Raw genomic sequence first — 144179 nt, forward strand, 5'->3', positions numbered from 1 at the left:
TAAAAAGGCTGGGCTTCATCGATGTCGGCAACAAAGGGGTTTTGGAAAAGACGGATTTCTTTTGCATGAGCATGTAGTTGACGGAATCGCACACTGAATTCCGCCTTCAGCATTTCCAGTGCTTCCACACACTTTTCAGCTGGGAACAGGACCGCTGGGTTCTCTGCAGAAAGGTTTTGGGTAGCAGGGAGATGGGTGAAGTTGTGCTTTTTCACTTGTTCCAAAAGCAGCGCTAGTTTCAACTCAAATGCTTTTATGTGGGAATACATGTCGCAAATGAGTTTCCCCTGGCCTTGTAGCTGCAAGTTAAGGCCGTTCAGCATTTCCGTCACGTCTGTTAAAAATGCGTGGTGCCACTTCCATTCTGGGTCGATCAGCTCTGGGACCGTTTTGCCTTTTGAATGAAGAAATGCATTAATTTCGGGTAGCAGCTCGTAAAAACGCCTCAAAACTCTGCCGCGGCTCAACCATCGGACCTCTGTGTAGTACAGCACATCTCCGTACGCAGATTCCAGTTCAGACAGGAATTGTTGGAACTGCCTGTGTTTAAGTCCAATTTGCTCTGATGAAGTTTATGCATGATACCACAGCCTTCATGACAGAATCCCACTTCAACACTTTGCAGCAAAGCGCTTGCTGGTGAATTATGCAGTGGACTTGTAGAGGGGCGGTGAGACCCCGTTCTTCCATCTCGCGGTTCATACGTCCTATTAGGCCCCGAGATGCGCCCACCATACAAGGAGCCCCGTCAGTCGTGATGCTAGCAAGCTTTGCCCAGTCCAGATCCAACTCTTCCATTGTTTGACATACTTTGTTGAAAATATCCTCCCCCGTCGTAGTGCCTTTCAGACTTTGGAGGGCTGCCAGCTCCTCGCACATCTCAAAGTTTGCGCTGACTCCACGAATAAAAATAAGAAGCTGCGCTGTGTCCTGTACGTCCGTGCTCTCATCCAGTGCTAATGAAAAAAAGTCAAATTCTTTCGTCTTTTGCTGCAGCTGGGCATATACATTACCCCCTATTTCTTCCACGCGTCTGGTGATTGTGCTTGCCGATAGACTCACAGCATTAAAGACATCTTTCTTATCGGGACACACCTCCTCCACGACAACATTCAAACATTTCTTGACAAACTCTCCCTCAGTGAAAGGTTTACCGTAGCTTGCTATTAGTTGAGCAACACGAAAGCTGGCCCGAACTGATGACTGATTCAGCTGAGTTTGGCGTACAAATGCAGTCTGCTGAGCTAACAGTCCACTTTTTAGCTTTGAGATTTTGTCTGTTCGCATTTGGCCTTGCAAGCTATCATACTTGTCTTTGTGACGGCATTCATAATGTCGGCGCAGATTGTATTCTTTGAATACCGCCACCGTCTCTTGACAGATGAGACAAACAGCCTTTTCTTTGCATTGAACAAAAAAATAATCGTGTGTCCACTGCAGGTTAAATACCCTGCATTCTGAATCAATTTTTCTCTTACCTAACCTTTTTGCCATTATTCCGTTCTTTGGGGTCACGTTCTGGGCAAAGTGAGGTCGTAGTAGCAAAAATTTTTTTTTAGGGTGTTTCACAATTCAAATCAAATGAGCTTTATTGACATGAGGAAACATTTCCTGAGATTGAGTCGGGCAGGCCCACTACACCCCAGTGTTCTATGGGTGCATTAGTGTCGATTGCGTGGCCAGACTGAAAAAATAATAATGCATCTCTAATATTGTTCAGGGGGCCGGGTCAAATGTGGAGGCGGGCCGTATCCGGCCCACGGGCCGTAGTTTGGGAACCACTGCCATAAATCTTTTAGTAAGCAAGCATTTTTTGTTTGGTTTTATATCTCTTCATCTGCTCCGCTTTCAACATGAACATCTGCTTTCTGTTTCCTTTCTTTTTCGATCATCTCCATCCTCTTCTTTCTGATGCCATCCTCGTGTTTTTTCCTCTCTTCTTCCACTTGACTCACTCTTCTCTGGGGGGTTGCTGGGAGAAGGGCCGGTTTGTGTTTTCCAGCTGGTTTCTTGTCTGCAGGCTTTGTGGCTCCATCTGGGACCTTCCTCACAGTTAAAGGCTCTCCGTATTTGGGGGCTGGTTTTGTAATCTTCTGGGCTGAGGCTGATGGCACCTGTGCCACACCCGATTTAGGCTGCTTGTGAAGAAAAGTATGGCGAAATTCCTGAGCAATGATCTGTGGTGTGAGAAACTTCTCAATCCTACAGGAGAGGAACGATTTGTCCAGTATGCTATTGACTGAGGGTCGCTCTCGAGGGTTGCGTTTAAACAGCTGTGCAAGGAGAGATCGCAGTTCTTGGGAGTAGTGACAAGACACAGGAGGGTACGACTTATCTTAAGAACCAAGTTCTTCATGTTGCCAGCCTCAAATGCATGCTTAAGAGTGCACATTTCATACAGAACACACCCTAGGGCCCAAATATCACTTTTGTTATTGTATGGTTTATTTTCACAGATCTCTGGTGACAGGTAATATGGTGTTCCTATGCATGTTCTTGCCAGTTCTACAGTGCTGTTCAGCACCCTTGCAATTCCAAAGTCTCCAAGCTGAACTGTTCCATCTTTTGTCAAAAAGATGTTCTGTGATTTTATGTCTCTGTGGAGAATTTTTCGATCGTGTACATGCTTGAGCGCTAGGCAGATCTGCACAAACCAATCTAGGATTTGCTCTTCTGAGAACAGTACCCCTTTCTGAGAGTTGATCTTTTTGAATAGGTCTCCACCCTCGCAGTAGTCCATCACAATGTACAGACAGCCACCCTCTTCAAAAGATTCCTTATACTGGACGATGTTTGGATGACTCATGTTGGCAAGAACAGCAACTTCCTTTCGAGATTCCTGCCTCTCTTTGTTGGACATTCCAGATATGCCAATCTCCTTGATGACATATTGGTGTCCATCATCTTTGGATTTGACCACGATAGCCTTTCCGAATGAACCTTCCCCAATTTTCTTCACCTTTTCGTACTTGTCCATGTTATTGGATTGACTGGCTCCACATGCTGGATCAGCTTCCGCCCCCAATGACACCGTTGCTGTGGACATTTTCCATAGCAACCGCAAACCAACTGGAGAAGCATGGAGAACGTGTAACGTACACGTTCTCCATGCTTCTCCTGCAGGAATGGAACTAATAAACTCTGCGGGCCATTCAGTGTCGTACTTTCCCCTAAGTGCATCATTACACTGCAGCTCCATCTGAATCTGCACAGGCGCAGTTCTGCAAAATCCACTGACTTCGTTCAACATAACTTGGCAACAGGGAAAGTGAGGCAGGTTGCACTGCTGCATTTGTGACAGCTTCACTTGAAATGCCTTCACCGCATCATACATGCCATGTCCATGAACTGACAGATTTCCTTGCTGAGCTCAAAAACTCTATTGAGAACTTTTCCCCAACTCAGCCAACGGACCTCTGTATGATGTGGAATGTGGGCAAACGCTGAATCTATTTCCCACATAAAAGATTGAAATTGACAGTGATTTAAACTTTTAGCTCACTTAAAATTTACGGTTTGCGTTACAGTGATCATTACATGCTCCATTTTTAGGACTTCACCACACAGCATTTCCTGGTGTATGATGCAGTGATATGCTGTTAACTCACCGGTACAGTTCTCCTCCTGCATCTTTACTCACATCCTGCTGACTAGTCTTCTTTTTTCACCGCACAACACCGGTGCTCCATCTGTTGTAAGTCCAACAAGTTTGTCCCAGGGCAGTTTCATGTCGGTTACACTTTGACATACATTTTAAAAAATGTCTTTTCCTGTCATTGTCCCGTGCATCGATTTAATGTTCAATATTTCCTCTCCACGGATAAAGATGGCCAGCTGTACAATGTCCATCATGTCTGTACTTTCATCCACAGCAACAGAGTATGCAATGAAGTTTTTGCTTCTTTCACACAATTGTTCTTAAATCAGTGGCCATCTCACAAACCCGATCAGCAATCGTATTTCTCTTCAGGCTCACATTTGCCAAAATCAGCATTTTGTCTGGACACAAGACGTCGCACACCTTCATCATGCAGCTCTTCAGAGTGGGTACCGGGCTGATTTGGCTATCTCCTCTGCTTCACTTTGTGATTTTTGCTCTGGTGAAAAATGTCTGCTGAAATGTCAGAGTCTTCTTTAGCTCTTCTACTTTCTTTAGTTTCTGCTCTGCATTTAGGTTTTTCAGCTTATCCTGACGTTTTGTCTCGTAGTGCTGTCTTAAATGAAATTCCTTAATTACAGCCACATTAGCTCCACTAATAAGACACACGGGTTTACCAGCAATGTCTGTAAACATATATTCAGTCATCCACTGGCGCTGAAAGGCTCTGCTTTCAGAATGAACTTTTCTCTCCACCATTGTGAGCTGCTAGCTTCGCAATAACAGAAGTTTGACTTGATTGACGGGAATGTTCCCAGTTAGCCTAGCGTTCAGCAAGGAGGCTGCAGCGCTGCATTATGGGATCTGTAGTTAGTATATTATTAGTGCCTCATATCGCCAGGCCATGCACAACAATAATAGTACATCTATATAAAATAATCTAGCGGGCCTTGACTTTGACACATGTGACCTACTGCCTACTGGAGTTAGCCAGAGGGGCCAATGGTGCGATATGGCAGCCTCGCTTCTGTCAGTCTGCCCCAGGGCAGCTGTGGCTACAACTGTAGCTTGCCTTCACCAGTGTGTGAATGTGAGAGTGAATGAATAGTGGTATTGTAAAGCGCTTTGAGGGTCTCGAAAAGCGCTATATAAATGCAATCCATTATTATTAATATTATATGTAGTTCTTCAGTAATTACCAGGCTCTTTAGATGCTAATCGAAATAGCGACAGATTTTAGTCTGGGTTTAAACCACGTCATAGTACTGAAACGGCTCTGCGCAGAGTTTAAATGACCTTTTAATTGTGGATTTAGGGAGCCCTCTGCTCTTGGTTTTACTGAATTTGTCTTCAGCCATTGATGTGGTAGACCACAGCATTCTGCTAACAAGACTAGAATATTTAGTACGCATTAAAGGAAGCGCCCTTGAATGGTTTAAATTGTATCTTTTGGATAGGTCCTTTTCTGTTGCGATGAGGAGCTACTCTTCTTCTGTTACCCCTTTTCATTGTGGTGTGCCCCAGGCATCTGTTTTGGGCCCTGTGTTGGTCTCATTGTACATTCTAACCATGGGCTCTATATTTGACAAATGTAACATTTCTTTTCATTTTTATACTGATGATATTCAAATCTATTTTTGTCTGACTGACGATACTCCATCTTCACTACACTGCTTTCTTGATTGTATGAGGGAGGTCAAAGGCTGGTTATAGAGTAACTCCCTTTTTCTAAATAAAAAGAAAACAGAAATAATTGTCTTTGATAGCCACATTCCTCGGGGAGAATTAGCCGATATATTTGGGCCCTTTGCTACCTCTCTCTCTGATACAGTATGTAACTTAGGTGTTCTTATGGACAGTTCCTTTAAACTTGACAAACAAGTGTCTTCTTTAGTACAGTCTAGTTTTTACCAACTACGACAAATCTTGCAAAACTTATCCATGCCTTTGTTACTTCAAGATTAGACTATTGTAACTCCTTTTACCTGGGCCTCCAATCTGCCCTTCTTCATAAACTACAACTTGTCCAAAATGCAGTGGCACGCCTTTTAACGGGTACTAGGTTTGATTCTATTACCCCAAACCTTGCTGACCTACATTGGCTGCCCACTAAATATTGGATTGATTTTAAGATTTTATTGCTTACATTGAAAATGATAAATAATATTGTGCCTTGCTATTTAACTGAACTTCTCCGCCTGTATACTCCTAGGAGAGCACTTTAATCATCGAGTCCAACGCCCTTGGTGCAACCTAGGTCCTGGCTGAAAACCAGAGGTGATCATGCCTTTGACATTGCTGTTTTTTCTGCCTCACTTTTAAAGGTATTGCCTCTTTAACTTCATCTGTATTGTATTAAATAGGATAAAGACAGTAGACATATAAAGGAAAATTACTTCTATGTAGGGCTGGGCAATATGGCCTAAAATCCATATCGCGGTATAATTTGAAGCATGTGCGGTAAGAATATATATGGTGATATATTCTTTTCGTCTCTATAATGTATTTTCCACACTATAAGGCTCACTTAAAATCCTTTAATTTTCTCAAAAATCGACAGTGCGTCTTATGTATGAATTCTGGTTGTGCTTACTGACCTTGAACAGATTTTATGTGCTATACGGCCATCAAAAATCTGTCAAAAAATTATTTGGTACGACTTGGGTAAGCTACGTAGCTTCACCGCTTGATCGATTGTTGGAGCATTACGGCTGCCATAGTCATGAGCTTTGCGGAGTAATCTGGATCCTAAACTCTGTCCACTTCAGGCCCCAAAGGCAAACAAATGCTGCGGCATCACTGAGAGTTAAAACTGTCTAAATTCTTTCATCTATAATCAAATGATCAGTCTGGCTGATTTACCAGGTGTAACAACTAAGTTTAACATCCAGGCATCCATGAAAACAGAATTTATTAAATTTAACAGAGAAATTAAGAGGACGTTAGCTCGCTAGTTTCCACCTAAACATGATATAGCATGTTCTGACTGAGAGATTTGTGAAACAAATTTAAACATACAGCTCTGCCATCACTTCCAACATAAATGAACTAAACAGCAGTGACTTTTGTAGGGTTACTGAAGTTGGACTAGTTGGTATTTAATGATGTGCTACATGATTGCTAGCAAGTTATGTTATGTTAGCATAACATTAGCACAGTGAAGCTGGAGGATGAACGCTAACTTTTTTTCCATTCGTTAAAAGTTAACGTGAGGGTTTCTGGTGGTTAGGGACAAATGCAATTGCATGGCAGGATGATTTAAATGGACCGAACTTCAGTCGTGAGAACAACTGAGATAATCCATCCACAATACAAGGTCAGACCACATCTGGATCCCCTTCAATTTGCCTATCAGCCTCGTCTCGGAACAGAGGACGCCATCATCTACCTGCTCAATCGTGTCTACACCCATCTGGACCAGCCAGCGAGCACTGTGAGGGTCATGTTTTTTGACTTTTCCAGTGCTTTCAATACCATCAGGCCGACCCTCCTGGGTGATAAGTTAACAACGATGCAGGTGGATGCTTCACTGGTGTCCTGGATTGTTGATTACCTGACAGGAAGACCACAATATGTACATCTCCCACAGTGTGTGTCTGACAAGGTGATCAGCAACACAGGGGCACCACAGGGGACTGTCCTCTCCCCCTTCCTCTTCACCCTCTACACCACAGACTTCAGCCACTGCACAGAGACCTGCCATCTTCAGAAGTTTTCTGATGACTCTGCAGTGGTTGGATGCATCAGCAGGGATGATGAGACAGAGTACCGGGCTGTGGTTGACTCCTTTGTCATGTGGTGTGAGCAGAATCATCTGCAGCTCAACGTGGCAAAGACCAAGGAATTAATAGTAGACTTCATTAAGACCAGAAAACACTTGACCCCTGTTTCAATCCAGGGGGTCAGTGTTGACATTGTGGAGGACTATAAATACCTTGGAGTACACATTGACAATAAACTGAACTGGGCTAAAAACACCAAAGCACTTTACAGAAAGGGCCAGAGTCGTCTCTATTTTTTGAGGCGACTGAGGTCCTTCAACATCTGCCAGAAAATGCTCAGGATTTTCTATGAGTCTGTTGAGGCCAGTGCGATCCTCTATGCTGTTGCATGCTGGGGGAGCAGGTTGAGGGTCGCAGATGCCAACAGACTCAATAAACTGATCCGTAAGGCCAGTAATGTTGTGGGGATGGAGCTGGACTCCCTCAAGGTGGTGTCGGAGAGGCGGATGTTGTCCAAGATAAAGGTAATGTTGGATAACACCTCCCACCCACTCCATGACATGCTGGCCAGTCACAGGAGCGCGTTCAGTGAGAGACTGAGAGTACCGATAAGCAACACTGAACGACACAGGAAATCATTCCTGCCTGTGGCCATCTCCCTGTACAACTCATCCACTTAACACACACATGTTTCTTTTTTCTTTTTCTTTTTTAGCTATTTATTAATAAACGACTTATGTATATATATGCCTGTATATATTGTACTATTCTTAGTTAGTGTATTGTCTGTCTTGTTAATGTCTGTTTATTATGGAGCACTGTAACAAAAAAATAATTTCCCCTAGGGATCAATAAAGTATTCTGATTCTGATAGTTATTAATATACTTCAACAACATAGGAATAGAGCAGCTGCGAGAGAATTCAACATTAATGAATCAATAGTACGGAATGCAGAATTCATACATAAGGCACACAGGATTATAATGTGCATTGTCGAGTTTTGAGAAGATTGAAGGCTTTTATGAGCACCTTATAGTCCGACAATTACGGTAATAATGACGTACTGCTTGGATGTTCTACAAAAGAAATGTGCTTTGGTGTGTATCTGACGGACAAACACCAAACCAGTTCCGCACCACTGAAGTTGCACCATTTTTCCAAACCAATTCTGGTTCATCCATTTTACTCAACGATCAGCTTTCCCCCTTCTCCTTCTCCGTTGCTGCCATGCTTTTTTGGCCATGTGCATATGAAAACAAAGGCACTGCGCATGCCCATTTTGCTCATATTCTATCGCGATATTTTATTTTCTTATCGTTGCAGAACATTATACCGGTATTACCGTGAACGGTATAATATGGCCGAGCCCTACTAGAAAGTACTTTTTCACATTTTCCCTTCAAAACTTGCTAAATAGTCAGGAAAACAACCAACCCATGGCTGCATGTGTTTCAAACTCAAGATTCTAGAAGGAGTTATCAAAGAGTAAAAGCATGTTGAATTTTACATTGTTCTGTCTTTCCTGCAATCACCAGAATACGCACTTCTCCACCACTTTTTTCACTTTTATAAATGCATTTCACCTTTCCCCCTCTGACTCAAAAAGGATGGAAGGTGTCAGTTTTTTTCAAAAGTCCTTGCAGGCCTTACCCGTGGTCCTGAAAATCAGCAGTGGGTCATTGCACCTTGGGATGCCAAGAAAGGTGCCTCTTGGCTGTGATACAGTCTGGGGAACCAGGGGGTCAAAGGTCACCATTGTAAGGAACATTTCGGGGGGCCTATTTGCGTAGGAGTGACGTATCAGAATGCAAACACTTACATCTTAAAGAGGGTGATTTGGAGATGAACTAAACCAATTTCTGACCATCTACGCCCCTCCTGTGACTCACAGCATGACCGCAAAGTTAATGGAGAAGGCAATACAAATGTATAGGGGCGTTTGAAAGTACATTGTGGGGGGTCTAATCACGTAGGAGTGAAGTATCGGAATGCAAACACTTACGTCTTAAAGAGGGTGATTTGGCGATGAAGTGACCCGATTTCTGACCCTCTACGCCCCTCCTGTGACTCACAGCATGACCGAAAAGTTAGTGGAAAAGGCACTGCAGTTGTATAGGGGCGTTTGAAAGTACATTTTGGGGGGCCTAATTGCGTAGGAGTGACGTATCAGAATGCAACCACTTATGTCTTAAAGAGGGTGATTTGGCGATGAAGTGACCCGATTTCTGACCCGATTTCTGACCCGATTTCTGACCCTCTACGTCCCTCCTGTGACTCACAGCATGACCGCAAAGTTAGTGGAAAAGGCAATGCAATTGTATAGGGGCGTTTGAAAGTACATTTTGGGGGGCCTAATTTCGTAGGAGTGACGTATCAGAATGCAAACACTTATGTCTTAAAGAGGGTGATTTGGCGATGAAGTGACCCGATTTCTGACCCTCTACGCCCCTCCTGTGACTCACAGCATGACCGCAAAGTTAGTAGAAAAGGCAATACAATTGTATAGGGGCGTTTGAAAGTACATTTTGGGGGGCCTAATTGCGTAGGAGTGACGTATCAGAATGCAAACACTTATGTCATGAAGAGGGTGACTTGGCGATGAAGTGACCCGATTTCTGACCCTCTACGTCCCTCCTGTGACTCACAGCATGACCACAAAGTTAGTGGAAAAGGCAATGCAATTGTATAGGGCCGTTTGAAAGTACATTTTGGGGGGCCTAATTTCGTAGGAGTGACGTATCAGAATGCAAACACTTATGTCTTAAAGAGGGTGATTTGGCGATGAAGTGACCCGATTTCTGACCCTCTACGCCCCTCCTGTGACTCACAGCATGACCGCAAAGTTAGTGGAAAAGGCAATACAATTGTATAGGGGCGTTTGAAAGTACATTTTGGGGGGCCTAATTGCGTAGGAGTGACGTATCTGAATGCAAACACTTATGTCATGAAGAGGGTGATTTGGCGATGAGGTGACCCAATTTCTGACCCTCTATGTGTCATGGTCCGGGTGAGTGCTGGCCTTTCCTGCATGCCAGTAAACCCATCACTGGGCAGAGTCACCACACCCCTCGTTTGTGGCACCTGTGTGTAATTTGCTGGGAGGCTCTTAAGACCAGCGTTCTCAAACATTCCTCGCCGGAACGTCAGCTAACCCACGTTAGTGAGAGTCATAGCTCGGTAAACCTTGTTTGCTGTTTTTGCCACACTAACCCTGTCTACTTGCCTCTGCAGCTTCACAGTGGATTGGATCTTGCTGCCTGTAACCACTCAACTCCCCGTCGCTGGCCTGCTTACTATACTCGGCGCTATTCACCTGCCTGCCTCCCTGCCCAATACTTCACAGTGAGTGTACACGAGCTGGTTTAGCCTCACTCGGACCACTAACCCCCTCCTAACCTTGCCGCCAACCCAGACAAGTATGATTATGTATTTTGTTGCTACCTCTTCTTGGATTGCTGCGTGGGGCACGCATCGACTCTACACTCCTTTCATTACAGTGACTCAGAGAAACCCTGTACCTTGTATGCCTGCTCCGGAAAATCCCAAATAACAAGCCCAGCCCGATTAAGAGACTATTTCCTTTGGACTTTGCTGCTGCACACGCAGTGTGATTCTTGTTTACTGCTTAACAATTATTTTGAAGATGGTCAAACCAAGACCTGTTTACTTTCTCAACATTTCTAGTAACAGCTTTTTCTGCTAGCTCTTGCTAATCACAGTGTGTTTGTTGCTACTGATTCTTAGGACCGTAATCAGAAACTTTATGTTAGTAGGTAGCCAATGTTCAGAGGTCTGTTTTCCCTCTCGCCTTCAGTTCACTTATTGCATTTTTGTTTCTTTTCCTCCTTGATGGTGTGCCATTTTTGAGTGTCAATAAATTGTTCATTTCACTTTACCTCCGAGCCTCCGTGTGGCGTCTGCATTTGAGTCCACTTACCTGTGTCTGGCCGCCCGGTCGTGACACTATGCCCCTCCTGTGACTCACAGCAGGACTGCAAAGTTAGTGGAAAAGGCAATACAAATGTATAGGGGAGTTTGAAAGTACATTTTGGGGGGGCCTATTCACTTCAAAACTCCACCCAGATCATTAAGAAATGATTTAGATGTAAATGCATTCATAAAATATAAAGTTATAGTAAGTTTAAAAGTTTACACTTTGTCAGGAAAATGGCCCCACGGGTCCATTTTTACACACTTGCAATACCACATTTCACCAGTAGGGCGTCAAGTCGACACACACTTTTACACACGTTGTCCGGAAAGAGTCACTTCCAGGGGACCAATTTTACTTTTCAAAAAAAAATTGCACTAGGCATATCAGGAGGCTGTTTTCTATCCATTGCAATGCTTGTGCCTGTGGGGACCGGGGCGCGGTCCCCACCGGAAAAATTGGACCCCACGAGGTGAGTGAAATTTAAATATTAAATATTTTACTTTTGTTTCCAGACAAACAGAAATTGCAGAGGAGGATTATTCACATCATACTTTGGGATGTTTCAGAATGTTAGAACTAACAGGGGGGCAGTATTTCCATGCCTGTACAGTATTCCTGTTTTCCCTCAGTAAATAAGTTTGAAATCAAGCTTCAAATAAATGAAATAAAAATGGACAAAATGTCAAATGTGACCCAAATTTAAATCAATTATTCTTACACAAGGAACCTGGCTGTGGATGAAGCCTCCTCCAATTCCTTTAAAATTCTAAAAAACACCACTTTGTTCTTCAGAGTTCTTCAGAGTCTGAAGTTGTAGCAACACAGATTATAACTTGTACGTTGTGGTAAATCAACGAAAAGATGAAGAAGGAGATTCATTCTGATTAGAGCAGTGTAAATTGAAATAAAACATCATCTGCGTATTAATAAGAACACCTTGGAGCCAGGGTTTTATTTAGTCAATACATGATGCTCTTTGCCTCTCTCTTAATTAACCAAGTAACAGAACCTTTATGATAAAGCTGTAAGACAGTGTTGTTAGTGTGCTGACAACTTTTGACATCGGAAGTGAAAATGAAATAAATCAAAGACTTTATATATATATATGTATATATATGTGTGCAAGACAGATAAAAAACATTATTAGTGTGTCTATAACAAGAGGAAACAAAAAACTGAATAAACCTTCTTCCCCATTCTTTAAATTGAGCCTTGAATACAGCTGCTCTTTCTGATAACCTGAACAAAGGAGTGAGGAAACATTTTCAGTGAGTCTTTATGCTTATCTGCCTAAAAATTATTTAAAGCAATATCTTTAAATACTTTAAATAGTTGAAAGTCCTGACTCTCAAAATGAAATATCAACCGGATGATGTGTGACCTCATAATTACATCAACAAATAACGTGACATTTCTTCTAATTGTGTTTGTTATTTTTCACATTCCAATGAAGGGTTTAAGTGTTTCAGAGTGATCACATGAAAGGAAGTAAAAATCCTTCACAATAAAACATGCTGGTTCAGTGTACCTTCAGTGTCAAATAAATCACCAACAGTGTTACCAGCAAAGCACCATCACACCTCCTCCTCCATGCTTCACGGTGGGAACCATGCATGTAGAGAACATCTTTTCACCTTTTCTGGAACCAAAGCTCTCAGATTTTTACTCATCAGACCAAAGCACAGATTCCACTGGTCTAATGTCCATTCCTTGTGTTTCTTGACCCACACAAATCTCTTCTGCTCGTTGCTTTTCCTTAGTCAAGGTTTCTTAGCAGCAGTTTGACCTTAAAGGCCTGATTCACACCGTCTCCTCTAAACAGTTGATGTAGAGCTGTGTCTGCTACTGGAACTCTGTGTGGCATTTATCTGGGCTCTAATCTGAGGTGCTGTTAACTTGGGATTTCTGAGGCTGATGATTCGGACAAATTTATCCTCAGAAGCAGAGATGACTCTTGGTCTTCCTTTCTTGGGTCGGTCCTCATGTGAGCCAGTTTCGTCGTAGATCTTGATAGTTTTTGCGACTGCACTTGGGGACACAAGTTTTAGCAATTTTCCGGACTAACTGACCTTCAGTTCATAAAGTAATGATGGACTGTTGTTTCTCTTTACATAGCTGATTGGTTCTTGCCATAATTTAAATTCTAACAGTTGTCAAATAGGGCTGTCAGCTGTGTACCAGCCTGACTTCTGCACAACACAACTGATGGTCCCAACCCCATTAAGAAGACATTACACAAATGAACCCTGACAAGGCACACCTGTGAAGTGAAAACCATTTCAAGTGACTACATCATGAAGCTCACTGAGAGAAGGCCAAGGGTTTGCAGCGCTGTCAACAAAGCAAAGGGTGGCTACTTTGAGGAATCTAAAATATAAGATATGTTTAGAGTTATTTATCATTTTTTCTTTGCTACATGATTCCATACATCTTTCTTCATATATCTTCTGTATGTATCTACTATGTAGAAAGTAAAATGGTAAATGGCCTCTATTTGTATAGCGCTTTACTAGTCCCTAAGAGTGTTGGGTAAGTTACTTTAAATTAGTAACTTAGTTACATTACTAGTTACTTCTATCAAAAGTAACTCAGTTACTTCAAGTTACCCGTTACTTTCAAAGTAACTAGTTACTATGCAAAGTAACTTTGGTTTTACTCAGAATTCTCTTGTTAATGTGTTGCTTCCATAACTTCCATAACTCAGCAAGATTGCCAGTCTTCTAGCTTGCTTACTTGCCACAAGTGCATTGTGCCACCTACCAATAGAAAGGAAAAAATAATATGCATATTTCCACGAGAGAAATCCCATGCCTGGACCGTCATTGACCGCTGCCATGATTCTAGCCTACGTCACAGCGTCATGTGCTCTTTTTACATCCAACACAAAAACTGCAGTCGTGGTGCTTTCGCTTGTAGTCAGAACTCGGAAATTCTGCCTTCCGAATAGGAAGATGTAGGCAACACCAGACTGCAGATGAGCTGCATACAGGGCTGGTTTGGGACAAAAAATCGGCCCGCCATTATAGGAAAAATCATAAAGACTTTGAATGAAAACAAACGCTGTTGTGACAGTGATGTACACTGTTCTGATGGTATATATGTATCAATCTATCAATTGTTTGTTGTAAGATTCAGATAATTATTTTTTAAAAGCTAGATATTTTATATGAGAGTAAGAAAGAAAAGTATTTCTTTGTGCCCCCCTCTCCCTGTTAATGCCCTACCTGCCCCCTGGCAACACTTTGCTAGACCCGCCCCTGCACAGTTACCAGCTGTCAGCTACGTAGAAAAAGGATCCTGGTGTTATTTGGCTCTCAGAAACAGTTCATAACTTCCCTTCAACTCATTCATGTGACTTAAAAGGTAAACCTGTTTCTCCATCACCTGTTCAGCTCTGATGATTCAGTAAGGACATCTCCTGGTTTCATCTTCATGTTTCCCTCTCACCAGATAACCAAACTGATATCATGACCAGCAGCTTTTACAGCTGTGGCTCCAGCAAACATCAGCTGATACTAGAAATTAATATTAAATAAATTTTAACAACAGCTGATCAAGCTTAAACGTGCTGCTGTTGTTTAGCGCGACCTCCGCTGTTTTCCTCTTTCTGGCGCAAAGTGGGCGATAAACAAACAAGAGAGAAAAGCTGATCATTGATCAGTTTCATGATTGAAGTAGAAACAGGAGAGGGAGGGTGAGAGGATGAGAGAAGAAGAGGCAGCTGTGCAGCTCCAGCTTTGTGTCTTTTTCATTGTAGCTGAAGTACGGGACAAACTGTGCTCCCTTTCACCTCAATTCGAAACGCGTGATATTTTCTCTGAATACAAGACGATTCTGTTTTTTACGGGACGGTTGGCAACTCTAATAATTAACCTTATGAACAAAATAAAGTTCACTATCACTAACATCATAGCACCCACCCAGCTGTATAGAAACTCCGTCATGCTAGCTAGTACGCATTAGGAAAAAGTCAGAATAACGAAAATAAACTCCACCTAAACTTGGTTTATATCTGACCAAGACAGAGTGCAGGTCATAACTTCTTACCTGAAGTTCAGTTCACCTGACACGCGGACCGGCGGCCGCCTCGGATCTCTCTTCCTCCTGCGTCCCCTTTCCCTCATCCACCTGCTGGCTTCCACCACTTGCTAATGTTACTGAATCTGTGGAAGCTCCGCGATAGCCACCACACGAAGTAACGAGTAACGAGCCTATCTAAATCCCAGTAACGACTAACGCGTTCCTGATTTTGGCATAATAACTAGTTACCACAATAATAACGTAGTTACTGTAACGCGTTACTTAATAACGCATTAGTCCCAACACTGGTCCCTAAGGACCCCAAAGCGCTTTACACATCCAGTCATCCACCCATTCACATACTGGTGACGGCAAGCTACATTGTAGCCACAGCCACCCTGGGGCGCACTGACAGAGGCGAGGCTGCCGAACACTGGCGCCACCGGGCCCTCTGACCACCACCCAAGGACACAACAACCAAGACTGTCCAAGCCGGGGCTCGAACCGGCAACCTTCCGATTACAAGGCGAACTCCCAACTCTTGAGCCACGATCGTGGAAGTAGTAAAAATAATTAAAAAAAACATTAAGTGAGAAGGTGTGTCCAAACTTTTGACTGGTAGTGTATATCTATATGACTGGTTGATTTTAAGTCATTTAACATGTGTCTGTTAGTCCTACAAGTTCAGCTGCTTGAGCTGAATAGTGAGATGGTGATGATTAGAGCAGGGCGATATGACCAAAAATATTTATCACGATATACATTTGAAAATTTGTGATAACAATATAACTGACGATATAGTTGACACTAGACAAAATACTTTACGACTCCACAACTTTATTAGTGCAAAAAAACCCCCCCATAAATGTATTTTCACTTAAACAAGCAGCTGTTTTTTTATGTGCATTAAAGTTATATAAAAGTTTTACAGTGCAAATGCAAATTCCTTGCTGACAGTTTAACCGAAAGGCATTTCCAGTGGAAATTGGCCGACATATCCTCAGCATAACCATGTATAATATCCACAAAACTTAAAAAGAGGTTATACACACACACACAACACAGTAATATTATGTTGAAGCACAGTACGTATCACTCTGCGAGGCTCCTGAGTACAATAGCCGTAATGCTCTGACAATCCATCAAGCGGCGCGGGTTCGTAGCTCAGCAAAGTCGTACTAAAACATTTGACAGATTTTCGAGCGCTGTGTACCACATAAAATCGTTTCGAGGTCAGTAAACACAACCAGAATTCATACATAAGGCACACGGGATTATAAGGGGCACTGTCGATTTTCAGAAAAATCAAAGGATTGATTTTAAGTGTGCCGTATTTTCCAAAAAACACGGTAATAACGACGGCCCGCTAGCATGCTCTACCAAAAATAGTGCTTTGTTGTGTATCTTTGTTGTGTATCGCCGCCATGCTTTTTCCACCATGTGCGTATGAAAACAAAGGCACTGCAGATGCGTGTTTTACCCATATTCTATCGCGATATTTCATTTTCTTATCGTTGCCCAACATTATACCGGTATTACCGTGAATGGTATGATATGGCCCAGCCCTAGTGGGTATAGTGAAGAAAGGGGACACCAATGAATAATTCCACACAGAGACTTTCCAAAACTTTGACAAATGTTCAGATGAATGTCTGTGAAGAGACGTCTGCGTGTTCAGAGTGTGGGTCAGCTTTGATTCAGGGCTCAGAGTCTCATACTGAGTGTTCTCAGACTTGTTTTGTAGATCATTAGACGTATTAATGTACTGCATAAGAACAAAAGTAAAAGGAGAGAAACACACCAAAGAAAACAAGAAGTAACAATTATAACTTATTGTGCAGTTCTCTCATTTCAACATGTACAGCTTATGCAAACATTAGGTCAGACCAGAAAGTAACACATTTCTGTTTCAGTTCACCAGTGGTGACTTTCTCAACAGAATAACTGATGCATTATTCTGAAATGTACCAGAATAAACTCCATTAGTCTGATGCATTTCCAGTTTACTTTGAACCTCAGTGACCTTCACGTCTAAGTTATACAGCAACACCACAGGAGTTATGTGTAACCGCAAACCCCTGTGGTGTTGGTGACGTACATAGGTGACACGCCACCAAGGTTCACTGCAGAAGTCTCAATCAGGCATTGCAGCTTTCAGCAGAGCATTCTGGATATAGCTGACTGACAAACCCATGAGTACATGGCTGATTACCAAATTACTACATAATCCACATTAAAGACGTTACTTCAGTAAACTTTCATTTATAGTTACAGAAATACAAAAGGTAAAATTAACAGCACATTAATATGAACATCACAAAGTGCTTCACAAAAAAATGATAAAACATTAAAATAAAATGTTACCACTATGAATATAATTTGTTCTACTGATATTCAGTTCCTAAACCAAGCCATGTGTGGACACTTATTGGAGCAGATATACTGAATATGGATGCCTTATTACACATTCAGCAGATGCAGACTGACATTTTGAATGATGTAGCCTCTCAGTGATTGCAAGCATTAAAATCCATTCTTTTGTTAGCTTCTTCCTATGATTACAATATCTGCCTCTTCAGCTGCTAAATGCTGTGTGTTCATCACCTAGCTGCCAACCTTGTTTTCTGTTTATACACAGGCTTATTAGCGGTTAGGGGATCAACAAAGTCAAGAGACTACTCTGTGGGCTCATCACCTGGTAAATAGTAGCTGTGTTTACAGTGAAAATCTTAATTGTGGCTGCTTGAGAGCCATGAATTAGATCAAAGTTATTCAGATATTAGAGTATCATGTTTTTTTTCTCTGTGCACATGTCCTTTACAGTTAAAATCTGGAACAAGATCATAGAACCTAAAGAAGGAAAGAAGGTGACTCGACTTCTTGGACGTTTTACGTCTCATTCGAGAACGTTCTTCAGTTCAAAAACCAAATGGTGGAGAGTACAAAACATTTAAAATCTGGTTGTTGACCCACTATTGATCATGTGGCTCATCACATGGGTCAAAGTGTGAAAAAAGGCATTAGTCATTATCAGCAGCTGATACTGACACAGGCTTTCTTTCCAAGCTCCTTGGAGTATCAGCCAGGCACTGAGCAGCTTTGGTATTCAGCATGTCCCATCAGGGACGGACATGTCGACTTCTCCAAGAATTGAATCTGCAAACCTTCTTGCTGCAGGATGCTCAATCGCCTTCAGGCCACTTTTTGCTAATCATGTGCGTTCACGCTCCATTTCTCCTTAACATTATCTCACTGTCCCAGACCCTCCCGTCCACATGAATCAATCTACTCTACCTGAGTGGGTTTAACACGCTGACAGAATGAGGAGCTGCTCACTCAAAGGAAAAGCACCAACTTTCCCTTATTGTCCACTTGCTACCCACCTGAGAAATAAACCACACTCTTTTTCTGGTCTTGAATAAATCATTTTCTGTCATACTGACTCCCACCTGCCACAGATCCTGCGAACCAGCAGAGAATCATCGACGGAGAACTCGATCACAGAGTCCAGCTTCTCGTCTCTCTTGTCCAACAAGTCGTCCAGCTTGAAGAGACAAACACAGGAAGTCAAACATAACTAAAATCTGCTGTAAAGTACAAACTTACTTTTTTGACAACCGTCTGTACAACACTACTGTTTTCAGGTTTATGTTGTTAAACTTTAATAAAAACTTTCTCCGTGAAGTTTGAAGAAACTTAAAAAAAAAGAAGATGAGGACAATGGTCCGAAAACCCTTTTAAACAGATTAATTATGCCACCTAAAACTATTTGCATCCATTAATTTTAGCCTGGTTATTCTGAGTTCTAGGTTTAATATATTTGAGAAAGTAATTTTAGAGTTTGTGTGTTTTATCAATTTGTTAGGAAAGTTGAAACTGAAAAAAGTGAAACTTGAAAATGAAATGTAGACACTAGAAAAAGTTGCATTTCCTGCGAAAATGCAGTGTGAATGCCGTGTAGTGGAATCTGCTGAAAACAGCAGAATAAGCTGAAATTTGTGCTAAAAGAGGTGAAGACGCTGAAATTTGTGCTGAAAAGAGTTAAAGAAGCTGAACCGTCTACTGAAAAAAAATGTTGCTATGAGTGGGATTCGAACCCGGGCCTCCCGCTCTCAAAACGGCTGTACATCTCACTGAGCTAAAACACAGCTCACCTTGGCGAGCTAAACTGGTGATCACACTTGTAATGTGGTCCATTCATTTTAATGGGGCAAAAATGGCAGAAATTAGCAGAAGGAGCAGAACAGTTTGAATGTTTGAATGGTGAAAATCGGATGAAAACTGAGGGAGTAGTTAACCAGCAAAGAATGGAGCAACTAGAATAATAGTAAAGACAACCAGGATCTCTCTCTCACACACACACACTTGGAGCCTGAAGCCACCATGGCCCTCAGCATGTATCCACTCGCCAGGTGGCAAACGCAATATTTCTCTGCTAGCCGAGGGGCCTGCAGGGGAGAAGAAATATTGTTTAATATGGAACTATTAATCATCACCACCAAACACCAACTGAAGTAAATATTTGGCTGTTGACCTAAACACTGATGAACAAACACTTCCTGCACCACTGACAAATAAAACCATGATGTAGGTTTCTGAGCATAAGGCTCTGAAAAGAAGGTTTTCAGCACCACAGACTGATCTGTGGAGCTCTTGACCTTCTAGACAGCGTAGCTTTCACTTTCACAACTCATCTGAGGATTAAAGATTAGAAGACATTCTCTTTATATGTTGCAACTAATGAAGTCAAAGGTTATAATTTATACAAGCTCATTAAAATCATAAGAGAGTGAAGTTCCTTAACCGACAAAGGTGTGCTTAATTCTTTTAGACAAGGCCTCAACTGCAGTAGAGCACATGCTGCATGATGCCAGCAATGTCCAATACTTCAACATCCCCAGCTAACAATTATTTTCACCACTGACCAATTCATACTATTGATTATTCATTTAGTAAAAATTTATAATTTAGGGAATCTTGACATATCCTGAAGAAAAGAAAAAAATTTATATTTTTAAATGAGCCAGAACCAACAACTATCATTCTTGCTTGTGCACAACATGATTAATCATTTTCCTTTTTACCTTCACACACCTACACATAACGCTGTGTGTGTTTTAACTCTGTGTTGTTGTTTTTTTTTTTATTGCCTTAATGCACTGCGAACCTTTATTCTCTTTTGGTAAGCACACTGAGTGTACATGTAACGAAACGTGTTATAGAAATAAAATTGACGCTGAAGCTTTATTTAAAACACTTGATCGCTCCAATATCTGTGATACTAAAACAGGGTTTGCAACAGAGTGCTTTTGGGAAAACAAAGCACTCAAAACAAATGACAACACTAAACAAATCAGAGAGCAAACACATGGATCTATTCTGACAGCACGTGTCTGTGCTATCAGACACGTCCATGTGCCTGATCAGAGAGGACTGCACAGTGAACCGCAGGACACAACGACGAAGGTCACACTGACACAGACATCTGGGTTTCAGCGCTCTACACAGCTGCAACAGAAATTCTTCAGAGTTATGTAACTGCGACATTGGAGCCTTACATGCCAATGAAATGCTGAAGAAATTCCAGTTTTGCACAATATAATTCTAAGAAAAACCCACTGATATGCAACTGGTCTTCTCAGACTTCCATCTGAATTTTCTTCACTTTCTAGTATTTATGTATCACTACTGCAGCTCTGGTTAAAGGCTCCCTGTGAGGTTTCTCAGGTACTGAATGCTGGCTATTGTTTTTAATTTACAACTGGAAATGGAGTGCTATTCTGAATTATACAGTTTACAGTTATATAAAAGGTGACTGTCTTACCAATAAATGTTTTTATTGATCATTTAGTTAAGGAACATGACACTAAAGGATTTATTTTCACCACAATTTTACAACAATAAATACAGTAAAAAGCAAATATTCACATGTAAACATCAAGAACTGTTTTCAGCATTATTGTGAACAATTCACCCGTCAACAACAACACAACGTTATTTAAAATAAACCACAGTATGGGTTTGTACTTTTCCAGCTGCTTCATATCTCATATAAAAAGTTTTTGGTTCAGTTGTGAACTTAAAACAATTATATGCGTCTGTAGCCTGTGAACAGCATAATATACAAAATATATAATAACAAATGTATAAACTGCTTTAGGAAGGAGTCCAGTATTAAACTTTTACTTCGAAATGCCACCAAAAGAAAAAAAAAAAAGACAGACACAAAGATAGTTTCTTTGTGTTAGTGCAGGGTCTTTACCTCACAGTATAAAGTACATTTGGGCAACAGTTTTTGTGATTTGGTGCTGTATAAATAAAAATGCCAAATAAACGTTCAATGTAGTCAGTGAGTGTACAGTGAGTTATCAGTTAAGCTAACCCCATCCATGTCTTTAAGTATCCAGAGAGAACCTGTATAGTTATGTGGAGAACATGCAAACTGTACACAAAGACCCCAGATTTGGACCCAGGACCTTGCTGTGAGGCAACAGGGCTAAAGTGTGAATTATACTTCTGCATCAGATCTAGGCTGTAACTTATGCCATAAATCAAACTTTTGCTTAGAATTCTTGAAAAAAAAAACCCCCATTAAAAATAAAAAACAAAACATTTTACAAGTATTCTCAGCCTTTGCTCAATAATTTGTTAAAGCATCTTTGGCAGCAATTACAGCCTCAGGTCTTTTTGAGAATGATTTTACAATGTTGGCACAACTATGTTTCTGCACATGACAGACAGGCTGTCATGTCTGTCTGTGTGTGTGTGACCTTCCTGTGAAACTGGATATTTTATGGCACATTCATCACTGAGCTGAAATGGAAGATTACTTCATTTTATCGCCAAAAACAGGAAGTAAATTACCACAAGTTAAAAAAAAAAAAAGAGATTTGGGTGGGTTCTTGTGAGGAAGTTTTTTTGTCTGTATATTGTGAAACTTCTCTTTTAGAACTGCTAATACACAGCAGCCACACACACACAGCAAAATGCCTGAAGCTGAGGTAGTTTACTCCGATGTGAAGTTTGCAAGAGGAAAAAAGGGAGCCAATGGTGAGACTTATCTAGTCATCTTTCTACATGTGAAAAGATTCCTAAAAAATCTCTGAAAAGCTGTTTATATTACATCTTAGGTTTGAGTGTAATGTGAATACAGTGATTTATTTTGCAGCCACTCATTTTATCGGCAGCCACCGTCGGTGTTAACTGTGCAACAATCCGGTTTCATCTTTCATTGCAGAGGCCGTTACCCCATCGACTGACTCGACTTACTCTGAAATCAAGATCTCAAAGACTCAGCCATCCACAGCAGAGCTGTCTGGTAGGAAAACAGCAGTAATAAAAAAAAAAAAAGCAGAACATTTCTTCCAAAATCGTAGCTGTATGTAAATTTTAAAAAGAAGGTCAAAATGTGTGCAACAAATAAACACGCTCAACTTTTACAGTAGTACTGGTACACAATTTGCATTTTTTTACACCTTAATTTAAGACAAAAAGATGACAATGATGAATATGAGATATAAATTATAGACATTACAGCAGCATCAGAGGCTGTCAGTATAAAAAAGTAGCTGAAATAAAATGATTAATGAACAAAAACAAAATTGTTGTGGAGTTGTCACCACACTTCGTTGTAAAAATAATGTAAATTTAATTTCAGAACATCAGACCCTCTCATTTTTGAAGTGTCTCATTTACAAGTTTCCTCAATTTTTTTTTTTTTTTTTTACAAAAATTGGGGAAACTTGTAAATGAGACACGTTTCTTTTTTTTGTTTTTACTGGTAAAATTATAAAGAGAAGTAAAGGTTAATTAAAGAATGAGGAAGTGGTTCTGTAGGAGTGGTTCATTTAAATAAACGAGTTTCTGTGTGTGTGTGTGCACATGTGTTAATGTTGATGCAGTTTCTTTATATTTCTCAAAAACCACTGGGCTGCCTTATTGCAGAAGAGGAACTACGGTGCTGAGTTTGAGGTTGTCTCGAGGAGCAGTTCTCTGCTAAGAGATCATTTGCATAAAATTGTCAATTTTAGTCCCCAGAAGACCGACTCTGACCAGACACTGCGCTCATTTATCTAAACGAAACTTGTAGCTACCCATTTTTCTTTGTCCTTCAGTTCCTCTTCACTCTCTACTTAATTTTTTTTAGTTAAAATTGTTAACATTATTTGTTATTTCTCCAGTGCTTATCTCCTTATTTGTAGTCCACAAAAATCAGTTGGTGGATGCACAGTTTCATCCAGGAGATTAGGGCTTTGACCTGTGTCATATCATTTTAGTTTTAACTAGTTTTCTAGTATATTTTGACTTGTAACTTTTGTCTTCATCCACTGTTTGGTTAGATCTTTTTTGGTGATAAAACTTTGGGTTATCCTTTTTTGTCAGTACCATCATCTCCAAATTATACATCATCTTGCTATTATATTTGTGTGTCACAAATTGCCTCCTGCACTCATCTCCAGCTACTCCACCTGCCTGCACTCTCTTCTTCACCTCTGTGATGCACTGTCTGTTGCTTTGGAAGGTTAATCCCAGGTGTTTAAACTCATCTACCATCACCAGCTCTGTTTTTTACAACTTCATCATGTCCAGTATTATTAAAGACAGGAATGTGCAATGAATACAGGGTGCAGTCAAATATGTTATTATCTGCCTTGCAGATTAAAAAAAATGGACAAACAGAGTTTTATAAAAACAAAATAAAATTGGAAAAAGAGAATAGCATAAGTCACTTGTTTACCTTTGAGGTTGGTGTGTTTTAAATCTGTGATTCTGTGCTTGAAGAATGAGCCAGTGAATCGTGTTCTTTGTACAAAAACAGCGAGAACATTAACATCTCAAATCTAGCTCAATAAAATTCAGAACCACCTTTACACCACATCTCACATCTCTAACCTGTTTCCTTTTCTCACTATTCAGACAGTCCTCAACAAGCTGTGGTGAGCAAAGGGTCAAAGGTCACCTCAGAGAGAGTGGTTCTGATGGTTCTCAGTGTTCTCCTGGCAGCTGCTCTCATTGCTCTGTGTTTTACCAGTGAGTTAATATTAGAATTTAATAAGACTTAATTAACATCAGTTATTTTCAGTAATGCTAAGAAGAATAATGCTTCTGATGAATGTTTTTCTCAAAATACTATTTTACTTTTTAACAGATGTAAAAAATCTTTTCAGCGTAAACAAAAAAGTTACTGACTAATTTGTTTATTTGCTTTTGATATTTTTTTTTTTATCAGCATTTGATAAAAGTAGAACTAACCAAGAGCTTGAAAATCTGAAACTTGAAAAAACGAAGTGTGAAAGTAATCTCACAGGTAAGCATATACACCTGGTATACTGTGATATTTGGTCAGACATTCCTGATGAATGACTGATGAAAGTTGATTTTTTAAATTCTTTATTCTAACAGAGACTCTCTCTAAGATGAAATCATGCAGCACGGTGCAGCCGACCTGTCCAGTACCTAAAGTAATAAGTAAGTTATGGATTTTGTCTCTGAGACACAAACTTCAAGCTAAGTTCACACAAACATGAACAGTGATTTCTTCCACCTGACTGAAGTCGTTGCTGTAATCTCTTCAAAGATGATTCTTGTTATAAATGTGAAGAAGGCTGGGAGCAACATGGAGAAAAGTGCTATAATTTCTCCATCAGTAAATCATCCTGGAAACAGAGCAGAGATGAATGTAGAGCTAAAGAAGGAGACCTGGTTAAGATAGACAGCAGAGAGGAGCAGGTATGAAACACTGCTGCAGGTTCATGTTCTCACATGTTTATCACATCTTTATGTTTCACATTTTTAGCACAGAAAATTCTAAAAAAGTCATTTTCATCATCTTTTCCTGATTAGACTTTCCTGGAGAGAAGACTGAGAGATTTAATGACTGAAGATGAGGACAAGTTCTGGATCGGACTGACAGACTCAGCAGTAGAGGGCAGATGGGTGTGGGTGGACAGATCATCACTGAATGAAAGGTTTGATTGTTGAGAAAATATATTTTTGCCATTTCCAGAATGAAAGTTACAGTTTTTACTTCTTTTTTGTTTTTCATCACTTAGTTTGGTGTTTTGGAGTGGCAACGAGCCAGACAATTGGACAGGGAAGAAAGATGAACATCCTGAAGGAGAGGACTGTGTGAGGATAGGAGAAAAAGGCGGAGCTAATGAGCTGAAGTGTTGGTTTGATGCATTTTGCTCAGAGCCTCACAGAAGTATTTGTGAGAAAGCAGGAGTAACTGGAAAGCCTAAGATTACATGCGACTGAAATTCACTTAGAAAACTCCAAAAGCAGGAGTAAAAGGACAGTTTAAAAAAGTATATGACTGAAATTCACATATGAAACTCCAGAATGGAGTGAAGCATTTTTTAAAATAATGTCACAAACAGAAACAAAATGAACATAGTAAAATAAACACGAGTAATATTTTGTATCTGATACTTTTCAGTTTTGAAGTGATTTACACGAACAAGAAATGTGGGAGCACCTGTGAAATTCATTAAACTTTTAATAATAAATTATCCTGTTTTTTAAACTTAAAGCCATCTAGAAAGTTAAAAAGTATTTTGGATAGTGAAACAATGAGTACATCATATAAAAGAAGAACCTATGAATTATTTATTATCACTTTTACAGGAAAAAGAAAGGAACGAAGAAAGAAAGACATGCGTAGTGTTACAGTAGAATAAGTAATTCACGTCAGTGTTATTAAAAATAGGAAGTGAGTGTTATGCCACATTTAACATTGAGTTATCCAGTATAAGAAAAGGACGCTGTGGTTCTCAGAGTTTTCAGTGTGAGAAGCTTTTTGCAACTGTTATAAATGATCCACATTTCTTAACTCTCACATCTGCGGCTGAAAAACCTCTGGCAGTGTGGCACTGCTGTCTGTGCTCTCCTGCATTGTTATTTATCTTCTCTGCGTGTTTTTTATTTCAAATGTGTGTGTGAATTACAAGAAATTAAACGAGAAACAGAACATTTGCTGTTGTTGTAAAATCCTGTCGGCTTCATGTGTTAACCTTCTTTTTTTGCGGCGACAAATTATAAATCATTACATAGTATTATTAGATATTAATCAATTGTTAAAGAAGGATCTTAATTTTAAGATTTCAAGTGTAATTTTAATTTTAAGTAGAGTGCGATCCTAAGTTGCACCACAAGGGGGCACTTCCAGGTCTGGCACAAAGTTCTGCCCATAGTATCCTAGACATTCAGACCTGTAGATACTAGGGGTGGGTTTTTATAATCGATTTATCGATTAAAATCGATTCTGGCTTGGATAACGTGAAATCGATTCATTAAAATCCTGAATCAATTTTTTAATATAAATTTATTTTGCTCGAAATGCCAGAATCTCTGGTGAATTCTCACAAAATTTCAACAACCACCAAACAGCTAAGACAGTAAATGAGAGCAGGAACACGGATTCTGCACAAAGACCTAAACACACAGCGCGACCCGCGGATCAGAATCAGTGAGATGTCGCCTTTCTCACTGTCGGGGCTGAAAGCCGACAGCTCGCTGATTCTGATCTGTCGGCGGGGCCGCGCTTTGCGTTCACGCCCTTTTTGCGCTGATTCTAAAGCTGTTAGTTTTATCTCTCTCCAAACAATATTGACCGAACCAGCAACAAAAGAAGATCCAAACTACGCTTCACATAAACATCGTCATGAAATCACTCTGACTTTTACTGTTTTGCTGCCACCACACTTCATGCACAGCTCTCTCTCTCTCTCTCTCTCTCTCTCTCTCTCTCAAGTCTACCGTTGTTTACAGCGCTGTCGGCCGCTGTTTTTTTTCCCTTTTACATTCTTCAGAAAAGAAAACCTCATTTCTGCTGTTCAATACTGAACCAATTTAAACTTTTTAAAATTATGCAAAATGCAAACTGCTTAGCCGTGTCTCTAATAAAACCGCTGTAAGGTCAGAGGTAACGTTCATATGTTGATTAATGGTTTTCTTTCGTTTTTGATATACTGCAGAATATTTTTATAAAATCCCAGGCCAGGAAAATCACCTTCATGTTTTTCTGTGTTTTATCTTCAGCTACTTTGACACAAATGCATCTGCTGTGACGCTCACACCTTTGATAAAGTCTTGTGTGTGTCATCTTCCTTTTTTATTTATACAAAAATATGTAAATGTACTGATCTGAATTATAATATTTCTGACTGTCAAAATTTCCCAGATTCAAATCGAATCGAATCGAATTAAATCGAATCGTGGATCGAATCGATTCGGGACCTTGTGAATCGGAATTGAATCGATTCTAGAAATCAGTGACGATACCCAGCCCTAGTAGATACTGTACCTTTATACAGATGACTGGGAGATCATGCACATTAAAATAAAGCATTTCAAGATTTAATAATGAATAAAGATAAATGAATAAAATATGCTTTAGTAAATTCATTTCCAAATCACTTTAGTTTATTATACATTTATTATTCTTTTTTAAAATTACTTTAATTGTCTTTTATTGATTTATACATTAATAAATTAATGAAAAACCCACTGTTTAATCTACTAAACACATCTGTAATTCTAAACCTCAACCACAGAGCAGAGAGGACAATAAATGTCTCATTATTTATTTATTTTAAGTTCCAGCTGATCATTGCATCACTTTTTTCCGATGCTGTTCTAAGATCTTTTTGTTTTATTATGTTGTAATTAACAAAATCTTTGTTTATTCAATTTATTAATCAGCATTTGAACACACGAGAGACAAAGAAACATTAAAACAATTGGAAGGTCTCGAAAATAAAGCTGTAAATAAAAAAATCTGTAAACTTGTACAGTATTCACATTTCTTTAGTGTTCTTGATAAACATTTTAATATAAGTTGGGGAATTTCTGTGCAGCACCAAATTTATTAGAAAATACAACTTATTAAGTCATTAATAAATTAAATAGAGCATTTTTACGTAATTTGGAAGAGTTTGCCATTTTTTTTGGTTAAGTTCCTGTAACAAGAATCTTACTGAACTGCTAATAAAGCAGAGATCAATGTAGAGCTAAATGTAGAGCCGAACATGAACCAACATGAGGGTTCATGTTCGTATGCATGAAATCACATTGTTATGTTTCATCATCTCAGCACAGAAAAGTCCAACAAGGAGCTCGGGAAGAAAGAGACTGGAGTTTAAAAAATGTCCTAAATTTAACCTAAACTTCCTAAACTAAGCTCACTTCACGACCTGTGTGACTGAGAACCTACACAGATAAGTCCAGTGAGGTCATTTCCTCAACTGTTTCTGTTCAGACATTTCTGGAGAGAAAACTGAGAAACAAACTGAATGAAGATGACAAGTTCTGGATCAGACTGACAGACTCAGCAGTAGAGGAAGATATTTGTGGGTGGATGGTTCACCACTGTGTAAAAGGCTTGATTGTTGAGAAAACTTTGGGTTGTGTCACATTTGTGAAACAACTATTTTAATAACACGCTAAAATATCACCTCATCTCATGGGCAGTTCCTCATTTTGTTCTGCTTTACTTTTTGTTTATATCTTCCTTTTAACTACTTGGCAATCTGATGGAACTCAAAAAAATGTTGTTGCATTTGTATGCAAGAGATAAGCACAATGTACCACAGGGACAGACATTTCAATAATAATAATAATAAAAAACCTTCCTTCAGTTATAATAAAAGCTGTTATTCTGACATTAGGAACCAGACTGAGGATGAAAGCTCCTCCCTTCTCTTTAGGAACAGGTAAACAGGAAGTTGTTATAATTTTTTTTAAGCTGCAAAACAGAAGTTACAATGAGTAAGGAAGCATTTAGAGTGAGCATCATTGTTGACTACATCTGTTTTCTGTTAAATGTATAAAGAACTGGATGTAGAATAAATAAAAAAGGAAACATAATTTCAACACTTTGTTGTGTTTTGTGATTCAGAGACTGTTGGATTACGTCTGAAGTCAGGATCTTGAAGTTTCAGCATGATGAGCCGTCCGCAGAGCTTCATAGAAGGTAAGAACATTAACGTGGTGGTAAAACAACAGGAAGGTGACGGAGCTTCAGTCAGATCTGAGTGATCATCATCAGACTTTTAATTAAAGTTAAGATGTTTGTGCTGGAACAGAACAACATTATATGTATATGACTTTAAAATATGTAGAGCCCACATTCATTGTTTAATCATATCAATTATTTTTCTTTATTTATTGCATAAATCAGAAATGTAAAGGGTCAAAAGTAATTGATGAAGAAAGAGTTTTTAAAAGTTATGCAAAATGAAGATGTGAAGAGCAAAAACAAAAACAGGAACTGACCAAAAGGATGTTTGACATGTTAACATGTTTTAACTCAAGTGTTTCCTGTTCAAAGCATCTTAATCAACTTTAATGTTCTTGCATTGACACTCAGCTACAGTTCAGTGTAGCTTGTTGTAGCCTGTTTTAAACATGCTGTCGTGCACTTAAGAAACCTGACCTTGACTCCTCTGTCCTTGCAAATTTTAGACCTATTTCTAAGCTCCCCTTCCTGTCAAAAATCTTAGGAAAGATTGTATTTGTTCAGTTGCAATCCTTTCTATACTGTCAATCACAGCATCTTGATCACCCGACTGGAGCACTGTGGTATCAAGGCCACTCCATTGGACTGGATCAGGTCATACATCTCCGATAGGACTTTTTCTGTGAGCCTCGGCGATTTTATATCTTCTTCAGCTCCCTTTAATTGCGGTGTTCCACGGGGATCCGTATTAGGCCCAATTCTGGTGCCCATCTATATGTTGCCGCTAGCCTTCATTTTCAGGAAATATAACATCTGTTTTCATTCTTATGCTGACGACACTCAGATATGTCTCCGGCTAAAGAGTAACACCTCCTCTTCGCTGGAATCCTTATTTCAGTGTCTCCGTGAAGTTAAGACCTGGGTGGCCTCAAATTTTCTTAAATTTAATGAGGAAAAAACTGAGTGATCACCTTTGGACCAAGCTGCAATTCTAGTACCCCAGATCTTGACCTGCACAGTTTAGCACCTTTTGTTAAACCGCATGCAAAAAAATTTGGGGGTTATACTGGAGAGTAATTTTACCTTTGAGAAACAGATAAACTCTGTTGTACAGCGGTCCTTTTTTAAATTGAAGCTCTTATCCAAGGTGAAATCCTTTTTATCTTTTAAAAACCTAGAACAGGCAATTCACGCTTTTATCTTGTCTCAACTGGACTACTGTAATTCTCTCTATCTAGGTGTTAGCCAGTCTTGTCTAGCACAGCTCCAGCTGGTCCAGAATGCTGCAGCACGTCTCCTGACACGTTCGAAGAGACACGAGCATATCTCCCCGGTGCTCGCCTCACTTCAGTGGCTTCCAATCCGCTTTAGAATTAAATACAAAATTTTGTTGATGACTTACAAACTGCTGAACGGTGAGGCTCTAGAATATCTGTCTGACTTACTGCAGCCTTATATGCCCCCCAGAGCTCTAAGATCAAGTGATCTCTTGCTCTTGGCCACTTCTAAGTCGAGGCTGGTTCACAGAGATGACCGGGCATTCGCGGTTGTGGGGCCAAAAATGTGGAATGATTTACCTCGCCACATTAGAAAGACCCCGACTGTCAGTCTTTTCAAATCCCATCTTAAAACACACATTTACTCATTGGCTTTCAACACCACATGAGAGTTACCTATCTATCCACCTAGTCATCTGTTACCAGGTATTTATGTTATTGATGTTATTTTTACTTTTTTTTATTATCTTTGTACAGCACTTTGGCCAACATTTGTTGTTATTAAATGTGCTATATAAATAAAGTAAAGTATACTGATTTTAACTGTTATAACTGATAAATACACACTTTTCTGAACTCTCACATTGTGTCTCCTCTAAATGTTCATCAGGTGAAGCTCCTGACTCTCGGCATGCAAAATCAAACAGAGGGTCAAAGGTCACCACAGAGAGAGTGGCCCTGCTGGTTCTCTGTATCCTGCTGGCAGCTGCTCTCATCATTATTTATCGTCTCTGTGAGTTTGTGTGGTTTCCTTCGTCTTACTTAATGTAAAGAAAATCAATGATCTGATTTTCTGTAAATCAAATGAGTAAAACATTTACATTGAAGGTGTAAAACACTGCATATTGCCCACATTGGCTCTGTTTAATCTTGTTGCAGCAAATTAAAGATGTGTCCAACCTTTTCAAAGTTTTTCTTGATTTTTAAAAAACCTTAATTTACAAAATCTTTGTTTCTCTCATTTTAAAATCAGCAGTTGAAAACATGAGAACTAAAGAAACACTGAAAACACAAAGCTACGAAAATCCCTCCAGTGTAAACAAACCTCACTGACTGACTAGTTTGTTTGTTCCTTTTTAATCAATGTTTGACAAAATTAAAACTAACAAACAGCACGAAAACCCGAAACATGACGAAGTGAAGTGTGAAAGTAATCTGACAGGTAAGCATATACAGCTGATTGTTTCTAACCTTCAGTCTAAATCAAACTCATGACACACAGCTGAGTCTGTCTTTTTTATTCCATGTAACTGATTTTGGAAGTTTGTTTTTTTTAATCAAGCTTTAGAAAAAATAGATGATGAATGACTGATGACTGTTTATTCTTTATACTAACAGAGACTCTCTCTAAGATGAAATCATGCAGCACGGTGCAGCCGACCTGTCCAGGACCTAAAGTAATAAGTAAGTTATGGATTTTGTCTTTGAGACACAAACTTCAAGCTAAGTTCACACAAACATGAACAGTGATTTCTTCCACCTGACTGAAGTCGTTGCTGTAATCTCTTCAAAGATGATCCTTGTTATAAATGTGAAGAAGGCTGGGAGCAACATGGAGGAAAGTGCTATTACTTCTCCATCAGTAAATCATCCTGGAAACAGAGCAGAGATGAGTGTAGAGCTAAAGGAGGAGACCTGGTTAAGATAGACAGCAGAGAGGAGCAGGTATGAAACACTGCTGCAGGTTCATGTTCTCATATGTTTTATCACATCTTTATGTTTCACCTGTTTCACCTTCTCAGCACAGAAAAGTCTAACAAGGAAAAATTAATCATATTTTTAAGTTCTGGATCGGACTGACAGACTCAGCAGTCGAGGACAGATGGCTTTGGGTGGACGGATCACCACTGGATCAAAAGTTTAATTGTTGAGAAAATATTTTTTTTCATTACTTGATTTAAAGTTACCAGTTTTTACTGAAACAATTCTTTCTGTTTTTCATTCCTTAGTTTGAAGTTTTGGTGGGGCAATGACCCAGACAATTGGAAAGGGCGTAATGGTGAACATCCTGATGGAGAGGACTGTGCGAGGATGGGAGCAAAAGGTAGAGCTGATGATCTGAAGTGTTATTTTGATGCATTATGCTCAAATCCTCACAGAAGTATTTGTGAGAAAGCAGGAGTAAAAGGGCAGTTTAAAAAAGTATGTGTCTGAAATTCACTTATGAAACTCCAGAATGAAGTGATGCAATTTTTAAAAATAATGCCACAAACAGAAACAAAATGAACATAGTAAAATAAACACGAGTAATATTTTGTATCTGATACTTTTCAGTTTTGAAGCGATTAACACGAACAAGAAATGTGGGAGCACCTGTGAAATTCATACATTTTTATAATAAAATAATAAATTATCCTGTTTTTTAAACTTAAAGCCATCTAGAAAGTTAAAAAGTATTTTGGATAGTGAAACAATGAGGACATCATATAACTACAGAAGAACCTTTGAATTATTTATTATCACTTTTACAGGAAAAAGAAAGGAACGAAGAAAGAAAGACATGTGAAGCGATTCAGAAAAATTGTAAATCAAAAGGCCAATGCAGGAGGAGCACAGTCACATCAGACAACTGCAGCCTGACCTCAGGGGGGCAGTATTTCCATGTCTGTTTCATTCTGTCTAAGAACAGTATTTACAGTATTTAATTCAAATTACAGTTTTTCTGAATTGCTAAAACACATTTCCTAAAATCTCATCTCTTTGTCTCAAAACACTAAACACAAACTCTAAAATCCAAGCTACACACACAAAACCTTCGACTTGTATTGCAAAACCAAACATTTAACCCCAAACTATTTTAACTTTTCTCAAAATCAGCCACTACTGTCAAAAACCACACAAAACCAGCCAATGTGCAAACACAACTTAGCAACGATAACACACTACAGAAATAAATACAAAACCCTGTGAGATAGCAGGAAAATAATATTTATCTATTCATTCATTTATACTTGTACTCACATTTTAACAAAAAAGAACTGCAACAAAAACAATATAGATAGCTAGCTAGCTAGCCAGCTAGCTAGCTAGATACTAGACAGCATATATTTGTATATATACAAATTATATATTTTTACAGCTTAATCAGATAATTTATTCTGCCTCAGCATCACGCTTCTGTGCTGGGTAAGGCCACAGGACTTCATCCACATTACATGCTATGGTCTCCCTTGCAGTGCAACGAGGAAAGAATCCTTTAGCACGCCAAATCCAGCCCTGGCAAGATTCCAGTCCTATCTCCATGCTGAGAAAAACTCCTCAATAGGGTTCAAAAGGAACAGTATGGTGGAAGAAACACATTGATAAAAAGCTGCTCATTGTGAAACCAATTGCATATTCCTGGACCTCTGTGAAAGCTCACATTGTCCCAAATGATATGGGATGCTCTGCCTATTCGCAATCTCGCTACTCAAGCAAAGCATCCTGTAGACCATCCAGGAATGTTGCTAGAAGTTTGTTGTTGTGTGGCTCAACAATAACATGACCGTGGGGAACCCCATAGCTGCTGATGGCAGCATAAATAGTTACATCTCCACCACACTGGCCAGGCAGTTCAATAATGGCACGTTCACCTATGGCATTGTGACCTTTTTTCCCCTGTTTTGCTAGATTCAGAATGTATGTTGTCTTCTATAATCCACTGCTGCATTTCATGCAGTCAAATTGCATTATTTTCACGGCCCATATCCACAATAAGTGTCTCCTGGAGTTGTGAGCATATGAGTGTTCTTCCACCTTCATGTGGCCATCTTTCAATTCTAAACAAAATACCATTTAGTTATAAGTATACTTGTATACAAAGCACATGTATACATCATACTATTTCATTTATAGAACTAAAATTAGTTTGTTGTGTACAGAGAATCTTTGAGCTTGACTCAATGGTTAGGCCTCATGAATACATCTTCGCGGATGAAGCTGTATTCAATCTAGCAAAAAGCAGAAGAAGAGGTTGCAACATGTGTTTTCAATCTAGAGTGGTAATGTGTAAATGATGAAAACAGTGTGTTAGTTGTGTTTCACTTCTGTAGCCTGTGTGCATCGTTCTGGATACAAGTGCACCACACTGCTAGATGTGTTTTGTGTTTGAGAATGTGTTTAGAGCTAGTTTTTACAATGGGATTTAGTGTTTAAGCAATTCAGAAAAACTGTAATGTGTAAATTTGAATTTGAAAAAATCAGAAAAACACTGACCTGACGTTATTTGAACAAATACCTTCAGGTCAGTGTTTTATCAATCAACACATAATATGATTTAATTCTTTCCTAATTACCAAAGGAGCAAAGGTCTTACAGTAACGTAAAAAAGTTTTGTTTACACACAAATATCTTTACAACTTTTGACTTCTAAAGTTAAAAAACAAAGCCATTTTAAAAAAAAAGAAAGAAAATGAAGATTTATGATCAATAAAGAATAAGTGTGATTATTTTCTTTTCAGCTTCCGCTTGTGTGCTACTTTTCAGATGTGGTGTGTAATTCTTTTCTTTTTTAATCTGTTGGAATTCATAAAATCTTTGTTGTCTCTCATTTCTTAGTTAGTATTTGAATGTATGAGAACAAAAAGTGTCAATAAAAATCTGAAACTTAAGCATTTATGGCCAGTATACTGCAGGTTTTAGTCACACTTTGATTGTTTTTAACTGCCAGTCTTATTCAAACTGGTGACACACTGGTCACAAATTTTGAAGCCATCCTGATAGAGATCCAACTTTTTTAGATCCAATTAAAATCAAGGCAATCAAAAAGATGCTCTGGAAAAGAGCAGAATTCTTGGAACAGAGTTTAATACACTGAAGCATATGGACAGCAGGACAAATACACCCAGACATTTAGCAAGAGAATTACATAGCAGAAATCAAGCAAAGCAAAACCCCTGGGCGTACAGCCTTAGGCACAGACAGCAGAGTAACACAGAGACGGACAGAAAGTAGCAGCAGGAAAACAGTGCTGGGGTGTCATCTGTCACCCCCTAATATATAGGGACCAGTATCCCCGCCCCCTGCTGCTGGGTAACTTTTCCACCTGTCCTCCAGCCAAACACAGCTGCAGGGTCAGGTAGCGGCCAAGGTCCTGGCCAGAGGTCAGTCAGGACTCTGGCTACCCTTTGTTTTGGCCTATCACAACAGGTCATGACACGGTCAAACATCGCACATTAACCCTAATTATTAAATCTTACAAAGCAAGTGGCACAATCTTATAATATACAATCTTATAACTACATAGGTTACATGCTTAACATATAAAAAACATTTCAGTGTAGGTTAGTGAGTGTGTGTGTGTGATTATATCATATGATATTTTATCGTGATGTGTTCAGGATCTCTGTTACAATGTTACTGTTTTGGTTGTGCATCATCAAAGACATTGAGTGTGTATTGGGGGAAGTTAGTTACCGGAGCTGGAGAGTGAGTTATTCAGGAGATCTCTCCCCTTACATTAACTTCCTTGTCACTGTACCACCTTAACCATGTGCTTAAGACTAAGTGAAAGTTAAAATATACATGTTCAGTGCAGATAGATATATAGTTATATAGTTAAACATGTCACACAAAAGTCCACCAGTGGTGCAGTGGTGCTTTTTGGTAATCTCAGTCTCTCACTGAGCACGCTCCTGTGGCGGGCCAGCATGTCATGGAGTGGGTGGGAGTTATTATCCAGCATTGTCTTTCTCTTGGACAACATCCACCTCTCCCTAAGGGAGTCATTTCCTCAACTGTTTCTGTTCAGACATTTCTGGAGAGAAGAATGAGAAACAAAATGAATGAAGATGACAAGTTCTGGATCAGACTGACAGACTCAGCAGTAGAGGGCAGATATTTGTGGGTGGATGGTTCACCACTGTGTAAAAGGCTTGATTGTTGAGAAAACTTTAGGTTGTGCCACATTTGTGAAACAACTATTTTAACAGCACCCTAAAATTTCACCTCATGTCATGGGCAGTTCCTCGTTTTGTTCTGCTTAAATACTTTTTGTTTTTATGTTCCTTTTAACTGCCTGCAAATCTGATGCAACTTATAAAACTGTTGTTACATTGTATGCAAGAGATCATTACAATGTACCACAGGGACAGACATTTCAACAATAAATAAAGAAACATTGCTTCAGTTATAATAAAAGCCGTTATTCTGGCAGGAGGAGCCAGACTTAGTCAACAGGAAGTTGCTTTTTTAAGCTGTAAAACAGACGTTAGAAGGAGTAAGGAAGCAATTAGAGTGAGCATCAATGCTTAGCTATATCTGTTTTTTGTTAAATTAGAAAGAATTGAATCTATGATAAATAACAAAGAAAACTGAATTTCAACATTTTGTTGTGTTTTGTGATTCAGAGACTGTTGGATTAAGTCTGAAGTCAGGATCTTGAAGTTTCAGCATGATGAGCCGTCCGCAGAGCTTCATAGAAGGTAAGAACATTAATGTGGTGGTAAAACAACAGGAAGGTGACGGAGTTTCAGTCAGGTCTGAGTGATCATCATCAGATTTTTAATTAAAGTTAAGATGTTTGTGCTGGAACAGAACAACATTATATGTATAAAACTGAAATATATGTAGAGCCCACATTCATTATTTAATCATATGAATTTTTAAAATATTTTAATAAATCAGAAATATAACAGTCAAAAGTAATTGATGAAGAAAGAGTGTTTAAAAGTTATGCAAAATGAAGATGTGAAGAGCAAAAACAAAAAAAGGATGTGTGACATGTTAACATGTTTTAACTCAAGTGTTTCCTGTTCAAAGCATCTTAATCACCTTTAATGTTCTTGTATTGACACTCAGCTACAGTTCAGTGTACTTTAATAGTACTAAAGTATTGTAACATGAGAAACTGTTTAAAACTGTAACAGATAAATAAACACTTTTCTGAACTCTCACATTGTGTCTCCTCTAAATGTTCATCAGGTGAAGCTCCTGACTCTCAGCACGCAAAATCAAACAGAGGGTCAAAGGTCACTGCAGAGAGAGTGGCACTGGTGGTTCTCTGTATCCTGCTGGCAGCTGCTCTCATCATTATTTGTTGCCTCTGTGAGTTTGTGCGGTTTCCTTTGTCTTACTTAACTTAAAGAAAATCAATGATCTGATTTTCTGTAAATCAAATGAGTAAAACATTTACAGTGAAGGTGTAAAACACTGCAGAGTGCATGCACTGGCTCTGTTTTAATCGTGTTGCAACAAATTAAAGATGCGTCCAACTTTTCAGTGTTTTTGTTATTTTCTGAAAAATCTGTCTGTTTGTTTCTCTCATTTTTAAATCAACAGTTGAAAACATGAGAACTAAAGAAACACTGAAAACACAAAGCTACAAAAATCCTTTCAGTGTAAACAAACCTCACTGACTGACTGGTTTGTTTGTTCTTTTTTAATCAGCGCTTGACAAAATTAGAACGAACAAAGAGCTCGAAAACCTGAAACATCACAAAATGAAGTGTGAAAGTAATCTGACAGGTAAGCATATACAGCTGATTGTTTCTAACCTTCAGTCTCAATCAAACTCATGACACACAGCTGAGTCTGTCTTTTTTATTCCATGTGAATGATTATTTGTTTTTTTATTCAAACTTTAGACAAAAATAGATGATGAATGACTGATGACTGTTTTATTCTTTATTCTAACAGAGACTCTCTCTAAGATAAAACCATGCAGCATGGTGCAGCCGACCTTTCCAGTACCTAAAGTAATAAGTAAGTTATGGATTTTGTCTCTGTGACACAAACTTCAAGCTAAGTTCACACAAACATGAACAGTGATTCTTCCACCTGATTGAAGTCGTTGCTGTAATCTCTTCAAAGATGGTCCTTGTACTAAATGTGTAGAAGGCTTCGAGCTACATGGAGGAAAGTGCTATTACTTCTCCATCAGTAAATCATCCTGGAACAAGAGCAGAGATGAGTGTGGAGCTAAAGGAGGAGACCTGGTTAAGATAGACAGCAGAGAGGAGCAGGTATGAAACACTGCTGCAGGTTCATGTTCTCATGTTTATCACATCTTTATGTTTCATCTTGTCAGCACAGAAAAGTCTAACAAGGTAATTTTCATCATCTTTTCCTGATCAGACTTTCCTGGAGAGAAGACTGAGAGATGTAATGACTGAAGTTCAGGACAAGTTCTGGATCGGACTGACAGACTCCGCAGTAGAGGGCAGATGGGTGTGGGTGGACGGATCATCACTGGATCAAAGGTTTGATTGTTGTGAAAATATATTTTTGTCATTTCCAGAATTAACGTTACAGTTTTTACTTCTTTTTGTTTTTCATCACTTAGTTTGGAGTTTTGGAGCAAAGGTGAGCCAGACAATTGGAAAAGTGAACATCCTGATGGAGAGGACTGTGTGAGGATGGGAGAAAAAGGCGGAGCTAAAGATCTGAAGTGTTGGTTTGATGCAGTTTGCTCAAAGCCTCACAGAAGTATTTGTGAGGAAGCAGGATCCGATGGACAGTATGTATGTTTGTAACTTAAATTGACATATGAAACACCAGAATGAAGTGATTCAATTTTTTTAAAAGAAATGTTGAAACAGAAATAAAGTGAACATAGAAAACATGTTTATTTTACTTTCTGATATTTTTAGAAGAAATGTGGGACCTGTGAAATGTATTAAACTGTTCTCAATAATAAATATAATTGTAACATCATACATCTACAGAACAACCTATGAATTATTTATTATCACTTTTACAGGAAAAGGAAAGGAACGGAGAAAGAAAGACATTTTAAGTGTTAAAATGGAGTAAGCTATTAATGTCAGTGCGATAAAATTGATAAAAAAAAAAGAAAAAATGACCACTATGTCACATTTTAACACCGAGTCATCCAGTACAAAAAAGAAGGATGTGGTTCTCAGAGTTTGCAGTGTGAGAAGCTGTTTGTAAATGTTGATCAACATTTCCCAACTCTCACATCTGTTTCTCCTGTAAATGTTCATAAGGTGAAGCTCCTGACCAGTAGCGGTTGTTGATACGGGCAGTTGCCCGAGGCGGCATCGTGGTGGGGGGCGGCATCACGGGCATCGGCGAAAAAAAAAAAAAGTTGCTCGTACTCATGCTGCCCCGACGTCATGCCAGCGCATATTGGGGATGGCATAGGCACCGATCGGTTTTCTTTCGCCCATTTGCTGGGCGGCACAGGGAGGAGAGGGCGGGGCGGCGGGGGATTCTCTGGCTGGCTGGAGCAGCATCTAATAACCAACTCGCAAAATAAAACAAAATAAAAACAAACCAACAAACGCGAAAACACCAGACATCATGATACAGACTTATAATTTGCACCGATGTTTTTTTCGAAATTCTACACGCGAAAAGTGAGCGCGAGAGCCCTCGATGCGCCTGCTCGCTGCTGAAGTCAAAGTAAACTTTATTGTCATCTCTGCTACATACAGTACAGTGTATAGAGACACGAGGCTCCAGTTACAGCAGTGCAAGTCAACAAACAATAAATATAAGAAGAGTAAGAAAATAAATATACACTTTAGGACTAGGGGTAAAGGGATCAATAACAATTTAAAATTTATAATTTACAGTTTGATGACTTAAAGTCTCACACACAACCCGTCGAAAGGGGAGGGGGCCGGCTGCTTCCAAAGACAGCACATTTCATTCATAATGTTGTAAATCCAAGCCCATTTGGTATTCATGATTTGAATCCTGGGTTGTGCAAAATCCTAGAAATACACCCTAGACAAAGTGAATCTATGAACTAAGGTGTAGGTCTATTAGGTTATGTTGTGGTGATCCTCGAGTTGGGGGATGGGTGTTCATACTGGAGTTCAAAATTTAAACCAATGGAAGATGGACAAGAAAAGTTCAAAGCTATCAGGTGCTCAGTTTAGAAAAAAGAGAAAAGAAGAGGAGGAGAAACGAGCAAAAGATACAGGTAAGCAGATGTGTCATTGGATAATGGCAGGCCATCCTGAAACAATCAGAATCAGAATACTTTATTAATCCCTAAGGAAATTATGTGGGTTACAGTTGCTCCAAGAAGAAATGGTAAAAATAGTAACAGTAACAGACTAAACTCCAAACAATACATTATGTTACCGATTTTAATATTAATTAGTCATTGTCAATTGTTGATTTCTCCTGTTCTCATTGTATGACGAATTAAGATGCTGTTTGGTAGCCGTTTGCATACAATGCATAATCTCTTTCTCTTCATATGTGTTTCTCTGGTAAAATTCAGTATAGTTCCGACAACAGTTCTATGATAATGTACAATCCTTAATATGTTTTGTGTGTGTGTGTGTGCGTGCGTGCGTGGGGGGTGGGGGCGCGTCAGAGGGAGTGCTCGGCCAGGGCGCCAAACAGGCTAGGACCACCACTGCTCCTGACTCTTAAAATGCTAAATCAAACAGAGGGTCAAAGGTCACCTCTGACATTGTGACACTGTTGGTCTCTGTGTTCTCCTGACAGCTGCTCACATTGGTATTTATCTTCTCTGAGCTTTTGCTTTTATTCAAATGTGTGTCTGAATTTGGGACTTGTATTGGTTTGTTTTGCTCTTTGAAATGTAACGTGTTGCTGCTAACACAGTAACAGCTAGCTTAGCTCACGTCACGACATCTACACTTCAAAACAATTTTTGCACCTCGTAAACTCAGTAATTTATGCTTCCAAAGACATATGGTTGTTTAAAAGGCTGTTTTGGGATAATCTTCCATAGTTGGGATAGACATAACTGTCATGATCAGTGTTGGTCAAGTTACTTGAAAATCGTATTCAGTTCCTAATTACTGATTACTTCTCCAAGAAAGTAATCCCTTTACTTTACTTTACTGATTACTTATTTTCAAAAGTAATTAGTTACCGTAATTCCCGGACTACAGAGCGCACCTGATTAAAAGCCGCATGCTCTAATTTTAGAAAGAAAATCAATTTTGTACTTGTACAGGCCGCACCGGATTTTAAGCCGTATGCGTTTCACTCGTAATATTAGATATTTACACAGAAATATTACACGTGAGGATTTTTAAAGTTTAATTTAATCTGTAAGGTAACATAAACATGGTAACACAAAGGTTATGGTAACATACAAAAATACATACTGCAAATGCTTTTTTTCCTCGAACAGCGCCTCTAACACGGCTACCTTTAAGTATACGTACGTATCGGTAACACACAAATTACGTTGCTTATGTTTTTTTTATGGAACAGTGCACAAACAACATTACAACGTCTCTTAACAACCAGTAAAAATATATACCGTATATATACTACTTATCAATTTTATTGGTCTACTGTTACCAGGCAAAATGTTTTTGGCTACATGAAAAAAAATTGCATTAGCCGCACGTCAGTGTAAGCCGCAGTGTTCACAGTGTGGGAAAAAAGTAGCGGCTTATGACCCGAAAACTACGGTAATTTATTATTTAGTTACTCTTTAAAAACATGATACACAACCTGAATACTTAATAAAGTAATAGACCTTTCTGCCCAATTCTATTCTTTAACTTTAACTTTATGCATCAAGCAAAAATTAAATCATATGCAACATTCTCTGACTGGAAGAAATTTGTTTAACATTTAAACCTATTTTTTGCATATTCCAGCATATTAAATAAAATCGTTTTTTGTGTTTACACTCACTCTTTCAAATAGATGCAAGTAAAACACAACAAAAAAATGAATAAAATCAAAGATTCAGTGGCACTGAGTCCTGTAAATGGACTGGTTCTTATATAGCGTTTTACTACTCTTCTAAACACTCAAAGCTTGTAACATGTTACTTTTAACGTGTTACTGCCCATGTCTGGTCTTCACTTTGTTGTTCTTTTTATGCAGTTTTTATTTAATTCAGTGCTAAAATCATAACAATAAGGTACCTTCTAGAACACAGGTGTTGAACTTCAGGCCTCGAGGGCCGGTGTCCTGCAGGTTTTAGATGTGTCCTTGATCCAACACAGCTGATTCAAATGGCTAAATGACCTCCTCAACATGTCTTGAAGTTCTCCAGATGCCAGCTAATGAACTTATCATTTGATTCAGGTGTGTTGACCCAGGGTGAGATCTAAAACCTGCAGGACACCGGCCCTCGAGGCCTGGAGTTCGACACCCCTGTTCCAGAAGTTTCTCCAAAGAAGTCCAGTTTTTCTGACCAACTGATTTCTATATTTAACACATCACCAAGACCTGCTGCATCAGCACATATACCTCTGAGTAACAAACATAAAATATGACTGTTTGCATTTTGAACAGATGAATGTGTAAATAAACATCTGGCAGAAGTGACAGAACAAAACACACTCCCTTTAGTTCATCTCATCATTGACCTGTTTTACTTTTTAAGACCAGATATCCTTGTAGAGCAAAATTTAGCATTGTGGTCTAGACAACCCAAAATATGATGTTCACATATGTGGATGCCAGGTCCTAGGAAGTTAAAAAAAATCTTAATTTACAAAATCTTTGTTTCTCTCATTTTTTTCAATTAGCTTTTGAAAACATGTTCAGCTATAAGCTGATCTTACTCAGCTTATACAAATCTTAATAAATCCTTTTGTAAACTTAAAGCCATCTAGAAGATTACAAAGCATTTGGTAACTGAATCAGTGAGTACATCATATAACTACTACAGAAGAACCTATGAATTATTTATTATCCCTTTTAAAGGAAAAAGAAAGGAATGAAGGAAGAAAGACAAGCGATTGAGAAAAACTGTGAATCAAAAGACCAATGCAGGAGGAGCACAGTCACATCAGACAACTGCAGCCTGACCTCAGGGGGGCAGTATTTCCATGTCTGTTTCATTCTGTCTAAGAACAGTATTTACAGTATTTAATTCAAATTAAGTTTTTCTGAATTGCTAAAACACATTTCCTAAAATCTCATCTCTTTGTCTCAAAACACTAAACACAAACTCTAAAATCCAAGCTACACACACAAAACCTTCGACTTGTATTGCAAAACCAAACATTTGACCCCAAACTATTTTAACTTTTCTCAAAATCAACCACTACTGTCAAAAACCACACAAAACCAGCCAATGTGCAAACACAACTTAGCAACCATTACACACTACAGAAATAAATACAAAACCCTGTGAGATAGCAGGAAAATAATATTTATCTATTCATTCATTTATACTTGTATTCACATTTTAACAAAAAAGAACTGCAACAAAAACAATATAGATAGATAGCTAGCTAGCTAGATACTAGAGAGCATATATTTGTATATATAGAAATTATATATTTTTACAGCTTAATCAGATAATTTATTCTGCCTCAGCATCACGCTTCTGTGCTGGGTAAGGCCACAGGACTTCATCCACATTACATGCTATGGTCTCCCTTGCAGTGCAACGAGGAAAGAATCCTTTAGCACGCCAAATCCAGCCCTGGCAAGATTCCAGTCCTATCTCTATGCTGAGAAAAACTCCTCAATAGGGTTCAAAAGGAACAGTATGGGAAGAGTATGGTGGAAGAAACACATTGATAAAATGCTGCTCATTGTGAAACCAATTGCATATTCCTGGAGCTCGGAGAAAGCTCACATTGTCCCAAATGATATGGGATGCTCTGCCTACTCGCGATCTCGCTACTAAAGCAAAGCATCCCGTAGACCAACCAGGAATGTTGCTAGAATTTCGGTGTTGTATGGCCCAAAAGTAACATGACTGTGGAGAACCCCATAGCTGCTGATGGCAGCACAGATAGTTACATTTCCACCACGCTGGCCAGGCAGTTCAATAATGGCACGTTGACCTATGACATTGTGACTTTTTCTTGTCCTTTTTGCTGCATTTCATGCAGTCAAATTGCATTATTCTCACGGACCATATCCACAATAAGTGTCTCCTGGTGTTGTGAGCATATGAGTGTTCTTCCACCTTCATGTGGCCATCTTTCAATTCTAAAGAAAATACCATTTAGTTATAAGTATACTTGTATACATACCACATGTATACATTATTCTATTTCATTTACAGAACTAAAATTAATTTGTTGTGTACAGAGAATCTTTGAGGTTGACTCAATGGTTAGGCCCCATGAATACATCTTCGTGGATGAAGTTGTATTCAATCTAGCAAAAAGCAGAAGAAGAGGTTGCAACATGTGTTTTCAATCTAGAGCGGTAGTGTGTTAATGATGAAAACAGTGTGTTAGTTGTGTTTCACTTCTGTAGCCTGTGTGCACCGTTCTGGGTACAAGTGCACCACACTGCTAGATGTGTTTTGTGTTTGAAAATGTGTTTAGACTTTTGGTAAATGGGAGATTCAGATTTGCAAATGGTGTCCTAACCAGATGAATAGTGTTTAAGATTTTGGCAACTGTGGGATTGATTTGATGAAAGAGTTTTCATAGTTGACAGTTTAGTTTTCACAATGGGATTTAGTGTTTTAGCAATTCAGAAAAACTGTAAAATAATTTTGGGTCAAGTGTTTGGTTTTGAAAGACAAGTCAAAGGTTTTGTGTGTGTTTATCACACTTGTGGCTAATGATGTGAGGGTACATATAAGCCAGAGCACTGGAGGCACTACAATGGATAGAAATCCATGAAGAGGAGTTCATGTGAGAGGAGGTCGAGCAGGTCAAGATGGTTGAGGTGGTCAGTGAGGACAAAGAACAGTAATATCAGATGAAATCAGAGCTACTGTGATTGACTATGTTCTTGTCCATGGTATGACAATGAAGGAGGCCGGACTAAGGGTACAACCAAACATCAGTAGATTCACCGTGTCCACCATAATCCGAAGATTTAGAGAAGAGAACAGGTAGTTACCTTTTTTGACATCATAGTATGTAAATGTTGACAACAATTACATATGTACAATGACTGTACTATATACTGACCACAGTAAACATGTTTCAGTACATCACTATGCCAGTGTACTGAGGTACTGTAATGGAGGGTTAGTCTGACTGTTTGTAGGCCTATTCCATGTATGTATTTTTGTAAGTGCATTTTCTCTTTTGTAGAATTGAAAGACTGCCACATGGGGTGGTAGGACATCTATGTTCTCCCCACACCAAGAGACCCTAATTGTCGATATGGTCTACAACACCATTAAACTGCGTGAAATTCAGCTGAGGATCATTCATGACCATTTGCATTTTGACATTTTGTCAGCCTCTCTACTGTAGACCGTGTCCTCAAGCGCAACAGACTGCGCCTGAAACAGCTGTACTGAATGCCCTTTGAACACAACTCTGATATAGTCAAAGAGCAAAGATTCCAGTATGTACTGATTTGTATATACCCAGCACATAAATGTTGGTTACTGTAAGTAGTGATTTACTGTAGTTGGCCTACATCACCTACAAAAATGTGTATATATCTTCCTCAATCACATGCGAGATGCTCTGTTAGGGCAGCAGGATGAGCTGCCCATTTATGTTGTTGTTTGGGACAATTTGAGTTTTCACAGAGGCCTCCGGGTTAGGGAGTGGTTCAATATGAACCAAGGTTTTATCAATCTTTGCCTTCCACCATACTCCCCTTTCCTGAACCCCACTGAAGAATTCTTCTCCTCATGGCGGTGGAAGTTATATGAACGCCAACCTTACACCAGGGTAAATCTCCTGCAAGTCATGGAACTGGCCTGTGGTGACATTGGTGTGGAGCCATGTCAAGCCTGGATACGAGATGCCAGGGGTTTTTTTCCCCATGCCTGGCCAGAGAACATGTGGCCTGTGATGCAGACAGGGGCGATTCTAGGATTAGAGCTTTGGGGGTGCTGAGCACCCAGAGAGCTGCCCAGCCAGGCAAGATAAACTTTACACGTCACGATGAGACTTCTTCCCTGTCTCTGTCAGTCCCTGCATCCTTAAATGTCTCCAGTTGTCCCGAGTTCCCTCTGACTGTCTCCTTGGTGCATTTAAACCCCTGTTCCTCCCTGTCCTCATCGTCTGTTGTCTTCATCTCCGCTATCAGTCATCATAATTTTACCATCTCTGTGCAAGTCTGCAAATTTCTTTATTAAATCATAAGATTCTTAAATTCATCAAGTCTCTCTCTGCCTGGGTCCTCATCACAAAACATGACATCACCGTTTTGTACATTTTAACACAACCCCCACATTTGTGAAAGAAAAGCAAAACACTTTTTTGAGAAGTCTGTAACAAAACCATCAAATCTGATAAAGGTTATTTAAATGATGCTCATAGTGAGTAAGAAGTAAACTGAGTGCATGTTTTGGACAGAGATTCACTTTTAATGTGTATGTATAATATAATACAGATACATAAAAAACACTCCCAAAACAGAATAAATTATTACAAAATATTAATAAAAAACTATAAAAATGGAGGCAACTTTGCCTGTGGTAGAATGTATACAATGTATGAAAAAATCTTTACTGCAGATACTAATTTAACTAATTTAATAATACTAATTTTGTGTTGTAAGATTTATGAGTTTCATGCTTTCATAGTGGTACTTGGGAGAGCTTGACATTTTTCTCAGGTGGTACACGCTGTAAAAAGTTTGAGAAACACTGTTAAGTGTTTCTCTGCCGCATAAGTCTGTATGCGGCAGTCATACAGACAACTGGACAGTCCAAAAGTTGGCCTACCTATTACTGGCTGAGGTTTTAGTAGAGTTGTGGCTGAACCACATAAAAATATATCATTAATTTTAATCTCCCCAATCAATGATAATGTTATGTTGGAATGTTGTTAAAGAGGGTCAAAAATGTTTCAACCCAGTTTGTTTTGCAGATAGCAGCTTTAATATAGGGAGGACACAACTTCCAGACTGTATGAGTAAAATCAGGTTTTTTCTCTTCGTCAGTTTAATAGTTTCTGTTTTGCCTGTCACTGTTCCCTGTCTGTTTTCTTACCTGGTTCTTCCTGACCTTGTACTTTCTCCTCACGTTCCCCTCTTTCCTCTCTCCCTCTTTGGACTGACAATCATACACAAATAGATTGTATTCAATTAGATGAAAAAATTACATTAATATGAAATTTTTTTTTATTAAGATCACTAACGAAAAGTCCTCTCTCAGTGTACTTTCAACCAAAAGGCAAATAACCAAACCACATGAACATCTAATAAAAGATATAAAATATTGAAACACTGATCCAACATTATCCTTTATTGATGGATCATTTGTTCTTACACTTTTACCTGAATGTGGCTCCTGTTTTTGAAAAAGCCTTCCTTATATCCATTATGAACCTGGCTGTCTCTCTGTACACAAACACACACACAACAGGAGTTATAAGGTTAATGGGCATTCAGTCAGTTAGCTAGTTAGTATCCATTTCAAACAGGACAGTGGTAACAACAGCAGGCTACGGACAATTTTAAGTTTTAGATTTTAAATAGGCTGTATACATTTCAGTGGGAGCAACAGGACGGTCAAATGTCGCTGAATTTACTACAGAGTAGGACGGATTGTAGGGTAGCAAACATCATTGGAAAACACGTTTTCAACACTGCAGGTTACCTGGGTGTAAGGTTTTTCAGCTAAAAAGAAACACGACTCCTATCTAACTACATAAAGAGTAACTGAAGGTTAAATGCTGCTAATATGTCCTGTTTTAATCCAGGCACTCCACCTCCGCTCCGCTGCGTCTCAGCTACCATCGCTCTGGCAGCAACGACCCTAGAGCCAGAGTGGGGGCGAGCTGGAACAAACCATTTTGGGAGGGGGGAGGGGTTATCTATACTTTTGTTGTTAAAATGTTCCGTCTCAACCAAGTACTGTATGCTTTTTATATTTTTAGTAGTGTGTCACACAAACAGCAAATATTGTCAAAAAAAAGTAAGAAATCTTTGGGGGTGCTTTGATTAATTTTGGGGGTGCTTCAGCACCCCCAAAAATGGGCTAAAATCGCCCCTGGATGCAGATGAAGTCCTGTGGCCTGACCCAGTACGGAGAAATGATGCCGTGGCAGAGTAATGCACCTTTTTCCTTTGTACTTCATATTTATATACTTGTGTGCTTTATTTCTACGTACAAGTGCTACATGTAAAAGCACAGGATTTCTGATTTTTTGGCAAATTCTCTTTTCTATGTACAAGTGTAAGAAATGCCCAGGTATTTTCTTTTGCAACATGCATTTAGCCCAAATAAACATTTATTTCTACCGCTTCATGTCCTGAGCATTGTGTTTTCCTGTTTTCTATGTAGTGTTTAGTGACTACTTAGTATTTAATTTAGATTGACTTGAGGCATGATTTGACGACATAGTTCAGTTTTGAGCACAGATTGAACTGTTTTTGAGGTAAAAGTTTGGTTTTGCAAGAAGAATCAGAGGATTTGTGAATGTAGCTTGGAAATTGAGTTTTGTGTTCACAGTTTGGGGAAAAGGAGAGCAGCTTTCCAGGAATGTGTCTGAGAAATTGTGAAAAACTCTTCCAGCTATTTCACAGTGTTTTGTATTTATTTTTGTAGTGTGTAATGGTTGCTAAGTTGTGTTTGCAGATTGGCTGGTTTTGTGTGGCTTTTAGCACTAGTGGTTGGTTTTGAGTAAAGTTCAAATAATTTTGGGTCAAATGTTTGGTTTTGCAAGACAAGTTAAAGGTTATGTGAGTGTAGCTTGAATGTTACACTTTGTGTTTAGTGTTTTCTTACACAAAGAGATGACATTTTAGGAAATGTGTTTTTGCAATTCAGAAAAACTGTATTGTAACAAATGCAGCACAGTGCAGCCTACAAATGTGTAAATATTTGTAGTGAAATGTGTAAAAAAGGTCATGTCTTCCATGTCCTATAGTATATGGTAAGTAATAATATCAATTTTAGATTTGATATTTTCCTCCAGCAAGGAGATTATGCTTTTGCATGTGTGTGAATGCAAGTGCATTGTTTGTATTGACAGCATATTGGGATACTGTGAATGATATATGGGGATTCTAAATATCAGATTACTTTCGACCTCTGGAGTCTTCTTCAAGGTCAAATAATGTCAAACTTTCATAAAACGTCTTTTATCTTTACAACTATGCTTAAAAATATACTGCCTTTATGTTTATTGGCAAAATTTAGGAAATAATGTTGGTATATAGGGATAGTAAATAGCACATTATATTTTGAATCCAAATATTGGGTCAGATTTGACCTTCGATCTCACTTCTACATCTACCTTTCATGTTATTTATGTCCAAGTTTTACAGATCCATAGCAATTATCCATTCCTTTATGTTACGTTCCAGTCTAGGGGTACAGGAACGCAACACAAGGGTTAAAAGGAAAGTGACCCCGCCAGGGTCCCCAAAGCCATACCCAGAAGCCAATTTACAAGTCAAGGTGAATTTATTGTGACTGAACTGAAAGTGTTAACTCCGGGGTAAACAAAGGCAAAAACAACAAACAAGTTGTATTCGTAAACAGAACTCCAAAAAAAAAAGAAAAAAAAGAAAGTCAGATATTTTTGTTTACAATGTTACAAAACTTACAAGAACAAAATATTTATCACCACAAATTGAGGCCATATAAATGCTTTCATACAACATATTTTGCAACACAGAAATAACTGAAGAAAAAACAGTCCCTTCTGGTTGATTAGTGGTATGTTTTTTTTTTTTTTTTTTTTTGTTCTTTACTTCTTACTAGTTCAGTCTGAATGCATGTTTCCCACGAGCAGTTCAACATTAGTAAGGTATTCTGTATATCAGCAAGTGATGTGGTGATGATATGAAAGATTAGTGGGTTTTTTTCTTTTCTCAGCACAGAAAGGGAAGTGAATTACCACTAGTTTAAAAAAAAGTGAGATTCTGAGGAAGCGTGGCAGTTTATAAGCCCTCCTCATTTTTCAGTGTTGTCTGTTGTCAGTGATGCTGACAAAGCTGTAAAATGTCTGAATGTCTGCAGAACTTTGCTCTGGTGTGAACTTTACGAGAGGAGACAGAAAGGTAAATGGAGACTGTAATCTTTTCTGTTTGTGTATCTATGAGAGACACGTTTTGTAAGAAAAATCTTTGAAAATCTTTTTATTCTGTTTGCTGCATTTTAATGTGAATATAGTGAAGTTATAAACTCACATTTTACCAGCAGCCATGAGTATTCACACCACACTGGTCTGCAATCTAGTTTTGTGTTTTTGTTACAGTTGCTGTTACTCTGAAGTTATAAACCTGAAGTGTGATTTCCCACAGCAGAGCTGCCTGGTAGGTAAAGAGCAGAAATTAATAAACACGAGTATGAACTATGAGTCCAGTCAGCGTCCATTATGAGAATGCTTATTATGTCTCACTGTTGTTGTTGTGTTTGTTAATTGCTGAGAGAAACAAACTGAAGAGAAGATTTGCCTTTTTACTGTAGAGTCAAAGTGAGGAAGTGGCTCTGAAGTCCGTCATCTCCTTATTTGTATGTGTGTGTTTGTGCATTTTCTTTGTGTATCTACTTCATACTCCGCAGGTGTATTGCTGACGAGGAAGTGCAGTGTCTATTTTTAGCTTTCTTGCAAAGTTCTCAGTTAAATTTTACAAACTTTTAGCTGAGTTAGTGGTCTGTGAGTCATTAGGAAAATTCAGTATATGTATGCTAATAAAGGAAGCTAAAACATTTACTTTGCTCTTAAACTATTTTTTAATAAAAAAAAAGCTTAAACAAAAGAAAAGCATAAAGAAAAACTTATTCATGGCTTTATCCCCTCTAGACTGGATTACTGCAATTCTGCACATCTTTTAACAGGTGCTAGAACATATGAACAAATCACTCCAGTTTCAGCAAATTTTTGAGATTTTAAGATTCTTGGTATGGTACTCAGTTATTTAAGCAAACTCCTCAACATGTATAACTCCAAATGAGCACTGAGATCGTCTCGCCAGATGCTCTTAGTACAACCAAGGTCTCGATTGAATCATAGGGGAGATCGGGCCTTCGCAGTTGCAGCGCCTAGACTCTGGAATAACTTGCCAGATGATATTCGTACTTCAGAGTCTATTCAGTCTTTAAAATCGTGTCTTAAAACTCACTTTTGGCTTTTAATTCAAGTTCACTTTGAGTACCATCAGGCTTGTTTTATGTTTGTTATGTTTGTTTTGTTTTTATGTTACACGTTGTCATTGCCTCATCTCATTTATCTGTATTTGTTTTTCAATTGTTTGATATTTGATATTTTAGTATCAATGAACACTGAATGAGATAAAAAAGTAGCAGAAAAAACATCCACAGTTGTATAGCTGAGCTAGAAAGCCTGTGCCAGGCTATAAACATTTAAACAACACCCAAACACCTTAATGCTTAATGTTTCAGTAGGTAGCTGCTCATAGATGTATACATATCTATGTATATTAACATCATAATTCTGTTACTTTCTTTATTTTACATTTTGAGTTAAATATATTTTCTCTCCAACAAATTTAAAAGGCAAAGGAACTTTACATACGTTTTTTTTAGGATTAGTAATGATACTTTATCATATTAAATAATAATAATAATAATAATAATAATAATAATAATAATAATAATAATAATAATGTTTTAGTAATGTTCTTGGCAAAGTATTTGATAAAGTTAAAAAAAATGACCACAGCTTTGTTCAAACAGATTTACAACCATGTAAGAAGTTTCTCCATTTTTTGGGTTACCAGGTAACTAAAAGTAAATATGCACAGTGCCCTAAACCAACAAAGTTATTTACTAACACAGTGTAGTAAATAATTGCACAACAAAGAATCCCTGTGTGCCCTGATTCCCCTTCTGTGTCTCCACTCCCGTGATACTTGTGCTCACTGCCTTCTCTTTCCCGCGCTCCTCCTGGAAAATCCACAGAGGCAGCCGTTAGCGCACACCTAAATAGCGACAGACTAACACTCACTGATTATGCTGAAACCACTGACGGGTAGTCACACAACAATCCAGCGTCGAGAAGAGCTCAGCCACACTGCTATGTACCTCCGCCGACAATCCTGATCAGCTGCAGGTGTGTGTGATCATCCTCCTCAGGTGTGGCCAGCCTCCCAACGGGACACGCCACCAGGCCTGACGGTGCCTGAAAACCGAACCTCCGGAACGCGCACACACCCACACACAAACACCTATACACACAAACCTGAAAACACAAGCCACAAACCAGCAAATATATAAACAAATGCAAAACTGCTCATCAACCCTGGGTCCCTCAGACCGAGGTCCTTGACAATTTGTATCCCAGACATTCAGACCTGTAGATACTGTATCCTGATATGGATGACTAGGAAGTATTTCAAGATTTATTAATAAATAAAATTAATTGAATAAAATATGTTTTAGTAAATTCATTTCCAAGTTTTCTTTTTTAGTTTATTATACATTTATTATACTTATTTACTTTATAATTATATCTATAATTATCACAGTCTAATCTGCTAAACACATCTGCAATTCTAGACCTCGACAACAGAGCAGAGGTGTCAGAAAAAAAGTCTTAGTTATTTTAAGTTCCAGCTGATCAGCATACCATTTCTGTTTATCCAATTTATTAATAAGCATTTGAACAAATGAGGGTCAAAGAAACATTTAAAAAACGGTCTCAAGGGTCTCAAAAATAAAGCTGTAAATAAAAATCTGCAAAACTTGTCATGACTGACCCCCTAAATGGTTGTTTTTACAGTATTCACATTTCTTTAGTGTTTTTGATCAACATTTTAATATAAGTTTGGGAATTTCTGGTACAGCATCAAATTTATTAGAAAATACAACTAATTAAGCCATTAATAAATTAAATAGAGTATTTTTAAAAATTAAAAATTTCCTAAACTTAAAAATCTCCAGTCACTTCTACCACGACCTGTGTGACTGAGAACCTACACAGACATGTCTCCTGGGGTCATTTCCTCAACTGTTTCTGTTCAGACATTTCTGGAGAGAAGAATGAGAAACAAAATGAATGAAGATGACAAGTTCTGGATCAGACTGACAGACTCAGCAGTAGAGGGCAGATATTTGTGGGTGGATGGTTCACCACTGTGCAAAAGGCTTGATTGTTGAGAAACCTTTAGGTTGTGCCACATTTGTGAAACAACTATTTTAACAACACGCTAAAATATCACCTCATCTCATGGGCAGTTCCTGATTTTGTTCTGCTTTAATACTTTTTATTTTTTATCTTCCTTTTAACTGCCTGCAAATCTGATACAACTCAAAAAATTGTTGTTGCATTTGTATGCAAGAGATCAGTACAATGTACCACAGGGACAGACATTTCAACAATAAATAAAGAAACCTTGCTCCAGTTATAATAAAAGCCGTTATTCTGACAGGAGGAGCCAGACTGCAGATGAAGCCTCCTGCCTCCTCTTTAGTCAACAGGAAAGTTGTTGTTTTTTTTTAGCTGTAAAACAGAAGTTACAAGGAGTAAGGAAGCAATTAGAGTGAGCATCAAAGCTTAGCTACATCTGTTTTCTATTGAATGTATAAAGAATTGAATCTATGATAAATAACAAAGGAAACATAATTTCAACTCTTTGTTGTGTTTTGTGATTCAGAGACTGTTGAAGTCTGAAGTCAGGATCTTGAAGTTTCAGCATGATGAGCCGTCCGCAGAGCTTCATAGAAGGTAAGAACATTAATGTGGTGGTAAAACAACAGGAAGGTGACGGAGCTTCAGTCAGATCTGAGTGATCATCATCAGACTTTTAATTAAAGTTAAGATGTTTGTGCTGGAATAGAACAACATTATATGTATACGACTTAAAAATATGTCGAGCCCACATTCATTATTTAATCATATTAATCTTTTCATAAATCAGGAATGTAAGAGTCAAAAGTAATTGATGAAGAAAGAGTGTTTAAAAGTTTTGCAAAATGAAGATGTGAAGAGCAAAAACAAAAAGAGGAACTGACCAAAAGGATGTGTGACATGTTAACATGTTTTAACTCAAGTGTTTCCTGTGCAAAACATCTTAATCACCTTTAATGTTCTTGTATTGACACTCAGCTACAGTTCAGTGTACTGTAATAGTACTAAAGTATTGTAACATGAGAAACTGTTTAAAACTGTTGTAACTGATAAATACACACTTTTCTGAACTCTCACATTGTGTCTCCTCTAAATGTTCATCAGGTGAAGCTCCTGACTCTCGGCATGCAAAATCAAACAGAGGGTCAAAGGTCACCACAGAAAGAGTGGCCCTGGTGGTTCTCTGTATCCTCCTGGCAGCTGCTCTGATCGTTATTTATCGTCTCTGTGAGTTTGTGTGGTTTTCTTTTTGTTTCTTAATTTAAAAAAAAAAAAAATCAATGATCTGATTTTCTGTAAATCAAATGAGAAGCAAAACATTTACAGTGAAGGTGTAAAACACTGCAGAGTGCACGCACTGGCTCTGTTTTAATCATTGTGCAGCAATTTAAAGATGCGTCCAACTTTTCAGTGTTTTTCTTGTTTTCTGAAAAATCTGTCTGTTTGTTTCTCTCATTTTTAAATCAGCAGTTGAAAACATGAGAACTAAAGAAACACTGAAAACATTAAGCTACAACAATCCTCTCAGTGTAAACAAACCTCACTGACTGACTGGTTTGTTTGTTCTTTTTTAATCAGCATTTGACAAAACTAGAACTAACAAAGAGCTCGAAAACCTGAAACATCACAAAATGAAGTGTGAAAGTAATCTGACAGGTAAGCATATACAGCTGATTGTTTCTAACCTTCAGTCTAAACTCATGACACACAGCTGAGTCGGTCTTTTTTATTCCATGCAAATTATAATTAGTCATTCATCAAGCTTCAGAAAAAGCACATGATGAATGACTGATGACTGTTTTATTCTTTATTCTAACAGAGACTCTCTCTAAGATAAAATCATGCAGCACGGTGCAGCCGACCTGTCCAGTACCTACAGTAATAGGTAAGTTATGGATTTTGTCTCTGAGACACAAACTTGAAGCTAAGTTCACACAAACATGAACACTGATTTCTTCCACCTGATTGAAGTCGTTGCTGTAATCTCTTCAAAGATTATCCTTGTTATAAATGTGAAGAAGGCTGGGAGCAACATGGAGAAAAGTGCTATTACTTCTCCATCAGTAAATCATCCTGGAATGAGAGCAGAGATGAGTGTAGAGCTAGTAGAGGGCAGATGGGTGTGGGTGGATGGATCATCACTGGATCAAAGGTTTGATTGTTGTGAAAATATATTTTTTTCATTTCCAGTTTTAAGGTTATCAGTTTTTACTGAAACACTTCTTTCTGTTTTTCATCTCTTAGTTTGAAGTTTTGGAGTGGAAAACAGCCAGACAATTGGAAAGGGCACAATGGTGAACATCCTGATGGAGAGGACTGTGCGAGGATGGGGGAAAAAGGTGGAGCTAAAGATCTAAAGTGTTGGTTTGATGCATTTTGCTCAAATCCTCACAGAAGTATTTGTGAGAAAGCAGCAGTAAAAGGACAGTTTAAAAAAAGTATGTCTCTGAAATTCAGTCTATAAAACACTAGAGTGGAGTGATGCAGTAACGTCACAAACAAAAAAAAATTAATATATTAAAAAAATGTAACATTTTGCATCTGATATTTTCTTTTCTTTTTTGATCTGATTAATATAAACACGAAATGTGGGAGCACTTCTAAAATTCATTTAAGTGTTTTCAAATGCTTTTTTGTTATTTAGAAATATCTCAAAACATTTAGATTCCCCTGAATGAATGAATACTTCACTCAACTAGAGAAGAAACTATGAATAAATTATCAGTTTTGCAGGAGAAAGGACAAAAGGAAGAAATGTTGTGTTAAAATGGAGCAATTAATAGATGTTAGTGTGAATAAAAGTTGTAACTGACCATTATACTGTTTGATATTTTTTCTGGATACGACTGATTAGTCTGACACTTGGTGGAAGTGTTAATTACTAATGAACAGAGAAACACTTAAATTGACAGTTTATGGACTTTGCCTTGGATTGCTCAAAGAAGTGACCAAACAAGCAAACAATCAAAAAGTACTGTGACAAACTTAAATTAGTAGCAGAATTTCTTGTCATAAATCATGACTTGTGTGGAGTTTAGCAGGAAATATTTGCTCTTTAGAGAACCGTCAACCATCATTCAAAAAAAAGTGTGCAGCTGAGGGGGACACCATCAATGTTTACATCCTGTCACACCATCAGCGGCATGACCTTCACCTCACATGTAGATATGTAGGCAATTCCACTACAGCACTACAGTCTAGAGGAACAGCATCTGTTGGTTTAATTTTCTGATTCTGCTGCTTTATATTGAACTGATGTTGATGTTATTGTATCCACGTTCTGCACTTTTCTGAACTCTTACATCTGTATCTCCTCTAAATGTTAATCAGGTGAAACTCTTCATGCTCTTTAGTTAAAACCAGAGGGTCAGAGATGGTAAATAAGACCAGTGAGTCTTTTTCTGCTTGATAAGAGGATCACTGCTGGTTTTCCCACTCAGTAATATCACCTGAGGTTAAGTGAAATCCACAAAATGTTTCACTGTCCTATTTTAATGAAACTCTCGCTAATTGATGTGTACTTTTAAGGCTCACACACACACACACACACACACACACACACACACACACACACACAGAAATCCATACTGATTTAGACTGAAGATAAATAATCTAAGTCTGCCAAAGTTTGCACAGTTCCCGTCGTCTATGCTCACCTGTGAAATTTTTTTTAGCATTTTTGAGGTTTTTGAGTGCTTCTTTGATTCTCATGTGTTCAAACGCTGATTCATTAAAATGGAGAAACAAATACTGAAACTTCTGACACTTTCTGCGTCTGCTCTGTGTTCCAGATATAGTCCGTGCAAATATGTTTAATGTAAGCAGATAAAACTGTAATAATAGTTGGCTGTTTTTCATGTAATAGTAACATATAACAGATCATTACCCAAAGCTGTACATAATAATAAATAATAATATATGTTTGCAAAAAACTAAAATGTTTTCATTTGGGCACTTGAGGGCAGCAATGATTAGCTTTTGTTGTTCTTTTCAAGTTTTTGGATTTCATGATGATTATTTTTGCTGTTTGTTTCCTGTTTTTATTCAGATACTGAAAAGAGAGACTTAATAAAACATAACAAATCATAATAGTTTAAACCCTTATTGTTAATGTTCTGTTTGTCATTTAATTTATTGTTTATCACAACTTTGAAGGAAACCACAGACTCACAGAGATGTAAAGAATAATGAGAGCAGCTGTAAAGAGAGCACAGAGAACCACCAGGGCAATTCTCCCTGAGGTGACCTTTGACCCTCTGTTTGATTTTGCATGTTGAGAGTCAGGAGCTTCACCTGATGAACATTAAGAGGAGACACAGAGAATAGAAAAGAGCAGAAGTTGAAGACAATAACATTTGTGTCATATAAAGCAGTCAGAGTCTTTTCAGCTTTTCTGACATCATCTCAGCAACATGAAACAAACACACTGAACAGTTTCTTTTCATTGAATCAAGATTTCATGATTCTGAGTCATTGACCAAGAGTTTGGGGGGACTGAATTCTTGTTTATTTATTTTTTTTTTTCGCCTGTCTCGTTTGGTTCTTTTGCCATCAGAATTATTGTCTAAAGGCAAAGAAAGATGCCCAACGGATTTACTTTACGAAATGGACCATCCCAGCCTTGCCGTATTGGTCTATTTGATTCATCTTTGCTTTTATTGTTTACTTTATTTTATTTTCACTTGCTACAGACGGGACAGACATGAATGGGGAAAAGAAAAGGGAGAAAGAAAGAGGGAAAGAAAAACAACGGGGAAGAGGGACGGGGATAAAGGGCAAAAAACAAAAACCAACAAAACAAACAGACAAAAAATACGTATATCAATCACCTGGATCACCTGTTGAGAAAGAAAAAAGAGAAAACAAGCAAAAAAAAGAGCAACATAATAAACAACATCACGATGATCTATGGGAATGTAACAGTAAATACTAAATATTGAATATTATCCTGCCGCACGTAAGATCAACAGCGCACAGTGTGCTTTGAGGTAGGAGCCAAAAAGGGTGTAGTTTGTGTGTGTGAGCACCCGTGTGTACACCTGTGAGCATGAACGCGCTTGTATTTAAAAGGTTCCTGCATGTAATGATCTGCTAGAGGGTGTGGGGAGCCACAGCCCCGTCCTCCAGGGCATGAAGCAGGTATGGAGGAGATCCAGGCTCCAGACATCCAGAGGCCCCCAGAACACAAGAGACCAAGGAAGACCAACAGAGGGGCAGCCGCGCCACTATCCCAGAAAGAGCTGAGGAGAGCCCCAGATGAGGGGTCACTCAGCAGCCGCGGAGCAGAAGCCAGGGGGGGTTGCAGTGACGTGCCAGTGAGCTCCGCCGGCAGCCAGCTGTGCCAGAGTGACCGAGCCCCAGGCCGAGAGGCCGAGGGCACCCCACCCCTGAAGGTGCCCGAGTGAGCCCCAGGCTCCAGGCCCTGACAAGCAGCCACCAGGAGTGAGCCGGTGCGTACCTGGACGCCCATCCCCGGAGACAAAGAACCACCAATGCACCGATGTCTGAGGGCGTCTGCCACTGGCAGGGGGAGTGGTGGGGGGAGATAGGCCTCCATACCTTGGAGGGCCTGAGATGTCCCCAGAGAGGTGGCGTCTGATACTCAACCTGACATATAGACACAGACAAACAGGCACACACAGATACAAACATCCATTCCCACCCTCATGCTCTCATTTGCAATTACTCAGCACTCACCCAACGTGGAGACAGACATAAATAGACGCTGTACACACAATCACACTCCCCAAGCGTACTCTAAGAACTGGGTCTAGGTACCCTTGCCCCTGGAGGGGGAAACTGCACCCAGACCCAGGTAGTGCTACCCTCTTCCCTGGGGTGGAGAGAAGCAGACCGCCCCAACTCCGCAGCAGCAGGGAGGCGCCACATTCAAGACCCCAATCAGACGGCCAACTCCTCCTCCTAGCCCCCCTGCTCCAACAGGCAGCAAAGAACGGGGGTGTGTGAAGACTCCAAACCTCCCTCCGCCCGCTCATATGTAGTGTTGATGCATGTGTGTTCTAAGGTGCATTTAAAACCCAGGAGGGTATGGAGCTACCTGTCAGAGAGCCACAGGTAAGCGCATAGCCCCTCCTGATAGCCCTCAATGTCTACGTGCATTTAAAACTGAGAGGTGGGCAACGGCGCCAGGGGTGAGGTTGTACACTCTGATGGTCATCTGGATGCCGTGTAGCGTGCCCACCCCCAAGGTCCTATATGTATGTGTTATGAGAGTGTGAGTAATGTGAATGTCTAAGTTGTGGGATAAAATTGGGACAGAGGGGGGGATGCCTCCCCTGCACCCTGGTGACACACCCCTACCCCAAGGCCCTGCATGTGTGGGTGATTGTGGTGGAGCGGGAAGAGGCAGGCAGCTGGAGATGGGGAGGGAAGGAAGGGAGGGGCAAGTGACCCCTCCCTCTTGTTTATTATTTGATGATCGGTTCAGTTCCTAATTTATTTATTTACCCTACCCTGATACACACATACTCTCTCTCTCTCTCTCTCTCTCTCTCTCTCTCTCACACACACACACACACACACACACACACACACACACACACACACACACACACACACACACACACACACACACACAGTGTTAACCCTCTCGAGGCAGGCGTTGCCGATTTGCAACAGTTAAAAACTAACAACCTGATTACCCCACATACATATTTATGAGTTTTTCTTACTCAGATTTACCACTGCAGGACTTGGTTGTGCATTAGCAATAAAAAACTTAATTTGAGCCTGAGAGGTTTCAATTTATTTTTTTAAAGTGTCTCGTCTGTCGGTTACAAGTTTTCTAGTTTCTTTAAGTTTATTTTTAACTAAACTTTTTGTTATAAAAATATTTGAGTGCTTCAACAGCACAGGTACAACTGCAACTTCAAAAAATCAATAATGTTTATCAAATGATATAATACAGTTATTGGTGTTTTCTTTAAAGTAAACTCTTCACAGTTGTTTTAAATACTTTACTTTTGTTTCCAGACAAACAGAAATTGCAGAGGAGGATTATTCACATCATACTTTGGGATGTTTCAGAATGTTGGAACTAACAGGGGGGCAGTATTTCCATACCTGTACAGTATTCCTGTTTTCCCTCAGTAAATAAATTTGAAATCAAGCTTGAAATAAATGAAATAAAAATGGACAAAAGGTCAAATGTGACCCAAATTTAAATCAATTATTCTTACACAAGGAACCTGGCTGTGGATGAAGCCTCCTCCAATTCCTTTAAAATTCTAAAAAACACCACTTTGTTCTTCAGAGTTCTTCAGAGTCTGAAGTTGTAGCAACACAGATTATAACTTGTACGTTGTGGTAAATCAACAGAAAGATGAAGAAGGAGATTCATTCTGATTAGAGCAGTGTAAATTGAAATAAAACATAATCTGCGTATTAATAAGAACACCTTGGAGCCAGGGTTTTATTTAGTCAATACATGATGCTCTTTGCCCCTCTCTTAATTATCCAAGTAACAGAACTTTTATGATAAAGCTGTAAGACAGTGTTGTTAGTGCGCTGACAGAAAGTAGTAAAAATATCAAAAAAACATTAAGTGAGAAGGTCTGTCCAAACTTTTGACTGGTAGTGTATATCTATATGATGACTGGTTGATTTTAAGTCATTTAACATGTGTCTGTTAGTCCTACAAGTTCAGCTGCTTGAGCTGAATAGTGAGATGGTGATGATTAGAGCAGGGCGATATGACCAAAAATATTTATCAAGATATACATTTGAAAATTTGTGATAACGATATAACTGACGATATAATTGAGACTAGACAAAATACTTTACAACTCCACAACTTTATTAGTGCAACCCCCCCCTCCCCCATTAATGTATTTTCACTTAAACAAGCAGCTGTTTTTTATGTGCATTAAAGTTATATAAAAATTTAACAGTGCAAATGCAAATTCCTTGCTGACAGTTTAACCAAAAGGCATTTCCAGTGGAAACTGGCCGACATATCCTCAGCATAACCATGTATAATATCCACAAAACTTAAAAAGAGGTTATACACACAATACGGTAATATTATGTTGAAGCACAGTACGTATCACTCTGCGAGGCTCCTGAGTACGATAGCCGTAATGCTCCGAGAATCCATCAAGCGGTGCGGGTTCATAGCTTAGCAAAGTCGTACTAAAACATTTGATAGATTTTCGAGCGCCGTGTAGCACATAAAATCGTTTCGAGGTCAGTAAACACAACCAGAATTCATACATAAGGCACAAGGGATTATAAGGGGCACTGTCGATTTTCAGAAAAATCAAAGGATTGATTTTAAGTGTGCCGTATTTTCCAAAAAACACGGTAATAACGACGGCCCGCTAGCATGCTCTACCAAAAATAGTGCTTTGTTGTGTATCTGACGGGCGAAAGCCACACTAGTTCCACACCACTTAAGTTGCAGCATTTTTACAAACCAGTTCTGGTTCATCCGTTTCATTCAACGTTCCACTTTCGCCCATCTCATTGTCCGTCACCGCCATGCTTTTTCCGCCATGTGCGTATGAAAACAAAGGCACTGCACATGTGCGTTTTACCCATATTCTATCGCGATATTTCATTTTCTGTGGGGCCTCCCTGCTGCTGTGGAGTCGGGGCGGTCTGCTTCTCTCCACCCCAGGGAAGAGGGTAACACTACCTGGGTCTGGGTGCAGCTTCCCCCTCTAGGGGCAAGGGTACCTAGACCTGGGGTATAGAGTACGCTTGGGGAGTGTGATTGTGTGTACAGTGTCTATTTATGTCTGTCTCCACGTTGGGTGAGTTTCTTCACTGGCCCTAGTGGGTATAGTGAAGAAAGGGGACACCAATGAATAATTCCATACAGAGACTTTCCAAAACGTTGACAAATGTTCAGATGAATGTCTGTGAAGAGACGTCTGCGTGTTCAGAGTGTGGGTCAGCTTTGATTCAGGGCTCAGAGTCTCATACTGAGTGTTCTGAGACTTGTTTTGTAGATCATTAGACGTATTAATGTACTGCATAAGAACAAAAGTAAAAGGAGAGAAACACACCAAAGAAAACAAGAAGTAACAATTATAACTCTCTCATTTCAACATGTACAGCTTATGCAAACATTAGGTCAGACCAGAAAGTAACACATTTCTGTTTCAGTTCACCAGTGGTGACTTTCTCAACAGAATAACTGATGCATTATTCTGACATGTACCAGAATAAACTCCATTAGTCTGATGCATTTCCAGTTTACTTTGAACCTCAGTGACCTTCACGTCTAAGTTATACAGCAACACCACAGGAGTTATGTGTAACCGCAAACCCCTGTGGTGTTGGCGACGTACATAGGTGACACGCCACCAAAGTTCACTGCAGAAGTCTCAATCAGGTATTGCAGCTTTCAGCAGACTAGCATTCTGGATATAGCTGACTGACAAACCCATGAGTACATGGCTGATTACCAAATTACTACATAATCCACATTAAAGACGTTACTTCAGTAAACTTTCATTTATAGTTACAGAAATACAAAAGATAAAATTAACAGCACACACACGCGCACACACGTGCACACATGCGCACGCACGCACACACGCACACACACACACAAAAGAGTGAAACTGGGGAAAGCTCGAGCTGAAAAAGAAACCTACCAGCGTGCTCAGTTCTCATGAATCAACATTAAAACTAGTTTGTTTAATCTCTTCATTAGCCAATCTGTATTTAAAGTAAAGCAAACTCGTTGTTCATGAATTATTAAGTCAACATTAAAAACGCACCAAAACACTAATAAATTAAGTCCTCACCATCTCTGCTTGTTTGACCGTTCGGGGGAATCCATCCAACAGGAATCCGTTCCTGCAGGCCGACGACTCAAGGTTCTTCTCTATGAGCTCCACGACCATCTCATCACTGACCTGCAGGGACACAAAAACTCCTATTTATCAAGCAACAATATTTTTACCTCTGCTAAAGATACTGATTTTATACATTTATTTCATGTCAATACAAAATCTTTGTATACAGCAACAGGAAATTAAAGTGCACAAATAAGAGCAAACAGCACCAAACAGTGAGAGTCAAACACAGATGGCAGAAAATCACAATCGGAAAAAGCTCTGAGCAAATTACACCAGGAACCTCGGTTACATGCTGGGAGATGAAACGGAAACAAAGAGCTCTGAAGCAGCTGCACAAACATGCGTACAGCGCTGGACACAAATCTAGAGGAAAACACACAGACGCCTACAAATGTTACAGAAGTGAATTTTGACATAAAAGAGACTTAAGTGGCCACAGAATCACAAACAATTTATTATGATACAGAATAAAATGGCTTTAAAAATCAACAAGATTCTCATCCCAACACTATTTCCCCATTCAAAACAGAAATGTTGGGGGTCATTGTTCTGTATTAATTTGTGCCTCTGATATGTAAACAGTTCCTCACACAACTCAGGTCAGCAGAGCATGCCCACTCTAAAAGTATAACATGATTTTAGCCTTGAATTGTGCTCAGGATCTACCAGACTTGGGCAGTTTTACTGGCGTCATGATGCTTGACTCGATGTCTAAACCACCACCAACCATCTGCCTTTTGGACATTTAAGTACGACAGTGAGATCATGTGGCTGCAGGTGAATCTGATCCAGTCTCAGATTTCAAAATAGTCACTATAAAGTTCATTGAACTTGATTTGAATGCTACATACAGATCATGGATTGGTGTGTAGTCTTGATAGTGAACATGCTGGAATATAAAAAAAAACTGAACTGGAACAGAAATCCACCTGTCCACATGTTACAGACCTCCAGGTTTTTTTTTGTTTTTGTTTCTCTTCATGCCTCTCTTAGTTTTGTTTTAGCATTATTGTTGATACAGTCATGTGGTTTTAATAAACTTTATTGGAACCATCACTGCAGAAATGTGTGTTCTGAATGTGCATGAAGGACTGATAAAATGTTGGCATACAATGTGACAGACCAGCACAACAGTTAGAACAGAACTGTAAAACATAAAAATAAACAGTTTCACACAGCTCATCACTTCTGCCCCATACATGGCTGAGATTTAACATGAAGGAAGGGAAGGAAGGAAGTAATCGTAATACAAGGAAAACATGAGATGTCATCAAAGACTCGGGATAACGAGTTGCAAAGTCAATAAAAACCTCAGAGGAGACAAAGGGACAGGAAGAAAAGTTTATAGAAAGATCATGAATAGAAGAGCAGTTACCAGTTTGCCAGAATCCATCGTCTCCTTCAGCCTCTTGCCGAGCTCGGAGCCTGAAGCCACCATGGCCCTCAGCATGTCTCCAGTCGCCAGGTGGCAAACGCAGTATTTCTCTGCTAGCCGAGGGGCCTGCAGGGGAGAGAAAGTGTTTTTTAGTATGGAACTATTATTCATCACTAGCAAATACCAGCTGAAGGAAATATTTGGCTGTTGACCTAAACACTGATGAACAAACACTTCCTGCACCACTGACAAATAAAACCATGATGTAGGTTTCTGAGCGTATGGCTCTGAAAAGAAAGTTTTCAGCACCACAGACTGATCTGTGGAGCTCTCGACCTTCTACACAGCGTAGCTTTCACTTTCACAACTCATCTGAGGATTAAAGATTAGAAGACATTCTGTCTGTGCTATCAGACACGTCCATGTGCCTGATCAGAGAGGACTGCGCAGTGAATCGCAAGACACAACGACGAAGGTCACACTGACACAGACATCTGGGTTTCAGCGCTCTACACAGCTGCAACAGAAATTCTTCTGAGTTATGTAACTGCGACATTGGAGCCTTACATGCCAATGAAATGCTGAAGAAATTCCAGTTTTGCACAATATAATTCTAAGAAAAACCCACTGATATGCAACTGGTCTTCTCAGACTTCCATCTGAGTTTTCTCCACTCTCTAGTATTTCTGTATCACTGCTGCAGCTCTGGTTGCAGGCTCCTGGGAGGTTTCTCAGGTACTGAATGCTGGCTATTGTTTTTAATTTACAACTGGAAATGGAGTGCTATTCTGAATTATACAGTTTACAGTTATATAAAAGGTCTCTGTCTTACATGGTAAATGTTTTTATTGATCATTTAGTTAAGGAACATGACACTAAAGGATTTATTTTCAGCACAATTTTACAACAATAAATACAGTAAAAAGAAAATATTCACATGTGAACATCAAGAACTGTTTTCAGCATTATTGTGAACAATTCACCCGTCAACAACAACACAATGTTATTTAAAATAAACCACAGTATGGGTTTGTACTTTTCCAGCTGCTTCATATCTCATATAAAAAGTTTTTGGTTCAGTTGTGAACTTAAAACAATTATATGCGTCTGTAGCCTGTGAACAGCATAATATACAAAATATATAATAACAAATGTATAAACTGCTTTAGGAAGGAGTCCAGTATTAAACTTTTACTTCGAAATGCCACCAAAAGAAAAAAAAAAAGACAGACACAAAGATAGTTTCTTTGTGTTAGTGCAGGGTCTTTACCTCACAGTATAAAGTACATTTGGGCAACAGTTTTTGTGATTTGGTGCTGTATAAATAAAAATGCCAAATAAACGTTCAATGTAGTCAGTGAGTGTCCAGTGAGTTATCAGTTAAGCTAACCCCATCCATGTCTTGGAGTACCCAGAGAGAACCTGTATAGTTATGTGGAGAACATGCAAACTGTACACAAAGACCCCAGATTTGGACCCAGGACCTTGCTGTGAGGCAACAGGGCTAAAGTGTGAATTATACTTCTGCATCAGATCTAGGCTGTATCTTATGCCATAAATCAAACTTTTGCTTAAAATTCTTGAAAAAAAAGTTAAAAATAAAAAACAAAACATTTTACAAGTATTCTCAGCCTTTGCTCAATAATTTGTTAAAGCATCTTTGGCAGCAATTACAGCCTCAGGTCTTTTTGAGACTGATTTTACAATCTTGTGAGGAAGTTTTCTTTGTCTGTATATTGTGAAACTTCTCTTTTAGAATTGCTAATACACAGCAGCCACACACACACAGCAAAATGCCTGAAGCTGAGGTAGTTTACTCCGATGTGAAGTTTGCAAGAGGAAAAAAGGGAGCCAATGGTGAGACTTATCTAGTCATCTTTCTACATGTGAAAAGATTCCTAAAAAATCTCTGAAAAGCTGTTTATATTACATCTTAGGTTTGAGTGTAATGTGAATACAGTGATTTATTTTACAGCCGCTCATTTTATCGGCAGCCACTGTCAGTGTTAACTGTGCAACAATCCGGTTTCATCTTTCATTGCAGAGGCCGTTACCCCATCGACTGACTCGACTTACTCTGAAATCAAGATCTCAAAGACTCAGCCATCCACAGCAGAGCTGTCTGGTAGGCAAACAGCAGTAATAAAAAAAAAAAAAGCAGAACATTTCTTCCAAAATTGTAGCTGTATGTAAATTTTAAAAAGAAGGACAAAATGTGTGCAACAAATAAACACGCTCAACTTTTACAGTAGTACTGGTACACAATTTGCATTTTTTTACACCTTAATTTAAGACAAAAAGATGACAATGATGAATATGAGATATAAATTATAGACATTACAGCAGCATCAGAGACTGTCAGTATAAAAAAGTAGCTGAAATAAAATGATTAATGAACAAAAACAAAATTGTAGTGGAGTTGTCACCACACTTCGTTGTAAAAATAATGTAAATTTAATTTCAGAACATCAGACCCTCTCATTTTTGAAGTGTCTCATTTACAAGTTTCCCCAATTTTTTTTTTTTTTTTACAAAAATTGGGGAAACTTGTAAATGAGACACGTTTCTTTTTTTTGTTTTTACTGGTAAAATTCTAAAGAGAAGTAAAGGTTAATTAAAGAATGAGGAAGTGGTTCTGAAGGAGTGGTTCATTTAAATAAACGAGTTTCTGTGTGTGTGTGTGTGCATGTGTGTTAATGTCAATGCAGTTTCTTTATATTTCTCAAAAACCACTGGGCTGCCTTATTGCAGAAGAGGAACTACGGTGCTGAGTTTGAGGTTGTCTCGAGGAGCAGTTCTCCGCTAAAAGATCATTTGCATAAAATTGTCAATTTTAGTCCCCCAAAGACCGACTCTGACCAGACACTCTGCTCATTTATCTAAACGAAACTTGTAGCACCATGCTGTCCTTCAGTTCCTCTTCACTGTCTACTTAATTTTTTTTTGTTATAATTGTTAACATTGTTTGTTATTTCTCCAGTGCTTATCTCCTTATTTGTAGTCCACAAAAATCAGTTGGTGGATGCACAGTTTCATTCAGGAGATTAGCGCTTTGACCTGTGTCATATCATTTTAGTTTTAACTAGTTTACTAGTATATTTTGACTTGTAACTTTTGTCTTGATCCACTGTTTGGTTAGATCTTTTTTGGTGATAAAACTTTGGGTTATCCTTTTTTGTCAGTACCGTCATCTCCAAATTATACATCATCTTGCTATTATATTTGTGTGTCACAAATTGCCTCCTGCACTCGTCTCCAGCTACTCCACCTGCCTGCACTCTCTTCTTCACCTCTGTGATGCACTGTCTGTTGCTTTGGAAGGTTGATCCCAGGTGTTTAAACTCATCTACCAGCACCAGCTCTGTTTTTTACAACTTCATCATGTCCAGTTTTATTAAAGACAGGAATGTGCAATGAATACAGGGTGCAGTCAAATATGTTATTATCTGCCTTGCAGATTAAAAAAAATGGATAAACAGAGTTTTATAAAAACAAAATAAAATGGGAAAAAGAGAATAGACAGAATAGTCACTTGTTTACCTTTGAGGTTGGTGTGTTTTAAATCTGTGATTCTGTGCTTGAAGAATGAGCCAGTGAATCGTGTTCTTTGTACAAAAACAGCGAGAACATTAACATCTCAAATCTAGCTCAATAAAATTCTGAAACACATTTACACCACATCTCACATCTCTAACGTGTTTCCTTTTCTCACTATTCAGACAGTCCTCAACAAGCTGTGGTGAGCAAAGGGTCAAAGGTCACCTCAGAGAGAGTGGTCCTGGTGGTTCTCAGTGTTCTCCTGGCAGCTGCTCTCATTGCTCTGTGTTTTACCAGTGAGTTAATATTAGAATTTAATAAGACTTAATTAACATCAGCTTTTTTCAGTAATGCTAAGAAGAATAATGCTTCTGATGAATGTTTTTCTCAAAATACTGTATTTTACTTTTTAACAGATGTAAAAAATCTTTTCAGCGTAAACAAAAAAGTTACTGACTAATTTGTTTATTTGCTTTTGATATTTTTTTTTTAATCAGCATTTGATAAAAGTAGAACTAACCAAGAGCTTGAAAATCTGAAACTTAAAAAAACGAAGTGTGAAAGTAATCTCACAGGTAAGCATATACACCTGGTATACTGTGATATTTGGTCAGACATTCCCAATGAATGACTGATGAAAGTTGATTTTTTAAATTCTTTATTCTAACAGAGACTCTCTCTAAGATAAAATCATGCAGCACAGTGCAGCCGACCTGTCCAGGATCTACAGTAGTAGGTAAGTTATGGATTTTGTCTTTGAGACACAAACTTCAAGCTAAGTTCACACAAACATGAACAGTGATTTCTTCCACCTGACTGAAGTCGTTGTTGTAATCTCTTCAAAGATGATCCTTGTTATAAATGTGAAGAAGGCTGGGAGCAAGATGGAGGAAAGTGCTATTACTTCTCCATCAGTAAATCATCCTGGAAACAGAGCAGAGATGAGTGTAGAGCTAAAGAAGGAGACCTGGTTAAGATAGACAGCAGAGAGGAGCAGGTATGAAACACTGCTGCATGTTCATGTTCTCACATGTTTTATTACATCTTTATGTTTCACCTTCTCAGCACAGAAAAGTCTAACAAAGTCATTTTCATCATCTTTTCCTTTTCAGACTTTCCTGGAGAGAAGACTGAGAGATGTAATGACTAGAGATGAGGACAAGTTCTGGATCGGACTGACAGACTCAGCAGTAGAGGGCAGATGGGTGTGGGTGGACGGATCATTACTGGATCAAAGGTTTGATTGTTGTGAAAATATATTTTTTTCATTTCCAGAATGAAAGTTGTGAGTTTTTACTAAACTAATTCTTTTTGTTCTTTATCTCTTAGTTTGAAGTTTTGGAGTGGCAACGAGCCAGACAATTGGAAAGGGCGCAATGGTGAACATCCTGATGGAGAGGACTGTGCGAGGATGGGAGCAAAAGGTGGAGCTGATGATCTGAAGTGTTGGTTTGATGCATTTTGCTCAAAGCCTCAAAGAAGTATTTGTGAGAAATCAGAAGTTAAAGGACAGTTTAAAAAAGTATGTGACTGAAATTCACATATGAACCACCAGAATGAAGTGATGCAATTTTTAAAATAATGTCACAAACAGAAACAAAATGAACACAGTAAAATAAACATGAGTAATATTTTGTATCTGATATTTTGTAGTTTTGAAGTGATTAACACGAACAAGAAATGTGGTTCGATCCCAGGCTGCCTCCTGGCTGCATGCCAAATATACTTGGGCAAGATACTACTTGCCCAAGTATATTTGCCTACTGGTGGTGGTCAGAGGGCCCGGTGGCGCCAGTGTCCGGCAGCCTCACCTCTGTCAGTGCGCCCCAGGGCAGCTGTGGCTACAATGTAGCTTGCCATTGCCAGTGTGTGAATGACTGAATGTAGTGTAAAGTGCTTTGGGGTCCTTAGGGACTAAGTAAAGCGCTATACAAATGCAGGCCATTTACCATTTAAATCTCAGTTTTTTTTTATTGCAGTGTGACTTTACTGCACTATATAGCAGGTGGTTCTATGTCAGCGAAGAACAACACTTCGCCATGGCTGTAAGTAGTGGCAGAGTAATAGTGGATGATGAGCAGCAGGTGAGTTATGACAAGCTTGCATGAAATTGAGGTGGGGACCAGGCTGGGAGGAGTCAAGGGGGAGAGAGAACAGCCAAAATAAACAGACACCAGAGAGGACCGGGGGACCATGACATATGTTTTTTTTAAAAAAAGCTTTTTTTTTGGATGCAATTTTAACATCAGGACTTTTTATGAAAGTCTTTATGAACAGAAAATAAACTATGATTTATGAAATGATTTATGCTGTTTCTGTTTCTTCTTTAAAAAAAAAAAGTCTTCTACAACAACACAGCATATTTTGTCCTGTCTTCCTTCACTCTCCCCAACCAGCAGATGGCCGCCCCTCCCTGAGCCTGGTTCTGCTGGAGGTTTCTTTCTGATAAGATCCAGTTTTTCCTTCCCACTGTCGCCAAAGTGCTTGCTCATATGGGTCATATGATTGTTGGGTTTTTCTCTGTGTATATTTTTGTAGGGTGTAACTTATAATATAAAGCACCTTGAGGCAACTATTTGTTGTGATTTGGTGCTGTACAAATAAATTGAATTAAATTTCAGTGTTGATTGTTTACATTTTTTTTTCATGTTTCCACACAAACAGACACTGGAGTGGAGGATTATTCAGCTCATGATGTGAGATGTTTCAGAATGTTAGAAATAAACAAGCGTTGTTAAGAAAGAAATTACACCTAAAACCTTTTTTTTTAAATCAAAAGAACAATGCTGGAGGAGCACAGTCACATCAGACAATTACAGCCTGACCACAGGGGGGCAGTATTTCCATGTCTGTTTCATTCTGTCTAAGAACAGTTTTCAATTGAAGTTAATTTGTAAATTAGAATAAAATATCATCTGTGTGTAAAGAAAAATACCTTCAGGCCTGTGTTTTATCAATCAACACATGATACAATTTAATTCTTTCCTAATTAACTAAGGAGCAAAGATTTTACAGTAACATAAAAAAAGTTGTTTACACACAAATATCTTTACAACTTTTGACTTAAAAAAAACAAAGCCATTAAAAAAAATTATGATTTATGATCTATGAGGTGTTGGAATCAGCGTGATTATTTTCTTTTCAGCTTCAGCTTGTGTGTTGCTTTTCAGATCTGGTGTGTAATCCTTTTTTTTAAAAAAAAAAATCTGTTTGTAATTCTGTAATCTGTCTGTAATTCATAAAATCTTTGATGTCTCTCATTTCTGAAACAGTATTTGAATGTATGAGAACAAAAAGTGTCAATAAAAATCTGAAACTTAAGCATTTATGGCCAGTCTACTGCAAGTTTTGGTCACACTTTGATTGTTTTTAATTGTCAGTCTTATTCACGCTGGTGACACACTGTGGTCGCAAAAGTAGAAGCCATCCTGATAGAGATCCAACTTTTTTAGATCCAATTAAAATCAAGGCACTCAAAAATATGCTCTGGAAAAGAGCAGAATTCTTGGAACAGAATTCTGAATCATGAACAGCAGGAAAAATACATCCAGACATTTAGCAAGAGAATTACATAGCAGAAAGCCAGACCCTGGGGTGTACAGCCAAATGCACAAACAGCAGAGCAACACAGAGACGAACAGAAAGCAGCAGCAGAAAAAAACGTGCTGAGGTGTCATCTGGTCCCCCTAATATATAGGGACCAGTATCCCCGCCACCTGCTGCTGGGTAACTTTCCCACCTGTCCTCCAGCCAAACACAGGGTCAGGTAGCGGCCAAGGTCCTGGCCAGAGGTCAGTCAGGACTCTGGCTACCCTTTGTTTTGGCCTATCAAAACAGGTCATGACACTGTCAAACATCGCACATTAATCCTAATTATTAAATCTTACAAAGCAAATGGCACAATCTTATAATATACAATCTTATAACTACATAGGTTACATGCTTAACATATAAAAACATTTCAGTGTAGGTTAGTGAGTGTGTGTGTGATTATCTCGTATGATATTTTATTGTGATGTGTTCAGGATCTCTGTTACAATGTTACTGTTTTGGTTGTGCATCATCAAAGACATTGAGTGTGTATTGGGGAAAGTTAGTTACCGGAGCTGGAGAGTGAGTTATTCAGGAGATCTCTCCCCTTACATTAACAGCCCTGTTACTGTACCACCTTAACAAACCATGTGCTTAAGACTACATGAAAGTTAAAACATACATGTTCAGTGCAGATAGATATGTAGATAGATATAGTGTATATAGTTATATAGTTAAACATGTCACACAAAAGTCCACCACACTGGAATGATTTCCTGTGTCGTTCAGTGGTGCTTTTTGGTAATCTCAGTCTCTCACTGAGCGCGCTCCTGTGGTGAGCCAGCATGTCATGGAGTGGGTGGGAGTTATTATCCAGCATTGTCTTTCTCTTGGACAACATCCACCTCTCCCTAAGGGAGTCATTTCCTCAACTGTTTCTGTTCAGACATTTCTGGAGAGAAGAATGAGAAACATCATGAATGAAGATGACAAGTTCTGGATCAGATTGACAGACTCAGCAGTAGAGGGCAGATATTTGTGGGTGGATGGTTCACCACTGTGTAAAAGGCTTGATTTTTGAGAAAACTTTAGGTTGTGCCACATTTGCGACAAAACAATTTTAATAACATGCTAAAATATCACCTCATCTCATGGGCAGTTCCTCATTTTGTTATGCTTTAATACTTTTTGTTTTTATCTTCCCTTTAACCGCCTGTTAAAGGGGAAGATGATTCATTATTTAATGAATCATTTTAATGTAAGCAGCTATCTCCTGGAAGTTTTCAGTCTTTTGAATATGTGGCTTTACAGCTGAAGGCCCCATCCAAAGTTGTGTTTCTTAATGTTTACAGGCCTCCCAAATACTGTGCAGACTTTTTTAATGACCTCAGTGAACTGCTGTCTGTGATCTGTGTTGATTTCGACTGTGTAATTATTGTTGGGGATTTTAACATCCATGTGGACAACCCTCAGGACAAAGGGACTAAAGACCTGAGCAACACTCTGGGCAACTTTGGGCTGACTCAGCATGTAACAGAGGCCACACATAATAGAGGACACACTCTTGACCTACTGATCTCCAAGGGCCTGAGCATTTCAAAGGTTACTGTGTCTGATGTGGGCCTGTCTGATCATTACTGTGTTTTCTTTGAAAGTAAAATCTCAGCCCACACAAATATATCAACAGCAGTGATCACAAAACGGTGTATAACTGAACACAGTAGTGAGATCTTTAACCAGGTCTTCCCATTAACACCTGACCTGTCCAGAGGTTCAGTCAATGAGCTCGTCACTAGCTTCAATGCTAAAATGTTAAATGTAATGGACACTATTGCTCCCATTAAGGTGAAGGTTATCTCTGGAAGGAAGAAGTCTCCATGGAGAAACTCCACACTGGTGAAAAATGAAAAAAGAGAGTGTAGGAAAGCTGAGTGCAGATGGAGAAAAACAAACCTCCAGGTTCATTATGACATCTATAAAGAGAAACTTCACAATTATAATTTACAACTGAGGAGTGCAAGGAGGTCCTACTTCTCTGACATCATCACCAAAAACAGTCATAACGCTCGGGTCTTATTTTCTACAGTTGACAGGCTAACAAACCCTCCTGTGTCAGTGGCAGCTGAACTTCATTCGACCATGGCCTGCAATGACTTTGCCAAATTCTTCACAGAAAAAATCCAAAAGATTAGACAAGCAATTGGTACATCAACAGCAGATCCAGGATATGTACTGTGTCCACCGAAAAACTGTTTAAACACCATCAAACAGTTTCACCCTATTAACAGCAAAGACCTGGAGGACATCTTAGGCCAACTGAACTCCTCCTCTTGCTGTTTAGATGTCCTGCCAACAAGTTTTTTCAAAAAGGTCTCAAAGACTTTGGAGTCAGACCTGTTACAGATCGTAAACTTTTCTTTAATGTCAGGTGTGTTTCCAGAATCACTAAAAACTGCTGTAATTAAACCTATACTGAAAAAGGACAATCTTGACAAGACACAAATGAATAACTACAGGCCGATCTCAAATCTCCCATTTTTAAGTAAGATCATTGAAAAAGCAGTTTCTCAACAGCTCAATCACTTCTTAAAACAGAATAACTGCTACGATGCCTTCCAGTCAGGTTTTAGACAGAACCACAGCACTGAAACCGCTCTGACCAAAGTGTTTAATGACATATGTTTGAATACAGACAGTGGAAAAATGTCAGTCTTAGTTTTACTGGATCTCAGTGCAGCATGTGATACTGTTGACCACAACATATTACTCAAACGACTGGAGAATTGGGCAGGTCTTTCAGGAACTGTACTAAACTGGTTCAAAACATACTTAGAAAACAGGAAATACTTTGTATCAATAGGTAACTTCACATCTGAGCAGACAAGTATCACATGTGGAGTTCCCCAAGGTTCCATCTTGGGACCCCTTCTGTTTAACATTTACATGCTCCCACTGGCACAGATTATAAAGAACAACAAAATAAACTATCATAGCTATGCAGATGACACACAAATATATATCACAATGTCACCAGGAGCCCGAGGCCCTGTACAGGCTCTTGGTAAATGCATTGAGGAAATTAATGACTGGTTGTGCCACAATTTTCTACAGCTAAACAAAAACAAAACTGAAGTAATAGTCTTTGGTGCCAAAGAAAAACGATTACAGGTCACCAGAGAACTTCAATCTATACACCTAAAAACCACAAACCAGGCGAGAAATTTGGGTGTAGTGATGGATGCAGACCTAAACTTAGAAAAACACATTAAGAGAATAACAAAATCAGCTTACTATCACCTCAAGAATATTTCAAGGATAAAAGATCTGATGTCTCAACAGGACCTGGAAAAACTAGTCCATGCATTCATCTTTAGTAGGCTTGATTACTGTAACAGCATCTTTACAGGTCTACCTAAAAAATCAGTCAGACAACTACAGCTCATTCAGAACTCTGCTGCTCGAGTCCTCACTAAGACCAAAAAAGTGGACCACATCAGTCCAGCTCTGAGGTCTTTACACTGGCTGCCTGTCCGTCAGAGGATAGACTTTAAAGTTCTGATGCTGGTCTATAAAGCTCTGAATGGTTTAGGACCAAAATACATCAGTGACCTCCTGACCCAGTATGAACCTTCCAGATCCCTCAGGTCATCTGGATCCGGTTTTTTATCAGTTCCCAGAGTCAGAACCAGACACGGAGAAGCTGCATTCAGCTTTTATGCTCCATATATCTGGAACAAACTCCCAGAAAGCCTCAGATCAGCTGAAACACTCAGTTTATTTAAATCCAGGTTGAAGACTCACCTGTTCTCAGCTGCTTTTGAATAAAGCACCAAATCCACACTTTTAAGCTTACATTTCAAAACTTACATTTTAACTACTGATTTTATATACTGTTTTGTTTGTTTGTTTGTTTGTTTGTTTGTTTGTTTGCTTGGCTTAATCAATTTTAAATCATGCTTTTTATTTGTTTTTGTTTTTAATGTCTCTGTAAAGCACTTTGAATCACCTTGTTGTTGGATTGTGCTATATAAATAAACTTGCCTTGCCTTGCCTTGCCTGCAAATCTGATGGAACACAAAAAATTGTTGTTGCATTTGTATGCAAGAGATCAGCACAATGTACCACAGGGACAGACATTTCAACAATAAAAAACCCTTTCATCAGTTATTAAAAATATTAATAAAAGTTATTCTGACGGGAAGAACCAGACTGTAGCTGAAGCCTCCTCCCTCCTCTTTAGTCAACAGGAAGTTGTTTTTTTAAGCTTTAACACAGAAGTTGAAGTTACAAGGAGTAAGGAAGCAATTAGAGTGAGCATCATTGTTAGCTACATCTATTTTCTATTAAATGTATAAAGAATTGAATCTATGATAAATAACAAGGGAAACATAATTTCAACACTTTGTTGTGTTTTGTGATTCAGAGACTGTTGGATTAAGTCTGAAGTCAGGATCTTGAAGTTTCAGCATGATGAGCCGTCCGCAGAGCTTCATAGAAGGTAAGAACATTAATGTGGTGGTAAAACAACAGGAAGGTGACGGAGCTTCAGTCAGATCTGAGTGATCATCATCAGACTTTAAATTAAAGTTAAGATGTTTGTGCTGGAATAGAACAACATTATATGTATACGACTTAAAAATAGTTTGAGTCCACATTCATTGTTTAATCATATCAATTATTTTTCTTTATTTATTGCATACATCAGAAATGTAAAGCGTCAAAAGTAATTGATGAAGAAAGAGTGTTTAAAAGTTTTGCAAAATGAAGATGTGAAGAGCAAAAACAAAAACAGGAACTGACCAAAAGGATGTGTGACATGTTAACATGTTTTAACTCAAGTGTTTCCTGTTCAAAGCATCTTAATCAACTTTAATGTTCTTGTATTGACACTCAGCTACAGTTCAGTGTACTGTAATAGTACTAAAGTATTGTAACATGAGAAACTGTTTAAAACTGTTGTAACTGATAAATACACACTTTTCTGAACTCTCACATTGTGTCTCCTCTAAATGTTCATCAGGTGAAGCTCCTGACTCTCGGCATGCAAAATCAAACAGAGGGTCAAAGGTCACCACAGAGAGAGTGGCACTGGTGGTTCTCTGTATCCTGCTGGCAGCTGCTCTCATCATTATTTATCGTCTCTGTGAGTTTGTGTGGTTTTCTTTTTGTTTCTTAACTTAAAAAAAAATCAATGATCTAATTTTCTGTAAAGTTAAATGAGAAGCAAAATATTTACAGTGAAGGTGTAAAACACTGCAGAGTGCCACATTGGCTTTGTTTTAATCGTGTTGCAACAACTTAAAGATGCGTCCAACTTTTCAGAGCTTTTTGAAAAATCTGTCTGATTGTTTCTCTCATTTTTAAATCAGCAGTTGAAAACATGAGAACTAAAGAAACACTGAAAACACAAAGCTACAAAAATCCTTTCAGTGTAAACAAACCTCACTGACTGACTGGTTTGTTTGTTCTTTTTTAATCAGCGCTTGATAAAATTAGAACGAACAAAGAGCTCGAAAACCTGAAACATCACAAAATGAAGTGTGAAAGTAATCTGACAGGTAAGCATATACAGCTGATTGTTTCTAACCTTCAGTCTAAATCAAACTCATGACACACAGCTGACTGGGCCTTTTTTACTTCCTGTAAATGATTATTTGTTTTTAATTCAAACTTGAGATAAAAATAGATGATGAATGACTGATGACTGTTTATTCTTCATTCTAACAGAGACTCTCTCTAAGATAAAACCATGCAGCACGGTGCAGCCGACCTGTCCAGGATCTACAGTAGTAGGTAAGTTATGGATTTTGTCTTTGAGACACAAACTTCAAGCTAAGTTCACACAAACATGAACAGTGATTTCTTCCACCCGATTGAAGTCGTTGCTGTAATCTCTTCAAAGATGATCCTTGCTCTAAATGTGAAGAAGGCTTCGAGCTACATGGAGGAAAGTGCTATTACTTCTCCAGCAGTAATTCATCCTGGAAACAGAGCAGAGATGAATGTAGAGCTAAAGGAGGAGACCTGGTTAAGATAGACAGCAGAGAGGAGCAGGTATGAAACACTGCTGCAGGTTCATGTTCTCACATGTTTTATCACATCTTTATGTTTCACCTTCTCAGCACAGAAAAGACTGACAAAGTAATTTTCTTCATCTTTTCTTGATCAGACTTTCCTGGAGAGAAGACTGAGAGATGTAATGACTGAATATGAGGACAAGTTCTGGATCGGATTGACAGACTCAGCAGTAGAGGGCAGATGGTTTTGGGCGGATGGATCATTACTGGATCAAAGGTTTGATTGTTGTGAAAATATATTTTTTTCATATCCAGAATTAAAGTTACCCGTGAAACAATTCTTTTTGTTTTTCATTCCTTAGTTTGAAGTTTTGGAGTGGCAACGAGCCAGACAATTGGAAAGGGCACAATGGTGAACATCCTGATGGAGAGGACTGTGCGAGGATGGGGGAAAAAGGTGGAGCTGATGCTCCGAAGTGTTGGTTTGATGCATTTTGCTCAAAGCCTCAAAGAAGTATTTGTGAGAAAGCAGAAGTAAAAGGACAGTTTAAAAAAGTATGTGACTGAAATTCACTTATAAGACTCCAGAATGAAGTGATGCAATTTTTAAAAACAATGCCACAAACAGAAACAAAGTGAACATAATAAAATAAAGATGCGTAATATTTTGCATCTGATACTTTTCAGTTTTGATGTGATTAACATGTAAAAGAAATGTGGGAGCACCTGTGAAATTCATTAAACTATTTTAAAATAATAAATGATCCTGTTTTGTAAAATCAAAGCCATCTAGAAAATTCCAAAACATTTGGGATACTGAATCAGTGAGTACATCCTATAACTTTAGAAGAAACTATGAATTTTTTTTGTCACTTTTAAAGGAAAAAGAAAGAAATGAAGAAAGAAAGACGTGTGAAGTGTCACAATGGAATAAGTAATTCACGTCAGTGTTATTAAAAATACGAAGTGAGTGTTATGTCACATTTAACATCGAGTCATCCGGTATAAGAAAATGAGGCTGTGGTTCTCAGAGTTTTCAGTGTGAGAAGCTTTTTGTAACTGTTATAAATGATACACATTTCTCAACTCTCACATCTGTGGCTCCTGAAAAATGTTCATCAGGTGAAGCTCCTGACTCTTAACATGCAAAATCAAACAGAGGGTCAAAAGTCACCTCTGGCATTGTGGCACTGCTGGTTCTCTGTGTTCTCCTGACAGCTGCTCGTGTAGTCATTTATCTTCTCTGAGGTTTTGTTTGTTTTCAAATGTGTCTGAACTACAAGAAATTAAACAAGCGACAGAATATTTGCTGTTTCTTTAAAATCGTGCTCGCTTCAGCCTTCGTATGACCTCATTGTATTAACTGTCTTTTGTTTTTGTGTGTTTTTATTTTTTTGAAAATGTGGTTTTATCCAGGATCTGAATCAAAGCAGGCGACAAATAAATCCTCACAAAATCCCCAAATTCCTTTTAATAAAGGCAAACAACAACAACAAGCAAATACTTGCTGTCCTCAAGTGGCAAACTTGTATTATTCATTCATTTGTACGTGGCTACTGATCTTTTGTATACTAATTTATATGGAGGGCAGCACGGTCTCACTGCAAAAAGGTCCAATGTTCGAATCCACCATCTGGGTGGGAGTTTTCTGAGTGGATCCTGTCTGGATACTCTGGCTTCCTCCCACAGTCCAAAAACATGGGGCTAATGAGGTTCGGCTAACTGGTGATTCTAAAATTGCTCATAAAAATAGTCGTTTGTGCAAATAGTTGACGATCTCTCTTTGTGAACCCTGTGACAGACTGGTAACCTTCCAGCGTGTACCCTGCCTCTCCCCTATGGTAGCTGGGACAGGCTCCAGCCTGATAAGGAAGAAGAGAATGGATGGATGGATAAAACCTTGTCAGGTAAACATATGTGACACACCATAATGTGGAGTCACATTATTCAATATTAATTACTTGTCAAAGAAGGATCTTCATTTTAAGATTTTAAGTGTAATTTTAGGTGTAGTGGGATCCTAAGTTACGCCACAAAGGAGCACTTTCAGATCTGGCAGAAGCAAGAGAGGAAAACACACTACCCTCCAAGCATCTCATCATTTACCATTTTTTCATGTAAATAAGTAATAAAATTATACATGTGGTCCATATAATTGATAATCCAAGTAAAGGTGAAACATAGCCAGTAGTTTTTTGTGGTGGGACTTGAATTGGTTTGTTTTGCTCTTTGAAATGTAACAGGTTGCTGCTAGACAATAACAGCTAGCTTAGCTCACCGCAGTCACGACATCTACGCTTGAAAATAATTTGCGCACTTACGCCTTATAAACATTTAATATGGGCTCGCCTTTCATGGTGCCTTTAGGTGCACCTCGTAAATTCAGCAATTTATACTCCCATGCAAAAGGTTGTTTTAAAGGCTGTTTTCAGATAATTTTCCATATTTGGTACAAAAAAATATTTGTTATTACTTTGTTGTACTTTTTAATGTAGTGTTTTATATAATTAAGTGTTAAAATCATAACAATAAGGTTGCTTCTGAAAGTTTTATCTCAAAACAAGTCCAATTTATATCACCAAATTCTACAAGATATATTTAACACATCACCAAAAACATCTGTGAATGTTTTCATGTTTTACAAAATCGAAAAGGGAAATACAAAATACACACTGATATATAGACTTATTTCTAAGACCATAATAGCCGAGCTGTTATGTACTGTGATCCAACATAAACCCTGTGTTCTTGTTTAAGTTGTCTTCAGGTGGATCTGTGATCATTTTCAAGTTTTATGTCTCCAGCATTTTGAAATCATTACATCTGGAAATCACAAGAACTCCCATGTTCACCGCAACATTAGCAGATATTTAAAAAAAAATCATAAAAAATGGAAATAGACCAACACCACAATGTTTTTAATAAACATGCTCTCAGGTACATCTTTGATCACTTTCACATGATATTAAATTAAAAAAATTGCCCATAGGTGTGAATGCAGGAGTGAATGTGAGTGCGAATTGTTGTCTGTCTCTGTGTGTTAGCCCTGCGACAGACTGGCGACCTGTTCAGGGTGTACCCTGCCTCTCGCCCTATGACAGCTGGGCTCCAGCGCCCCCCGCGACCCTGAAAAGGATAAGCGAATGGATGGATGGATATTCAGTGTGTGTACGAAATTTTGCAACACACAAATTACTGAAGAAGAAAACAGTCCCTTCTGATTGAGTAATGGAATGGGGTTTTTTTTGGTTCTCTATTTGGTTCAGTCTAAATGCATGCTTCCCATGAGCAGTTCAACATTAGTAACTTATTCCATATATAAGTAAGTGATGTAGTGGACTCAAATGCAGGACACAAGATTGTGACTGAATGCATGATGAATGTTAAAAAAAAAAGTGGCTGTAGAAAGGAATAAACAGAAAAAAAGCCAACAATCCCAAAACAAGAAGGAAAATCCAGTATTGAAGAAAACAAAAAAACAGGAACTCTCAATGACAGAACAAAAAGATCACAGCATAAAGGACACTTTAACAAGGATGGAAGACAGGGCCACATATAACCTGGGGAGACACACATACAGGTGAAGACGTTGCGGAAAAGATGTCATATCAGACCTGGATACAACAAATGACAAAACCTTCAAAGTAAAACAAGAAAAAACTAAAAGATGAAAAACAATCCCACCAATAAAAGCAAGTGCTGTCATGTCAGAAGATGGCTGCTGATTGGGAAAACTGTGTTAGCAATCCAACAAACATCACGAAAAGAACTTAACATCCAAAAGATTGGTTAAGACTTGTATCTTCACAAAGAGGTTCTGCTTCATTTTGTGTGAGTTTTTCCACAAATTTTGAAGTTTAGGGTCCTTTTTTTCATCACATGTGCTCTACAAGTAACACCTGGCCTATTGGATTACCTGGAGTCTGGAATTCATTTTGTCTTCTAAGAATTTAAATTGGTGATCAAGAAACATGACAACCAAGAGGCTAACAGAAGATATTGAAGAAGTTAAGAAATCTCTTAACTTCATGTCAGAGGAATTGAGTAAGGTGGTGAAACAGCAAGCAGGACTACTGGACTTAATTGAAGAAGTAAGACAACTGAAGATTGTGATTAAGGAAAAAGATAAGAAGATTGAAGAGCTGGAAAAAAGAGTTGAAGATTTGGAGCAGTATACAAGAATGGAAGATGTGATTATTTCTGGACTGAAGACAAATCACTACACCTATGCACGGAGTACAGCAGGTGACAAGGAGGGGGAAGATGCACCAAGAGCTGAAAAGGATTTGCTTGAGCAGCAAGTTATTCAGTTTTTCAAAGACAAAGACATTCTTTTGGATAGCAAAAACATAGCTGCATGTCATACTATTCCACAAAAACATACCAAGATGCCAACTATCATACTACGATTTGTGAACAGGAAATATAAAGTTGAACTGTTAAAGATGGGAAAGAAGTTAAAGGGAACCGGCGTATATGTGAATGAGCATCTTACCAAGAGAAATGCTGAAATTGCACGACAGGCAAGACTATTGAAGAAGGAAAGGCACATCCAAGATACCTGGACCAGGAACTGTAAGGTATTCATAAGACTTAATGGGACACCAGAACAAGCTAAAGTAATTGTTGTCAGAGACATTGCAGATCTTGAGAGATTTAAACAAAAGAAATAGAGTTCAGTGTAGAAAAGAATTGTGTTGCTGACTGTGATATAAACAATATCTGATAAGTGTGAGAAAAATAACTATGCATGTGAATGTGTGAACAAAAAAAAAAAAGAAGGCAAAAAATGGAATATTTTGGATCTCATGATTATAAATTTTATGAGTTGGACAATAGTATTGATCCAGATATCCACCTCTATCAGAATGTTGATATGACATGTGAATATTATAATGGGGAAGAGTTGGATCCCAAGATAAAAGGTTTTTCATTAATCCACTTTAACAGTCGGAGTCTTTACAGAAATTTTTCTAAAATCAAAGCGTATCTTGATCAATTCCAAAATAAGTTTGCAGTGGTAGCAATTTCAGAAACATGGTTGAATGATGACAGAGAACTGCAGGATGGACTAGAGGGCTATGAAATGTTTTGGCAAAATAGGAAGAGTAGAAGAGGAGGAGGTGTTGCTATGTTTGTTATTTCGTATCTTAATTGTAAAGTTGTTAACAATATGACTGCTGTGATTGATAACTTGATGGAATGTTTAACCGTTGAAATTCAGGTTGAAAGATCTAAAAACATATTAGTTAGCTGCATTTATCGTACACCTGCATCCTGTATAGATCAGTTTACCAAAGAAATTTCTGTAATATTAGAAAAACACAAGGAGAAGGTGATTGTTTTTTGTGGTGATTTTAACATTGATCTATTGAAGGCAAACGACCATAATAAGACTTCAGAATTTATTGATACAATGTTTAGTTTTGGATTCCATCCGTTGATTCTAAAGCCAAGCAGAATAATGATGGATAGTGCCACTTTGATCGACAATATTTTTGTCAATAAGATAGACGGCAAGATACGTAGTGGACTGTTAGTCACAGATGTAAGTGATCACTTGCCTGTCTTTTCAGTGTTTGAAATGAACAATCAACTTTATTTTCAAGAGGAAAAGCAAATTGATTACAGTGGTAGAATAAAAACACCAGAACAAATTGCGGCTTTTAAAACAGATTTAGAAAATTATGATTGGCAAAAAGTTTATGTGGAAGACACTAATGATGCATATAATGCATTTTTGGATATATTTTTGTCAATCTATGACAGCCATTGTCCAATTAAAGTTTTCTGAAAATTATAAAAAGAAAAAACCATGGTTTACACAAGGTCTGGAAAGAGCCTGTAAAAGGAAAAATAGGTTATACAGGATTTTTTTGACACATAGAACAAAGGAAAATGAAGACAAATATAAGAAATATCGAAATAAATTAACATCTATTATGCGATATGAAAAGAAAAGATATTATGAACAGCTGCTTCAAAAACATAAAAATAATATTAACCTCCTAAGACCCGAACTCTTCCATGGCATGCATTTTTAATTTCTCTTTGATATTTGGGCTGATTGGGACCAGATGAATGTAAAAACAAAGAATTACCTGATTTTTTTTTTTACCTGATTTTTTTTTCTAAGACAAATGAGAGCCACGTATGAGGATATTCGTTTAAAATTTCGATAAACCAGTGCCAGTATAATGTCCTCGTACGTGAATATCAGGCCCTTGTAGAGCAAGATTTAGTATTTTGGTCTAAATAACCCAAAATGTGATGTCCACATATGTGGACACCAGGTCCTAGGAGGTTAAGGCTACCTGGAGTGTATTAAATAGGATAATAAAAAATCAACGTAATATATGTTCTCCAACACGTATTGTAAAAAGAGGTAATGTAGTGATTGAGAATATTGAGAGCATAGTTAATGAATTTAATGATTATTTTGTTAATGTAGGTCCCAACTTGGCAAAAGAGATTTCTGTACCAGGAGGAAATTATGATAAAGTAGATTCTACTTCTTGTAAATGTAACTCAATGTTTCTTGGTGGAGTCTGTGAGCATCATGTTGCCGATGCCCGTGATGCCGCCCCCCACCACAATGCCACACCGGGCAACCGCCCGTGTCGCCCGTATCAAAAACCGCTACTGACTGTAATCTTTTGTATTTGTGTATCTGTGAGAGAAAAATTTTGTAAGGAAAATCTTTGAAAATCTTTTTATTCTGTTTGCTGCATTTTAGTTTAATGTACATACAGTGAACTTGCATTTTACCAACAGCCATGAGTACTCAAACCACACTGGTCTGCAATCTAGTTTTGTGTTTTTGTTGCAGAGGCTGTGACTCTGAAGGTAAGACCTCAAGTATGATTTCCCACAGCAGAGCTGCCTGGTAGGTAAAGAGCAGTAATTAATAAAAATGAGTATGAACTGTGAGTCCAATCAGCGTCCATTATGAGGTAAAAAGTCAAAGGAAGAATTCTGTAACAAGATGATGATCTCCAGTCATGCAGAGTTGTGTCTTTGGAAACAAAACGTGAAACCGAATCATTAAAAACAAAAGTTAGTTATCGAATCTTATTATAAACACAATGGGAATTTAATTGGATAACAGTCTGAACTTTTTAAATGTCTCCTTCCCTCTCATGTCTCTCACTTTGTTGCTGTTTTGTTTGTTAATTGTTGAAAGAAAAAAACTGCATAGAAGATTTGCCTTTTCATTGTAGAGTTTTGCAAGGAGAAGCCAAAGTCACTAACAAATGAGGAAGTGGCATTGAAAGACTGACATCTCTTTGTGTGTATGTGTATGTTTTTGCAATTTCTTTGCATATCTTCTTCATATTTGGCAGGCGTAATCCTGACGAGGAAGTGCAGTGTCTATTTTGAGCTAAAGTTTAGTACATTTTATTTGAGTTAGTGGTCTGTGAGGTGTTTAGAAGAATCTGCAAATTATACTATTTAGAGGAAGCTAAAACATTTACTTTGCTACCCACACTATATTAGTATCAAGGAACACCGAATGAATAAAAAGTAGCAAAAACAAACAAACAAACAAACAAACAAAAAAGCCCCTCGATATAGATGCCTAGGAAAGTATTAAAAGTATAAAAAAATATTTAAGATTTAAGAATAATTTAAGAATTAAATGAATAAAACATGCTTTAGCAAATTCATCTCAAAAGTGATTCACTTTGTTATACCTTTATTATACTTATATACCTCAAAAATACTTACATTTTCTTTAATTATGTGGACAAAAGGTGATTAATTATGTGATAAGTACAATAGTAGTTGTAATAATAATAGATAATTACTAACCCAAACCTCACCCCCCCCCCCCCCCCCCCCTTTATTTCTCACAGTGTAATCTTCTAAACACATCTGTAATTCTAGACTTTGACCACAGAGCAGAGGGGACAGAAAACAAAGTCTCATTATTTATTTATTTATTTATTTAAATTCCAGTTTATTAGAGTATCACTGTTTTTTTCAATGGTGCTGTAATATTATTTTCTTTTAATATGTTGTAATTCATAAAATCTTTGTTTGAACAATTTATTAATCAGCATTTGAACACATGAGAAACATTTGAAAAAAAATTGGAAGGTCTGAAAAATAAAGCTGTAAATAAAAATTTAAACTTGTCATGCCTGACCCCCTGAAATGGTTGAATTTACATTAGTCACATTTCTTTAGTGTTTTTGATCAACAATTTAATATAAGTTGGGAAATATCTGTTACAGCACCAAATTTGTTAGAAAATAGAACTTATTAAGTCATTAATAAATTAAATAGGTTTTTTTTAAGTAATGCGAAAGAGTTTTGCTACTTTTTGTGTTCAGTTTCTGAAACGAGAGTCTTAATGAAGTGGTAATAAAGCAGAGATTAATGTAGAGCTGAAGGAGGAGACCTGGTGAAGAGAGAGCAGATAGGGTATGAAACACCTCTATCGAACATGCACCAGTATGAGAACATACTGCATGTATGAGAACATGGCAGCATTTCTTGTCATAAATCATGACTTGTGTGGAGTTTAGCAGGAAATATTTGCTCTTTAGAGAACCATCAACCATCATTCAAAAAAAGTGTGCAGCTGGCTAATATTACAGCTCAGCTGCGGGGGATACCATCAATGTTTACATTCTGTCACACAATCAGGGGCATGACCTTCACCTCACATGTAGATATGTAGACAATTCCACTACAGCACTACAGACTAGAGGAACAGCATCTGTTGGTTTTATTTTCTGATTCTGCTGCTTTATATTGAACTGATGTTGATGTTATTGTATCCACGTTCTGCACTTTTCTGAACTCTTACATCTGTATCTCCTCTAAATGTTAATCAGGTGAAACTCTTGATGCTCTTTAGTTAAAACCAGAGGGTCAGAGATTGTAAATAAGAACAGTAAAAATTTCAAGCCTTTTTCTGCTTGCTGGTTTTCCCACTCAGTAATAGGCATTACCTGAGGTTATGTGAAATCCACAAAATGTTTCACTGTCCTATTTTAATGAAACTCTAGCTGACTGATGTGTACTTTTAAGGATCTCTCTCTCTCTCACACACACACACACACACACACACACACACACACACACACACACACACACACACACACACACACACACGCACACAACCACAGAGGGAGAGAGAGAGAGAGAAATCTGAAGTCTGCCAAAATTTGCATTTTACCTGTCGTCTATGCTCAACTGTGAAATCTTTATTAGCATCTTTGAGGTTTTTGAGCGTTTCTTTGGTTCTCATGTGTTCAATCGCTGATTCATTAAAATGTAGAAACAAATAATTTGTGGATTAAAACAGATAAAGAATATTTTACAACAGCTCTCTCAAAAAGGAACACAGCAGGTGAAAATATAAACGAAGAACAATGAATCACTTCTGAAGCCTCTGCTCTGTGTTCCAGATATAGTGCATGCAAATATGTGTAGTGTAAGCAGATAAAACTGTAATAATAGTAGGCTGTTTTTCCTGTAATAATAACATATAAAAGATCATTAGCCAATGCTGAAGATAATAATAAATAATAATATATGTTTGCAAAAACCTAAAATGTTGTCCTTTGGGCACTTGAGGGCAGCAATGGTTAGCTTTTGTTGTTCTTTCCAAGTTTTTAGATTTCATGATGATTATTTTTCTTGTTTGTTTCCTGTTTTTATTCAGATACTGAAAAGAGAGACTTAATAAACATCATAACAAATCATAATAGTTTAAACCAGGGGTCTCAAACTCGCGGCCCGCGGGCCATTTGCGGCCCATGTCACTTCTACTTGCGGCCCGCATATTGACGTGAAGAAATATTTTTAAAAAACTATTATACGAAAAATGATTTAATACGACGGCAGAGTGTTACAGGCATGTCCCTTTAAGACTGTAGCCTCATGGGCGGTGTAGTCCTTGCAGCAGGGAGAACGTGTGGGACCGCCCCTCCTGCTGTGTGTGTGTGAGCGTGAGGGAGGGAGGTGCCACCCCCCCCACACACACACACACACACACATATGAAGAGAGAGAGAGCATGCATAGTATGCAAACGGCTACCAAACAGACATCATAATTCGTCATACAATGAGAACAGGACAAATCAACAATTGACACTGACTAATTAATATTATATTATTGTATATATTGTTTGGAGTTTAGTTTGTTACTGTTACAATTTTTACCATTTCTTCTTGGAGCAACTGTAACCCACATAATTTCCTTAGGGATTAAGAAAGTATTCTGATTCTTAATGTTTTAGGATACATGACCTGCCATTATCCAATGACACATCTGCTTACCTGTATCTTTTGCTCGTTTCTCCTTGTAGGAGCCAAAATTAAATGTATTGAATTTTAATGATCACTGGGTTTTCATTTGTTTGGTTGCTATGGTGATGTGTAACGGGAGTCACGTGGGTGCTAGCGGTGACATTAAGAGGGCGTTGTCAGTCTGTCTTTCACTGGTTTGTTTTTGACAGAGAGCAGGGCTGGGTAGCCGTAGTTTTTGTTGACCGCAGCACAACGAGTTTCCCCTTGTTTCATTAGAGCTGTGATGTTTTAAGAGTTTGAATCGTGAGTCGATCACATTGCTCTGTAAACTTTTCAAGCACTTTAATAAACAAGCAAGCAATTCCACCTCTCGCATTATTGCGTAAAGTTGACAGCGTGTAGGCAGGCTCAAATGAGAGCCTGCCGGGGATAGGCAGGCTCAGTCCCCGGCCTCTAGCGACTGTGGAAGTCGCTACACTCCTCCTCTTCTTTTCTCTTTTTTTTAAACTTTAAAAACGGGTTGTGTGTGAGACTTTAAATCAACAAAATATAAAATATACATTTTAAATTGTTATTGATCCCTTTACCCCTGGTCCTAAAGTGTATATTTATTTTCTTACTCTTCTTATATTTATTGTTTGTTTACTTGCACTGCTGTAACTGGAGCCTCGTCGTCTCGTCTCTCTATATGCTGGACTGTATATAGCGGAGATGACAATAAAGTTTACTTTGACTTCAGCAGCGAGCAGGCGCACCGAGGGCTCTCGAGCTCACTTTTCGCTTATAGAATTTTGAAAAAACATGGGTGCAAATTATAAGTCTGTATCATAATGTCTGGTGTTTTCGTGTTTGTTGGTTTGTTTTTATTTTGTTTTATTCTGCGAGTTGGTTATTAGATGCTGCTCCAGCCAGCCAGAGAATCCCCCGCCGCCCCGCCCTCTCCTCCCTGTTCCGCAAGCAGCAGGCGCACCTCGCAAACGGAGGGCAAGTGAGCGATAGAAAACCGATCGGTGTCTATGCCATTCCCAATATGCGCTGGCATGATGTCGGGGCAGCATGAGTACAAGCATTTTTTTTTTTTTGCCAATGCCCGTGATACCGCCCCCCACCACGATGCCTCCCCGGGCAACCGCCCGTGTCGCCCGTATCTAAAACCGCTACTGATGTTGAGGGCTGTGTTAGTTCAGTGAGAGATTTATTTGGAAAGAAAACAATTTTCACTTGCAGTCGAAAACTAATGTGTACGCTTATGCCTGCATTTTTATTTTGTTAAATACAAACAAAATTGTAGCAAAAGTGCTGCCACGTGTCTGGCCAGAAAGAGCTGTTTATTCGGTAGTTCAATGAAACTACTGTACTGTACTGTACTGCTGAGTGACTGTCTTCTGCTCGTCAAATACATTTCATTGCAATGTTGACCCTGTGCTAACTTGCATATGACAAATGAAACTGAAACTGAAAGGCTTCAGATAGTTAAGAGTGAGAAAAAAATTGTGTTCATGTTTGCAATTTTGTCTTGTTACACAATATGTGGAATTGAATAAAACAAACAAAACACTACATTTTAGGAAATATTAGTGGGTGTTTTCGTTTTTTTTTTTTTGTACTACTTGGACACTAAAGTGGCCCTCCAATGAGATGACGGTGCCAGAAGTGGCCCGCGGCTCATTTGAGTTTGAGACCCCTGACCCTTATTGTTAATGTTCTGTTTGTTATTTATTTTTAGTGTTTGTCACTAACTTTGAAGGAAACCACAAACTCACAGAGATGGTAAAGAATAATGAGAGAAGCTGTAAAGAGAGCACAGAGAACCAGCTGGGCAATTCTCTTTGAGGCGACCTTTGACCCTCTGTTTGATTTTTGCATGTTGAGAGTCAGGAGCTTCATCTGATGAACATTAAGAGGAGACACAGAGAACAGAAAAGAGCAGAAGTTGAAGACAATAACATTTGTGTCATATAAAGCAGTCAGAGTCTTTTCAGCTTTTCTGACATCATCTCAGCAACATGAAACAAACACACTGAACAGTTTCTTTTCATTCAGTTACAATGTCATGATTCTGGGTCATTAACAGAATTCTTTTTTATTATCTGATGATCCATTCGGTTCCTAATTTATTTATTTACCCTACCCTGACCATTGATGGGAATAAGGGCGTTACAAGTAACGGCGTTACTAATGGGATTACTTTTTTCAGTAACGAGTAATCTAACTAATTACTATTTCTATCGTTACAACGCCGTTACCGTTACTAACAAGAAAATGCAGTGCGGTCGCGTCACTATTTTTCAACAAACAGACGGTTGAAGCTGTCTTACATGTTTAGCTTACAGCATCTAATATCAGTTGCACTTAAGTAGCTGTAAGTAATCTGTGCGCTACAGCTTTAAGCAGCTGTGCGCGCTCCCACAGGCGGCAATCACTTTCTGCCCGACGAACACTTTTTGGCACAACACCTGGAGCTAGGGGGGCAAAACAATCGCATGAGTGCTGCTGTTTGACTGTGGAAGAATAAAGTAGTCGGTATGACCACTTCAAGATAAGAAAGCAACAAGGTGATATATACCAGTTTTTAAATTGTGTTGATAGGCCACGTAAAACCAGAGTCATGATAAACAATATATACGCGGCGTTTTTTCCTCAATAGTTTCGTCACGTTTACTGTCTAAGGACAGCGCTAGCAAGCACTCTCTGCTTATGACCCCCCCCAAAAAACAAAAAAACCCTGCCCTTTCGTGTTGGTGGAAAAATGCACTATGTCGACCAATCAAAAAATGATATGGCAACACGGCATTTGGTTGTTTAGGAAGAGGGGGAAGTTTTAGGACTGATGGCGAGAGAGAGGGACAGAGAGAGAGAGAAAGAAAGAAAGACATCAGAAAAAGAGAGAAAGCTAGTTTTGAGATGTGAGAGATTTGTGACGTTTAGCGTGTTTGGAGTGTGTAGTTAATGTGTTGTCTTGTGTAGTTAGTGTGTAGTGTTGTGGATAGTTTTGTGTTGTGTGTCAGAACAATGAGGCGACTGCTGTCTCCGGGTAAAAAACAGGAGGAGTGATACACCTGCTGCTGTCAGACCTGCAGGTATCAGGCTGTGGTGTTATCCTTTAGAAGAACATCACAGACATGTTTGGAGTGGCACAAATAATTTGTGTGGCATCTTATTGAATGAATGAACACCTGATTGTACTGTAAATAGTTTGAAATGGTTATTAAAAAGGGGGTAAAAGGTAAATGGCTGCAAATAACTTTATTGTTTGCAAAACTTGTGCATAGGATTTTAAAATTGAAAATTTATATTTGCATTTAAAGTTAATGAAATATGATTCAATAAACATGTTTGTGGTTGTTACAGTAAAAAATATAACTTTTTCTACTCGGATTTTATGTTTTTTGTCTGATATTAGATCAGTTGTGTTAATACAGTATATCAAAATGAAAACATTCAGACACGTGAGGTTGTGCTGAAAAGAATGATACCAGACAAGGCAAATAAACAGTTTTTAAAGGTGAAATGTAGAGGGAAAATCAAAAGTAGTTAAAAATGGCCAATTATAACCTGGACCCCAGAAGGTTAAACATTTTTTAAGTGTCTCTTCTGTCAGTTACAAGTTTTCTAGTTTCTTTAATTTTATTTTTAACTAAACTTTTTATTATAAAAAATATTTGAGTGTTTCAACAGCACAGGTACAACTGCAACTTAAAAAATCAATTATATTTTATCAAATTAAATATAATTCTGTTTTCGGTGTTTTCTTTTAAGTAAACTCTTCACAGTTGTTTTAAATATTTTACTTTAACTTTCCAGACAAACAGCAATTGCAGAGGAGGATTATTCACATCATACTTTAAGACGTTTCAGAATGTTGGAACTAAAAAAACTACAAGTGTTTAAAAAAAGACTCCATAACAAAGAGTTTTATAACACAAATGCAAAAGTGAGACGGTTACAGTTTGACCACAGGGGGGCAGTATTTCCATGCCTGCATTCATTTTCCCCTCAGTAAATACGTTTGAAATCAAGCAACTGGGTGTTCACTGTTCGTAGACATAAACTACACCTTTCTTAGCTGCTACTTCAAAGCACATTGTGCGCTGTCTGTCCTGCGTGCTGCACAACAACATTCAATACTTAGTATTTACTGCTGTTCACACTTAGCTAGATTAACGTGATGGTGTTGTGTTTAGTATGTTGCTTTGTTTTGTTTTTTTTGCTTGTTTTCTCTTCTTTTTCTCTCAACAGGTGATCCAGGAGATTTTTTTTCTTTGTCTTTGTAAGTGCCCTTTCTCACTGTCCCTTTTCCCTTCTGTTTTTCTTTTCCTTCCTCTCTTTCTTTCTCCCTTTCCTATCCCCCAGTCATGTCTGTCCCATCTGTAACAACTGAAAATAAAAGAAAAAAAAAAAGAAAAAAAAGAAATCAAGCTTCAAATAAATGAAATGAAAATGGACAAAATGTCATATGTGACCCAAATTTGTCAAAATTACATCAAATATTCTTACACAAGGAACATGACTGTGGATGAAGCCTCCTCCAATTCCTTTAAAATTCTAAAAAACACCACTTTGTATTTCGGAGTTCTTCAGAGTCTGAAGTCAGGATCTCTAATACTCCCACAAAGCAACACAGATTACAACTTGTACGTTGTGGTAAATCAACAGAAAGATGAAGAAGAAGGAGCTTCAGTGAGATATGAGCTATCACCATGAGATGTACAGTGTGTAAATTGGAAGAAAACATCATCTGCGTATTAATAAGAACACCTTGGAGCCAGGGTTTTATTTAGTCAATACATGATGCTCTTTGCCTCTCTCTTAATTAACCAAGTAACAGAACTTTTACAATAAAGCTGTAAGACAGTGTTGTTAGTGTGCTGACAACGTTTGACATCTGAAGTGAAAATGAAACAAATCAAACACTTTTTAAAAAATGTATGTGTGTGTAAGAAAAATAAAAACTGTTATTAGTGTGTCTACAAAAAGAGGAAACAAAAACCTGAAAAACCTTCTTCCCCACTCTTTAAATTGAGCCTTGAATACAGCTGCTCTTTCTGAAAGCCTAAACAAAGGAGTGAGGAAACATTTACAGTGAGTCTTCATCTGTCTAAAAATTATTTAAAGCAATATCTCTAAATACTTTAAATAGTTGAAAGTCCTGACTCTCAAGATGAAATATCAACAAGATGATGTGTGACCACAGAAAGAGCAGTCCTGGTATTCTCATTGTGTTTGTTATTTTTCATGACAAAAGGTCATGAATCACAAAATGAACAGCCAGCTAAGAAACAACAGAAAACATTAAATAGTAAAGAGACTGGTCCTGGATACACAGGCTGCCCAGGCAACACAAGCTGCAAATGATACTCGTGTTACTGAGGTTACACTGGATACTGAGGCTGGGGCTGCACGAGGCCCACATTCAACTCTGGAGGGTGGGTTCAGGTTGTTGCCTGAGTGATGGGTGCAGGATGATCTGCATTTTCATAATGTTCTCCATTTTGAGAACACTCAGGATTTCCAGGGAACTGAAAATTTTCCCAAAAGTATGGTCTTGAATCTCAGCCAGCTGTGGAATGAGCTTCACAGTCTCGTGAGAGAGCCTATTTCAGTATTTCAGTAGCTGCCCAGAGAAGGAGTTGGAGTTTGAGCAGCTGACTGTGAAGCTGAAAAGTGACATCAGCAGCCAGTAAGAGGAAGAGTGAAAGAGCAACAGGGACAGCGATAGCAGGACATAGACTACCAGTCAAAGGTTTGGACACACACTCATTTAATTGTTTTTCTTTATTTTCATCAATATTTACATTGTAGATTCTCACTGAAGGCATCAAAACTATGAATGAACACATATGTATTAAACAAAAACTGTGAAATAACTCAAAACATGTTTTATATTTCCGATTCTTCTAAATAGCCACCCTTTGCTTTGATTCCTGCTTTGTACACTCTTGGCATGCTGTCGATGAGCTTCATGAGGTTAACACCTGAATTAATTTTTCCAACAGTGTTGAAGGAGTTCCCAGAGATGCTGAGCACTTGTTGGCCCTTTTGCCTTCACTCTGCGGTCCATCTCATCCTAAACCATCTGGATTGGGTTTAGGTCAGGTGACTGTGGAGGCCAGGCCATCTGGTGCAGTACTCCATCACTCTCCTTCTTGGTCAAATAGCCCTTACACAGCCTGGAGGTGTGATTGTGGTTATTGTCCTGTTGAAAAACTAAATGATGGTCCAACTAAACGCAAACCGGGTGGGATGGATGTCACTGCAGGATGCTGTGGCAGCCATGCTGGTTCAGTGTGTCTTCAGTGTCAAATAAATCACCAACAGTGTTACCAGCAAAGCACCATCACACCTCCTCCTCAATGCTTCACGGTGGGAACCATGCATGTAGAGAACATCTGTTCACCTTTTCTGGAACCAAAGATCTCAGATTTTTACTCATCAGACCAAAGCACAGATTCCACTGGTCTAATGTCCATTTCTTGTGTTTCTTGACCCATACAAATCTGTTCTGCTTGTTGCTTTTCCTTAGTCGTGGTTTCTTAGCAGGAGTTTGACCATAAAGGCCTGATTCACACAACAGTTGATGTAGAGCTGTGTCTGCTACTGGAACTCTGTGTGGCATTTATCTGGGCTCTAATCTGAGGTGCTGTTAACTTGGGATTTCTGAGACTGATGACTCAGATGAACTTACTCTCAGCAGCAGAGGTGACTTTTGGTCTTCCTTTCCTGGGGCGGTCCTAATGTGAGCCAGTTTCGTCGTAGATCTTGATAGTTTTTGCAACAGCACTTGGGGACCCATGCAAAATTTTAGCAATTTTCCAGACTAACTGACCTTCAGTTCTTAAAGTAACGATGGATTGTTGTTTCTCTTTACATAGCTGATTGGTTTTTGCCATAACAGTTGTCAAATACCAACCTGATTTCTGCACAACACAACTGATGGTCCCAAACCCATTAAGAAGACATTACACAAATGAAACCCTGACAAGGCACACCTGTGAAGTGAAAACTATTTCAAGTGACTACATCATGAAGCTCACTGAGAGAAGGCCAAGGGTTTGCAGCGCTGTCAACAAAGCAAAGGGTGGCTACTGTCAGGAATCTAAAATATAAGACATATTTATAGTTATCAATTTTTTCTTTGCTATATAATTCCATGCATCTTGCTTCATAGATCTTCAGTATGTATCTACTATGTAGAAAGTAGTAAAAATATCGAAAAAAACATTAAGTGACAAGCTGTGTCCAAAATTTTGACTGGTAGTGTATATCTATATGGTGACTGGTTGATTTTAAGTCATTTAACATGCGTCTGTTAGTCCTACAAGTTCAGCTGCTTGGGCTGAATAGTGAGATGGTGATGATCCTGATGAAATGTTCTGTGACCACTGCATATCCTACTGCGTTGTCTGGGTTGCATGATGCCGAATCATCCACAAACACCACCGGAGTATAACTAGCCAGTGGTGTGTCCTGTAGGTCAGGTCTGGGGGAACAGATTTCGGAAAGCTGCTATAAAATCCTGTGGTTCACCATCTGCTTCTGTGTGGAGAAGCATACATGCCAACCCTCCCGATTTCTCCGGGAGAATCCCGAATTTCAGTGCCCCTCCAGAAAATCTCTCGGAGCCACCATTCTCCCGAATTTCTCCTGATTTTCCACCTGAACAACAAAAATAAAAAAGATCGACAGACCATGTGACTTTTGTGCATTGCATTGTAGGTACGAGTGGTAGCAAAATCAAAACACAGCATCCAGCGCTAGCATTTCCAGCACCGCTAACTATTAATTCTGCCGTTTTAATCCCTACTTGCATTCAGTAGCGGTTTTAGATACGGGCGACACGGGCGGTTGCCCAGGGAGGCATTGTGGTGGGGGGCGGCATCACGGGCATCGGCAAAAAAAAAAAAAAAATGCTTGTACTCATGCTGCCCCGACATCATGCCGGCGCATATTGGGAATGGCATAGGCACCGATCGGTTTTCTATCGTCCATTTCCTGGGAGTAAGGGCGCCCTCCGTTTGCGGGGTGCGCCTGCTGCTTGCGGAACAGGAAGGAGAGGGCGGGGCGGCGGGGGATTCTCTGGCTGGCTGGAGCAGCATCTAATAACCAACTCGCAAAATAAAACAAAATAAAAACAAACCAACAAACACGAAAACAGCAGACATTATTATACAGACTTATAATTTGCACCGATGTTTTTTCTAAATTCTATAAGCGAAAAGTGAGCGCGAGAGCCCTCGGTGCGCCTGCTCGCTGCTGAAGTCAAAGTAAACTTTATTGTCATCTCCGCTATATACAGTCCAGTATATAGAGAGACGAGACGACGAAGCTCCAGTTACAGCAGTGCAAGTAAACAATCAATAAATATAAGAAGAGTAAGAAAATAAATATACACTTTAGGACCAGGGGTAAAGGGATCAATAACAATTTAAATGTATATTTTATGTTTTGTTGATTTAAAGTCTCACACAACCCGTTTTTAAAGTTTAAAAAAAAGAGAAAAGAAGAGGAGGAGTGTAGCGACTTCCACAGTCGCTAGAGGCCGGGGACTGAGCCTATTTGCCTGACGCGCTGTCAACTGTACGCAATAATGCGAGAGGTGGAATTGCTTGCGTGTTTATTAAAGTGCTTGAAAAGTTTACAGAGCAATGTGATCGGCTCGCGATTCAAACTCTTAAAACATCACAGGCTCTAATGCAACAAGGGGAAACTCGTTGTGCTGCGGTCAACAAAAACTACGGCTACCCAGCCCTGCTCTCTGTCAAAATCAAACCAGTGAAAGACAGACTGACAACGCCCTCTTAATGTCACCGCTAGCACCCACGTGACTTCCGTTACACATCACCATAGCAACCAAACAAATGAAAACCCAGTGATCATTAAAATTCAATACATTTAATTAGAGGGAGTGTTCGCCCAGGGCGCCAAACAGGCTAGGACCGCCACTGCTTGCATTTTATTTGCCCCAAAAACAGTTATATACAAAACAAAGAAGAACAGAGCACGTCTGTACAAAGACAGACTTGACGAAAAGGCAAAAAAAAAGGTACGAGGAAAAATCAAAGGATTGAAAGAGTTAGACCCATACGAGCAAAACTGAGTGGGCTAAAGACGTTAGCGTGCTGCCCAACTTTCATCACGCTCATATTTATAATTATATGGTCCTAAGTGTGAGTGCATACACTCATGAGGTGTTTAGTAACTTCAGATCCCTGCAACAAGCCCAGTTCCAGTTTACCAACAGATGGGAACAGGACCTTGAGATGTTCCGAGTAGTCAGATATGTAGGTGGACACCAGGTTTTATTCTAAGTGAAGGGCAATCCTTCAAAAAATGGACAGAGCAGTGGAGTAGCCAAGGCAATATAACAATATAAAACTCGATTACTAATATATAATTTATCTCACAAAAAAGATTTAAAACAGTTAAAAACACCCCTGGCCAGGGAGAGCACACAGTAAAAATATAAAAACAACACTAAAAGTCCAGTGGCGTCAGCCACAGCATTAAAATCCACCAAAATCGGAGCTGGGCAAAGAAAACCCGGCTGCGTCCTGTCTGTCTCTTCGCTCCAGAGTACTGAAAGAGAGAGGGGGCAGCGACAGTCACTGTTCTTTCCAGTGAAAGGGATTTCTTATACCACCGTGTGTTTCGGGACTTACCCCGCAATCCAGGCCCTCTGTCGCCTCTTCGTGACTTCTGAAACATGACTTGAACAATTTTTCTTCCACGAAGGAATCCGATAAAAACCGATCGCTTTACCTGTCGGTTTCCCGTGGCTGTCATGCGACCGGCTATGGCAATTAATAATAAAACAGCTTCTTGCCATTCTTTGTGTCTTTGTTTATCACTGTGTGACTGTTGTCTTGTAATAGCCCGTGCGCGCTAGTACCACTTGCCACTTGTACCTACAATCCTTTGGGTTTTACCCCGGAAATGACGTCACGTTTTATCTCTATTCCAGTTTCCAACAATGGCGGCAGCTACTTAGTTTTAATATTACTCTTATTACTCTTTCTGAGTCACAAAAATAAACTTTTAACATATTTTCAGGCGAGAATGTGTAAACTTCAAATATCTGAGCCGGCGAAAACAGCAAACTCCCGGCACATCGTTTTCAAACCCCCGCCGTCTTTCGCTACTCAGGTTAAACATGATATATAAGTCACTCAGATAACTTAAAAATTTTATTGTTTGGCTTTTTTCAGTGTTTTATTTGTTCCTGAGTAAATCGGTTTGGCTGAGATTAAAGTTATTAGATAAGATTAAATAAAACTTTATTAATCCCTCGGGAGGGTTCCTCTGGGGTTTTCACACAGCTGAATAAACGTCAAACAGAGAACTGATTAAACAGAAGTGTGAGATGGTCGAGAATTTAAGGCAGTGTCCTGTTATATTTTAGATAGCAAGGAGCAGCCGGCTGAGTTTATTCAACTCCACCGAGAGAGTTTGTGACGTAATTCTGAAGGCTAGACCGTCCAATTTCACAGTCGCTCACTTCCGGCCTACCCGGCTTTCGGAGGACCCAGCCCACTTAGACCTCGAAGGCCGGGTCCTCAGGTGGATGCAGCCTCTGAATTTGGACACCCGGTGAAATGTAATTTATTTAATGTGAGTTTTATCCGAGAAAAAGTTTTTTGTATATATATGTATATATATATACATATATATATATATATGTATATATGGACATTGAGACTGTGGACAGCTACAGGTACCTTGGTGTTCATCTGAACAGCAAACTGGACTGGACTCATAACTCAGACGCCCTCTACAGGAAAGGGCAGAGCAGACTGTACCTGCTGCGGAGACTCAGGTCGTTTGGAGTGAAGGGCCCACTCCTGAAGACCTTCTATGATTCTGTGGTGGCCTCAGCCATCTTTTATGGTGTGGTCTGCTGGGGCGGCAGCATCTCTTCTGGGGACAGGAAGAGACTGAACAGGCTGATCTGCAGGGCCAGCTCTGTTCTAGGATGCCCTCTGGACCCAGTGGAGGTTGTGAGTGACAGGAGAATGGTGGCTAAGCTGTCATCCCTGCTGGACAACATCTCCCACCCCATGCATGAGACTGTGACAGCACTGAGCAGCTCCTTCAGTGGGAGACTGCGGCACCCACGGTGTGGGACGGAGAGATTTCGCAGGTCTTTCCTCCCCACTGCTGTCAGACTGCACAACAAAGACTCCAACTGATCAACACACACATTCACACATGTGCAATAACACTAATGTGCAATAATCTTTTCTGGCATCGTTGTATTTTTACTGAGTTGTATATAGCACTTGTATTCTATTTTTATCTTATTGCATATTTTATTCTATTTTATTCTACTGTATATAGTATTTTATTTTATTCTATTCTGTACAGTTGTGTACTGTATTTATTCTTATTTTATTTTATTCTAATTTTTGCTTCATAACTTTTGCACTGTCCACTTCCTGCTGTGACAAAACAAATTTCCCACGTGTGGGACTAATAAAGGTTATCTTATCTTATCTTATATGTATATCCCCCCCCCCCCCCCCCCCCCCAACAGCCCTTTTGAATGGCTCCCTAATTCTGAGGTCTCAAGGTTGGCAAGTATGGTGGAGAAGTGAGGCTAGGTTTAGCATATCACGTCTTTTACTGTGAAATGTAGCCTTTCCAGTAATATAGTGAGATAATATAACCAATGAGCAGCTAATAAATACTTCCTTTTCAGCTGTTGCTACTGCTTGCAGGTAGAGGAAGGCCTGCTGGTCTTTTTCATTCCCCATGCTGCTGTATCAAAACAGAGCTCAAGTATCCACCTTTTTCATCCACTGTCTGGTTTATCAGGATATGATAATCCTAAAGTTGCAAATTTAGTGCAAATTGTAAGTCATAGAAAGCTTCGTCTGCATCATCCGTCTCCTCTAATCTGCCAGGTGCAGTCAGTCTTCTCTCTTGTATTGTTGCTGACAGTGCAGCCTCTTGCGCTCCTGCTTGGGTATCTGCTGGGAATGATGTATCGTGCCAAGAAAACTCATTTGTGTCTTTTTCTGCTTCATTTGTCATGAAATAACAAGCGAACAGGGCTCATCCTGACACTGACTGTCAGTCAACTGTCAAAGTATCTTTGAGCTTATAAAAATGGAGGATAGTTGTAATTCTGCCAAACCTTGCTGTGTGCCAAAATGACCAAAATGACCAAAAGTTTGGACAAATGTGACCAGGTATCAGCAGATAAAATGGCATTTATGCAAGATTAGTAGGAGAGAGACCCTGGCAACCCTTCACTTATGCAACAAAACACACACAAACACACACACACACGCACACAGACACATTCACAATTATAGAGGATAGAAAGAGAAAGCAAAATGAGGAAGAGAGAGAGAAAGAACGAGAAGGGAGAAAGGTTATTTTATGAGATAAAACAATGCGGCACAGTAGCAGGACAAGCAGATGGCTGATTATTGTATCTTCGTCTGTTATGTAGCTTATTATCTTTCCTTTGTTTGATCAAATATCAAGTTACAACTCCTTAATAAAACTTGTCTGAAAGCATTAAAACAACAAAAAAGAACATCTCTTCAATGTCATCTTTGTTATGGAAAATTTGTAATTTATTTTATTCACATAAAAAAGGAAGTAGAGCATTTTTTAAATAACCACGAGTAAAAAGAAAAGTCCGATATTGTGGAACAGTTCTTTGTAAAGCCCTTCCCATTTGTCTATTTGACAGGAAGGTTTTTTTTTAGTTTTCCATTTTGTCTGTGCCTTGTGAAACGTCTCTTTCAGACCCACCGATGGTCACACAGCAGTAAAATGCCTGAAGCTGAAATAGTTTATTCTGATGTCAAATTTAAAAGAGGGACGAGGGAAACCAAAGGTGAGTTGATTTATTCGTGTACTTATTAGAGTTATGTTTAACATACATGCATCTTAATATTATTGGCTTTTTGTTAGTTGGAATATTAATGGGTAACACTTTATAATGTGACTAATGGCTTAATCCCTGTGTATTTTTAATACAATTTCAATTTATTTTTTAAATTACAATTACATATATATTATATTTACGTCCAAATACTTAAACGTAGGTACACTTAAACAAGGGGGCAACAAATTAGGTTATTACAGGAAACAAAGAAAGGATACACTGTGAGTAATGTTAAGTACAAGGTAAGTAACTTAATTACTGCATAATTTTAATGGTAGTTGTTCGCAAGTATAACACAATATTTCCCCGTCTTACATTGTAAATATGCTGCAGGCCATATTGCTCCTGCCTTTTAATGTCCTTATATTTTCACATCTTTATTCATCTTTGTTCATTATGTCGATGTGGATGACGAATGTTCAGTTATTTAGTTGTACTTTTATTATATAAATATTAATGTGAGAAGGACTGTTCACTCTTTGTAACTTAAAAGAAAAAATAAATGCCATCAAAATGTGTAGGCCTATGTGCTCTTTTAATGATGGAGCCAAGTCTAACTTTTTTCCTTCCACATTCACTGCTTAAACAGAACATTAACAATAAACTATTTTAAATCAGTATTGTATGCCTGCCTGTACTAAAAAGGCAGGCATACAAAGAAAAGAACATGCAACATGCACATCAGCTCGAGGCATAAAAGGACAAAAGTGGGGCCACGTCCTCAAATGTGCAGTGTATATATGATGTAACATGTAGAAATGTTCTTTCTTTTTCTGCAAAAATACCATGAAATTAAGAACTACTTAAAATTACTTACATTGTATTGTAAATGTACTAATGCCATACTTATTTTTTTTTTTTTTACAGTATAATTATTTATTTGTTTCTGGTAAAAACCTGACTTGTTACTTACTTCATTCTATTGTACCAAAGTATTTTTATGTAAATAACATTACATTGTAATAAAAAAACCACATCAAAATTACATTTCATTGTCATGTCCTTAGGGTCTAATTATAAAGTGTTACCTTTGAATTTAGTGTGAATATATGTCTTATTTAGTGCTGTCAGCGTTAATCTCGTTAAAATGATGTTAACGCCATAACCGCATTAACGCTGCAAATCTCCATTCGCAAGTTAACGCAGATCACCCTGTGCGAGGGGCTGCACTACGCTAAGGCATTAACATAATGCATTGATGCCGTGCAGCCCCTCGCATGGGGGATCCGGCGTGAACTCACTAAGTTAGTTGGAATATTAATGGGTAACACTATTAATATTCCAACTAACTTAGATTTGCCGCCTTAATGCGGTTATGGCGTTAACGTCATTCTAACAAGATTAATGCGGACAGCACTAAGATTTATAGTGTTAGTTAGTTAGTAAGTTATATTTTACCTCAAGTTAACAGAAATTCACATGATACTGAGTAGCAATCATGTTTTACATTGTAGGCCCAGAGCCTGTTTCCTCTTTGGCTGACTTGATTTACTCAGACGTCAGGATCTCAAAGACATCTTCAACAGAGCTGCCTGGTTGGTAAAGAGCAGTAATGAGCAGTTCTTGTCTCCTGGTTACATTTTTCTCCCTGTGCTTAGTTTTTTCTGCCTAAGTCAGCCCAGGATTTTATTTACAAGCTTCAGTTTAATTCAGGTTTATTTATCTAGCACCAAAACGGTAGCCTCAAGGAACTTTATACTATAAGGCAGAGTTGGGTGGAGTGCCCACTCCGGGTCAGGGATGAGTTCCTGCCCTAAATGGAGGAGTTTAAGTATCTCGGGTTCTTGTTCATGAGTGACGGGAGAAGGGAGAGCCGCTGCTTCCCCCGCAGCAGGGTGCTGTGGCTGCATTGATGTGGATGCTGTACCGGTTAGTCATGGTAAAGAGAGACCTGAGCGTTAAAAGTGAAGCTCTCAATTTACCGGTCGGTCTATGTCCCTACCCTCGCCTATGGCCACGAACTGTCTGTAGTGACCTTAAGAACAAGATCATGGATGAAACCAGCAGAAATCAGCTTCCTTCAAAGGGTGACTAGCCTCTCTCTCCCTTAGAGGAGTGAGGAGTATGGCGATCCATGAGGGGCTCAGAGTAGAATCGCTGCTCCTCCACATCGAAAGGAGCCAGTTGAGGTGGTTCTGGCATCTGGTAATCTTCGGTGCCTCCTGAGTGAGGTGTTCTGAGCATGCCCCCGGGGCAGACCTAGGACACGCTGGAGAGCTTATATCACTTGGCTGGCCTGGGAACGCCTTGATGTTCCCCTGGAATGGCTGGAGGAGGTGGCTGGGCAGAGGGAGGTTTGGGCTTCTCTGCTTAGGCACTGTCCCTGTGACCCGGCCGATAAGTGGAAGAAAATGGATGGATGGTAAAGATCCTACTGTATTAAAAAACAAAAGAGATTCATAATATCAAGACTTTCACTGGCCAGTTACGTAACTAGTTCAAATTATGTTTGATGAAGATTTGGTAGAAATATTACAACAGAATACAAACGGCAAACACAAATAAGTTATCAAATCATTATCTACATAAGGTAACGAAAAATTAAATCACGTGTTCACACAACCTGCACATGTTCATGCTCACATCTTTGTGATATATGTGTTCCATTTGAATGTTTAGAGGGCTCTCAACAAACTGTGAAGAGCATAAGGTCAAAGGTCACCCCAGAGAGAGTGGCCCTGCTGGTTCTCAGTGCTCTTCTGGCTGCTGCTGTTGTTGTCCTCTGTGTTACCAGTGAGTGTGTGAATTTTCTAATTAAAAAAAGATTTTTCCCAGTAATGTTTGCAGCAGAACTAAAACTAACTTAAGAACAATTCATTGATGACTTGACTTGAGTTAGAGTTTTGTTACATTCTGCAAAAAAGCCCTAAAGACTAAATAACTAATAAAAATTGAATCTACATGTCCTTTATGGTAAAAGAAAGAGACTCTGAAGCAAAACCATGCAGCACAGTGCAGCCTACATGTCCACAACCTCCTGAAGTTACAGGTAAATAAGTTATGGATTTATTCTTTTAAACATTTGTGTCCTCTGATGATGAGTAAAGAAACAGTGATAGACTCAGAAACAGTAACTTAGTTTGTAAGTGCAGGACAGAAGGAGCTTCCTGCTGCCTTCAAATCACACAAATATGAACAGTTTCTTCCACCTGACTGAAATCTTTGCTTTAATATCTTCAAAGGTGATTCATGTTATAAATGTGAAGAAGGCTGGGAGCAACATGGAGGAAAGTGTTATTACTTCTCGACCAGTAAATCATCCTGGAATGAGAGCAGAGATGACTGTAGAGCTAAAGGAGGAGACCTGGTTAAGATAGACAGCAGAGAGGAGCAGGTATAAAAAACTGCTGCAAGTTTTGGTTCTCACATATTTAACCACAACTTTACATTTCTTCAGCAGAGAAAAGTGTCACAAAATACTTTTGATCCACTTTTCCTGTTTAGGAATTCCTGTGGAAAAAAGTGAGAGGCATAATGAAGGATCATGAAGACAAGTTCTGGATCGGACTGACAGACTCAGCAGAGCAGGGCAGATGGTTGTGGGTGGACGGATCACCACTGAACGAAAGGTTTGATTGATGTGGAAAAAAGAATCCCATTTTCAAAATTAAAGTTAGCAACGTTTCCTGAGTTCTTTTTGATCTTCATCTCCTAGTTTATCTTATTGGAACTACAATGAGCCGGACAACTGGCCCGAGGACGACTGTGTACTGATGGGTGAAAAAAGTCATGGTTACCAGAAGAGTTGGTCTGATATATCCTGCAAAGTGCCTCGCAGAAGTATTTGTGAGAATCCAGCAGCAAAAGGACAGCATAAAACTGTATGCGTCTGAATTTCAGCTGTAAAGCTTTAGAGGAAACAGAATACTGTGTGATTCTTTATTTTCTATGTGACAAACATTTAAAAATCACTTAGCAAGTGTTTTGTAGAAAAAACTGAAACATAATAACACAAATTTAAGTTATATTTTTATGATTTGTTTCTTGTGGTAATTTGTTGCTGCAGCAGTGTTTACATCTGTGAAATATTAAAAGATTGTTCCTAATTTTTCCTTGTTTTATCGTTTAAGAATAAAAAAAATCATCGCTCACAGCAATGTGTGTGGTGCAGAGATACAGATAATGTGTTTATCCATTTATTGACTTCAAAATTACAGAATTTATATGTTATGATCCAGAGGTTCTTGGGGTTAAGGGCTAAGATTAAATAAAAACAATGTAGAAAACAATTGGGGTGAAAGAATGAGTTGGAGGCCGAGGTTAAGAGGTTTACTCAGACTGTTATTTTTAAAATTTCCTTTCAAACAACTACCATCGAGTCCGATGCAAATCTGTCGTAAAAACACACTGTCTGGATTCCCTCCCCAGCAGGAGCATCATGGTGACGAGCGGTCCTCCTCTTGCATCCACAGACAAGCACGCACACTCCCCTGAATGGTCTAACTGCCGCCTTTGCCCTTCTCCCCTTCCTCTCTCTAAAGGGTGCACCCGTAATTATGCAGGGGGGAGAGAGAGAGAGAGAGAGAGAGAGAGAACTGCTGTAACAAAAATAAATCTATGATTAGTTTAATTTGTTCAAGCATGGAGAACTCCACCCAATGCTATAGCTCTCGTGTTTATCCAAATAGTAAAAGACACAATTTATTTATTTGTTTATTCAGACACAGCTGGACTAACTCTGGTCATCTTGAAGCCTCAGCATGAGCAACTATCTACAGGACATAAAAGGTAAGTACATGCATGTAAATATATAAGGCCACAAAAAATTTATGTAATTCATAAGGAAGTAGAAAAAGTTCAAGATTCAAAAAGATCGATGTGGTCAGACAAGCATCAGTTTGAACAAAAGTAAGAAAGACAACCATTTAAACAAGTGTCTGAGGTATCAAGACAGAACAAAATGAGGAAGTGACCATGACCATGTGTGACATTTTAACATGTGATTGACTGATACCAAATGTCTGCTGTTTCCTGTTGGTTTAAAGTGTTTGTTAACGTGCTACAGCCCCACACACCAACACAGATTTTTATCCTAATGAGGACACGCATACGATCTTTCTTTTCATATGGCAACACCAATGACAATAAAGCTGACAACATAAAGCAGAGTAAGGAGACTTCAAAGCTACATAAAAATTCAATTGTTTTCGCTTAATAAAGACATTTTCAAAAAGTTGAGCATCTGATTCAAATCGCATGTCCAAAATTTTAATGTAACCCAACAATGACTTAGTTGTCATTGGTAAAAGAAAACATGAACCAGGAGTAGCCACAAGAAAACTAACACTTATTTATGACCTGGGATCATCATAGTCCTGGAGTTTGATCTGTTTGCTGTTTAATATTCTTATTCTGAGTTCATGTTTAGGTTTGCTGTTGTAAGTATTTTACGTTTTGGAGTGTTTCAAGTTTTCTGTGAATACTCAGTATTTCGTTTTTCTCCGTGCCTGTTCAACCTTCTCATGTTTGTTCTTTGTGGTTTCCTTGGTTCAGATGGATATAAAAATGAGATACATTTTTAACAAACAAACCATACATTCTAACAAAAACTAACAAAAACGATAGCTACCCGTAGCTGCATGAGGATGAAATTTTTAGCATTTTTTAAATGTTCACATATTTAAAGTGTGTGAAATGTGTGAAATTCCCAATGTTTAGAGACACGATTAAGGATGCTGAGGACAATTTCTGGATTAGAGTTTCAAATTCAGGGTAAGAGGGCAGATGATTGTGTTTGGATTGCTCACTGCTGGAAATCCTATCAAAATGCTGAAACACAGTTTTCCTCAATAGCCGAATCAGCATTAGTTTGCACTTTGTAGAGAGGTTGCTACATGGACAGTTGAGATGGGATTAATCATGAAGGATGGGACGGTGAAAATACAGGCATCAAAAGGGGAGATCAATTTCTGAAACTATGGGTTTAAATAGCCTGCAAATTTCCTAACAGACGTATTTGGAAGTAAACAGCAGCAACTAGACAGTGTGCAACTTAAACTTCAAATACTACCTTCGTGGTTGTGTGTCTATAAATGTCTGCCCTGCATACTGTTTGTTCTCTTTTCAGTGTGTGATGCTTCCTTTCTCTTTGTTTGCCGCCTCTCGGCTATTTAAAGATCCAAAGAACATCAAGAGAGGGGGCTTCACACAGATCTGAGTGGTCATCATCAGACAAACACTAGCTTGAAAAAAAGTATTTCAAGTCAACATTTTTTCCGTGTGTCTTTGCTAATAAACCTGTGTGTGTTTTATACACACTGACAGTGTAGAGGAGGTTTAGTCACTGTGTGCCTTCAGTGGACGTTTGCAACTAAGAAAACCACAGATGGAAAAAAAATGACATCAGTTTTCTGTGGTACAAATGTGATACATTCGCTTCAGTTTAGTAAACATCTTCCCACAATGAAAAGGAAACAAAGGTTAAAATGAATCAGTAAAATGGATCAAAATATAATCTCAGCATTAAAACAGAGAAAATAATGATTTGGTGTATCTACAGTAAAGAAAAATGAGAATTAAAGATGTATATAGAGTTAAATAACTGACAAAAAAGAAAAATATCGACTGATAAGATGCAAGAAGGCAGCATGGACATACCACAGCTGAATCTACTACAAATGTCAGACGAGTTTGAATCTCAGTGAGCTCAACCTCAAGGTCACAGGTCAGGTTTCCTGAAAATGTGGTGAATATGATCATTTCAGAATAGTCTAGACTAGACTAGAATAGCCCTTTATTATCAGTGCAAATTATGGGTGCTCCACACCAACTGCACAGGAATAAAATTTAATGGTAAGAGAGCAGGAACAAATGACAAACAAGAGAAAAGTATACAATCAAGAGGAATATGTACAAAACATTTGTAAAGCACACATTGGAGAACAAAGTGGTTGGAAATAGTGCAAAGGACTTGGTCTGAAAGAGTCCATGTGTGCGTGACCTGAGTGATGAGGGTTACTCAGACCATGGCTCAGGGGAAGAAGCTGTTTTTGAATTTGGAGGTGTGGGACCTGATTCACCTGAGGCACCAACTAGAGACAGGAGGATCCTGCGATGGCCTTCAGGGGTGGCAGAGAGCAGGTATTGATTTTTGGGTGGTGTTAATTTACCTCTGTGTAACTTTCCTGTTCTCAGTTGTAGTCCCTGAGTACCAAACACCCAATCAGTAGGAGAGCACGGTCTCCACTGAGAAGGCCAGTAGCAGCTTCTGGTCCAGATTATTCTTCCTCAGGACACGGGGGAAGTGCAGCTACTGTTGGGCCTTATTTACCAAGTGTTGTGGGTGCAGGTCAGATCAGCAGAGATGCAGGTGCCTAAAAACCTGAAGGCGGCGACAGATTCCACCTGTTCAATCGCACAAGTGCTGCTGATTCGCTGAGGAAGAATAAAGTAGTCATGGTAAACCAAACGCATGACCAGTTTAAGATGACATAGCACCAAGATGTTGCTATGTCACCCAAGAATACCCTGATTCTCCATTTTTGCATTAAAAATGTGGACTTTATACTACATACCAGTTTTAAATTGTGTTGATAGGCCATGTAAAACCAGAGTTATAATTAAAAAACATATACGCGATGTTTTTTCCTGAATACTATCACTGTTTTTATATTTACTGCGGGAAGAAACTGCAAAAACAGCGTTTTCTAAGGAAAACACTTGTGAGCAAAAACAAAAACCAACAAAACCCCCCACCCTTGCCTATTGGTGGAAAAATGTACCATGTCAACAAATCAAAAAATGATATGGCAACATGGCATTTGGTTGTTTAGGAAGACGGGGAAGTTTTAGGAGTGATGGCAGAGAGAATGCTGTCTCCAGGTGGAAAACAGGAGGATTGATACACATCCTCTGCTGAGCTCGGTAGGTGAGCGGTAGCGGCTGGGGGGTGAAGATGAAGTATGTTGAGGAGGAAATCCTGTTCGAGTGTGAAATGAGCTCAGTAGCCAGGGGAGACCAGAAACCAGTTGCTGTAGCCGGGTCTCTACAGCGCAGTGAGACTCCCTCTCCGAATGATTCTGCCACAGATCGTTTTTAGTTTTTCCACCGAATAAATAATGTACTCTTGGAGCTCCTCAGACGGGGTGAATGCTGCTGGGTCCGTATTGTGACTGGTCCATACTGTCACGGCAGCGGCAGCAGACGTGTGAAAATTATGAATGATGACCCAAACGCAGCCACTGGCTTAGATGCGAAGAGTGAGCTTTATGTGGTGAAAATATAGACTAGATATATAGGCAAGAACATACTGAGGTTACACAGACGGACCAGTCACGAGCAAGGGAAAACACTATAGCTGTGTCCCAAAGCGTAGGCTGCATCCTCGAGGCCGCATTTGTAGACTGATTACATCACAGTGACGCGACGAAAGCTGTCCCAATTCGTAGACTCCTCCGAATCCGGACGACAAATGCGCCCTCCTTTTCCCCAGATTTGAAGGATGGGTTGGGTGTATCCTTCGTGGCCCACCATATCCCAGAATTCATAGCGCGGCCCAGCCAATTCCAGTTTCCAGCTTCATCGTTTTCAGACCTCCGCAGTCTTTCGCCACTCAGGTTAAACGTGATATAGAAGTCACTCAGATAACTTAAAAATGTTATTGTTTGACTTTTTTCAGTGTTTTATTTGTTCCTAAGTAAATCGGTTTGGCTGAGATTAAAGTTATTAGATTAGATTAAATAAAACTTTATTAATCCCTCGGGAGGGTTCCTCCGGGGTTTTCACACAGCTGAATAAACGTCAAACAGAGAACTGATTAAACAGAAGTGTGAGATGGTCGAGAATTTACGGCAGTGTCCTGTTATATTTTAGATAGCAAGGAGCAGATGGCTGAGTTAACTTCACCAAGACAGTGGCGACGCAAATCTGAAGGCTAGACCGTCCAATTTCACAGCCTCGCATTTCCGGCCTTCTCGGTCTTCGAAGGACCCAGCCCACGTAGACGGCAAAGGTCGGGTCCTCCGAAGGATGCGGCCTGGGTATATAAGTACAAAGGGAAACGAGGAAACTGGACACAGGAGGGAGACACAGCTGAACCTAATGAGCACGACTAGACACAAAGCTGAATGCACTGACACAAGACACAGATCTTCACAATAAAACAGGAAACTCAACACACATGTAAAGACACAAACTCAGAGACACGGGCTTTATACAGAGACTAACTCCAGAACAGAGGGAGTACAGAACCAAAACCTAACAACTAGCAAATATTAAACCAATACATAACCAGAACAAACAAGAACATAGGATAATATTAATAACACAAAACCCTCAGTCAACAGATTTAGGACCATGACATTAAGATATTTATTAAAAGAGACTGTAGTTGGTTCTTTATTATTAAACTTGTCTAACTGTATAAATTTGGCTTTAGCATGAGCTTATTTTTAATAGACAAATATTTCTATTAACATATTTAACTAATTTAAGTATTAATATAGGAAAACATGCATAGCTGAGTATCAGAGAGAAAATGTTCGACTTTGAATGACATCACAGAAACACACAGGTTTGGACCAACCAGAGGGCTGTTTATTTCTTCAGTTTTTATTTTAACTTAAAAAATATAAAAAATATTTTATTCAGCATAATTTGCATCTGAAGATAATATTGACACCTATGCATGAATACATTTGCATGAACTGGAGATGGCATCCTTTCCCCATGAGGTCTTAAATCTGGTCAAATTGCATGATATACTTGCATAAACCAACGAATCTACGGATGCAACATTGGAACATGTCAACAAATCTAACCAGTAGAAAACCAGTTAACCTGGAACACTGGCATGAGTGGAGCTTTCTTTAAAGCGTTCTTTGTTGGACTCGAATAAACTCTCATCTAATGTAAGAAGTACACGTTTTTAATGACACTTGAGCCCAGAATTAACTGGCACAATCTTAGCTTACATCCAGCTGTTGTTGCTTAGTCACGTAGGTTTAAGTGAGATAAAAGAAAGATATTACAGCAAAAAAAAATTAGGAACTACGATTAGCATGTGTGATGTTTTGTTTTACACTCTGTGTCATGTTTCCTGTTTGTCAAATGTGTCTGCGGCTCTTACTGTTGGCTGTGTGATGAATTGTTATAGCTGTTATAATCAACAAATAAGGGAACCTAAATTTTCTTGTAGCCACACAAACCTGCACTTTGGCATTTTGTTACCATTTATTTTATGTATTTGTGTATTTCCTCTGTGGTGAAGCTTCTCAACACAAAAAATGAAAACTGGATGTCTGTGAATCAAGTGTCTCAAGGCAAAGAAATGTGCTTCTATAGCCAAGCCAATCACCTGATGCATTTTCAATGAACGGTTTATGTATTACAAGATTATTTATACATAGACACATGACAACATGCTGAAACTGAGACAGTAACCATGGCATTAAAACAAAAGCAAAGCTCTATCAGAAATAAACAGGAAATAAAAGGGGAACCCCTGAACACAGAGACAAAGACTCACACAGAAGAGATTAAACCACTGAAATTGTTTAAATAATTTGAGCACAAAACTAATTCACCCAATCACACACATTTATACAGTGCCTTTATCTATCCTAAGTGTTTTCTGACATTCTTGCACACACACACACACACACACACACACACACACACACACACACACACACACACACACACACACACACACGCACACACACCTGGGGGTCAAGTAGAGTTTATTGCCCAAGGATAATTTGATGCTAAATGACACGAGAACAATAAACCAAAATGCAAAGAAGACTAACTCCATGAACACTAACTAGAACATGTTTCATCATTTCATACAGGAATAAATATTGAGCTCATCAGGAATCCAAACACAGCCTATTAATGCCAAACTGAAACTACAAATCTAAGATTCCAAGAACACACACACACACACACACACACACACACACACACACACACACACACACACACACACACACACAGATCATCACAAAACATTTACAGTAAAGGTGGTAAAATATTCTCATTTAGTGAATCTTTGAAAAATAGGCTGTGTTTTTTTCATATGATCTTTTTTCATTTTTCTCTGATCTGTTCTTTTTAAACCAAGAAAATCTGATGCTGCTGTTTTTGTGTTTGTAATGTGAAAAAGGCTGCAACGTGGAGCAAAGTGCAATTATTTCTTCATTAGTAAACCATCCACTGACATTAAGATCTTGTAGAAAAGGGTGGAGTATAATGCCCTCTTCTTGCAAGGAAGTTGTGAAACTTCACTTTCACACTCACTGATAGGCACACAGCAGCACAATGTCTGAAGCTGAAGTCGTGTACTCTGATGTGAAGTTCACGCGAGGAAAGGTGGGCGCTAATGGTGAGTCTTATCTGTGTAAATGTACAAATGGAAAGATTTTGATGTGTTAGGTTTGAGTGTGATGTGAATATTGCTTGTTTTCATGTTTTTTAAAAATTGAAAATGTGTTCTTTGGTCACACAGAGTTTTGCCCTTGCACACAAAACATGAGACAGAATCAGTTTTAAAAAAAAAAACAGTAACAGAAAGTATAAAACAGAACATTTGATTTCCTCCAAAATTTATGTCATGAAATAAAAAAAAAGATGCACAAAATATGTACAACAATAGCCACCCTCAGCATTTACAGTAATACTGGCAAACCATGTGTATTTTCTCTTTAAAAGCATCACAACCTTAAGACTAAAAATATCCCAGTGATGAATATAAGAGAAACATTTAAGATCAGAGCAAGCTTACAGCAGCTTCAGAAAAATGAATGTGGCAAAGTGAGTGAAGTAAAATTAACAACGGGTATTTTTTCAAATTTATAAAGAGCCAAAGTTAGAGTTAGTCAGAATTAGGAAGTGGCTCTGATGGAGTGACAGATTATTTAAATGAGAGAGTGTGAGTGAGTGTGTGAGTATATCTTTGATCATATCTATTTCATACTGGGCATGTGTGTCGCTTAAAAGAAAGTGTAGTGCTGACGTTACGGTTGTGTGGAGGAGCAATTATTAGCTGAAAGATGTTTTGTATCTTCTTCTGCATCAGGAGACCTCAGCTGGCTGATTCTGAACAGGCACATTTAGAACAGACACTGTAGTAATTTACATAAACCTGTTCTTTGTATTTCAGTTCCTCTTCACTGCCTACTTAAAAAAAAAGCAGAAGTGGTAATTCAGTTACTAATGTTTAATCTACATTAATAATTGTGACTATGACAGTGTAGTCAGGCTATAACTCCTCTGAATACTTTATTAATGATTGGATACAACGATTGGAAAGCTACTTAGGCTTAAAAATACACCAAGGAAAGAGAAATGGCTTGACGGGAGGCAAGGACAGACGGTAGCCTAGTAAGGAATTCAAACCCAAGGTGGTGTACAGTAAAGCGAGTTGTGAAAGGGAGGTGACACTGTTACTGGCTATCTTCCTGTAAGCCTACGGCCCAAAATGGCATCCGTAAAAGAAGGTAGTAAGCACTGATTTTGACCAGTAAGAAACCAACATGCTCACACTGCAGTGAGGTACACAAGATTTATTTTTCTTCTCCTCCAAGTCAGACTACTGGCTGAAGACATAACTCCAGACTGGAATCCAAGGACCAAAGCCATCGCGGTCAGGGTTGTCAGCCTGGTTACAAACAGGGAAAGGTGGTCACTCGGAAGAACAAGTAGCCAAAAACACATCAATCCTGCATCTTCCTGAGAAATTCTTTCCACCCCCCTTTTCAGGCCTGGCTTTGTTCGAGGGTGGGTCTCTACACCAGATCTTGGGGCTTCTACTCTTGAGCTGAAACTTCTCTAAATCTTGGCCAGTTTCCTTTCCATGGGCACAGAGAGCCTCCAATCCAGTGTTTTTATCCCAGCAGATCCACACGAATCCTAATTAAAACGAGTCCTCCCCCCCAGCATCATCAGATTATTTTAAAAGCAAAACCAGGTCAGGTAATAAAAAATCATTTCCTTTAAAATGTGCACTTTTCATCCTAGAGTCTCCAAGGTCAACTGGCTTCCCTGCTGCAACAGTGTCCTACTAAAAAAACACCCCCCCCCCCCCATTTCCTCTCCTCTCCTCTCCTCTTTATAGAGAAGAGCTCTAATCCTTCCCAATCAACTGCTCCCTGTACTCAACTCCAAATAGCTGGCAGTCGGACTAGAGTAGAATCTCCCCTCCCACATGGGTGTGGCCCACACCTCACACAAGACACAAAAAACACCAAAGCATGTGATTAGTAAAAAAAAAATCAAAAATAATGCCAACCCAAACGTATAGTAGAGGATTCTCTCCATTCTTTTCCAACATGCTATACTCTGCAACATATACATCACAAATAAAAGCACTAAAAATGTATTCCAGGCATAAAATGATTTAAGTATGTATATTAATCCACACACACACACACACACACACACACACACACACACACACACACACACACATTGAAAATCACACATTAAAAGAGAACCCACAAACGAAAAGGTCTGTCAGAAACGTTATGGTCATTCTCTCCATATAAGCACACAGGTGTTAATGCTGCACATGGCCCGCAGTGCTGCGATCCCAGCCACCATCAATGAGTCGGAGGCTGGAGAAGCATTGCACCAGCCCACATCTCCATATGTCCAAACCATCTCAGCCTCGCATCTCCAACTTTGTCTCTGAACCACTCGACCTGATCTGCACTTCTTCATCACCACCTCCAGCTCTGCCTCCTGCCTTTTTGTCAGTACTATCATCTCCAAATTATACATCATAGCAGGACTCATGTCAGTCTTGCTATTATATTTTTGTGTCACACATCGCCACTGACACTCATCTCTAGTTACTCCACCCTTCCTCTTCTTCACCTCTCTAATGCACTGTCTGTTGCTTTGGAAGGTTAATCCCAGGTGTTTAAACTCATCTACCATCACTAGCTCTGCTCTTTAAAACTTCATCCTGTCCAGTCTTATTAAAGGTGTTTATAAAAGGTGTTTCTTTCCCTCTTTCTTTCTCCCCTTGCTTTTCCCCAGTCAAGTCTGTCCCGTATTTAGCAAGTGAAAATAAAATAAAATAAACAATAAAAGATGAATCAAATAGACCATTATGGCAAGGCTGGGATGGTCCATTTGGTAAAGTAAATCCGTTGGGCATCTTTCTTCGCTTTTAGACAATAATTCTGATGGCAAAAGAGCCAAACGGGACAGGCAAAAGAAAAAAAAATACACACATTATTACTTATTACAAAGCCTTTCCAGCATGAATAGTGGAGTAACAAAGTGCGGTGAGAAGCTGGGTTACCTCAGGCAGAAGAAAAAAAAAAAGTGTTTATAAAAACAAAATAAAATGACAAAAACATACTAAAAGTCCCTCGTGTGTTACTGAGGTAGGTTTACCTTAACACCTAAAATCTAGCTCAATAAAATTCTGAAACACATATACACCACATCTCACATCTATATTGTGTTCCCTTTTCTCACTATTCAGAGGGTCCTCAACAAGCTGTGGTGAGCAAAAAGTCAAAGGTCACCTCAGAGAGAGTGATCCTGGTGGTTCTCAGTGTTCTCCTGTCAGCTGCTCTCATTGCGCTGTGTTTTACCAGTGAGTTAATATTAGAATTTAATAAGACTCAAATTAACATTAATTATTTTCAGCAATGTTAAGAAAAATGATGCTTCGGTTTAATGTTTTCCTCAAACTGCTGTTTTTACATTTAATTTTTTTTCAATGTAAATAAAAAGTGACTGAGTGATGTATTTGTTTATTTGTTTGGTTTTAATATCTTTTAATCAGCATTTGAAATCATAAAAACTAACAAAGAGCTCAAAAATCTGGAAGATCACAAAATGAAGTGTGAACGTAATTTCACAGGTAAGAATATTTAACATGCACTTTGATATTTGGTCAGACATTCCTGGTGAATGACTGATGAAAGTTGATTTTTTAAATTCTTTATTCTAACAGAGACTCTCTCTAAGATAAAATCATGCAGCACGGTGCAGCCGACCTGTCCAGGACCTAAAGTAATAGGTAAGTTACAGATTTTGTCTTTGAGACACTAACCTCAAGCTAAGTTCACACAAACATGAACAGTGATTTCTTCCACCTGACTGAAGTCGTTGCTGTAATCTCTTCAAAGATGATCCTTGTTATAAATGTGAAGAAGGCTGGGAGCAACATGGAGGAAAGTGCTATTACTTCTCCAGCAGTAATTCATCCTGGAATGAGAGCAGAGTTGAGTGTAGAGCTAAAGGAGGAGACCTGGTTAAGATAGACAGCAGGGAGGAGCAGGTATGAAACACTGCTGCAGGTTCATGTTCTCACATGTTTTATTACATCTTTATGTTTCACCTTCTCAGCACAGAAAAGTCTAACAAAGTCATTTTCTTCATCTTTTCCTGATCAGACATTCTTGCAGAGAAGACTGAGAGATGTAATGACTGAAGATGAGGACAAGTTCTGGATCGGACTGACAGACTCAGCAGTAGAGGACAGATGGTTGTGGGTGGACGGATCACCACTGGATCAAAGGTTTGATTGTTGTAAAAATATTTTTTTTCATATCCAGAATTAAAGTTACCAGTTTTTACTGAACTAATTATTTTTGTTCTTCATCGCTTAGTTTGAAGTGGCATAGAGCCAGACAATTGGAATGGGACAGATGATGAACAACCTGATGGAGAGGACTGTGCGAGGATGGGAGAAAAAGGCAGCACTGATGATCTGGAGTGTTGGTTTGATGCATTTTGCTCAAAGCCTCACAGAAGTATTTGTGAGAAAGCAGGAGTAAAAGGACAGTTTAGAAAAGTATGTGACTGAAATTCACATATGAAACACCAGAATGGAGTGATGCAATTTTCAAAAGTAATGTCACAAACAGGAAAAAGGGAACACAATGAAATAAGCGTGAGTAATAGTTTGTATTTGATATTTTTCCTTAGTGATGTGATTATGATGTGCAACATGTGTGGCCACCTGTGAAATTTATTAGAGTCCTTTCAATAATAAATCACACTTTTTAACCAATTAAATAATTACAAAGTATTTTGTATACAAAATCATTAAAAAAAATCATACCTTTAAATTATTTATTCTCACTTTTAAAGGAGGAAGAAAGAGTAATGCACTAAAACAAACAAACAAACAAACAAACAAACAAAGATCCTGTGTTTCTCACAGTGTGAGAAGGTTTTTTTAAGTGTTATAAATAAAAACTCTTTTCTGAACTCTCACATCTGTACCTCTTGAAAAATGTTTCCTGACTTTAAACATGCAAAATCAAACAGAGGGTCAAAGGTCACCTCTGACAGCATGGCTGGCTCTGTGTCGTCCGGTCAGGTACCCCGCCTCTCGCCCTATGACAGCTGGGATAGGCTCCTCTTTTTTTTTTTCTTTTATTGTCCAGTTTTGGTGAGTCTGTGCAGAATGTAGTCTCGGTGTCTTGTTCTTACCTGACAGGTGTGGCCCCCAGTGTGATGCCCTGTTGCTGTAGCCCATTTGCTTCAAGGTCAGCTGTGTTGTGCTTTCAGAGATGCTCTTCTGTATAGCTTGTTTGCAATGAATGGTTGAGTGAGTTATTTTTGCCTTCCTATCATCTCAAAGTTGTCTGGCCATTCTTCTCTAACCTCTGACATCAAAAAAGTATTTTCACCCAGCGAACTCAGAACATTCCCTGTAAACCCTGGAGAAAGCTGAGTGGGAAAATCCCAGTACATCAAATAATCACACCACCCTGTCTGACATCAACAACCATGTCACATTGTGGCTGATTACTACAACAACAACAACAACAACCAACTTTATTTATATAGCACTTTTAAAAACCAGTGGTATACCAAAGTGCTTAACATACAAGAGGGTCAGATATAAGTAATAGAGACAGATGAAGGGCCATGGCAAGTGCCAAACATGCTCGCAGGTTGATGGCATTAAAAACACAGAAACAAAAGAAATGCAAATAAATGCATAATAGAACAATATGTGTAAAGGATAAAAAAAAGTCAAGAAAATTTTAAAATTAATCAAAAGTAGTTAAGAATAGAGCAAAAATTAGATATTAGGATTACTGTCATGAGTAGTGGAACAGATATACCTATTAAAGTGATTGCTGAATGTATGTCCTGTGACTTTACTGAACTATACAGTAGATGGTGCTATGTTCTCACATTCTGTATATTTTTTCTGACGCATCACTAGTATCATTTTCTCTTTCTTTTAAAATGTGTTTGAAAAAAAAGATTATATTGAAAAAATGAAATCCAAAATGTATAGATACAACATTTCAGGAGAATTTTTTCTGTGATTTTGTTCATTTTGTTCAGCTGATGTCAGAAAATCTGTTTTATAGTCAGATTTTTATTGAGCAGTTGTTCATGTTATTTTGGCCACATTACACACTTTTCTGAAGTCTCACATCTTTATCTCAGATCTACACTATTGATGTCTTAATTATTTTTACTAATGTTTTTCTGCACAAACAGACTTTCTAGAGGAAGGTTATTGACGGTGTGGTTTGAGAATCTATTTCAATAATAATATGAGAGATACTGCGTATGTAAAAAATGGAATAAAAGTCTACAGTTAAAATACCTCAGTGCTATTAATGAGAAGAAGTGAACAACATCAAGGAAAATGCTGTCATTTATTCACCAGTGAATGATTGTGGGAGGAGAGCAAAGATGAATGTAGAGCTAAAGGATTAGATTGGACAATTTAATTTAAAAAAGATCCACTGAGGGTCCTGGGCTTTCTGTATTGTTAACAAATAAGCATTCTCAAATATTCTCATTCATCAGCAGTGTTGGTCAAGTTACTTGAAAAAAGTAATCAGTAACTAATTATTGATTACTTCCCCCAAAAAGTAATCCCGTTACTTTACTGATTACTTATTTTCAAAAGTAATTAATTACTTAGTTACTTTAAAAAACATGATTTACAACCTGGATAGGTAATAAAGCGATAGATCTTTCAGCCCAATTCTACTTTTTCTGCATAATCCATCATACAAAATGTAATCAAATGGAAAAGTCTCTTTTTTAAAACTTGTTTTATTAGTTTTAATCTTTTAACTTTATGCATCAAGCAAAAATTAAATTATATATAACATTCTCTGACTGGAAGAGATTTGTTTAACATTTAAAGCTATTTTCTGCACATTCCGGCACATAAAATAAAATAGGTTTTTGTGTTTACACTCACTCTTTCAAATAAATGCAAGTGAAACACAGGAGAAAATAAATAAAATCAAAGACTCAGCGGTCCTGTTGCTCTATTTTCACCTGCATAGCAGGAGTGGGGCAGGCGGATGTTTGCCCTGGTGCAGGTGTGCCGCAGCGGTCAGTGGAAGAATCCGCGAGTTTCTCTGTGAATTTCTCATTCCGTGGTAGCGTACTCGGTGCTTGCTCGGAAGTTTAGGGTTTTTTTTCGTTGTAAAAATAAGTTTTCTAGGCACGGGGACTACTTGTCTGTGGAGGAGACCTTAATATTACATTAAAACCACATCTGGACGCATCGGGGATGAGAATATCTCAATCACAAAAACTAACTAGAAAACTGAACCTTCTGATAGAGGAGATGGGATTGGTGGATACTTGGAGGCATTTCAACTCAACAGCAAGGAACTATACTTACTATTCATCTCCACATGCAACCTATTCGAGAATCGACTACTTCCTCACTTTTGGTACTGATATGAACAGAATACAAGAGTGTCATATTGGGTCAATGGACGTTTCTGACCACTGCCCTCTATATTTATCCTTAAATCCTACTCAAAGGAGAAAAATAACCAACTGGAAATTAAACTCTAGTATATTGAATGAACGGACATGTGAACAGTTGACAAAAGACATTGCTGAATACCTGGAATTCAATGATAAAGATGAGTTACCCCCTCCGATTTTGTGGGATGCGTGCAAAGCAGTGATGAGAGGAAAAGTTATTGCTATAACCTCTAATATTAAAAAATCCAAAGTTGCAAGATTCCAGAAGCTGCAGTCGGAATTATTACAATTAGAGGCCACACACAAAAACACTATTGATTCTAAGACAAAATTAGAAATGGCAAAGAAGAGAAATCTAATTGATGAGATATACACCCAAGACGTCCAAACGAAACTAATGTTGACCAAACAAAGATATTATGAGGGGGGAGCTAAATATATGAAACAATTGGCATATAGATTAAGGAAGCAACAAGCAGACAGAACAATATACAGGATAAGGGATCTGGAAACCAAAATGGAAATGCAGGATATAGAGGAAATTAAGGATTGCTTTAAGAGATACTATGAAAAATTATATTTACAACCACCCACAAACAATGACGATCAAATGGAGAGTTTGCTTGACATGTTACACCTCCCTAAACTTACAGTAGAAGAAAACAAATCGTTAGTGAAGCAAATTACAAGGGAAGAACTTCACTTGGCGATTGGTAAACTCAAGGCAAACAAATCTCCAGGTATAGATGGTTTTACTGCGGAGTGGTACCAGAAATTAAGGGAACCTTTGACACCGGTCTTACTTAAAACATTTAATTGGGTCCTTAAGAAGGGAGAAGCACCCTCCTCATGGAAACAAGCCATAATTTCTATTATACCTAAAGATGGTAAAGACAAATTAGAATGTTCCAATTATAGGCCAATAAGTGTATTAAATGTAGATTACAAATTGTTTACGTCAATCATAGCATGGAGACTTGAAGGGATCATCCCAAGGATAATAAATCTAGATCAAACTGGATTTGTTAGGTCGCGCCAAACCCATGATAGTGTTAAGAGAACTCTGCAAATTATTAGACATATTAATTTAAATAAAATACCAGCTATATTATTGAGTCTAGATGCTGAAAAAGCTTTCGACTCTGTGAGATGGGAATTTTTATTCCAAGTAATGCTTAAATTTGGGTTTAATGGGTCCATCATTACAATATTGAGGGCTTTCTATAATAGTCCAACTGCAAAAATAAAGATCAACAGTGAACTTTCAGATGCTTTTAAGCTTGAAAGGTCCACAAGACAGGGATGCCCACTGAGTCCACTCTTATTTGCCATTTTTATAGAGCCGTTGGCTCAAAGGATTAGGCAGAATGATAAAATAAAAGGGATTAAAATTGCTGGAAGTGAGCAGAAATTGGCCTTGTTCGCAGATGATGTTTTGGTTTACTTATCAAAACCTACTGAATCATTTATGGAGCTTATGTCAGTGTTAAAGGAGTATGGGTCCTACTCGGGATATAAATTGAATATACAAAAAACACAAGTTCTTAGTAGCTTTTATAGCCCCTCCACCCCAAAATTTGCTCAGCAAATACAAACTAGGCTGGGACAAAAAAACTATCAAATATTTGGGCATTAACTTATCAATGGATATAACCAGTTTGGAAGAAATCAACTACTCCCCACTTAAAAAGATATCATCGTAGATATTAGCAGATGGTCATTAACCCCTTATCTAAGCATCTCTTCTAGAGTAGACACCATATAAATGAAAATGCTCCCAAAATATTGTACTTATTCCAGTCTATTTCTATAGAAAACCCTGATAGATACTTCATATATGGGCGGGTAAAAAGCCAAGAGTTAAGTTTAAAACACTTCAGCTTCCCAAGGATAAAGGAGGACTAGGCCTCCCTTGCCTACATGACTATTATAGGGCAACTCAAATAAGAAATCTGGTGGGCTGGTGTAAACCTGGATACTGTTCAAGATGGAAGGAAGTGGAATTTTCCTTGGGTGGTAACTTCCCTGTCGTGGCACTGATAGGAGATCCCTCAGAGTTAAAAAAATTATTTCCAAATTATATCGTTCACTGACCAATCTAAGGGGTCATGATACAAGATATGTTAAAGCAAGATGGTAAACAGAGGGTAATCTATCCCTAACAGGAGAGGAATGGGATGGGATTTGTAGGCAGCAGTGGTCGGTAACAAGCTCCCCCTTGTGGAGGGAATTCAGTTGGAAGAATGTAATTTGTTATTTTAATACCCCGGCTCAAAAATCCAATTATTCTCATAACATAACATGCTGGAGGCAGTGTGGACATGCAGCAGCAAATCATTTCCACATTTTTTGGGAATGTCCTCTTGTGGTTCCATTTTTGAAGGAAATACATAAGGTCCTGGAAACAATCTTCCAAAAGAAAATACAATTTTATTTTGCAGTAATGTACCTAGGTAACTTAATTCTTAATCTATGCAAACTGGATAAATACTTGTTAAGTGTGCTGCTGGTAGCTGCCAAAAAGGCCATAACCCGCCATTGGCTTAAAGAGGATACTCCTACTATAAATGAGTGGATTGATGTGATATATACTATTTTTGTTATGGAAAGAACAACTTTTAGGCTAAAGTTGCAGGCGGACTCACTTGTTTGTTAGGTTTTTTTTTTGTTTGTTTTGTTTTGTTTTTATTTTGTTTTGTTTTTGTCCGTTTGTTCTTTTTTTTGTTGTTTTGTTTTGTTTTGTTTTTTGTTTTTTATTTTATTTTTCCCCCCTCCACTTAAGTTGTATTGTTGTTATAAATAAGAAAATAAGTTTTCTTCCCAAGCAGTGAACAGCGGATGCTAATGTTTTTGTCACTTTTTACAGAATCAAACTCAAAGTAAGGTCAGTACTTCCACGCGTTAAATGCTGCACGGTCATATGCTCTCCCGCACTAGCTATATTATCCATTGTTGATCTGCACACAGCTGTTGCCACGAATGTCGCACTCGCTTACGTCATTGTCATGAAACACTCTCGCAAAAAAAATCACGGTTTTAGTAACGCAGTAACGCAGCGTGCTTACGGGAAAGTAACAGTAATCTAATTACCTTTTTTGCAATAGTAATCCCTTACTTTACTCGTTACTTGAAAAAAATAATCGGATTACAGTAACGCGTTACTGCCCATCTCTGTTCATCAGCATGCATGCATGCCATGATTTCTTGTGTTTGCATTTAAAACGGTCCACTTTTTTGACTGACTGTAGTTTATAAAAGTCAACACAACACAGGAAGGATTTACAGATTTATTTTTGATCTTCTTTGTTTGTCTGACTGAAGATTGGAGTCAGAGTGTAACAAGTTGTCTTTTCTGTCTGACACCAGGCAGCTTTTGATTCTGATTGTTTAAATCTACATCTGTCACCAGTTCATGTCTGTTGGAGTCAAATTGTTGAATGTTGTCATTGTGTTTCTTAAATTTGTAAGTCTTGGTTCAAGCAGTAGGATCAAAGACATTCCTTTGTCTCTGACCACCTCTCCAGCCACTCTGGTGCTGGGGGAGGCTTTATTATAAGCACATCCTATCTGAAAGATCTGTTTCTTGTGTTGTAAGCTTCCTGCTTTTATGATCCTTTTGGTGAGCAGGAGGTCACACAAACGCACCCCCATGACACACACATTCACACACACACACGTTCTTGCACATGGATACACATGCATACACGTGCACACACATACACACATAGTGCCTTGTCTTTTAGAACCATAGGGGGGTTTTACGAGGGGAGGTGCTTGTGTTGTGTAAACTGTAACTGTCATGGGAATAAAAGGCTACGAGGAGGGCTGCTCTTTGAAGGAGTTGGGCTGGAGACAGGTGAGGAGCGTTAAGTGCCACAGCCTGGTTCTGACCATCCAGGATCTCCTAATAGACCGTAAGTTTGACTTTTTCTGCTTGACTGAGACATGGCAACAGCCCGATGACTTTTCGCAACTCAACGACTCCATCCCCCCGGGGTTTGTTTACACCTGCCAACCTCGCGAGTCCGGTCGTGGTGGTGGCCTCGCGGTAATTTATCGCGAGAACTGGAAAATCTCGCCACTGTCGGTCCCTACCTACAGCTCCTTTGAATCTGTTGTTTGTCAACTTTCAGGACCCACTCCAACTGTCATAGCTGTCATTTACCGCCCCCCAAAATTTAATTCTGTTTTTATAAGTGACTTTGCTGATCTGCTGACCAACCTAGCTACTGTTTCCCCTAATATAATATTGCTGGGTGACTTCAACGTCCACGTGGATAACTGTGATCATCCTCTTACCAAGGACCTTTTATCCTGCTTTGATAGCTTCAGCCTTAAACAATACATAAACTTCCCTACCCACACTAAGGGCCATACTTTGGACCTAGTCTGTTGTTCTGGACTTACCCCCTCCAACTGCACAGCTGACGAGCTGCTAATCTCGGATCATCTACTTCTCTCCTTTAATGTTCACATGACTTTCTCTATAATTAACAATCCTCGTATTATTTCTTTCCGGAATATCAAGAATATAAATCTTGATATCCTTTCTTCTGCTCTCTCTAGCTGCTTGTCTCCTAACAATTTGGCTATTCAAGACGATTTAGTATTTTATTATAATCATAGCCTTAGTAGTATTTTGAATTCTCTTGCTCCACAAAAAACCAGAACTGTACTCTTTTCTCACTCTGCACCCTGGTACACACCTGAACTCCGACTATTGAAAGCTAAAGGTCGACAGCTTGAACGTCTTTATAAGAAAACTGACCTTACTATTCATAAGGATATGTTTAATAACCATGTTCTGTTTTATCAGGAATGTATCAGTCAAACCAAATCTGCCTATTATTCTACCATTGTCTGTTCAAGTGAGAACTCCACCAAGACCCTATTCTTTTTATTCAACTCCTTTAACAGGCCACCTGATTCTCTGCCCGCTCATCTCTATTCATCTAACTTCTGCGACTCTCTAATGCTATTCTTCACTGACAAAATTCATAAAATACACCTAGATTTGGTCCCTAATGCCCAATGTAGCTCCTCTGTCTTAATTCCACCCCCTTCTCACTTCCTCTCTGTTTTCCAACTTCTGTCTTTAACTGATATTGCTGATCTCATCCACAAATCAAAGCCTTCTACCTGCCAGCTTGATCCTATCCCCACTGTCCTTGTCAAAGCCTGTCTACACCCTCTCCTTCCCCTCATATCTGCTATTATTCACTCTTCACTCACCACTGGAACTGTTCCTGCTTCTTTCAAAGTTGCTGCCATTACCCCAATCCTGAAAAAAACAGGTCTAGATCCCAACAACTTTAACAATTTTTGCCCTATCTCCAATCTACCATTCCTTTCAAAAATTCTTGAAAAAATTGTTGCTTCAAAAATCCATCTACATCTAACTGATAATAACCTTTACGAACAGTTCCAGTCTGGTTTCCGTCCTCTGCATAGCACCGAAACTGCTCTTATAAAAATAACAAACGATCTTCTTATGGCAGCTGATTCTGGTCTCCTCTCCATACTTATTCTCCTTGATCTGAGTGCAGCCTTTGACACCGTCTCTCATCCCATTCTTCTTAGCAGATTAGCTTCTATTGGTCTCTCTCATACTCCATTAGCCTGGTTTAAATCATACCTGTCTGACCGCACTCAGTTCATTCAGTTAAAATCCTTCACTTCTCAGCCTTCTCCTCTATCTACTGGGGTGCCCCAGGGACCTGTCCTCGGGCCCCTCCTTTTCATCATTTACCTTCTTCCACTCGGACACATTTTTCGTAAATATAACATTCAGTTTCACTGCTATGCCGATGACACCCAGCTTTACCTCTCTACCAAACCCGATTCTACTCTTCCTCCACCCTCCCTCACGCTCTGCTTAGCTGAACTCAATTCCTGGTTCTCCTCCAACTTCCTTAAACTCAACAGCAATAAATCAGAACTTCTCCTGGTCGGCACTAAACGATTACTATCCAGAATTAACGATTTCTCTCTCACTATCAATAACTCGTTGGTCCCTATCTCTCCCTCTGTGAAAAGCTTGGGTGTCATTCTCGATAGCACATTATCCTTTAATTCACATATCAATAATGTCACACGTGCAGCATATTTTCAACTCCGTAACATCAATCACATCCGCCCTTTCCTCACTCCTCATGCCACTGCCATTCTCGTCCATAATATTGTCATCTCTCGGATTGATTACTGTAATTCATTATTATTTGGTCTCACACAAAAATCTATTACCAAGCTCCAACGTGTCCAGAACTCTGCTGCCCGTATTATTACTAGGACTTCTTCTACCCACCACATCTCCCCAATCCTGAAGCAGCTACACTGGCTCCCGGTTAAATTTCGCATCCATTTTAAAATAATCCTTTATACATTTAAGGCTATTCATTCTCTCCCTCCACCATACCTCTCTGATTTAGTACAGATGAACCTCCCATCCCGGTGCCTCAGATCTTCATCTTCTCTTTCTCTCTCTGTTCCTTCCGCTCGTCTGATTACAATGGGGGGCAGGGCTTTTAGTTGCTCTGCCCCTCGACTTTGGAATTCCTTACCCCCTGACCTCAGAAATATTAGTTCATTCCCCCTTTTTAAGTCCACTCTCAAAACTCATCTGTTTAAAATTGCTTATGTCTAAACCTCTGTAACTTTTATCTGTTATTCTTATTACTGTGTATATTTCCAGTTTTGTGTTTTTATTCATTGTACAGTGTCCTTGGGTGCTTTGAAAGGCGCTATTTATAAATAAAATGTATTATTATTATTATTATTATTATTATTATTAAGCCTTTCCTCGCTAGCGAGTAAAAGACCAGTTGAAGATGTTCTGTCTTGTCTTGTCTTGACCCCGCTAGTTTCTAAACTAGCGGGGTCTGTGGAAGAGCAGACTCAACAATGTCCGTGATAAATAAATTAACTGCAATTTACTGACCTCTGGATTTAAGAGCTCAGATGTGTTTTATCAGTATTTCTGATCATGTTCAAAACATTCTTCACTTTCATGTCACACAGATCTGTGTTTTAGGATCATTTTTAGGACTCATGTACATCTCACCTTTGTTACTGAATCTGACTAAAACCAACTGTAGGCAACATTAAGATTAGTTAGAAACATAGAAAACTACAGATGGGATCAATTATTTCTAATATGAGACCTCAGCCTCCTCTTCCTTCTGACTTCCCCATGACTGAAATCACAATGGAAATCTTTGTGTGCACGGCAGGGATAAATGATTTTATATAACATATTCAGTGTGTGTACAGAAGTTTGCAACACAGAAATTACTGAAGAAAAAAACCAGTCCCTTCTGGTTGACGAGCAGTTCAACATTAGTAAGGTATTCCATATATAAGTAAGTGATGTAGTGGACTCAAATGCAGGACACAAGATTGTGGCTCAAGAAAGAACAAATGGAACAAAAAGCAGAAATCCAAAAACAAGGAGGGGAATCCACACTGGAAAATTACAGGAACTCTCAATGACAGAATAGGCTTCATATAACCAGGGGAGACACACATACAAGTGAAGACATTGAGGAAAACAGAAAGGAAGAGAAGAATATCAAACTAGAACTGAATACAAGAAATGACAAAGCCTTCAAAGTAAAACAAGAAAAAAAATCTTTTACAAAACAAAACAAGTACTGTCATGTTTTAAACATCAGTCAATCATGTGTATTAGTGAAATGTTTGTTATGAAAGATCTAGTGATTTTTTTCCTCAGCACAGAAAGGGAAGTGAATGACCAGAAGTTAAAAAAGTCAGATTCTGAAAAAGCGTGACTTTTTATAAGCCCTCCTCATTTTTCAATGTTGTCTGTTGTCAGTGATGCTGACAAAGCTGTAAAATGTCTGAATGTCTGCAGTACTTTGCTCTGGTGTGAACTTTACAAGAGGAGAGAGAAAGGTAAATGGAGACTGTAATCTTTTCTGTTTGTGTATCTATGAGAGAAAAGTTTTGTAAGAAAAATCTCTGCACATGTTTTTATTCTGTTTGCTGCATTTTAGATTAATGTGAATATAGTGAATTTTTAAACTTGCATTTTACCAGCAGCCATTAGTATTCACACCACACTGGTCTGCAATCTAGTTTTGTGTTTCTGTTGCAGAGGCTGTTACTCTGAAGCTAAAAACCTAAAGTGTGATTTGCCACAGCAGAGCTGCCTGGTAGGTAAAGAGCAGTAATTAGTAAACACGAGTATGAACTATGAGTCCAATCAGCATCTATTATGAGGCAAAAAGTCACAGGAAGAATTCTGTAACAAAAAGATGATCTCCAGTCATGCAGAGCTGTGTCTTTGAAACAAAACTTCAAACGGTTACCAAACCTTATTATAAACACAATGTGAATTTAATTGGATAAAAGTCTGAACTTTTTAAATGTCTCGTTCCCTCTCATGCCTTTCACTTTGTTGTGTTTGTTAATTTTTGAAAGAAATAAACTGAAGAGAAGATTTGCCTTTTTACTGTAGAGTTTTGAAAGGAGAAGCCAAAGTGAGGGAGTGGCTCAGGCATCTCTGAACAGGCATCTCCGAGAACGTTAGAGCACTTTTGCAAATATGTGATGTCTTGATAAATCGAGCAGACATTTGCAGTTTACACAGCAACATTCTCGCATGAAAATATCTTAAAACTTTATTTTGTGAACCCAGAAAGAGTAATATTTCAAACTCCGCCACTCTGTGTTCCTCCGCTACTGCCTCGTTTGAGTTTTGGACGAAATGGATTCTGGGATATTGCATTTCGTCATTTCGAGCTGATTGGAGACCAAAACAGCCAATCAGATTTTTTTGCATCCAAGTCTGTGATTGGCTGGTTTTGTGGCACAAATATAACGGTGTACAGAAAGAGTTGAGTGCGCACGGGCAGAAATGTTGAGAGCGCAAGCAACACATTGCGAGCAAGCGCAAATGCAAAAACTGAGCGAGAGGGGCTGCTATTTTGTGTGTGTGTGTGTGTGTGGATAATAGCAAACACTGAAATACATTTTTTTTGCACGCAGCAATGAATTTTGTTCACTCAAATTTAGCTTTTCTTCACTCAAAATAAATTTTTCCTCAAAATGCGACACTTGCACCTGCAAATGTTTTTTAAGTGCACTCAATTTTTTTTTTCTTTACATGCGCTCAGAATAGTGGCACAAAAATAACGCCATAGAAGTGCAGTGTCTATTTTGAGCTTGCTTATGAAGTTCTCAGTTAATATTTACCAACTTTTAGCTGAGTTGGTCTGTGAGTCATTTAGGAAAATCAGCAAATTATGCTATTTAGAGGAAGCGAAAACATTTACTTTGCTACTCACACTATTTTAATATAAATGAACACCAAATAAGACAAAAAGTAGCACAAAAAAAGTTGAGCTATATGACTGTGAAAGAAATAATTCAATTACTTTTCTTTATTTAAAATTGTGCCTGTTAGGCACTTGTCATCTTTTGTGATGTTAAAAAATGAGTTTGCATACAGCTAAATTGTTCATTACATTTGAGTTAAATATGTTTTCTCGCCAATAAATTTAAAAGGGAAAGGAAGATTTTTCTAGATAAGTAACAATATTTGATGACATCTAATAATAATAATAATAATAATAATAATAATGAGATTTAAGTCATATTTTTGGCAAAGTATTTGATAAGGTTAAAAAAAATGACCACAGCTTTGTTAAAACAGATTTACAACCATGTAAGAAGCTTCTCCATTTTTTGGGTTACCAGGTAACTAAAAGTAAATATGAACAGTGCCCTAAACCAACATAAAGCATGAGAAAATAAAGTTGTCATTAAAACTTATAGTGTGGATACAATTAACTTTAAAAAGACATTTTGGATTTCAGCACAAGTTTGTATCCCAGACCTGTAGATACTGTACCTTGATGTGTATGACTACGAGATCATCCACATTAAAATAAAGCATTTTAAGATTTAATAATGACTAAAATCAATTGAATAAAATATGTTTTTGTAAATTCATTTCCAGAGACTCACCGTGATTCAGAGACTGTTGGATTAAGTCTGAAGTCAGGATCTTGAAGTTTCAGCATGATGAGCCGTCCGCAGAGCTTCATAGAAGGTAAGAACATTAATGTGATGGTAAAACAACAGGAAGGTGACAGAGCTTCAGTCAGTGATCATTATCAGACTTTGAATTAAAGTTAACATGTTTGTGCTGGAATAGAAAAACATTATATGAATAATATTTAAAAATATGTTGGGCCCACATTCATTATTTAATCATATTAGATTATTTTAATCTTTTCATAAATCAGAAATGTAAAGATTTAAAAGTAATTGATGAAGAAAGAGTGTTTAAAAGTTTTGCAAAATGAAGATGTGAAGAGTATGTCTGTGAAGGATCTCAGTCATCAGGTCATCTTGGTCATGGTGGAGAGTCCCCATTTGACCCTAGAACTGAAGAAGCTTCTCGGATGAGAGGTGAAACGTCTTCAAGCAACTTAAAGAAGTCCAGACGCTTTTCTTTCCAAGCTCCTTAGACTAAGATGTGAAGAGCAAAAACAAAAACAGGAACTGACCAAAAGGATGTGTGACATGTTAACATGTTTTAACTCAAGTGTTTCCTGTGCAAAGCATCTTAATCATCTTTAATGTTACTCTATTGGCACTCAATACATTGTGCATTCTCTAAATGTTCATCAGGTAAAGCTCCTGACTCTCGTCATGCGAAATCAAACAGAGGGTCAAAGGTCACCGCACAGAGAGTGGCTCTTCTCTGTATCCCCCTGGCAGCTTGTCTTAGTTATTGTCTCTGTGAGTTTGTGTGGTTTTAATTTTGTTTCTTAACTCAAAATCAATGATCTGATTTTCTGTAAATTAAATGAGGAATAAAACATTTACAGTGAAGGTTTAAAAAACCTGATTGAAGTCGTTGCTGTAATCTCTTCAAAGATGATCCTTGTTATAAATGTGAAGAAGGCTGGGAGCAACATGGAGAAAAGTGCTATTACTTCTCCATCAGTAAATCATCCTGGAAACAGAGCAGAGATGAATGTAGAGCTAAAGGAGGAGACCTGGTTAAGATAGACAGCAGAGAGGAGCAGGTATGAAACACTGCTGCAGGTTCATGTTCTCACACGTTTGTTTTTTTTTTTTTTACAACATCTTTGTTTCACCTTCTCAGCACAGAAAAGTCTAACAAGGTAAAATTAATCATATTTTTCTGATCAGACTTTCCTGGAGGGAAGACTGAGAGATGTAATGACTGAAGCTGAGGACAAGTTCTGGCTTTGGGTGGATGGATCATCACTGGATCAAAGGTTTGATTGTTGTGAAAATATATTTTTTTCATATCCAGAATTAAAGTTACCGGTTTTTACTGAAACAATTTTTTCTGTTTTTCATCTCTTAGTTTGAAGTTTTGGAGTGGAAAAGAGCCAGACAATTGGAAAGGGCACAATTGTGAACAACCTGATGGAGAGAACTGTGCGAGGATGGGAGAAAAAGGTGGAGCGTATGATCTGAAGTGTTGGTTTGATGCATTTTGCTCCAAGCCTCACAGAAGTATTTGTGAGAAAGCAGAAACCCCGTAACTTGAAAGTCTAAGATTACATGTGACTGAAAATCACTGACACACCAGATGAAGTGATGTAATAATTTTTTTTACAAATAATGTCACAAACAGAAACAAAATGAACATAGTAAAACACAGAATATTTACTATTACTATAAAATCCTGCTGGCTTCAGCCGTATTATGACCTCATTGTGTTAAACCTCTTGTTTGTTTTGGTTTGATTTAGAAAGTTTGGTTTTACCAAGGATCTGAAACAAACAGGCAACAAAAATATTCCCTAAACTTCCTTTTAATAAAGGCAGACAACAACAACAAGCAAGTACTTGCTGCGCTCTAGTGGGAAACTGGCAACATTCATTCATTTGCACTTGACTACTGATCTTTTATGTGTTATATAGAGGGCACCATGGTGGGACACCATTGCCTCACTGAAAAAGGGTCCAGTGTTCAAATCCACCGTCTGGACCTTTCTGAGTGGATCCTCTCTCGATACTCTGGCTTCCTCCTACAGTCCAAAAACATGCAGTTAATGCAGTTAGGCTAATTGGGGATTCTAAAATTGCTCATAAGTGCCAATAGTTGTCTGGCGCTCTGTGACAGGCTAGTGACCTGTCCGGGGTGTACACTGCCTCTCACCCTTTGGTAGCTGGGACACACCTTATAGAGACAAGTGAATGGAAAATCTGTCAGGTAAACACATGACACACACCATAATGTAGGGTCACATTATGTAATGTAAATTTCTCTATTATATATAAGTTTTTCATGTGTAATTTTGTTACAGAATGATCTTGCTTTTAAGATTTTAAGTGTAATTTTGAGTGTAGTGCAATCCTAAGTTACACCACAAGGGGGCACTTCTAGTGAATTGAGCTCGCTTATAGGGTCTCACCTCTTGTTTTCAGATGTCGCAGAAGCCAGAGAAGAAAGCACTCTATCTGTCAAGCATCTCATCATTTACCTTTTGTTTTCATGTTATTAAGTAATAAAATTATACATGTGGCCCATATAACTGATAAACCAAGTAAAGGTATATGGCCAGTAGCTTTTCTTGGTCGGATTTGGACTGGTTTGTTTTGCTCTTTGAAATGTAACAGGTTGATGCTAGATGGTAGCAGCTAGCTTAGCTCACCGCAGTCACGACATCTACGCTTGAAAATAATTTGCACACCATAATGGTTATAAACATTTAATATGTGTAAGTTTTATCTCAAAACAAGCCCATTTTTTATCACCAAATTCCACAAGATTTCTGTATTTAACACATCACCACAACATCTGTGAATGCTTTCATGTTTTACAAAAACTAAAAGGGAAATAAAAAACACTGAGACGGACACATATTTACGCATTTCTAAGAATATAATAACCAAGCTGTTATTAACTGTCATCAATTATAAACCCTGCTACGTTCTTGTTCAAGCTGTCTTCAGGTGGATCTGTGATTTATTTCAAGTTTTATGACTCCAGCATTTTGAAATTATTACATCCAGAAATCACAAGAACTTCCCTATTCAGTGCTGCATCAGCACATGTAGTTCTGAGTAACACATATCGTGACTCACCTTCTAAACTTTGATTCAAACTGTTGATACTGGGCCGATTTTACAGTAATACCCTTGTTGACTGTTTTTCAATCAAAATTTTAAGATGGGATAAGCTGGGACATTTCTGTGTTACAATTAAATACAAGTAATTATTTCATTAATAAATTAAGTTTCAGTAGTGTGAAACATGTCAATTTATCATCAGTTTCTGAAAAGAGTCTCAATGAATTGCTGATGTCAGATTGTATGATTACGTCATAACCTTTCTCTGAGTGAGAGACTGTCTCTCCACTCCGTTACATCTTACATATGCTCGGTGGAAGCTACAGTCAACTTACACTGTACTCTCACTCTCTAGGCTGACAGCCGTCTGTGCCACGGCGAGAAGACTGCGTCTGACTGCTGGGCAAAGCTCAAATGATCAGTGATTTCACACCAGCACAGCTGTTTCATATATAAGCTGTGGAGACCGTCATATTATTTTAATAGGGAGTAAACAATGTATCTTACATATCTGCCTTGACCACACAGCAAATTATAATTAATGATGGGTAGATGACTCCTCATGCAGTGTGTGGCACACTGCCCTTAATGTGTCAACATTGTGTTGATGCTGTGTTGGTGTGTCAGTAATAGCGGCACTTGCTGGATTAAAAAAAATCATTGCAGACAACCTGGATAAAGAGTGGAGAGAGTCTGAACTCGGTTCATTCATTCTGACATCTGGACACCAAATGATTGATGAATGGTCCTGTTTACATAACCAGCTGATGATAAAGTGCTAACTGAATGAAAGAAGTGTATATTTTCTAATTAATGTGGTTATTGCACAAATAATATGATAAGTGAAAATGTGAAATCCAAAGGAAAGTTGTGCACTTGTATATGAGGGGCAAACGCAGGGTTTATAAAAAACTATTTTTGCAAGGTAAGATGAGGCAGGAGCATGTAAGATTTTTAAAGCCAGCGGATAATTGTGTTTTTGATTCTGCTAGTATTCTAATGGATCCTGTGTTCTGGAAAGGTTCTCTCTGACAGGCATTGCTGGACTTGGATTTTTTTTTTTTAGCACTGAATTATATAAAACACTACATCAAAAAGATGTTGTTCCTTCATATATATATTTTTTTGCTTTAAATAAAATTAAGCAAATGAAATGAGGAGCAAAACATTTACAGTGAAGGTGTAAAATACAGCAGATTTTGTTTAATCTTCAAATAACTTTGTGTTTTAATCATCTTGCAGCAAATTAAGAGGACGTGTTCAGCTGTTTCAGAGCTCCTCTTGTTTTTTTAAAATGGCCTGTAAATGGCCTGTATTTGTATAGCGCTTTACTAAAAGCGCTATACAAATACTTTTAAAAGTCTTAATTTACAAAATCATGTTTCTCTCATTTTTTCAATCAGCTTTTGAAAACATGAGAATCAAAGCTTGCAGGTGAGTAAGATCTAGCCTTACCTACTTGTTTTTATTACCGTTTTTATCTGGGAAAATTACTTCTGTAAAAGAGACTGAAAATAAAATGACACATTTGCATCCTGTGATTAAAGAAATACTAATAGTGTGACAGTAAAATTACATTCACATAATTGTGAACAGTGGTTTCTTCTTCTACCTGACAGATATTGTTGCTGTAATTTCTTCAAAGATGATCCATGTTATAAATGTGAAGAAGGCTGGGAGCAACATGGAGGAAAGTGCTATTATTTCTCTGTCAGTAAATCATCTTGAAACAAGAGCAGAGATGAACGTAGAGCTGAAGGAGGAGACCTGGTTAAGATAGACAGCAGGGAGGAGCAGGTATAAAAATACTGCTAAAGATTTTGTTTCTTAAAGTTTTATCACATCCTTATGTTTCATTATCTCAGCACAGGAGAGCCTAAAAAGGTAATTTTCCTCATACTTTCCTGATCAGGGAAGGCAATCACTCTAATGAAAAATGGAAAGGCTGCTGGACCTGACGACATACCAGCAGAGGCCCTGAAAGTACAGTAGATTTGAAAGCATCAGTGGAGAACATTTGGGAAAAAGAAGAGATACTAACTGACTGGAAAGAGGGGTATCTAATCAAGCTCCCCAAGAAGGGTGACCTTAGCAACTGTAACAGCTATAGGAGCATCACACTCCTGTCAGTACCAGGCAAGGTACTGACAATTGGTACAATTGGATCCTCCTAGAGCGGATGAAGGACACTGTAGATTTACAACTACGGGGTGAGCAAGCAGTCTTCCGACAGAACCAATCATGCACAGATCAGACCGCAACACTACGCATCATAGTCAAACTGTCTTTGGAGTGGAACTCATCATTGTATATCAACTTCACCGACTATGAGAAGGCATTCGACGGTGTGAACCAAGAGGTTCAAGAGCTCAAGAGCTCACTGAAGGTGAGGACAAGTTCTGAATCAGACTGACAGAGTCAGCAGTAGAGGGCAAATGGTTGTGGGTGGATGGATCACCACTAACTGAAAGGTTTGGTTGTTGTGAAAATATATATTTTTTAATTTCCAGGCTCGCTGAGCCTGGTTCTGCTGGAGGTTTCTTCCTAATAGAAGGGAGTTTTTCCTTACCACTGTCACCAAACTGCTTGCTCATAGGGGTCATATGACTGACCCCTTGACTGTCTACACTTGAGACAGGATTATTCAGCTCATGCTTTGAGATGTTTCATAATGTTAGAAATAAATAAGCATTGTCAAGAAAGAGATTACACCTAAAACATTTCCTTTTTAAATCAAAGTACAAATGCAGGAGTAGCACAGTCAAATCAGACAATTACAGCCTGACCACAGGGGGGCAGTATTTCCATCACTGTTTCATTCTGTCTAAGAACAGTTTAGTTGATGTTAATGTGTAAACCTGAACACAGGGTTCGTACCTTTTTTCAGGGTCAAATTCAAGCACTTTTTAAGCACTTTCAAGGTCCCTTTTTAAGCTTTTCCAGCGCACCCCCCATTTTTTGAGCCCAATTTTACTCTTTAAGTGTAAAATTGGGCTGGGTACGCATTAGCCAAGTGAGGAAACACTATCACAGGGAGCCGTCTGCACCGGGAGCCGGTCACAGACCGCAGCCTCGAGGCTGGGCACGCAGCAGGAGGGAGGCAAAGAAGCCCCCCAACCAGGCTGAGAGGGTCCACAGAGCCCCAGCAGCCACGGTCGATCACAGCCCCGGTGCAGAGAGCCCCCTCTGAGGAAACACTGGAGATATGACCTAATAAGAATATAAACAGGATAAAAAGATAAAATAAATAAGAGTGGGATACAATATAAATATAAGTATAAACAGAGTAAGAAAATAAAAAATGAATAAGAATAAAATCAATAAATATTAGGTAAAAACTAAATTAATAATATAAATAGAATAACAGGATAGAATAAATAAGCATAAAATAAATAAACGTTAGTTAAAAGCTAAATTAAAAAGGTGGGTCTTGAGCCTGTTTTTAAAATATTATATTACTGCTAAGTAATGTTAGCTAAGTTCACAGCATATTCCGTAATAGCGCTGCCATACCGCATCACACTCAGTGCATTTCAATCATTTCTCCAGCGAGTTTGATAGCTAGCAAAATAATAATCATAATTTAAAAAAAAATAGCATGTGTAACGTACGCGTACTGGAAAATTATTTACTAGGACTCACCTATCATGCGACTGGAGAACGCAAACTCCGCCATTGTTGTTTTCCATCAAACACTCATTAAAACAGCAACCTACAGGTATGTTAGCGCACTCATCCCCGACTGTCCGAGGGAGGGGCGGGGTCACATATTGAAACAGACGCAAGGCAGCCCAGGCGGGGAAATTTTGCTTTTGCGTCTCATTTTATTTCTCTATCTGATAAGAAAACAATTCAATCAGATAGCTATTTATTGTGAATGAAATACAGTTACATTTTCAAGCACTTTTAATCACCACATCTGAAATTCAAGCACTTTTCAAACCTTGAAAAGACGACATTAGAATTCAAGCATTTTCAAGGATTTCAAGCACCCGTACGAACCCTGTGAACAAAATATCATCTGCATGTAAAGAAAATACCTTGAGGCCAGTGATTTATTAATCAGCACATGATACAATTTAATTCTTTCTTAATTAACTAAGGAGCAAAAGTTTTACAGTACCATATTTTTCGGACCATAAGGTGCACTGTCAATGAACAGGTTTGTTTTCATACATAAGGCGTACCGGATTATAAGGCGCATTAAATGAAACAAAACAGACAAGTCAAACTTGTCAAACCAACTCATTCTTCTTGCTTTCTCCACTTCCGTACCATTGATTCGTTAATGTTGAATTCTCTCACAGCTGATCTATTTCCATGTTGTTGCAGTATATTAATGACTAACCTTGTATTGTGGATGGATTATCTCAGTTGTTCTCCTGACTGAACGTTGGTCTGTTTACAGCATCCTGCCATGCGATTGCATTTGTCCCTAACCATCGGGAACCCTCGTGTTAACTTTTATCGAGTGGAAAAAAGTTAGCGTTCCTCCTCCAGCTTCACTGTGTTTATGCTATGCTAACATATTTGTGTCGCTAGCGATCATGTAGCACATAATTATATACCAGCTAGTCTAACTTCAGTAACCCTACAAAAGTCACTGCCCCGCGAGGCTACACTTGTTTATGGTTGTTTTCTCTCTCCCTTGTAGCTCACTGCAGGCTCCTGCCTTTGGCCCACACACCTGGCTCTAATTACTCAGCTGAGTACTTCGTGGCTATTTAAGGCTGGGGCTCGGATCTTGTCGTCACTGGATGATTGGGTGAGACACGTTAGTGTTAAATTCTGATTTTCGTGAACGCTTTTTCGTAAGTTTCCCCTTTATGACTAACCCTTTCTGTGAACAGTTTTCCTGCTGCCTTTCTTCCCGTTTGGAGTACAAGTGAGCCAGTGTTTGGAGTCGCATGTTGGAGTACCAGTGTGTGAGGAGATCTTTTCTTTCCCAAACCATCCTTGGACCCGTGGACCCCTGGATTCTTCCCCCACTTGTACATAGATCGCACTTGGTGACGTGTAAATAAACTGTCAAACTGAACTGTGGATTCCTGTCCGCGCCTGAGTCCTCTCATACTCGTGACAGATTTGCTTCTTGTTGAATTTTATATTTACATTTGTATCCTCTAAGGTTTGATGATTAAAGAAACATTTACGGACTACTAATAATGTAAAATGTAATTGCCAGAAATAAGGTGTCTCCTGCTACCTTCTAGCAGATAAATATGAACACAGTAAACACAGAACAAAGATAAACTAAACCAGAGGAGGTCCACATCTGTGGTTCCTGAAAATTCTGAATTTATGAGAAAAGTATTAAATTAGAGGGAAATCTGTGACCTCAATATTACTGAAAAATGAAAGAAGTTATGAAACATATAAACGGTGTGGCCAGGAGCAATAAAACCCCAAACCCCAATGTGACGTAGTTACACTGTCCCGGGCCACAGACAGCTGATCTGAGCGCATACACGCACCACCACCATTAGTTTTGTACACTTGTCGCGCTGGGTTACCGTGGCTGTGCGTCTTTTAGTCGACCGGGCAGATAACAGAAAAGGGTGAGAGGTATATTTTGAGTGGCACAGAGGGTGGCCAACATATTTTTTCCACTTACCTTTAATAAAGCCGGCCGCGTAGACTCTCCATGATCGCCAATTGTACGAGTAGTTATGCAAGCCGATGGTATGGTGTTCCAGGGTTCAAATAGTGGGTTCGCATGCGCTTGGAAGGGTCACGTGAACTGCATTATTATTTTTTTTTTGTTGTTGTTATTGTGAAACACTGTAGGCTGCCTGGAAGTGGCCATAAATGTGTGTATACATATATATATGTATTGTAGGAATACAGCTGGAAATAAGCTGAGGAAAAAAGAGTGTTTTAGGGAAAGAAATGATAAAGGGATGACTATTATGCCTAGTGGGAGGGGCAATGGGGTATAAAAGGAGGCCATCAGGGCCTATCGGGGGCATTCTGTGAGATGTTACAGTGAGGGTAACATGCAGACTGGCTCAGCTGCTTGTGTTTTGTATATAACACTGTTCCCACAACAATCAATCTGCTTAGCACTTTTAATTTAAATTTTTATGTTTATGTAAGTGTTTGTCTTACAGTATGTTTCGCAAGTACCGCAGCAATCTCCTAATGTTGTAAACCTGCTCAACATTTGGCAATAAAACTCCTTTCTGATTCTGATTTCTGATTATAATGCAGAGGCACTTGGACTAACTCTGAAGTCTGTGTATGACGAGTCGTCCACAGAAAGTAAGAACATTAATGTGATGGTAAATCAACAGGACGCTTCAGTCAGAGCTGAGTGGTCATCAAACAACCACCAGTTACTTATAGAAAAAAACATTAATTATTAATTAATAATTAATTAATTGCTAATTTTAGAACATAATGTGTTTATGTTGAAATAAAACAAATTCACATGGATATAACCAAAGCATCATGGTGGTGTAGTGGTGAGCACTGTCACCTCACTTTCCTGGTGTCTCTGTGTGGCTTTTGTGTTTTCTCTTTGTGGCTACATGGGATTTGTTCTGTAATTTTGATTAATTAGTATTTCTAAATTGGTCCTAGTTGAAGATTCTAATTAGATACTGAATGGAGACCTAGACGAATATGTGAAAAAAAGTTGGATTTGGCTTGTAGTGTAAAGGACTTTGAGTGGTTAATGAGACAAGCTCTATGTAAATTTCAGTCCATTCTATACAACTTAAAGAAAGTGGAAAATTTAATGATCAAGATGGAGACAAAAAATAATTTTTTTTAAAAAGGCCAGACACTGTTTTCAGTTAGATGTAATTAAAGGTCCACCCATTTGGTGGTTTTGTTCTCACCTCATTCTGGAGGTGAGAACTGAGCCCTTCAAAACTCAGGCCTCCAGCTTTAAGTGAGATAAAAGAATCTTATTACAGCAAAACAAAATCAGAAACTACGATTAGCATGTGTGATGTTTTGTTTTACACTCTGTGTCATGTTTCCTGTATGCCGAATGTGTCTGTACCTCTTACTGTTGACTGTGTGATGAGCTGTTATAGCTGTTATATTAAACAAAAAAGGGAACCTAAATTTTCTTGTAGCCACACAAACCTAAACTTTGGTATTTTGTAACCATTTATTTTATCTATTTGTGTATTTCCTCTAAATATCCATGTGGTGAAGCTTCTCAACACGAAAAATGCAATTTCCATTACGCTTAGGGAGACAAGATTATTTATACACACATGCACACATGCTGAAACTAATACAGTCACCATGGCATTAAAACAAAAGCAACGCACTATCAGAATAAAACAGGAAACAAAAGGGGAACCACTGAACACAGAGACAAAGGCTCACACAGAAGAGATTAAATCATTTAAATCATCTGAGCACAAAACTTATTCACCCAAGTCTCATCAACCCAGTCACACACATTTATAGATTGCTTTTATTTATCCTGAGTGTGTTATAACATTCTCACACACACACACACACACACACACACACACACACACACACACACACACACACACACACATACCTTGGGGGCAAGTACAGTATCTTGCCCAAGGATAATTTGACATGCAGACTAGACGACTACTGGAGCCACAGCCACCCAAGAACATACAAAATGACACGAGAACAATAAAACAATAAGGCAAAGAAGACTAACTCCATGGAAACTAACTACAAAACACATTTCATTCAGAAATAAATATTGAGCTCATCAGGAATCCAAACACAGCCTTTTAATGACAAACAGAAACTATGAATCTAAGATTCTAAGAAGACAAACTGAAAAAAAACCACACACATATGTAGAAGCGCACAGATCATCAGTCTGGTTGAAGACGGGAGTCAGAGTGTAACAAGCTGTCTTTTCTGTCTGACATCAGGCAGCTTTTGATTCTGATTGTTTAAATCTACATCCGTCACCAGTCCATGTCAGTGATAAATAAATTAACTGCAATTTACCAACCCCTGGATTTAAGTCAGGGGTGTCAAACGTACGGCCCGCGGGCCGGATCAGGCCCGCAAACGGATTTAATCCGGCCCGTGAGATGATTTTGTAAAGTATAAAAATGAGCTGCAATTTTTCAATAAAGAAACTGCTGTTCCAATTGTGTCCATTGGATGGCGCAATAGCAATTGTGAGCTACTTTGTTTTGCCTGCGAAATTTAAACCTGATGTGCTTTGGCACCCTCATTGCCCCAGTATGTCTCTGTCAAAAAAGAGGAAAGTGGATGCAGAGTGCAGAGTGTTCCAAGAAAAATGGTCATCCTCCTATTTATTCACGGAAGTGAAAGGGAAAGCTGTATGTTTGGTGTGTTCCCAGCATGTTGCAGTGCTGAAAGAATATAACCTCTGTCGTCACTATGTGAGTTTTCATGCCGACAAATATGACAACTTTCAAGGACAGCGGAGAAGAGAGAAGGTGAATGAACTGTTGGCGGGTCTGAAGAAACAGCAGTCTGTGTTTACTCACAGCTGAGACATCAGTGACGCTGCAGTGAAAGCTAGCTACCTCATTGCTAACGAAATTGCACTAGCTTCAAAACCATTTAGTGAGGGTGAATTTGTAAAAACATGTATGATGAAGGCATCGGAGATTGTGTGCCCTGAAAAGCGCCAGGCCTTTGCAAATATCAGCCTGACAAGAAACACAGTTGCCGACAGGATTTCTGATCTTTCAGCGGATTTGGACAGCCAGTTGAAGCAAAAAGTAAAGTCATTTATTTTCGTTTTCAGTTGCAATTGATGAAGGCACGGACATTACAGATGTTGCACAACTGGCAATTTTCATCTGCGGAGTTGATGACACATTGACCGTCACCGAGGAGTTCGTGGAGTTGGTACCGATGACAGATACAACGACCGCAGCTGATATTTTCACCGCACTCGTCGGTGCGCTGGACAGGGTCGGAGTGGACTGGTACCGCGCTGTCAGCCTGGCTACAGATGGTGCGCCCTCAATGATCGGGAAGAAAGCAGGCGTTGTAAAAAAGTTCAGACATAAAGTGCAATCTGCAAATGGAGGACGTGATTTTTGGACTTTTCACTGTATTTTGCACCAGGAGGCTTTGTGTTGCAAGTCACTGAAAATGGATAACGTCATGAAGGTGGTCATCCAAACTGTTAATTTCATCCGATCCAGAAGCCTCAATCACCGTCAGTTTGACAGTCTTCTCAGAGAGAAAGATCACATCTATGGCCTGCCATACCACACTGAGGTAAGATGGTTGAGCCGAGGTGCTGTGCTGAGGCGTTTCTTTGATTTACGAGAAGAAATTGAATAGTTTATGGAAGAAAAGGGCAAACCAGTGTTAGAATTTCATTCTGCAGAATGGATGCAGGACCTTGCATTTATGGTGGATGTTACAGAGCACCTGAATAACTTGAACAAACAGCTGCAAGGACGCAACAAAGTTGTCACGCAGTATTATGACAGCATACGTTCTTTCAAGTTGAAGCTGTTATTGTGGGAGACGCAGCTCGCTGGTGGTGATGCAGCTCACTTCCCCTGTCTGAAAAATGTGTGCATGATCCAAAGTGTGGCAGATATGAAGCGGTTCAAAGATAAAATAACAGGACTGTTACTAGAGTTTGAGCAACGATTTCAGATTTTTGGTGAACTGGAGAAAGACTTCAAAGTTTTTTGCTCGCTGTTCATCGTGAATCCCTTTGATCTGCCCGTCAGGATCCAACTTGAAATAATAGACTTGTGTGACTCGGATTTGAAGGGCAAATTTGCCGCAGCTGGCTTGAACACATTTTATCAGAATCTCTTGCCAGGTTACCCCAACTTGACAGCCCTTGCTGCAAAACTGTTGTGCATGTTCGGAACCACATATCTTTGTGAGCAAGTTTTCTCTGTAATGAGCATAAATAAAACAAAACTGCGCTCAAGGCTCACACACAAGCACTTGAATCACATCCTGAAGTTAGCTGCTGCTCAGGATGTGAAGCCTGATATTGATGAGCTGGTGAAAGCTAAAAGATGCCAGGTATCGGGAGTCAAATAAACTATGCAACCCCACTGAAAGTGCTGCATAAGACACCCTGATATAGTTCTGTGATCTGTGATATACTTCTGTGAATCACTGAGGCACTGTGTGCTTGTGTGTTCTTTGTCCTCAGAATTTTCAAATAACTTGAGGTGTTTTGTAATTAATAGCTATGTTGTGCTTTTGGACACACTGTCCTCAGGCTCCAGCTTGATGTTTATATGTTTTTATGTTGATGTGCTACTGTTTCTAATTGATTATATTTGATTTATATATTTAACCTATTCTGTGGTTCTTGTACTTGTTTGGGGAACAGGATTTCATTATTTTTATCTACATTGCTGCCTGCGAAATGACACCCTGATATAGTTCTGTGATCTGTGAAACAGTTCTGTGAATCACTGAGGAACTGTGTGTTTGTGTGTTCTTTGTCCTCAGAATTTTCAAATAACTTGAGGTGTGTTATGATTAACCCTTTAGAGCCGAGCGTAGCGCCCCCGCTACGATTTGCGTATCTATTTTTAAATCCCTGTATCACTGCAACCACGTAAGCTAGCGCAATAATTTTTTTTGCATATGAAACCGGAGAAGTTGTACTTACATCTTATGCCATCAGCTTGTCCTAGGTCACGGTTTTCTTCCACATATAGCTTTGCAAAAACTGCATAAAAAGCGCTTGCAGCAACAAAAACATAATATTCCAGAAACACGCTTTGCCGAGTCGATCAGCTGTTCATAACACTTCCTACGTTGGAATAGACGTCAGCGCGAACTTTCGCATGTCCGCCATTACCTGCCCGAAACCGGAAGTGACGTCATTTTCGCGGAAATGTAGTTTTTTTTACTGTCAGGACCTCAGAGCCTGTACTGGTGTTTTTAAAAGTTATCTTTGACTTTATGACTTTCTGTGTCGTTTCTGGGATGCTTAGAACTCAAATTGCACTGCTGGAAATAGTTTATTTTGATGCATATGCTGCTTTTTTGCAAATTTGCACTATAATATTTATTTTCGTTTTTCCTGCTGTATATAAAAATTGGTGTATTTCAAAAGTAAAACTATGGAGACACTTCAAATAAATTTCCTGTGGTGGGAAACTAGTTTGTGCAACTTTTTTGTATTTACAGTTTTGAGGGATAAGCCTCTTAAATTTCTCTAACTAGAAATATATGTTAAAAAAACAAAAACGATTTTCAGGTTTTTTTTAGTTTATTGCACTTTTTTGCAATTTATGTAATTACTATGCACTTAATGCATACATATTATTAAAATTTGGGCTGTAATGGTTGTATTGATGTATATCAACTTGAAATGCTCCCAAAATTGGCACTACAGCATGTAAAAATATAATATAAGCTCTGGCGGACTTGGTTCTATGGTAGGTCTTAAAGGGTTAATAGCTATGTTGTGCCTGTACTATTTTGAACATACTGTCCCACAGGCTCTAGCTTTATTTTTATGTTGATCGTATTAAAACAAAGAAAACAATCTGAAGTTGTTGTTTTTAAGTGATATATACAATGATTTTACCAGTCCGGCCCACTTGAGAATAGACTTTTCTCCATGTGGCCCCTGAACTAAAATGAGTTTGACACCCCTGCTCTAAACTCTCCCCGTTGTTCTCCAGGGTGTTGGAGATGATTTAGACAAATGTTGT

The 144179-nt window shown here is 38.7% G+C and overlaps 7 protein-coding genes and 2 pseudogenes across 8 annotated transcripts in view; 6 read left to right on the top strand and 3 right to left on the bottom strand.

Moving 5' to 3' along the window:
* Nucleotides 1-1287, bottom strand: part of LOC135933295 (general transcription factor II-I repeat domain-containing protein 2-like) — a 1892-nt gene extending 605 nt beyond the window's left edge. The window contains exons 1-2 of the mRNA XM_065471452.1: nt 678-1287; nt 1-562 (exon numbers count right to left, since the gene is read on the bottom strand). The exon at nt 1-562 is cut by the window's left edge and continues 345 nt beyond it. Of these exons, the coding sequence (XP_065327524.1) occupies nt 1-562; nt 678-1287 (1172 nt within the window). The remainder of the gene's footprint in view (nt 563-677) is intronic.
* Nucleotides 1288-1795: 508 nt separating this feature from the next.
* Nucleotides 1796-2977, bottom strand: LOC135933381 (serine/threonine-protein kinase Nek1-like; annotated as a pseudogene).
* A 10092-nt stretch (nt 2978-13069) lies between these two features.
* LOC135933491 (adenylate kinase 2, mitochondrial-like) lies at nt 13070-64670 on the bottom strand. The gene is made up of 4 exons (XM_065471561.1): nt 64538-64670; nt 63109-63219; nt 18725-18819; nt 13070-13283 (listed from the first exon to the last, which is right to left on the bottom strand). The coding sequence occupies exons 1-4, from the start codon at nt 64610-64612 to the stop codon at nt 13070-13072; spliced, it is 495 nt and encodes a 164-aa protein (XP_065327633.1). The 5' UTR covers nt 64613-64670.
* LOC135933565 (C-type lectin domain family 4 member E-like) lies at nt 22240-26230 on the top strand. Its single transcript, XM_065471671.1, has 8 exons — nt 22240-22325; nt 22513-22593; nt 24192-24305; nt 24505-24582; nt 24678-24743; nt 24853-25004; nt 25119-25243; nt 25328-26230. Exons 1-8 carry the CDS (start codon nt 22262-22264, stop codon nt 25530-25532), a joined length of 885 nt encoding a protein of 294 aa, XP_065327743.1. The 5' UTR covers nt 22240-22261; the 3' UTR covers nt 25533-26230.
* LOC135933563 (CD209 antigen-like protein E) lies at nt 32388-39032 on the top strand. Of its 2 annotated transcripts, XM_065471665.1 has the most exons (8): nt 32388-32553; nt 36836-36910; nt 37410-37532; nt 37875-37952; nt 38124-38189; nt 38298-38449; nt 38562-38686; nt 38770-39032. In XM_065471665.1, exons 2-8 carry the CDS (start codon nt 36880-36882, stop codon nt 38957-38959), a joined length of 765 nt encoding a protein of 254 aa, XP_065327737.1. In that variant the 5' UTR covers nt 32388-32553; nt 36836-36879; the 3' UTR covers nt 38960-39032. The 2 variants fall into 2 exon arrangements, with proteins under 2 accessions (XP_065327737.1, XP_065327741.1); XM_065471669.1 differs by lacking the exon at nt 32388-32553 and having other exon boundaries at nt 36810-36910.
* A 1638-nt stretch (nt 64671-66308) lies between the features above and the next one.
* Nucleotides 66309-72686, top strand: LOC135933509 (C-type lectin domain family 4 member A-like). Its single transcript, XM_065471599.1, has 10 exons — nt 66309-66394; nt 66582-66662; nt 68257-68370; nt 68572-68649; nt 68745-68810; nt 68920-69071; nt 69187-69311; nt 69404-69596; nt 70054-70158; nt 72552-72686. The coding sequence occupies exons 1-10, from the start codon at nt 66331-66333 to the stop codon at nt 72684-72686; spliced, it is 1113 nt and encodes a 370-aa protein (XP_065327671.1). The 5' UTR covers nt 66309-66330.
* Nucleotides 72687-103046: 30360 nt separating this feature from the next.
* LOC135933534 (C-type lectin domain family 4 member E-like) lies at nt 103047-104616 on the top strand. Its single transcript, XM_065471642.1, has 5 exons — nt 103047-103077; nt 103403-103516; nt 103966-104117; nt 104228-104352; nt 104439-104616. Exons 1-5 carry the CDS (start codon nt 103047-103049, stop codon nt 104614-104616), a joined length of 600 nt encoding a protein of 199 aa, XP_065327714.1.
* Nucleotides 104617-107748: 3132 nt separating this feature from the next.
* LOC135933566 (C-type lectin domain family 4 member E-like) lies at nt 107749-116694 on the top strand. Its single transcript, XM_065471694.1, has 7 exons — nt 107749-107863; nt 115218-115331; nt 115524-115601; nt 115695-115760; nt 115870-116021; nt 116137-116261; nt 116353-116694. Exons 1-7 carry the CDS (start codon nt 107749-107751, stop codon nt 116393-116395), a joined length of 693 nt encoding a protein of 230 aa, XP_065327766.1. The 3' UTR covers nt 116396-116694.
* A 12802-nt stretch (nt 116695-129496) lies between these two features.
* On the top strand, nt 129497-130998 carry LOC135933616 (C-type lectin domain family 10 member A-like; annotated as a pseudogene).
* Nucleotides 130999-144179: the final 13181 nt, after the last annotated feature.

The sequence above is a fragment of the Pelmatolapia mariae genome, linkage group LG22 (assembly GCF_036321145.2).
Source record: "Pelmatolapia mariae isolate MD_Pm_ZW linkage group LG22, Pm_UMD_F_2, whole genome shotgun sequence".
In the NCBI taxonomy this organism is placed as follows: domain Eukaryota; kingdom Metazoa; phylum Chordata; class Actinopteri; order Cichliformes; family Cichlidae; genus Pelmatolapia; species Pelmatolapia mariae.

Excerpts from the sequence above, each read along its gene's own strand:
- LOC135933509 (XM_065471599.1), top strand. The coding sequence starts at position 66,331 with ATGCCTGAAGCTGAGGTAGTTTACTCCGATGTGAAGTTTGCAAGAGGA. Across the intron at positions 66,663-68,256 it reads ATCCACAGCAGAGCTGTCTG|ACAGTCCTCAACAAGCTGTG; the intron begins GTAGGCAAACAG and ends CTCACTATTCAG. Across the intron at positions 69,597-70,053 it reads TTAAAGGACAGTTTAAAAAA|TGTGACTTTACTGCACTATA; the intron begins GTATGTGACTGA and ends TTTTTATTGCAG.
- LOC135933563 (XM_065471665.1), top strand. The coding sequence starts at position 36,880 with ATGATGAGCCGTCCGCAGAGCTTCATAGAAG. Across the intron at positions 37,533-37,874 it reads CATCATTATTTGTTGCCTCT|CGCTTGACAAAATTAGAACG; the intron begins GTGAGTTTGTGC and ends TTTTTTAATCAG. Across the intron at positions 38,190-38,297 it reads TCCAGTACCTAAAGTAATAA|ATGGTCCTTGTACTAAATGT; the intron begins GTAAGTTATGGA and ends ATCTCTTCAAAG.
- LOC135933566 (XM_065471694.1), top strand. The coding sequence starts at position 107,749 with ATGGCTCAGGGGAAGAAGCTGTTTTTGAATTTGGAGGTGTGGGACCTG. Across the intron at positions 107,864-115,217 it reads TCAGGGGTGGCAGAGAGCAG|AGGGTCCTCAACAAGCTGTG; the intron begins GTATTGATTTTT and ends CTCACTATTCAG. Across the intron at positions 115,761-115,869 it reads TCCAGGACCTAAAGTAATAG|ATGATCCTTGTTATAAATGT; the intron begins GTAAGTTACAGA and ends ATCTCTTCAAAG.
- LOC135933565 (XM_065471671.1), top strand. The coding sequence starts at position 22,262 with ATGCCTGAAGCTGAGGTAGTTTACTCCGATGTGAAGTTTGCAAGAGGA. Across the intron at positions 22,326-22,512 it reads AGGAAAAAAGGGAGCCAATG|AGGCCGTTACCCCATCGACT; the intron begins GTGAGACTTATC and ends CTTTCATTGCAG. Across the intron at positions 24,744-24,852 it reads TCCAGTACCTAAAGTAATAA|ATGATTCTTGTTATAAATGT; the intron begins GTAAGTTATGGA and ends ATCTCTTCAAAG.
- LOC135933491 (XM_065471561.1), bottom strand. The coding sequence starts at position 64,612 with ATGCTGAGGGCCATGGTGGCTTCAGGCTCCGAGCTCGGCAAGAGGCTG. Across the intron at positions 63,220-64,537 it reads CGATGGATTCTGGCAAACTG|GTCAGTGATGAGATGGTCGT; the intron begins GTAACTGCTCTT and ends GTGTCCCTGCAG. Across the intron at positions 18,820-63,108 it reads CGGTCAAACAAGCAGAGATG|CTGGACGACTTGTTGGACAA; the intron begins GTGAGGACTTAA and ends TGTCTCTTCAAG.
- LOC135933534 (XM_065471642.1), top strand. The coding sequence starts at position 103,047 with ATGGCTGGAGGAGGTGGCTGGGCAGAGGGAG. Across the intron at positions 103,078-103,402 it reads AGGTGGCTGGGCAGAGGGAG|AGGGCTCTCAACAAACTGTG; the intron begins GTTTGGGCTTCT and ends TTGAATGTTTAG. Across the intron at positions 104,353-104,438 it reads GGATCACCACTGAACGAAAG|TTTATCTTATTGGAACTACA; the intron begins GTTTGATTGATG and ends TTCATCTCCTAG.